Source organism: Taudactylus pleione, unplaced genomic scaffold, assembly GCF_031769625.1.
Source record: "Taudactylus pleione unplaced genomic scaffold, aTauple2 ptg000611l, whole genome shotgun sequence".
Lineage (NCBI taxonomy): Eukaryota > Metazoa > Chordata > Amphibia > Anura > Myobatrachidae > Taudactylus > Taudactylus pleione.
The window spans coordinates 4,340,137-4,484,315 of record NW_028285013.1 but is presented as its reverse complement, the minus strand read 5'-3'; the positions used below and the strand labels follow the sequence as shown (position 1 = coordinate 4,484,315).

At 46.8% G+C, this 144,179-nt stretch overlaps 2 pseudogenes; both read left to right on the top strand.

The window, feature by feature from the left end:
- Nucleotides 1-44,718: 44,718 nt before the first annotated feature.
- LOC148480537 (uncharacterized) lies at nucleotides 44,719-92,502 on the top strand (annotated as a pseudogene).
- An 8-nt stretch (nucleotides 92,503-92,510) lies between these two features.
- On the top strand, nucleotides 92,511-93,747 carry LOC148480536 (uncharacterized; annotated as a pseudogene).
- The last annotated feature ends 50,432 nt before the right edge of the window (nucleotides 93,748-144,179 follow it).

The window sequence follows — 144,179 nt, the reverse complement described above, 5'->3', positions numbered from 1 at the left end:
TTTGCATAATGAACAGAGGACCTGTTGCACGCTATGCAGATGTTTGCGCAAATACAGCGATTTTTTTGCAACTCCACATGCGTCAAGGTATGTTATGGTAGCCGCACGCTACAAGTCTTTAATCGCAGTGCGATACAGTAAGCTCGATGGGCACTATCCAAACAATGCCTATAATGAGTGTGATACTGTTCTTTCCCCTGAGAACTGTATTCTAATGTTGGCATTGATGCTACAACTCATTGAGGGATCCATTTATGAACGAACGTAAATACCAGCAGCATTTTTCTTTTAGTATCACTGTGATACAAACGAAAATGCTAGTATTTGTCAATACTTACCCCTCCGGCGAGGTCCAGCGAAGTCCTCCTCGCTGGCGAAGTCCTCCACTTGGCTGCTGGCAACCCAACGCTGCCAGCGACGGGCTCCTGTGCAATGTGCATACGCGATGGTCCATCTAAGCCATGTGCATGACATGGGGACCGGCATCTAAAGATGGTGAGAAAGACCCTGTGACAAACAGCGGTAATCTTAGATTACCGCTGTTTGTTGAATACAGAATGGATGACAACCCCTTTAGCGAGCGGTAAAAAGGGGTTATGCTTTGTTATTAAATTGCGCCCTTAATATGCAGTATTTACACAGAAGGAAACATTGCTGGCCAAGCACACTCTTCTATCTGACTTTATTGGTGTGAGCATAAGCCTGGTGATGGCACAAAAATGAAACCTAGGATATTGCAAAATATAATAAAGGCCGTTGAACTTGAAACAAGCAGAAGGCGCACATATATCTGCTGTAAGGAAATAACCGTTGACTTTATTATAGTGATATAATATAGTGTTATTATCCAGGACATGCCCCATATCACCTATTCATCTCAGCACATGCTTAGCGGATTATTATATAGATCATAGCAGCTGAATCCACTTTATCCTAGCAAATCTTATCAGATATTCCTGGGATAGGTTATACTCATTCTGTATGGACTGAGTAGAGACAAATAGCAATATAAAAAAATGTTTACTGGGAAATTCTGAGAGGGGGCGCAGTTGGGTACTAGTTGCCATGGCCTTTTTGAGGGCCCAGAAGTGCAGGGACCCTTACAAAGGCCCAAACAATTTGCAAGGTGCCCTTATAAAGGGCTAAGAGCTCCCCATGATGTTGCAACCATGCGCGAATGTACATAAGGGGATGAAATGCACCCTTCACTGGTCATGCCCCTAAGAACCCTGGACCACCCAATGTCCCAAGAAATACAAAAGACCTTAAGCAAAAGTTTCCAGCTTACGTGTTTGGTACAGTATGGAAGTACCGTTGGACATAAATCTCATAGAACCGCTAATGTATCATACTATCAACCTTTGCGTTGTTTTTCTGCTTTATAATGACTGTTTTTAACAACAGAATATATTTAGACAGTTCATCACTCACATACGAAATTAAAGGAGAGAGATTGAGGGTGTTTAAAGCAATTTTGTCTAGAGCAGCAATTTATTAGTGTTTATTTCCCAGACTGGTTGAACAATCATCATGTAATTTACTAAAACAAATGTTTCTTATATTGGCTTTTGTTTATTTTATCAATGTCTATGATGTGTACACTGGGGTTTATGTTGTCTTGGCTGAATGTGTCGGAGATTTGAGTTCTAAAAAGCTGTACGGAAAAATAGCATATTTACACCCATGTGCTGAGGTGCAGGCTTCACAAACTTTGGGGTCTATTTACTAAGCAGTGTTAGGAGACAGAGTGAAAAGTGATAAGGTGCCAGCCAATCAGCTCCCAACTGTCATTTTTCAAACACAGCCTGTGAGATGACAGTTAGGAGCTGATTGGCTGATTTCAAACACAGCCTGTGAGATGACAGTTAGGAGCTGATTCACTTTTCACTCTGGGACTGATTCAGAGCCGGACGCTCTGACAAGAGCGCTCGCTCTGAATCAGGGCCCTCCTACCTAAAATTGGAGCTGCCTCCTGGCCGCTCGCATAGCTGTGGATGACCACCCACAGCTTATGCGAGCGGCCAAAAAGATGGTAGCGATGGTCAAGACCATCGCGACCATCGGGCTTGCGACGAGACCCTGCGGTAGGGTCTCGCTGCCGCAAGCCCAGGAGTGCTTTTGGCTCTATCAGAGCCAAAAGCACTCCCACTGACATCACTAGTGATGTCAGTGGGGCCGGCCCCAGACAGTAGGCGTTCCCATGGGAACGCCTCCGTCTGGACAGCAACGCCCCCGGCACACCCACCAAAGGGGGTGTGCTGTCACTCACCGTCGACAGCACGCCCCCTTTGGTGTGAGACCCGTAGCGACGGCTTGACCGTCGCTATGCGGGTCTCGCGCATGCGCACGACGGAGCTCCCTCCGTCATGCGCACTAAGGCACCATCAACCCGCTTGTGAGCGCTCGCGAGCGGGTCTGAATCAGGCCCTCTGTCTCCTAACACTGCTTAGTAAATAGACCCCTTTGCATCTGTAGCATGTATGTCTTGTGTATATACATTATATATATACACAACGAACGTTACATCACCACATCCCTCTGCCATCCTGCCTCTCCAGTTGCGAGCAGACACAAGTGCCATATATGTGGTATGATAGGTCGACAACCAATTTGTCAACATTCAATTTTTTACTTATTTTAGCCTAAGACTAAACAGGTAAAAATAAGTAAAAAACTGTATGTCCAAATTCTGGTGTCGACATATCAACATTTTAACCAGGTTGACATTTAGATTGAAGATATTCAGAATCTGTTGACATTCTAGTGTTGACATTCTGAATGTCGGCATTCTGACATTTCCCCTATATGCACCCGCCTCTTTGTATCATTCATTCTGTATTTCATCATGGTTCCCATTCATGTAGTCAGCTTTAATTGTACTACGCCGGCAGGCCTGTGTCTGACCACATTGAAATTTCACTTTTTACTCAGGGTCCTAATTTATCATTCCTCTCTTGCCATTGCCAGGTATTGCTAGCAGTGGCTGACGCAGTTGCTCTCATAGATCTTATTTCTGCATATTTCACTGTGACGTGGTGATAACAGCTATCATTATATTCTACGGCCACCTCTGATGATGATGGCAGATACTGGACCATGAAAAAATGCTTTATTGTTATTTAAATAAAGAATATTTTCTTCTTAAAACTATATTAAAATCATTCACCCTGACGTGCCAAAAGACATGGGATAGATGCACAATGTTGTGTAGGACCCCCTCTAGCCTGGCGAAGTGCAGTAACTCGATGTGGCTTTGATTGCACAAGTGAACGGAAGACCTCTGGAGAGATGTTGACCCATGCCGTTTGGATAGCTTCCCACAGCTCCCTGATATTTGTGGGTGCAGGATCTTGGGTGCGAATGGACCTCTCCACCACGTCCCATAAATGCTCAATTGGGTTCATGTCAGGAGAACGTGGTGGCCAAACCATTAATTGGAACTCTCCAGAATGCTCCTCGATCCAATTCTGGACAACTTGGGACCGATGGCACGGTGCATTTTCCTGCTGCAATATGCTGCAAATGGTCATCAAGCAACGTAGCTGTTACCGGTCAATGACGTGTTCAGACGGACAAGCAGACCCAACCCATGTTATATGAACACACCCACACCATTATAAATCCACCAGCAGCCTGCACGGTGCCTTGTTGACATCTGTGGTCCATGGACACATGGGGTCTGCGCCACACTCTAACCCTACCATCAGCCTGGAACAATCACTCATCGGACCACGCCACATGTTGCCAGTTCTCCAGGGTCCAATTAGCGATGTGACAAGCACATTTGAGGTGCTTGTTCTGGTGTCGTAGTGTTAACGGGCACTCTGGTGGGTCTTCTGCTCCCATATCCCATGAAAGCTAAAGAACGCTGCACTGACCTGCTGGATGTGCATCTGGTACCTCCTGCCTTGTATGTGGATGAGATTTGAGCCAGTGTCGCTTGTCTGTTACCACAAACAATTCTGGCCGGACACCACTGCTTACGATCATTAAGCACCCGGGTCAGCCACTGCGCTTTCCACTTCCATGAGGTAATCCCGGTATACATGTGACACTGTAGATCGAAGAATGTTGAATGTCTGCACAACTTCGGAAATGGAATCTCCCATCTGTCTGGCACCCACTGTCATGCCCCATTCGAACCCCGATATTTCACGTTGGGTTGCCATGAGCAGAGTCGGTGTTCAAACTGACTCAGTAGATGTCAGATTACAACTGAGGCAGGTCTGGGCATTCCAAGACATCACAGTACAGAGATGCCACCTACCATTACCTTTACATACTGCTAACCCATGACTTTTGGCTCCAGGCACAGTGTGTAAGTGTGATCCCTGAATGTCGTGTCACACATGGGCAGAAGGTACCCAGACTGCCTGGCCTTGCATTACATTTGTGCTTATTACTGTCGGTCAGTATTGCTGGGGAGATAAGCCTCAGACTTTCTTTTGCCAGGAAGAGCAGCGATTAAAACTAAAAAAATCAGCATTTCCGGGGATATATGATCAATAGGCTCCAGTGGGCGTCTCTATGCTGGCTGAACGGTGGCAGGCATTAACATATTTTCGCATCTGCATTGAGTTGCGATTACGCAGCTACGATCGCAATTCTTACTGAATCAGGCCCAGGGGCTACATAGGGAAAGTACAGATGTTGTCCTCCAGAATTCACGTTTGCTATTTGTGTAACGCCTGCTGGTGATATTTATTCCCGGCAATGGTAAATTAGGTGCAGCGTGACACATTTTATTAGGGGTGTGTAAAGTTCGGCAGAGACACACTCACTTGCTTTCTGTTCCTAGAACCCTACTGACTGTTTCAGAACTTTGCCAATTCTGTGATGAAGTCATGAACTGCGAGTGCTCACAATGGTAACTTAATCCTGCAAATATTCCTGTTTGACTTAATGTAATAATATTTAAATATCAGGGCTTAATCAGGTCGCTATATCCAGAAGCCAAGAGGATTTTAATCAGTTCTATAACACACAGTTAAAATATTTCTCCTGCAGGGTGGAGAGGCCAGGGCTCAATAAAACTGAAGGTTGCATATTCACTGCATTCTAACATGTCTGAACTAGGCTGCAGTCGTTAAATCTTTCAACTCTTTAGTCAATAACACAATGGCTGGGAGACAAACATAGACAGGCTCAGCAGAGTGCTTATTGAGTGACTGAAGGACCCAGAACGAAGCCCCTTTCACCATCTCCTGCCTGAGCGGTATGCTACAGTATATACGTCTATCACAGCTAAAGGCACAGGTGTTTCAAATGCAACTAAAAAGGGTCATGTATAGGTGAAGTCTACAGTGTCATGTTGCTGATTTGTTCAATGGACACAAGCTCACACAGCTGTTTGGGTTCAGATATTCTACGAGCCTGTGTAGACAATGGGTATTAATTGGTTAACAGGGCTGGGTTTAGATGGGAAATTTTCTGAGGTCTGTGCTACCTCTCAAAATGATTGATGGTTACTAACCACCGATGGCTAGCTACCATCGATGGTTTTGCCATCGATGGTGGAGGTACAAGTTTAATTTTTTTTTTAAATTTTAATTATCATTCCCATTATTACTTATTATGGACCCCATTTAACAACGAAGCATAACCCTTTAGTTCCCGCTAAGGGGGTTATGTCATCTATTCTGTATTCAACAAACAGCAATAATCTTATACTGCTTTTACACCTAACTCCTGGGTCTGACCCGAGATTTGGAACACAGGGCCTGATTCAGACCCGCTCGCTAGGGTGCGTTCGCACGCAGCCAGACGATTGTTTGCATTCTGTGCATGCATACTTATCGCAGTGCGTGTGCGCAAACCAGTGCGAGCGATCGGGAAGCATTCGTTCACTGCGCATAGACAGCCCGGCTGAATGACAGGAGAAGCCGTTTGTGGGTGGTGACGGGCTGGCCCCTAGAAACGGGGGAGTGGAGGTGCGAACGCAGGCGTTTCAGAGGCGTGCATAATTAAGAGGCAGCGTCATAGTACACGTCACTTGGCTGAAACTTACACTGAATCACTTGCAGTGCTTGCGGCAGGGCAAGGTCAGCCACAAGCGCTGCGATCGCATCCGATGGTACGCGATGTACCGATGGTTGCATACACTTCCTGGAGATGATGTTCGCAAAGGGGCGTCTTATGAACAGGCTGGTGGGGGTCTGCATACACAATGCGATTCCACGCTAAGACATAGTGGGCATACTAATGCTTTGCCGTGCGATCGCCTGCCTTGCCGAAATTTGCATACGCATCTAGCAAGCGGATCTGAATCAAACCCACAGTTACAAAATGGGTCAGACCCAGGACAGACCTTTTCTACTGTGGCGCCGATTATTCCCGGATCGGCGCCGTTGACACTGCACACAGGAACACTTCTCCCGGCGCTTGAAGATGACATCATCTCCAAGCGCTGAGAAACCCGGAAGTCCCCATGCTGTAAACGGGACCCTGGTCGAATGACCCAAGGTTCCCGTTTACACTGCAGGATTTCACGGATTGTTCCCGTGTAAAACCCTACAAGTTACCTGGGTTGGATTGCTGGGTCACCCCACCCGGAATCAAACCCTGGCCCTTTTTACACCTAGGAGCTACCTGGGTTGACCCTGCAATAACCCGGGTTTTAGCTCTGGTGTAAACGGGGTATCAGATTATTGCAGTTTGTTACTGCATCACTCTCGTGATGTGATCCCCATTGTCGGCAATGGGGATCCAGCTCTGCCTCTCTGGCTTCAGCGAAGCACATGCGCAGGGTTAGGCACTAGGGGTAGAGTTAGGCTGCAGGACTGGAGGCTTAGGGTTATGGTGCATACACACGGTCAGATATGTCAGATGAACGATTGAACGATTTGCAAACGATTGATCGATTTTTGACTGTATTAAAATGAATGACAAACGGCAACGCGCATTGTTCATCGTTGCACACATGTCAGATTTTCCTTCAGATATGAATGATTGAACGATTTTCTGGAGAAAATTCAGATCGTGTGTATGCACCATAAGTTTCCCCCGTTTATGTTGCTATGGGGGCGTGCCCAGCACTCTCCGAGATGCTGGGCAGCCCCCCAGGGCTCCCTGTATACTGGTGAACAGATGCCGTACGCATGCACACAACATCTGTTCTCCTCCTGCACACCACAACTTCCCCCCCCCCCGCGGGACACTGCAGCCCGCGAGTGGGACAGTCCCAGAAAAAAGGGACTGTCCCACTGGATGGGGGACAGTTGGGAGGTATGGTACAGTGTAGCCGGGCGCACCACTTCAAACACATCGCAGTGGGCGCCGGTCAAATAGAGATTACGGTGGCCAGTTCCGCCTCTAGGGCATCCTGCACTCTGTGCAGTGGCATCGGCCGCACTGCCCTAGTTAAGGCTCTGCCAGGGATAAAGACGCGTTGCGATGCCGTGCATGTGCTGTAGTGCTTGTAAGAGGTTAGACCTCTCACTGAGCTCCCCCAGGTCCTACAGACTGCCTGCATAGCTTATTTGTCTGCACTGAGCGCCTGACTCAGAGATGGACGCTCTGAAAGAGCGCCCGCTCTGAATCAGGGCGTTTTGTTTTTTTTTTGGAACGTCCTCCTGGCCGCTCGCATAGCTGTGGGCATGCAGCTTTGCAATTGCGATCCTAGCTGAATCAGGCCCTCTGTCCACTATCGTTAAATGGGACATTTTATCTATAGTGGCAGTGGGGTATGCCCTGTTCACATGCAACCAGATGCCAGGGGGCTCAGCCTCTAGTTCAGTGAACAGGGGAACAGGGGTAAATTACCCAATTTGGGGTAAAAGTGAAATTCCTGGGGGTAATGGACGGACAGCCGGGCATGCATATGAATCATTGAATGCACGCCTGTCCGTCCATTACCCCCCAGAATGGGGGTCACTGGCGCCAGATGCAGCGGCGCACCTACTGCACCCGGCGTCAGTGACCTCCAGCCCGGCGCCGCAGGGAGGCTCTAAGCCGGACGTCCGCTGAGATGTTATTACCAGCTGGCGCCCGGCTCCTTCCCTGCAGCGCCGCGTTAGCCGGAAGCTGGAGTTCTCTTCTGAACTCCAGCTTCCGGCTCTCTCCATGCGCACTAGGGGAGAGACGTCATGACGTCTCTCCCATAGTTCCGAGGAGCAGCCGGGCGGACACGACGGCGGCGGATGCAGGAGCGGGGATTAAGGTAAGTGGTTTTTTTTTTGTTCAAGCGGCACTACAGGGGCATAACTATGGGGGCACTGCTACAGGGCCATAACTATGAGGGCACTGCTACAGGGGCATAACTATGGGGGCACTGCTACAGGGCCATAACTATGAGGGCACTGCTACAGGGGCATAACTATGGGAGCACTGCTACAGGGGCCTAACTATGGGGGCACTGTTACTACAGGGGCATAACTACGAGGGCACTGCTACAGGGGCATAACTATGGGGGCACTTGAATAGGGGCATAACTATGGGGGCACTGCTACAGGGGCATTATATGGGGACACTACTATAGGATTTCCTTCCTTTCAAATCAAGGGGGTAACGTCGGCGTATCTAAATATATTTTGGAGTAAAAGGTAAAAAACTTCCCTGACCCCTGCTCTAGTTAATGCAGGTGTATATGAGCTGGCCCAAGAGATCTACATTTAATAGGAGCCCACTGAAGCTTACACTCTCCTTACAGCTGCCATTTGACCTACCAGTATGTTTTTGGTAGGAAACATGAGTACCCAGAAGATATCAACACAAACACAGGAAGAACACACAAACTCCACACAGATTGCGCCATGGTCTACATTGGACTCATGACCCCAGTGGTGATGCAGCAATGTTAATTACTGTGCAGCTATGTAATCAGTAGAGGCAGCCATTTTGTAAGCTTATCTATATGCTAGTATTTATTGGTATGCAACCAGTGACAGCACAGAGCAGCAATTTTGTAGGGGGACCAATTAGTTAGGAAAATGTCAGGATTGTGACAATCAGGAAAATGCCTGTTATCAATTACTAGATACCAGTATCATCACTGAGGAACAGTTGAGGCAGCCATTTTGTTGGCTAACCCAATATTCATTAGTGTTCATCTCATACCGACATTCTGGCAGCCCCCTCCGGGGCAATATGAACCTGCATATGAACTAGCTGAAATGAAACCACGAGCCGAGCGTGTGTCACATTTGTCAAGGTTTAAATGGCAGCTAGAGTCAAAATAGGACTGCATAAACTCTCCCAGGCCTGGGGCAAGTGCAGGATACTGACAGATGGCAGTTCCTCTCTTCACTCAATTATTCTATATGCATATGGGTCCAAGGGGGACACACCCTGCACATAAAGTATACTTAGCTTTTCGAAGTCCGGCGCCACTGCCACCATTTTCCCGATTTGCAGTCTACTCTGCAATTGGGCCGGCGAGTTGGTGAGGGCTGCACACAGGACCCCTCCTCTCTGTCTGTGGTGTCTATTTACTAAGCCTTGTAGAGAGATAAATTGGCTGGAGATAAATCAGCTCCTAATGGTGGGTACACACTACGCAGGTATATCTGCAGATGATGGTTGTACGTACTGTCGAAGCCGGATAATTGGCTGAGACAGGATCGATTTAAAATGAAATCTGCACGACGCCATTCTGCGAATGGCAATGAGATGCCATTTTGCAACTGGCTGCCCAGCGCCATTTTAGCGAATCTTGCTCATTATAAGTACATACGGCGATGCTATTATTTAGCGTTGTGCGATTCCCACACAATAGAAAGAAGTTAAAAGTCCTCATCATATAAATGCAGACAGTCACTAAAACATATAAAATGATTAACCCTGCAAAACAAGTACCATGGTGCACTCCACAAACACATAGTCGCGCAGCGCTAACTAGCAACTTTTCTCAATTCCCCAATACTTACACACTGCACACTTACATAAAAAGGTTCCCTAGCATTAAAGTGTAATATTCAAGGTTTATTCAGTATTATTAATGTTGTGAAATAAATGTAATTTGATATCTAAGGTTTAGTACATGGTAAGCAGACTGTTTGGTGTTGTACTGATCCACTGTGTCTTTGCAGATTTCCGGTATCATCGGTGAGAAGATCGCAACAGGTGTCTACAAACTATGGACTATAGAGAGTTAAATATTAAAATGTACTCTGTAATGTAGCCAGCTTAGATTTATTATGCAGCGGGAAACAGGACACAAAGAGCTGTTGGAGGCTGGATTGTGTCAATACAAACTGACTTATGAACTGTACTGTAACAGAGGAACCAGGAAGAACCAATGGAATCATGCCAAACTGTTCTATTGTATTGTCTATCTCTGCTAGTGTATATATGTGGGCTCTCTAAACCTGGATGCCAGTCTGCTTGCTTTGCTGTCGACGGAGGTTTCTTTTTTGATGCCGGGATCTGGGTCCAGAGCGCGTGCATATGTAACGACTGTACCTTGGTTCTGTATGATTTATTTGCGCTAATTGTATTTAGATCACAGCATGTAACTATCTGTTTTATATTGAATAATAACTTATTGTGCTTTGGAACCACACTCAAAGTCTGAAAGCATTTATTTCTTATGCGACTCATAACGCTAAATAGCGACAATCTTAGAAGGTATAGGTAGTCAGGAATCGATAGGTAGGAATCGATAGTACACACTGAACAACCATCATCTGTGTATGCCCACAGGCCCCGGCATCCAGGGGGCGTGTCCTGGCGGGTGGGGGGCATGTCCCGCCCCCCTCCTCGCAGCTGCCACTCTGTGTGTGCGGGCGGTCTGCCGACCGCTCGTACACACCTGCCGATGGACAGATATGTCTGCAGACATATCTGTCCATCGGCTGTGCAGCACAGCCAATGCTATATGTCGGTGAGTGCCGACGTTCACCGACATATCGCGGGTACACACTGCTCGACGGGCAGCAGATGCATTGGCCGATCACTTGATCGCCTAATGTATCAGTCAGTGTGTACCCAACTTTGCTGTAATTTTTGATACAAAGCAGGTAAAGTGACAGGAGCTGATTGGTTGGTACTTTATCTCTCCTTTAGCTCTCCTTTATGTCAGTGCTGTCCAATTGTGTACACAAACAAAGCTGCATTATATTATAAGTATCTGCTCACGGGACAATGCTAGTGAAATGCATGTTTCCTAACATTCTAATATCATTTCCTGGGGCACTTTGCTGCTCAGCAGGGGATCTAAGCATGTGAAGCACTAAACAGTCTATATGGACCTAGATTGTAAGCTCTTAGGAGCAGAGTCCTCCTCCCCACTGTCTCACAGCCTTCTTCTCTAGCACTTCTATGACAGCCTTCACCTTCAGAGCTGTATTGTGTATGGAGAATTGTGTTGCTAATTGTTACTTGTGTTCTGTTTATATTTTGGTTACTGTAATGTAATGTAATGTTCTGTGTACCCCTTACTGTATGTACGGCGCTGCGGACCACTTGTGGCGCCCTATAAATAAAATGTAATAATAATAATAATAATATGGACCTTTGTATGGTATAGTCATAATATGTTTACTGAGCTTAGTTATAATGTATTGTTTCCCTGATTTTACATTTTGTACTTCATTAAATATTACTTAAAAAATTCAAAGATATAAGAAAAGATTGCGAAAATCACATTAGATATACAGAAGAAAAGGAGTCCTTTATGTACAGTATAAACATAAAAACACTGCCTGCAGTATATATAGCAAATATATGTATCCTTTATTGGACAGAGGAGTGAGCACAGGTTGTGTTGCAGAGATAAGAAAAAATTGCTGTTGTTGCAGCGGTAAAACGAGTGGCAGTGCCTTGATATTCAGCCCAGTGCCACCCACAGCATAGGGTATGGTCAGGCTTACCATATCGTCCCTTTAACTGGGACACTCAAGAATTACACAGGTTCTGCGTCTGATTAAAACCAGGTGAAATGCAGACTTGAAGTTAGTCATCCACAGAACCTGTGACCTGTGTAATTCATGAGTATCACAGTTTAAAGGGTTAATATGGTAGTAAGCCTAGGTATGCCCAACCCCCCCCTAACATTATTTTTTTTTACTTTTTTTCCTTACCTTTTTTATTAAAAAAAATATATGAAAATAAAAAAAAGATAGAAATAAAAAGATTAAGGCCGGCCATACACGGGGCGATTTCAAAACGAACAACACCTCGGTACGTCTTCACATTCAGCCCGATGCATCGCATGCTGCTGTGAATGGTAAACGATGCATCTTACAAGATGCTTCGGTTACCTATTCAAAAGCATGCAGATCTTATGGTTTTTCCATAAGATCTACGATGCGGATGTACGACGGCGGGGACGCGAATCGCTGTCGTACAGCATGCCAAACCACACAATGTGCACGATTGATCGTTGCGATCAATCGAAATCGTGCACATCATCTAAAAAAATGTGTATGGGCCGCATAAGAGCAGCAGACAGGTGGGAGGTCAGCAGAACCATAAATTAAATCCCTTATAAAAGGAAGGGGGGGGGGGGTCCTGTGTTCCAAACACGGTACAATTCAAGGTTGAATTGGGTTTTTTTGTGGGTTGTCAGCTTTGATCTAAACCTATACCTGTGTGTTGTGTTGCAAGAAAATAAGTTTGACCCACACTTGCTGGATGTGACCAGGAACCAGGGCGTCAGACACAACCTGCCATAGGTTAAGTATATGAAGTGGTTAACACCTCATGTCCTAATGACTTTCAGCTGTATAGCACTAGTAGCCCTGGAATAACACACAAGGGTAATAAACTCCTGTCTCCCTTATCTCGCTGCCTGATGGACTTTACTGTTTGATTTTCTTACACACTGTTTACTTCTCAGTCACCACCTGAAGGGACGACCTTCACTATACATCACATGACTGAGAAGACAAACAGTATTCCTTCAAAATCCCTATTGCACCACGTGGAGGCTTTATTGCACCACATGAATGAATGGTAGATGGCGGCAGGCGATAGATACTACCATATGTACAGAGGGCCTGATTCAGAGCCGGACGCTATTTGCGGACGCTCGTTCAGAAAAAGGGGCTGGGTATTTAAATTAAGCGCTCGCTCTTTGCGGTCTCTTGACGCCTCTATGTCTGAACGAGCGAACGAAATATGCGCTCGCTATTTTTAAAAAAACGCCCCCTGGCCGCTCGCATCCTACGTCATCTCCGCTATTTATTTGATTAATCGAGTACATCGAAAGGCGTATGAACTGCTCGCAGTGCTTGTGGTTGGATTTTGCTCCCGCAATCGATGCAAGCAGTTCAGGCTAAAAGACAACCAAGTGACGTGGCCGATGACGCTGCTTTGTTAATTATGCACACCCTTAAAACGCCCGTTTTGACCGTTTGGCACTCCTGCGTTCGGATCTCCACTCCCCGTTTTCAAGCACCTTCCCCTGTTACCACCCACAAACGCCTCATTCTGTCACTCAAATTAGCAGGCATTCGCTATTTTACGAGCACACGATTTCCGACCGCACTGACTGGTTGGCGCATGCGCATTACAACCCATACGCATGCGCAGATGTGCGAACATCGCTCGGAGCGAACGAGCGGCCGCTTACGAGCGGCTCTGAATCAGGCCCAGAGAACAAAATAAAATGAGCTCTATAGGCCCTGATAATGCTTTTTATGACAGTGTTATTTAACCTTTGCTACGTCTGTCTGTGCTATAGTTACATCTGTGTTTACAATGCAGGTAGCGAGTGTTGCAGTCTTCTATGTATTCTCTGCAGTGCGTTGTGCATATACATTTCACTTTAAGAAAAAAATTCCCACAATGCTCTATTCTGTTGATGAGGTCAGATAAACATCTGCATATGTCATTGTTTGATGAGAGACGCTTGATGTCTGGTAGAGAAAAGAAGGTGTGAGTCTCGCCACTACCTCTGTGTCACTCAACTGTGGGATCAGCTGAGCCAACACATTCTTCCTGGACAGAAGAATCCCGAATACAATACCTGTGGGTGTTAGGAGGGACACTGGGACATCCCTAGCTAATCATTATTCCTGTGGGGAATGTGCACATTCTTGCTGCCAGCGTTGTCTGATGGTTTAGGGCTCAACCATACGAGCGGAATAGGCATGTTGTCTTCTTGTTTGTATACTGCTGGGTATCTGCTGCCGGGCCAGGGATCTGTAGATTCCAGTATCCGGTCAGAATGTTGACAATCAGAGTGTCAATCCCAGAATGTCGACAGGTTGTGGATGTCGACAGTCAGTTGGTTGACATAGACATACGGTAGACAATAAAAATGGCGACATTCACAACCTGGCCACATGTTGACATTTAACATGTTGGCACCAGAATGTTGTGTTATATTTAGGGGTAGCATCAGGGTTAGGGTTAGGATAAAATATGCAAAATCTATATTGACATTCTGGTGTCGACATGTTATCCATATTGACATGATGCTTGTTGACCTAGAGGGGAATTCAATTAGAGGCGAAGAGCAATATTCGCCTGTTTTTTTGTGAAAAATTGGACTAAATAAAAATTTGCCTAATTCAATTCCAGGACAATTTCTCCTAAGCTGAAACAATTCTCCAAAAAATGATTCTCCAATCAATAGCTGGTGAAAAGAAATGCAAAATCTTTATTTTGGGGTGCAAACGTGGGGAAACAATTCAGACCCCTTGGGACAGCCCCCCAAAGGACAAATATGCAAAAAAAAAAAAGAAACTAAAACCTAAGAACACCCCAAAAAAGACGTCATTTTTGGGGTGAAAATTTAAAAAGTGGGGGGATAAACATTAAAAGTAGCGAAAAAGACTTCTTGGGGGTCCACAAGGATGGGTCAGGTGTTTTTGGGATTGCAGGTGCATGCAGCAGGTGGATTTTTCACGTTTTTTTAAAAGTTCACTTTAGAGACATATAAACATGCTAGCACCCATTTTCAAGCACCCCAAATGTGACAGGAATACTTATTTTTACCAAAAAATATTACTTTATGCCATTCTTCACCACTTTTACAAAGACGCTAATAGAAAGCAATTTACACAACTTAAGTACGCAAAATAGTCTTATTAGGGCTAATAGTACACATCTATAGTGATTCCCTATGTTAGAGCATCTTTTTCTGGAGTACAGACTGATTTCCCCAATTCTTTCAGTACTTTTCGCCTGTTCCGCATTCGCCTGTTTTGCAATTGAATTAGGCGAAAAGCGGGGACGAGCAAGGAATAAATTTGCCTCTGAAACAGGCAAATACAGTGAACAGACGGACAGGCGAAAACTTCGCCTCTAATTGAATATGGCTCCTAATGTCCATGTCGACATTCTGACCATAGGAGTATTTATAATGGGTGCAAGGGTGGTCCCGAACCACACACCCTGCACCCATAGTATACTTACCTTGTGCTGGCAAGTGGGCCCCTCCTCCACCGTGGTGCCATCTTTCCAGTGACATCAAGATGGCGGCTCGCAGTGAAAGCAAAGACTCTGGCCAGAGCTTTTGCTCTCTTGCGCACATGCTCCATCTTCCTGAATATCACGGGAAAGATGGCACAGTGGAGGAGGAGTGAACCACTTGCCAGCAGGAGGTAAGCTGCGGGGCTTGTGGGGTGACTTTGCTCAGAGGAGCATTAATAAGCCCCGATTCTGACTGTAGACATTCAGAACCTGACGATATTCTGAAAGTCGATGTTTCGTGATAAATCCTCTGTTGATTGCTATGCTGGCTGGTTGTGCTAGTTTAGATATCACCAGCCCGCCATGGTTTAACCTGCTACAAAGATCAGGTAAATGTACTTAGATCAAGCAAGCACACCGCCATCAAAAGGAAGAGGTCAAGACAGCCACAGACAATTCCATTGAAGGCAGTGTGCAATTTTTAGGCCGCCTGATCCCACCACCACTTCACATGCCCCAGAGGAGGCAGATTTAAAGGGAAACGATAACACAGGCTGAATTTAATTATAAGATGTGGTCGGCTTGGGGCCTCCTGGTGTGTATGATGGTGTCATGATTGGACGTGGACCAATCATGTTACTCTAACTCACGTGATGTTTTTTTCACCCGGTATACTTCAGTACCTGGCCAATTGCATTAAATACAGTGTTTCAGCTGACGGTATCTATCCAATGTAATGGGGACTGGTTAAGACAGTTTGCAGAGTGTCTGATTCCCAGAGCCATTCGGGCACTTTGCAAACTGCCTCTTTGCAAAGCCCATTGGACTAAACCTGCCCTGTGCTGTGTTTTGCTAGATGGAAAGGTCACATCTAATCCTCCTTGATCCCTCTGCTGCTTTGGACACTGATGACCATTCTGTTCCCACAAAAATGTTACACTCTCTGAGCATTTGGTATATAGCGCTGGATCTCTTCCTATCTCTCTGGCTGCTCGTTCTCTCTCCTTGGCACAATATTTGCTCTTTATTAAACCCCTTGTCAATGTGGGTGTTCCAAGGCTTCGTACTGGTCCCTTTACTCTCCTCCTTGTACATTCTTCACTCTCCGGGAAACCAAAGTCACTTGTTTGTATCTGATTATCATTTGAACAGAATGGCGGCCATACAAACTGTTCCCTTAAGCCCACTTGACCCTTACCTTACCTTGTATGGATACAAGTCCTACACTGACAAATCCATTGTCCTATATTTTGTATTGAGCCTCTAATTAGCTTGTAACAGCTGTATGTGAGTTGTATGCATGGAGGACATACCTGGTATGCTCGTGGGATGCAGTCAGGAAGCCGACAGTTGAAATGGCGACCGCCGGCTTCCCGACTGTCTAATCCCAGCAGGGGTCTAATGACAGGCGTCGTAATCCCGATGCGCTGTCCCAGCAATAGTTTAATGATGAATTTGCCTCTTATCGCTGTAAATAGCTGGCTCCCAGCTCTGACTGCGTGCAGACCTGAGCGGAAAACACCCCCCTTTGCACTGATATAAATTATTATTTTTTAACATAAATGAAATATTTATTAACATAAATTATATAGCATAAATTACAATTGAGAACAGAATAATAACAGTTGGGAACAAAATTGTAAGTGTTAAAGTGATGTTAAAAATTCGGGCTGACCCTCGTGTCCTGCGAAATGTTCAACCTGGCTTGGTTACATTAGAAGCACAGGGTATAAGTCTATTCCCCTGCAGTGTGTATCTAAATTGTATATAGGAGCCCATGTACAAGGCGTAAGATCACTATCATCAATGGGTGTGCAACAGTTCCTGTAAGTAAGAGCTATTCAGCAATAATCATTTGTACTACTAGGATCTTGCATCCTACATCAGAACCCTGCCCAATAGCCAGCAGTCCTGGTCTAAATTAAGCCCTTATTGGGAATTACCCAAAGTAACTAGCACAGAGGTGCAGTAGCAGCTGCACACATTACCCAGGAACATAAGTGGTCTCAGTTGTTGGTGAAGGGTATCTGGTAGATTGGTTGACAATAAAAATAAAGGTCGACACATTCTGAATGTTGACAGTCATCTGTAGACATATATTTAGGTTGACAGGGTTAAATGGTCGACATATTAAAAATGTCGACATTTAACATGTCGACCCTATATAGGTTTTTTTAGATAGTTTTTTTAGGGTTAGGCTAATATGACAAATAAAAATGTGTCTACGTGCTATGCGTCGACCATTTTAATCCTGTCAACCTAAATACATGTCTACAGAACGGTGGTCGACCTAATGACCACGTCGATATTCAGAACAAGTTGACATTTTTATGTCGACCTTCTGATTTTCGACCTTTTCACTGTCGATCTTTAATACCACACCCCGGTGAAGGAGCCTGATGGTGTTAGTGATACTTTTACCACAACCGGTGGAACAATGCGTTGGTGGGCAGGTGAAGCTCACAGTTGGTGAGTGGCTGGTCACCAGAGACAACAGGTTATTGGCTGATAGCTAATATGCATAACAGCTGGTAACTGAGTAGGCTCGACTTGTCACAGATGGCCAATAGGGACATACCCTATATATAACAATTTAGATTTCACTGCCCAAAACTCCCTAACTGGGGATTGAATCCAGGCTTATGAGACAATGTTTTTTTCAAAGCAGAGAAGTGTGGATAGCTTCTCTTTTAACAAGGTTGTTGTTGCATTTTATGTTCTGTGTATTCTCCAATAAAGTCATGCTCCAATGAAAAGAGGCGTGGCCACATCTCCTGGGTGCATTTCCTGTGCTTCTGCACTGATAGGCCACCCCCAAACCTCCCCCTAAGAACCCCAAAGACACCTCTGCTCTACTGCGTGCACTAGTGGCAGATCAGCAGAACACACCTCCAAAAGTCCCAGCACTCAGTCCTGATTTTGGAAAGATGGGACAGCCCCTTCAAATGAGGACTGCCTAGCCAAAATACAGTTGTGAGCCCGCACGCAGCGACTTTCTGAGGGCCCTAATGCTGGGGGAGCCTTGCCGCAAGAGGGGGGCTTGTTCAGTAGAGGACGGACTCCCCTGCACTACCAGGTCCCTACTAAGACCTAGGCCCGGGGTAGTCAGTACCTGTTCTGCCTCGCTTCAGCACACCTGGCTGCGAGTGTGCACACACTGGTGGAAATTAGCGTATACATACTAGCTGAAGTACCTGGCGTTGCCCGGGTTTAAATCTTCAAATTATTAAGTTTCATTATGTGATGTCATCTATATCCATCCAGGCTCCCTGGGTCAAAGTTCTGCTTGGCGCACTCCGCCTTGAGATTCGACAGGGACCCCAACCACCCCATTAGGCACCCCAGACCACTTGCCAGCCCCCTGTGAAGTTTTCATCCAAATCCATCCAGTGGAAGGCCCTGAACAGGCTCCCCGGGTCAAAGTATTGCCCAGAGTCCCCGAGTCAAAGTTATGTAGTGGTCCATAAGTGTGGAAACACCCTTATAAAAAGGAAATGAGTAAGGAAATATTAATCCAGTGTCTACACATATGATATGGGAGTGGGGGGAAACTTTTTAGGTTATGTCACCAGTATGGCAGCCATCTTGAAGCTGGCCATCTTGGATGCCACTCTATTTCTTTTATAATGGGAAAGTAGTCATGTGACATATCATGATGCAGAATTTCATAAGGAAAAAAAACAATGGTGTTCATCGTTTTAACATATCTTTATTCATTCTCGAGTTTTAACTGAGTTTTCTTTTGCAGGTAGTGACATTAATGACAATGGCACTAACACAGACAGAACGTGTTGAGATTGTCTTGATATCACAATACCACAGGGACTGGGAGCTGTCTGAGAAGCCCTCATACCACAGGGACTGGGAGCTGTCTGAGAAGCCCTCATACCACAGGGACTGGGAGCTGTCTGAGAAGCCTTCATACCACAGGGACTGGGAGCTGTATGAGAATCCCTCATAACAGGGACTGGGAGCTGTCTGAGAAGCCCTCATACCACAGGGACTGGGAGCTGTATGAGAAGCCCTCATACCACAGGGACTGGGAGCTGTATGGAGAAGACCTCATACCACAGGGACTGCGGTGCTGTCTGAGAAGCCCTCATAACAGGGACTGGGAGCTGTCTGAGAAGCCCTCATACCACAGGGACTGGGATGCTGTCTGAGAAGCCCTCATACCACAGGGACTGGGAGCTGTATGAGAAGCCCTCATAACAGGGACTGGGAGCTGTATGAGAAGCCCTCATACCACAGGGTGTGGGAGCTGTATGGAGAAGCCCTCATACCACAGGGACTGGGATGCTGTCTGAGAAGCCCTCATACCACAGGGACTGGGATGCTGTCTGAGAAGCCCTCATACCACAGGGACTGGGATGCTGTCTGAGTAGCCCTCATACCACAGGGACTGGGATGCTGTCTGAGTAGCCCTCATAACAGGGACTGGAAGCTGTATGGAGAAGCCCTCATACCACAGGGTGTGGGAGCTGTATGGAGAAGCCCTCATACCACAGGGTGTGGGAGCTGTATGGAGAAGCCCTCATACCACAGGGACTGGGATGCTGTCTGAGAAGCCCTCATACCACAGGGACTGGGATGCTGTCTGAGAAGCCCTCATACCACAGGGACTGGGATGCTGTCTGAGTAGCCCTCATAACAGGGACTGGAAGCTGTATGGAGAAGCCCTCATACCACAGGGTGTGGGAGCTGTATGGAGAAGCCCTCATACCACAGGGTGTGGGAGCTGTATGGAGAAGCCCTCATACCACAGGGACTGCGGTGCTGTCTGGGAAGCCCTCATACCACAGGGACTGGGATGCTCTCTCTCCTCATTTGCTACTTAATTATCAGTGTCTTGTCCTAAGTGATGTGAAACAAATTGAACTGAGGAGGCTTGAAAACCAACTCTGCACTGTACAGCTGCCACCGGCAGCTCTGCGCCCCCCGCAACACATTCCTGAGTGGAAGCTTTGAAGCCATGTCCCGGCAGCAGCTGGCAGAGGGCTCTACACCGAGATAGACTGTCACTTGTGTCCTGCTAATTATTTCCCTCTTTAAAAATGAACATGTTTGAAAAGGAATGATTTTCCTGTTTGTACTATAATGATATAATGTTACTAGCAGGATATAAAGCCGCAGTTATGCAGAATGACATGTAGGCCAAGGCAACTGTATCAGGGCTCAGTTCCTTTTGTCAGGACAGTTGTTTACCCAGTGTGACCCTTACACCAATGCATCTGTACAGTACGATGTGCCAGCAGTATCTATGGCCGCTGAGGCATGGGCGACACAGTCAGGGCTTCCTGAGGCTCGTATGCTAAATTTAACTAAATCGAAAATGTGCAAAATTTTGAGGAGCAAGGAATATTGCTAAATATCTGCCATATAAGGAAGGTTTACTGAAAAGCCCCAATATGCTCTTATTACAACAGTCCCAATACAAAGTGCACCCTGCTCTAGGTGACACTTCTAGCAAGGTCCTCTAAATGTGATATGTTTGGACCATACTTGCCTACCCTGCCAATTCAGCCGAGAGCCTCCCGAAAATCGGAAAGGCAGGCAAGCCTCCTGGCAGTCGCCGACCCCTCCAGACCAGTGGCGTCAGAAGGGGGGTGCGGGGGGTGCGGGCCGCACCCGGGTGTCACCCGCCGAGGGGTGACACCAAGGTGCAGGCTCCCCCTCGGTGACAGGAGGCGGGTGCTGCACTGTAACATCATGTGCAGCACTCGGCTCCTGTCACAGAGAGGGAGCCTGCACTGCCCGCACCTCCGGCACCCCCCATTGATAACTAAGTGCTGGCGGTCTCGGGACGCGAAGCCACGCCCCCGTTCCCAAGGCCACGCCTCCTCCATCAAGGCTACGCCCCTTTTCGGCGGAGTGCGCGGCTCCACCGCGTTCAAGGCATCCCTCCCCGCACCGGGTGTCACCGCGGGGAGGGACGCCACTGCTCCAGACTACAATTGAAACCCCCGCAGCGTCATCAGGACCCCGCCCCCTGCTTCACAATGCCGGTAATCTGGGCATTGTGTAGCGGGGAAGGGGACAAAATGGTGGAATCACGTGGCCATGCTCATGCTCCTCCCACAAATTATAAGTAATATGTCCAGCCGGCATACCTGCATTTCCCCGACCACACCCCCTGTCACCACCCACAAACGGCACTTCCAGTCAAACACTCTGCAGTGTGTCTGCGTAGCCACTGCGATCGCAGTGGAGCATTCGCGCACTGCAGCTTTGACGCATGCGCAGTGTGTTACAATCGACCGACTGGGTGCGCAATCACATCTCCCGATCCGTGCTGTATCAGGCCTTATGTACTTGGATGGAAATAAAGTGGATAAAGTATCAACCAACCAGCTCCTAACAGTCATTTTCAAACACAGCCTGTGACATGACAGGAGCTGATTGGCTGGTACTTTTTCTCCATTCACTTTATCTCCATCCAAGGCTTAGTAAATAGACCCCTTAATCCAAGCAGTGGCGTATCTATAATGGGTGCAGGGCATGCAGTCCACGAGGGGGGGTGGGGCGCACCACACACCCTGCACCCATATTTTCTAATACTCACCTTTCCAAAGTCCCGCATCAGCTGTCGCGGCATTTTGCGCATGTGCAGTGGAAAAATCGGCGTAAAAATGGCGACTGCTCCATTTTCACAGTGACCGGGCTAGTGCACAGAGTCAACTGCTGCGGTCAGTTCGCTGCTGGCCGCCGGAGAGAGAGGAGGGGGCCTTGGACAGGGAATGCACACAGGTCCCCTCCTCTCGCCCCTGTATCCAAGCTTGATACAGCTCCCCTATAACCCTCTAGGACAGTGGCGGGCAAAAGACTGCATGCAGGCCACCTGCAGAGCAGCAAGTCTCTAGATGTGGACCCCGGCTCTGTGCCGCCATGGCCTGGACAGTGCACTAATGCCTGGTTCCTTATACAGGCACTCAGCAGGCACAGATTTACAGTCCTGATCACTAATATTATTACCTAATAGCTTAGCATGTTCTCCTTCCCTCTGTGATAGTTTCTGCCATATGACGGATTGCCTCACAATGAAGGGGTCGTGGATATTTGTTATTAAGTTCTTCCCAATGGAACCAGTGCTACACAAATACCATACATTACCCCAGAACGTGTGGTAAACCAGCAATGTAATAAAACTGCTGCTTATCGGCAAAGGTATACCACACCCAATGGCAGATAAATTGGTTGCAGTGTGATAGGAATGGCAGCAGTGCCCATCTGAGTACACGACGTACATGAGCAGCCGCAGAAAGGTAATAAAGACCAATAAAATAGTCAGCGGTGGTACTTCTGTGCCGAGGATCTTTATGGTAATGCCACATACAGTATACAGATGTCTCCACATTCACCTACCCACAAATCTCGCCCCAATAGTCCCGTTTGGCGTGCTACGGATTTTGCGACACAGCTATATATAAGAAGCCCCCATTAGTAGATTTTCCATTGCTGTGATGAGCGCCAAAAGAATTTTTTTTTTTTGTCACTGCATATTCATAAATAGACTCCTTCGTTTAATAGGAAACCTTAAACCCAAGCCTAAACGTTATCACTATAGCATAGACCACCAATTAATGTTGGATGTTTTGCTGGTTTTGCAGCACTTTTGTTTCAGTGGCTTCCTAAAAGAGCTGGTAATATTGGGCTTGATTCCGATTGGATGATATTAAAGAAAAGCGGCTGTCTAAGACCGTCCAATTAAAATGCAAATGCAGCAGGTGTCTGTAGGATATAGACAACTCCAGAATGCTTCAACGATCCGAGTGCAGCGTCGGTGGACGCTGCTTCGAATCACCATTGGGTCAGATGCGCTGCCCTCGGCCAGGCTGCGTAAACCGAAGCCTGGTCATCAGAACTCCTCTGCCAGGTCCAGGACGTCTGCATCCGACGACTCAGACCCTGGGGTTCTCGCGCTTACAAAATAGGAGCAGCACGCCCCCGTTTTGTACAACGGTCCTGGTGGTCGCCCCCCGAACACTGGAGCATGTCAGTCATCGGGTTTACCTACATATCAGATCCATTTGTTCTGTCCTTTGGTGAATGACCCTAATTATTAACTTGCAATTATCTCCAGCAATTGCACTCCAATCCACTTGAGCTGTGCTTAGTAAATAACCCTAATTATGTCTGAGGTGTTTACATGCAATTCACTTAATCTATGTTTCTAATTAGCTTTGATGTCACTGATAACATTCATCTTCTTATATTATATTATTTTCGGGAGACAGACTTAAGCAGAATATAAAAGCATAGAACTAGGTCATTCTGCATAGAAGATTACAATACTTTGCATATTTGCATGTAATAATGCTAGGGTAGTCTGTTGCCTGATTTCCAGAGTAAAGTGAAAGACTAGGACCAGAGCGGATGTTAGCATTAAATACTAGATTCTATAGAATATGCATGAAGACCGTAAACATTTTACCGGCTGCCTCTTTAGGATCATAAACGCCCTATCGGCATTAGACACTATTACCTTAAACGATGCATCTAAATATATAATAATCAACACATAACTTCATACTAAGAATAACGACACGGAGACAGTGAGTGGCTTTTAAAACTGGTCGGCCTTTTAATTAAATAACAATAAATATTTTTATTTCAAGTATGGTGGCGACCGAGCCATCAGAGATCAGTGACTATCAACCGATGTAAATGAAACTGGCAGAACCAATTGCCCATTCAGCAAGCACATAGGCCAACTGTTACTCCCCTAGACCTTCGCAGCCTGGTTAGCCAACCAAAGCTGCTGCCCCAGTAGGGCCCATCCGCTCAAAGGTATATCGAAGGGGAGTTGCCTATTAATCACTCAATGACCCCCCCCCGGCTGCAGCTCTTTCCCGCCACGTGCAGCACCGACCAGGAGCCAAGCCCGCCACCAACCACCTAACTCAAAATGTCTAACACGCTGAAGACACTCTCCAGAAAAAGGTGCATGCCCATGTTGGAGAGATGGACCCCAATCCGACCTACACATGTGCACATCCACAAAACGTATGCTGGGGTGAAAAACTATTGGACACCCCATAGCTGCCATCCTCCTAGCCACAAAGGAATTTACCATGCGCCTAGCCCTATCCACCATTATACCAGTGCACCCACCTCGCCAATGCTGCCATGGAATGATGGAGGACCAAACCAAAACACACCAAGGCCACCATTGTGCCACCAACTCCAAATCCCAAACAATCGTCAAGAGACGACTGAGTCCTAAATCGTTCCCACCAAGGTGAATCACCAAAACTGCCGGTGGACCAAATTCTTCAGCCAACTGAAGGAGCCTTGGTAGTAAGGATTCTGAGAGCATACCACACTGACCTAAACACCGTAACGTAGGGTACCACTACTGACAAAGAGGACGAACAGACCAAGGTAGATCTGGCAGCCCAAAAAACGTAAGGATACCCTATAAACCAAACTGAGCACTCGTCCAACTGGCCACCTGCAAATAAACAAATGAAAGACATGAATAGAGGGCCTGATTCAGACCCGCTCGCGAGCGCTATGCGCTCGCAAGCGGGTCGATGGTGGCCCAGTGCGCATGCGCTTGCTGGAGCCGGCTTCATCGTGTGCATGCGCGAGACCCGGATAGCGACGGACAAACCGTCGCTCCGGGTCTCGTACCAAAGGGGGCGTGCTGTCGATGTTGAGTGACAGCACGCCCCTTTGGTGGGCGGGCCGGGGGAGTGGCTGCCCAAACGGAGGCGTTCCAATGTGAACGCCCCCGTTTGGGGGCGGCCCCACTGACGTCATGAGTGATGTCAGTGGGAGAGATTTCGGCTCTGTGAGAGCCGAAATCTCTCTGGGGCTTGTGGCCACGAGACCCTACCACAAGGGTCTCGTCGCAAGCCCGATGGTCGCCATGGTCTTGACCATCGCGACCATCTTCCTGGCTGCTCGCTATAGCTGTGGGTGGTTACTCACAGCTATGCGAGCGGCCAGGAGGCCGCTCTAAAAAACAAGAAGGCCGGCCCTGATTCAGAGCGAGCGCTCTGTCAGTGCGTCTGGCTCTGAATCAGGGCCAGAATACCAAAATACAGCACAGATGCTGACCGAGCAAGAAAAAAAGATGAAAAGAGGGAAAAGATGTAGGGAGGGGAGGACTTGGCCCAAGGTAAAAACCTGCTAGGAGTACCACAGCCAATCAGTCTCCTAATTTTTTGCAGGGAAAAGGGCAAAATCCTTCGGGCCGCCACTGAGAGATGGTGATGAACGTCAAAAAAGCACCCAAGTCAAAAATAATAATCTGCAATTACAAAGAAAGCAAGCAAGCCAAATATTTACCCCCATCAACGTATCTAACATTTGTAGGCATTCGACTTCCAACGTCCGAGAGCCTATTTCTCGGACAGTGAAAGTCCACGGGCAGCGGCATCAGTAGCACGCCCTATACAAAAAAAGTGCGTACTGAAATCCTGAGGAGATAGTCCGAGCGACCGAATGCAACAATGAAAGACCCACCTAAACTGAAAGACGGTAACCAGGGAACCATCAGCGTGCATCAACCATGCACCCTCAACATACGCCCGAGACAGGCATACCGGGCACAACTGGGAGTCAGTGTAGGGATGCAATGGGACCCAGCAGCCGCGCCCCAGCTGATCGGTCATTGAGCAGAGAATCCAGCACAACACCGAGTCTGCTATAGGGATATGGGATCGCAATAATGGGGAAAGGACCATCTTAGAATGAGCGACCAGCTCGCCAATGCGAAAGGCCCAGTGAAACGCCATTGCAAAAGCGCGCTGGAACAGGCACGATTGGTAGGAGGAGGAGCAAACCGAGGGGAGGGCTGGTACCAAACCTAGTAGCAGAGCAGGTGTGATGGGACATCTACTATCATCAGGAACAGGAGCTATGCAAGCCCACCCCTTCAGAGCCTCTCTTACCAAGAAAATTTTTGTAAAATCGTGCTGGCCTCGCAAGCGCAAAAAGAAAGAAATGCCTGCCAATTGCTGCGTAACCACCACACGCGAGCTACCAGAGTAAAGGTGCCAAACAAAAGAAAGCAAAACCTGATGCAGGGCCTTACCTTGCGCATGCTTGCCAGACAATAACACCTCCCACTGAGTCCACGCAGCCTGGTAAGATCTATGAGTTCCCGGGCAGTACAACGGACAGCTAAACCCTTCAATCCGAGGAGATAACCTGGCAACAGTGAGAGGGGCATGAATCACCAACCAGAGCAGCAGTGGGGGCGAGGGACCGGAACCGGGCCCATTGTAAACGGGACAGGTCATGTGCAGCGGAATTCTGAACTCGTGAAACATGGCGAGCAACAAAACAAATGTTAAATTGGAGGCACCTGAGCACCAATTATGCCAAGAGGCGCAGAACCAGCAGCAACGAGGATCGCTGATGGTTCACTTCCTGCACCACGCCCAAATTGCTGCACCAGAAAACAATGTGCCTGCTGCGCAAGCACTCACCCCACAGCTCGATAGCTACCATGATTGGGAACAGCTCTAGCAAAAGAAGGTTCTTGGTGAGCCCACAACTGACCCAATCTGCAGGACAAGCAGCAGCCAACCAAGAACCCGCCAAGTACGCCCCAAAGCCTGTGGAACCTGCTGCATCCATAAAAAGTTGCAACTGCAAATTAAACAAGGGAGGGGCAGGCCAAAAACACAAACCATTAAATTGGGCCAAAAATGTATCCCAGACCTCGAGATCACGCTGGATCGAATCAGACAACCGACAATAAAGTGATGTGGCCGGCGAGCACCCACTGTCGCGTGCTGAAGCTTTCTACAGAACACTCAGCCCATAGGAATAATACGGCATGCGAAACTGAATAAGCCCAGAAGAAACTGAGCCTGGCGCAAAGTAACTTTACCATTCGCTAACGCGCAGCTTAACCATCTTCTCCGCAGGTAAATGACAACTCAGCGCCAAAGTGTAAATTTCGATGCCCACATAAGAAAGACAGGTACAGGTATCTGAGATGATGGGACCACCAAATTCCGTAAATAGGGCACGCAACATAAACAACAGTTTCTCGCAGTGGGGGGAATGCGCAAGACCGACACACAGGGAGTCATCCGAGTAATGCACAGTACCCGATTCGCCCGTGCCCGCTTCCATGCACCAATGTAAGAACGAACTGAATCACTCAAAAAAGGTGCATGAAACCGAACACCCCATGGCCAAACAACGATCAATATAGAATCCGTCCTGAAGCCGGACTCAACATCTATCTTAGCCAGAAGGGCCCCAGGACCAAATGACCGCACCATCTCCAGGGTGTCATCAAATGACTGATAAACAAAGCCCCGAGATGTCAGTTGGTATGGCGTCATTCACTGATGACCCCTCTGGGTAAGACAGATGCATAATGAACAGATACTTCCCGGGCGCCTTTTTAGGCACAAGTCAGGAAAAGGTGAAGCCGGAAAAGGCCCTGCCATCCGACCAAGGGCAACCTCCTGCATCACCTTGTTCTTAACAATGTTCGGCATCTCTGGAGCTGAGCGCAAATTACTTGAACCACCTCCCACCACTGTACCTGAAATTGGGAGCAAAAACCCCTCAGAAAAAAACACGCAACAAAAATTTGCACGGGATACAATTTTAGCCATCGAGCAATGACAGAAACACACACTGGGGACGGTGCCTTATTTAGTGCCGCTTCCAGCAGCTGCGAGCTTATGGCCCTGTGTAGAAGGAGGGACTTTGAGACAATCACGGACTGGGTGTGACCCACCAAATCGGAGACAGAGGTGTCGAAAATGACACCAAGCCCCCATCGTGCAGGAGCTATTATTAAAGGCATAGCACCGGCCTCTAGTTGGGCCTGGTCCAGATGGCCTGGGAGCACTAACATGCGGGGCAGGAATACTGCGCGAGGCCATTTTGGTTGCGACAAAACTCTTCGTTGTACCGGCGCCAAATGGGACCCCTCGAAGAACGGAAAAGGCAATGAATGAAATGCAAATAGCACATCACATTCAGGGCCTCGGCCGGGCGGGACTTCAAATAACAAGCCGCAAACATGTAAAAACCTTGCAGCCAGCCCATATAAGAGCGGTGCACGTCCACCCCAACCCACGCCTTTCTTTCTGCCGCCACCAGGGATTTACGAGCATAGTGGTAAGGGCAAAAACATCTATGTACTTCCCTTTACGAATGTGTTCTCTTATCCGCAGTCTCAACCCTCTAAGCACCGCCATGTTACCACAGTGGACCACGTCACCTGGGCTGATAGATGATTCCTCGCTGGAAGAACGATGACTACGGCGATGCTTCCAACGGGAAAGCTGCGAAGATCTGTCCTTACAGTCTGGGAGAACGGGATCTACTACTGTTGGCAGGGGCAGCCTCACAGGGGTGGAAGTTAGATAGGGTAAACAGCTCACCTGATGACACAGAAGAGGAACCACTGTGCGGCACTGACGACGACTGCCTCCCCCCAACACCTCCTCCCCCGCATCGACCATATCAGTTGCTTCTGAAAAAGAAGAGACAGAAGTAACTGCCCCGACAGCAAGGGCGGAGCCCAGGAAATAGAAGCAGAACCAGAGACAGGCAGCGGAGAGTGAACAGCAGATTGAGAAGGAACAGCAGAAAAAGACAAACCAAACATGGCACCCAGCTGTGTGACCAATGAAGCTAACTGAGAGCGGACGTCTCTGGCAGGAGACGCTGTGGATGCCACAACCCCAGGCACGCCAGCACCTGATGATTGGGCAGCCAAAAATGGGGTCAAGGCTCTCACCATCGAGGCCAGGAGACCAGCAATAGACCCCATGTCCATTGCAAAAGGAGGCGCTGCAGCCACAGCACCACCCATTGAGCCGGACACGGAGGGCTCCGCAGCATCAGAAATACAGAAATATCACCCCCGGAAGCGCCCCGCCCCTCACCCCTGGGGCGTCCATGTCGTTGTGAACGATGCCACGGCGGAGCAGGAACGGAATGAGATGACCGTTCCTGCTCCAGGAGAGGACTGGCTCCGGGCTCCATTCTTTCTCTTGCGCAGCCGTGCTGGCAAATGGTCGACACATCACCAGCAGCCGTAGTCGTCCTGCCGTACACTCCGGGCCGCCGATCACCCGCGGGGCAGGAAGCTGTCCTGTGGCGCGAAGCCACATGACCACCGGCCGCCCTGGGCCCCAAGGCCTCCGCAAAGCAGGCTGGGACCGTGGCTGAGTGCTGTGGACGCTGAGCCCTGCAGGCAATAGGCAGAGAAATTAGATTAGGGAGAAGCAGGCGAGAGGACAGGAAGGAGAGGAAAGAGTAGACTATAGAAGCGAAAGAGAATAGGAAGAAAATTCAATGTATAAATGCAAATACACACACTGGACCTGATTCAGACACGCTCGCAAGTGTTACGCGCTCACAAGCGGGTCGATGGCCGAGCAGTGCACACGCGCCGCGTGCGCACTGCGCGAACCCCAGAGCAAGCGAGACATCACTTGCTCCGGGGCTCGCAACAAAACGGGGCGGCTGTCGATGTTGATCGACAGCTCGCCCCGTTTTGTAGGCAGGGAATGGGGGTGGCTGGCCAAACGGAGGCGTTCCTGAAGGAATGCCTGCCGTTTGAGGGCGTCCCTACTGACATCACTCGTGATTAGAGCAGGAAGCTCACCGGGGCTTGCAGGAATGAGACCCTACCACAAGGGTCTCGTTGCAAGCCCGATGGTCGAACCATCACCTGGCCTCTCGCAAAAGCTGTGGATGGGCACCCACAGCTTAGCGAGCGACCAGGAGGCCGGCTCCCATAAAAAAAAAAAAAAACGCCCTGATACAGACCTGCTCAGCCTATGCAAACTCTGAAAAGAGGCAGATACAGGAGAGAGCAAGACTGATAAGTTCTTAAACCCCACCCTTAACCCCCCAGCAACTCTCCTATTGGCCTGACATGAAAACTAGTTAACCCTCCATTAACCAATGCAGCTGAAAGTGATACTATCCTAATGGCCTAGGGCAGAGGTTCCCAAACTTTTTTGAATCACGGCGCCCAAGAGTATCAGTATTGTTTTTACGGCATGCCTAAGCCAAAAGTTTGTTATTGAGAAATTCTGAAATTTTTTTAGTAAAGTAGTAAAGTGAAGTAAATTGTGCTACCTGTCATCCTTAGGTTTAGTTATGTGATGGGGACAGGTTTGCGCTTCTGTTTGTCCACATATTTACATTACATTGACCAGAAAGATCGTACATAGATGCCTTCCGTCTTCAAGCTTTATGACAAATGAATCATGAAGGTGAATGTACATTGGGATTGTCTTTATTACTTGTGGAACGTTTGTGTTTTCCAAGCTTTCTATTAGGGTGGTCAATGAAATGTACAAAGCATGTACGATTAGAAATATAGGATCAGCAGAAGCTAACATGAAAGAAACATCCTTTCTGTAGGGAGAAAAGCACTATATGCCCTCCAACAATGCAGAGAACACCTCATAAATACAGACGTCCGCTCCTTTATTTCATATATAGAAGACAGAAGGCATTTTGTACACCTGTTGGAATTTAAACTACTAGGCTGTGTCTAGGAGTCTTGGAGGTATTGTGGTCTGTTACCCAGCAGCCCTTTTCAACACACTGTTTTGGTCACGCCCCCTGAGAGCATGAAATGTGGAGGGGGCGGAGCCAGCAGTGCTAGGAATTACAGCTGTAAAAGCTGCAGCGTGCACATCTGGAGTGTCCCAAGGACGCTACGGGTGACTCTGCAGCAGCGATTCTGGCTGCAGGGTGCTGTTCCAGGCACCCTGCTAGCCAGATCCAGGAGCTGTGGGTGAGTGGCGGTGCAGTCCACAGGGCTCTGTACAGCGGCACCACTCACACACTCCTAGTTCCGGCCATGCGGTTACCCTTTTATTTGATCTAAGGACTCCCATCTTTACCAGCCAGATGGGGGCATCTCACTGTGGAGGGTCTGTTTTTGTTTCCTTATGATATGGTTAAGGATGTTAGAGTAGTGGCTATAGTTTGGTATGGTGGCAATTGCCGTCCCTTCCTGGGAACCTTTTTTTAGTGGAAAAGAACAATAAGTGTCTTGCTGTAGGTCTTGAGGTGCTCTTCCCACCAATACACGAGTTTAAGTTGATTCTACCCTAGGTGAGCCTCTTTGTGTGTCATTGACAGGGGAGGTGGGATTACTTGAGTTGGGCTGGCAGTTGACCCCCATCTAAGCCTTGAGTTGTTGGTGTTGGGCTGGTAGTGGGCCCCCATCTAGGCTATGAGTTGTTGGAAATATGCTGGCAGTTGACCCCCATCTAAGCCTTGAGTTGTTGGTGTTGGGCTGGTAGTGGGCCCCCTTCTAGGCTATGAGTTGTTGGAAATATGCTGGCAGTTGACCCCCATCTCAGCCTTGAGATGTTGGTGATGGGCTGGCAGTTGGCTCATATCTAAGCCTTGAGTTGTTGGTGATGGACTGGAAGTTGGCTCCCAACTAAGCCTTGAGTTATTGGTGATGGACTGGAAGTTGGCTCCCAACTAAGCCTTGAGTTGTTGGTGAGGAAATGGCAGTTGGCTCCCATCTAAGCCTTGAGTTGTTGGTGATGGGCTGGCAGTTGATCCCCAACTAAGCCTTGAGTTGTTGGTGATGGACTGGTAGTGGGCCCCCCTCTAGGCTATGAGTTGTTGGTAATATGCTGGCAGTTGAACCCAATCTAAGCTTTGAGTTGTTGGTGATGGGCTGGCAGTTGGCCCCCATCTAAGCCTTGAGTTGTTGGTGATGGGCTGGCAGTTGACCCCATCTAAGGTTTGAGTTGTTGGCGGTGGGCTGGCAGTTGACTCCCATCTAAGCCTTGAGTTGTTGGTGATGGACTGGAAGTTGGCCCCCATCTCAGCCTTGAATTGTTGGTGATGAGCTGGCAGTTGGACCCCATCTAAAGGCGCATATCCACAACACGATAAATTGGACATCGTTCGCACTGTCGTGCAGTGGATATGCCGTCAACGACCAGCGATGCACGCTGCCGCCGGTCGTTGATGGTCATCTAAGCCTTGAGTTGTTGGCAATGGGCTGGCAGTTAACTCCCATCTAAGCTTTCAATTGTTGGTAATGGGCTGGCAGTTGGTCCCCATCTAAGCCTTGAGTTGTTGGTTATGGGCTGGCAGTTGGCTCCCATCTACACCTTTTATTTGATTAGTTGGACAAGATGGTGATAGGACTGGTCTTTTTTCACCACCAAACCTTTTTCTTCCGTTCATAATAAAATAAAGCTAAACTCTTATCCCTGCCAATATGTCTGTGTCTTTATTGTAGAGAAGTTGATTCCTTTACTCACCTGGTGTAATGCAGGCTGACATTAGCTGATAGGAAATTTAATCATTCCCTTCCACAAAATCCAGTTCCTGCATTTCACTTAGCATGGAACCTCCACCCATCAGTCAGCGCACACTATTACATACTCATAGACACCACTGCTTGGCCACAAATCCCTATAAAGATAAGCACACATTGGATGCTCACAAAAGAGGGCATCCAATATCACAGAAGAGCCTTGTATTGCTGCTGTACATTGTTCCTTTGGTGTATTTATTCTTATATTTTTCTTCTTTTTATGTTACACTTGACTAGGGTCAGAGCACCCATTTATTAGTCATTTTCATCTTGTGCTAATTTGTTTCTCAGTTTTGAAGTGGGCGGAGCCAGAGTATCCTGTAGCCAATCAGATTAAGGGACCAGTCAGAGTCAATTTAATGTGCGACACTTGTACTTCTGTGTGCGAATGATTCTGAATCTGTATACGATGTGCTGCGTTGCAGCAGCCGCGGCTTTTTCTCACGCCAAGTTCCGTTGTGTTTCATCTGCGAATTTGTATGTAAGACTAATTCCTGCGCGGTTAAATTCGCAGCAAAGCGTTTGTAGTATACTGTGAGTGGTGTTTTGCTGCGCCTGCCATGCGAATAAGACACAAAATAAAAATATGGCGCACTACACCTCTCGGAGCGGCTCGGGGGCCCCGGGCATCTTGCGCTGTCGGCGTATTAAGGCAAGGTGTATGAGGACACACCTGTAATAGAACTGGGAGTGACAGCCTCCTTGTCCCTCAGGTTCTTCAAGACAAGATGGCTGCTGGTCCGTGTCCTGTTGTTGTTCTCAAATTTTATCAAAGCAATACATTTTCCGTTTGAGCATCTAACATGTCTAACAGTATAAATAAATAAAATGACATCGATAGACATTCCTACAGAGCATTTTATCAGGTTTGATTTTGATACCTTTGTACAGCACATAAAACCATATTTGTAGCGCACTGCAGTGATTCTATTTGCCCCTTACATCTGTACACATGCAGATAAGTTAATTCTAATGAAACTGAAACATTTACAAAACATACCTGGGCAAAGCTGGGCACACATCAGGGAGCTCGCATGTTATGGGTACACACTAGACGATGTACCCGATCTGTCGCTCCGATCCTCGGGATGGGATGACATATCATCTAGTGTGCACCCAGCTTAACACTCTATTCTTCATGTTGTCTTGAAAACATTAGTCAACCACTTAGAATATAATACTGTAGATATATACAAATGTATTACTTTGACGTCGCTTGGAATTGGGATTGTTTACATTAATCATTCAGCCTTAATGGAAAAAGAATCCTTTTGCTGACCACAGAGCAAATGTCTTCAGGCCCAGCCAGCACAAATATTTGTCCACGGAACTTACCCTGCACCGTACTAAACGCAGCTTCTTAATCAATGTCAGTGACACAGGAACGTTCATTGATTTCCTATTTGTTTTAATCTTGTTCTGGGATCAGTCAGCTCCAGCACTGGATTCACAAAGGTTTGTCAGAAGCCCTAAGACTTAAAACAGCTGTTCTTCTACTGGAGAGACCCCAGAGGTCAGCACAAACATTTCAAGGATCCATTTAAACCTTCCTTTGAAAAATAGGCTGGAAACTTAACTGGAAGATTGACGTCTAATACTGCATACACACGTAAAGATTTTCTGTCCAACCATCCAACTAGTTGATTGGTTGGAATGAAAATCTGGTAAGGTATGAAAACAAATGACAATCAGCAATTTGCTCCCAAACGCCGGGTAATGGACAAAAACTATTGTTTGAACAAATTGTTTATATCAAACATTTAACAAACTTGTCTGACGACCATTTTCATCTGTTTTCTGGCATTTAGGAGTAAATTGCTGATCATCAGTTACTCCCATACGTTACCAGATTTTCATTCCAACCAATTAACTAGTTGGATGGTTGGACAGAAAATCTTTACATGTGTGGCCAGCTTTACACTCTGAAGCCATAGTATAGGTCCAAAAGCATTTCAAATATTCTGTTAAATAATGGAGCTAACTTTGTTTTGGGGGTGTGAAAAGGGATATTACCACAACTACATTTTTTTTTGTTTGCACAGTATTTACTGTTTTGATTTATTTCATTTATTTTATAGTTGAGCACCTAAAGACGTTCCTCCCAGGGGCGTATCCATAATGGGTGCAGAGTGTGTGGTGCTCGCGGGCCCCTGGGTCCAGGGGGGCCTACACGGCACACCCTGCCACCATTTAGTCTTTATACTTACCTGTCCGTTGTTTTCAGACTGCTGTTCTGCAGCGCGGGGCTTGCACTGCAGAGCAGCAAAAATCACTGGGAACATGGCGGCGGCCATTTTTCCATAGAGAGGTGAAACAGGATAGACAGCCCAACATCAGTTTACAACAGTGTTTTACTACTCCAGTCCTCAGGGACCCCTAACGGCGCATGTTTTACAGATCTCCCCAGTATCACAAGTGAAATAATAGGCTCCACCTGTGGATCTTTTACTATGTGTCAGCCAGTAATGAATACACCTATGATCCAGCTAGGAGAAGTGTAAAACATGCACTGTTAGGGGTCCCTGAGGACTAGAGTTAGCATTGGTTTACAGAAAGGCTAAAGTGATGATTTATAGTTATTTGGGGTCTATTCATGAAGCAGAGAAGAGCCTTGTTTAGCTGAAATCAGGGCTCTTCTCTGCTTCGTGCTATGCATGGAGCTAGTTTACCGTGGAGAAGTGTATTACTTCCCCAGCGGTACCCCTGCTCCATACTTGCATCGCAACACCATACCACTGTACTACTGGCAGCTATCATTATCATCAGCAGGCATTTATCATGCCTGTGATCCCATGCGCCAGGGACGTATTTATAATGGGTGCAGGGTGTGCAGTGCACACGGGCCCCTGGGTCCAAGGGGGGCCCGCACCGCATACCTTGCACTCATATTTACCTCTCCAGAGTACCACGTCGGCACCGGTGTCAAGGCTGTAAAAACGTCTGGAAAATGGCGGCCATTTTCCCCTGGTTTTGTGCATGCGTAGTACAGGGAAAATGGCCACCGCAGCCATTTTCCTGGAGACCTGTGCATGCACTATAGACTCTGAGCACACTCTAGTGCCCAGAGTCTGCTGGCCGCGCGGCGCTCAGTGCGCTGCCGGCCACCAGACTGAGAGGTGGGGGCGCATGATGGAGACTGCACGCGGGCCCCCTCCTCTCTAGAAATGTCCCTGCCGTGTGCAGTGAAAGTGGTTCCGGCATCTCAGTTTCCAGCGGCCATTCTGAGTAGCCATAGTTACTCAAAACTATGATAATCTAATGGTCTGTGACCGATACTGCGTCTTTGTACGCAGATGTTTGGTCTGGCAAAGATGCAGGTTGGGCATCTCAAGATATTCCTCAGCTTCTGTGACATTTGCATATTTTCACGCACAGGATTGCAGCAGCGATGGCATTAGTGTACATTTCTGTTTCAGGCCCTGTTAGCGGACAGATCTTGGTATAAGACCACCCAAAGCCATGACAATCTTATCTAGGGATGACCATCGATGTTTTAAAACCATCGCTGGTATGTGACCATTTGTCGATTGTGAGATCCGATTGTTTTCCGCCATCGTTGGCATCTTGTCAGTGATGTTTTTTTCCCAGGCACAGGAGAACAAAGATTAACCCTACCACCTGCATGATGCTGCTAAGCTCCAACCCCTGGCTTGATTGGGACATGGCAGCTGTCCTCACAGTAGGGATGACCATCAATGGCATAAAACCATTGATTGTTTACTGTCCGTGGTACCATGCCATCGGCGTTTACTACCAATGGCACAGTCAGTAGTGACCATCGATGGTATTCCCACTAAGGGGGTAATTCAGACCCGCTCGCGAGCGCAGGACGCTCGCAAGCGGGTCGATGTTGCCCCACTGCGCATGTGCACGATGGAGGGAGCTCCGTCGTGCGCATGCGCGAGACCCGGATAGCGACGGCTCTCCGTCGCTCCGGGTCTCGCACCAAAGGGGGCGTGCTGTCGATGTTGATTGACAGCACGCCCCCTTTGGTGGGCGTGGCTGCCAGACGGAGGCGTTCCCATGGGAACGCCTACCGTCTGGGTCCGGCCCCACTGACATCACTAGTGATGTCAGTGGGAGTGATTTTGGCTCTGATAGAGCCAAAATCACTCCAGGGCTTGCGGCAACAAGACCCTACCGCAGGGTCTCGTCGCAAGCCATCATCATGGACGCTCGCATAAGCTGTGGGTGGTCACCCACAGCTATGCGAGCGTCCAGGAGGACGCTCCATTTTCATGGAGGAGGGCCCTGATTCAGAGTGAGCGCTCTGGTCAGAGCGTTCGGCTCTGAATCAGGCCCTAAATGCCATCCCTAATCTTATCCAATGTACGAATGTCTCATTGCCACCCAGTCACACCCACTCAGTCACAAGTGGAGATGCACCTGAGATCTGTACAACTCTCGTCCTGAGTTGCGTGTGCAGACCCCGACGCATGCACAGATCCATACGCAAATAGAATTGTCATCAACTCTGAATCAGGCCTTCGGTTAAGGCTAATTGCATTTTACATATTTGCATTCTCTCCCCCAGACCCCCAGAACTTGCTTTCTCTGCCATTTATTGTGGGTCTGAAGAATCCTCTTCTGCAGAGCTATTGTGTACCGTCCAGGAGTAAAACTATTTATTAATATTATTTTGCATACCTGTCTAATTGTGTCGTAGTTATATCTGCATATTATTATCATTACACTCACATAAGAGACGTAAATGCTCCCACATGGGGTCCATGGAACTAAGGGGTCAGTTTACTAAAGTGAGAGTTTTTAGAAGTGGAGATGTTGCTCATAGCAACCATTGAAAGACAAAAACAAGAAAAAAGAATATTCCTCAACTGGGGCACTCACAGGGTTACCAATTATTTGTTTTCCCCTATTAACAATCCTTAATCTGGTGTTGATAAATAAAGGTTTTAGCTCTTATCCATAAAATGTAACTTTTAATAATACACTAAAATTCTAAGCACGCGAAATATGACAAACAATATTAAAATGTGAATATGATTATTCTGTTATTAAATATAAATTGTCTCCACCTGCTCATCTCCTGTCAGCGTTTATGTATGTCTCCAATCATTCATTAAATTATATGATGACTTACTGTATATTCTTATATTGTTACAGAACAAGTGTATCTTTATTTGAAGACTGTGATACACTTAGGGTTAATAACCAGGGTGGTTATATTAACCTTACATCATATATTGCAAAATAAGTCCTTGAGTTATTTAAGGACATTCGTGTTGCATAAATATATTATTGTATTGTCTTCACATAAAAGGTGTCATTATCGATACATGTTCACAATAAAGCCACAATAGTGGAATGTAATATGTTAATACCTATTATATCATGTGATCACTAATAGTATGGTAGTCCCCTCCTCATATTCCAATGTTCAATTTGGTGTTCCTTTTCAAACAAATCTTAGTAAATGTGGGATAATGTATCTTGGTCGATGTAAAAGTACTGATATTTTTCCGATCGATTTTGAGTGGGATTCGGTTTTATGGTCGATTTGACATTTGGTTTTGCCTTTAGTAAATCTCCAAATGTAAAATTCAATGCAAGTCGAGAGAAAATCGAATGTCAAACCACATTTGAATCAAAATCGAACATTGGTTTGTGATATGGTCCAATATCCTGCTGGAAGTAGCCAGGGTACACAGTGGCCATAAAGCAGGGGTGGGGAACCTTTTTTCTGCCGAGGGCCATTTTGATATATATAACATTATTTGCGGGCCCGTTGCAGGCCACACCCCCTCCGTGTGATGTCACATGGGGACTGGGGCCACAATCTCCAGTGATTACAGCAATGCCTGGAGCATCCTGAGGATGCTCCAGGGAGCTGTAAGGGCAGCGATTTGACCGTCTGAAGCATCCTAAGGACACTCCAGGTGGCACTGCTGCATAGATTCTGCCCGCTGGGTGCCATTACAGGCACCCTGCTATCCAGATGAGGCTAGCAGAAAAAAGCTCCAAGGGCCAGACCAAATGACTCCAGGGGCCTCATACGGCCCCCAGGCCTGAGGTCCCCATCCCTGCCATAAAGGGATGGACAGGGAGGGTCACCAACAAAACTCAGGTACCCTGGGGCATTTAAACAATGTTCAACTGGTAATAAGGGACCTAATGAGTGCCAATAAAGCATTCCGCATTCCCCATAGTAGTGCACCACCAGCAGGACGGAGCTATGGATTCATAATGTGTATCCCAGAAGACATCAATATACTTTAGATCAGCCAATATTTTCTAATCTCCAACTGTCCAGTGTTGGCGAGTCTGTGCCTGCCGTTACCTCAGTTTCTAGGTCTTAGCTGACAGGAGTGGAACCCAGTGTGTTCTTCTGCTGCTGTTGTCCATCCACTTCAAGATTCAATGTGCTGTGCCATGAGATGATGCTGTTCTGCATACCAATGCTGTAACGTATAGTTATTGGAGTTACTGTAGCCTTATCGTTGGCTTGAACCAGTCTGGCCATTCTCCTCTCACCTGCCTCGTTAGCAAGGTGTTTTCACCCACAGAATTACCCTCACTGGCTGTTTTTTGGTTTGCACACCATTATCTTTAAGCTCTAGGGACTGTTGTGCGTTAGAATCCCCTCTATCACATTTCTCCCCCATTCTGGGGTTTGGTCTGAACAACAGCTGAATCTCTTGACCATTCCTGCACACTTTTAGCAACTGAGTTGCTACCACATGATTGGCTGATAAGATATTCGCTTTAATGAGCATGTGTACAGGATTACCTAATAAAGAGGCCACTGAGCGTATGCAAAATATTGCATTTCATTTATGTTCCATTTTATACAACACTGTAATGGCAATCAAATTTTCATATTTCATTATCGGGTGGGCGGTAATGATAACACTATTAATGCTACTGGGTAGGGCACACAGACATGGAAGCATTGATGCTTTTTATGGATCAGGCATCAGTGTAATAGAGCTTATTTCCATGGACGGATTCCCCTACTGTGTTATATTAAGACATCAAATATGTATTCATAGATGGCGACTTTCATTTTAAATGTTACTTGTTATTAAAGGGAACTCTGAAGCATGATAGAATTACTATGAGTCACTTCGTATTCATTTTATTTTCCTGGGCTCATTGCTTTGGATATTTAGACGACCCATCTGTTCTGCTGTGACTCACTTGTCATAATTGGTCCCCCCCAGTATGAAGAGTTTTCATCATACGCAGGATGAGTAGAATGTGACACTACATCCATTACATCAAGTGGAAAAGCAGCGGGGCTGGGCTCCGCCATGGAATATGTCAGCCTTGTGCTGAGTCCTGGGATTGCACAGCGTGGATTTCATCCTTGGAATAGACCCTAAAGAATCATTTCACTACCTCGATCCTCCCGGCTGCAGAGAGGACACTTATCTCGCTTGCCCTTAGCAAACACGTTATCATATTATTATCTTTATATATAAACAATGCAACAACGTTTTGTCCCCACTTGTGAAATGCTACGGAGCATTAAATATTCATAAATAAGTAAAAAGGTTTTGTCTACACTGTTGATCGCGGATGGTGTTGTGGTTAGCATTACTGCCTCCCAGACCTGAGGTCTTGAGTTCTATTACTGGCAGTGGCGGTTCTAGGGGTGGACTAACAGAGCTATCGCCCGGAGCACCGGCCTCTAGAGGGCGCCACTCAGGAGTGAAAAAAACAAAATCCCAGAAAAATAAAACAGTGCTGGTTCCCCCTCCCCCGCTGGACGCCGCAGGGAGGCTCCATTGGACGGGCGCCCTCTGATATTTGTTATCAGCAGGCACCCGGCTCCTTCCCTGCAACGGCAGCCGAAAGCCAGAGCTCACTCCTGAGCTCTGGCAGAGACTGAGCACTATGGGAGGGACGTCATGATGTCTCTCCCATAGATCCGTGGTGGACCTGCGGTCGGACCGGACGGCAGCAGACGCAGGAGTGGGGCTAAAGGTGAGCATTGTGTTTGTATTTTAATTGCATTTTTTTTTCAGAAGCACCAGCACTGGGGGCATGGCTATAGGGGGCATTACTACTGGGGGTATGGCTATAGGGGGGCATTACTACTGGGGGCATGGCTATAGGGGGGCATTACTACTGGGGGCATGGCTATAGGGGGGCATTACTACTGGGGGCATGGCTATAGGGGGCATTACTACTGGGGGCATGGCTATAGGGGGGCATTACTACTGGGGGCACGACTATAGGGGCAATACAACAGGGGGCATTACTAATGGGGGCATTACTACTGGAGGAACTTCTATAGGGGGGCATTACTACTGGGGGCACGACTATAGGGGCAATACAACAGGGGGCATTACTAATGGGGGCATCACTACTGGAGGAACTTCTATAGGGGGGCATTACTACTGGGGGCATGACTATGAGCATTACTATAGTGGGCATTACTACTGGAGGTACTACTATAGGGGGCACTACTAGTGGGGGCATTACAACTGTGGGCACAACTATAGGGGGCATTACTACTCTGGGCACTACTATAGGGGGCATTACTACTGGGGCACTACTAATGTGGGCATTATAACTGTGGGCACTACTATAGGGCACATTACTACTGTGGGCACTACTATAGGGGACATTACCAAAGGGGGCATTAACACTGTGGGCATTACCACTGTGGGCACTACTAATGAGGGCACTGCATGGGGGCAACACTACCGGGGCCATTGTGTAAGGGGCACTACGACTTTGGGCATTGTCTTAGGGGCACTACTAATGTGGGCCTTGTGTATAAGGGGCACTAATTTGGGCATTGTGTAAAAGGGGCACCACTGTGTGTCATAACATGAATAAGGGACTACTGTGTGGCGTAATTTGAATTGGGAATAATGTATTATAAAGGGAATTACTGTGTGTGGCATAATGTATTATACAGGGCATTACTGCAGGTGGCATAATGTGTTATAAAGGGCATTGCTGCGTGTGGCATAATGTGTTATACAGGGCATTACTGCATGTGGCATAATGTGTTATAACGGCCATTACTGCAGGTGCATAATGTGTTATAAAGGCCATTACTGCATGTGGCATAATGTGTTATAAAGGGCATTACTGTGTGTGGCATAATGTGTTATACAGGCCATTACTGTGTGTGGCATAATGTGTTATACAGGGCATTACTGCGTGTGGCATAATGTGTTATAAAGGGCATTACTACATGTGGCATAATGTGTTATAAAGGCCATTACTGCATGTGGCATAATGTATTATACAGGGCATTACTGCAGGTGGCATAATGTGTTATAAAGGGCATTGTTGCGTGTGGTATAATGTGTTATAAAGGGCATTACTGCGTGTGGCATAATGTGTTATACAGGGCATTACTGTGTGTGGCATAATGTGTTATACAGGGCATTACTGTGTGTGGCATAATCTGTTATACAGGGCATTACTACGGGTGGCATAATGTGTTATAAAGGCCATTACTACATGTGGCATAATGTGTTATAAAGGGCATTACTGTGTAAGGAGCATTACTGCACATGGCAATTATTCGCCATGAGGGGAGAGCTTGGGGGAAGCCCAGCACCTTCATAAGGGCTGGGCATGCCCCACAGTGTGATGAATTGGGGGTGTTCCGCAAGGACACGCGCCCTTTCCGGAAGCACTCGCGCTTTCAGCAGGTGCAGAGAAATTCCATCTAAAAAAGTTATTTTACATTTTTTTTGGGGGGGGCGCAACTGGGAACTTTCGCCCTGAGCTCCACAATGTCTAGAACTGGCCCTGATTCCTGACCAAGGGGTCTATTCATGAAAGCTTGGAGAGAGATAAAATTGTGAAAGATAAAGTACCAACCAATCAGCTCCTAACCGTTATTTTTCAAACATAGCCTGTGAAGTGACAGGAGCTGATTGGTTGGTGCTTTATCTCTCGCAATTTTATCTCTCTCCAAGCTTTTACGAATAACCCCCCCATACTCCGTCTGACTGTCAGCGGATCTACGTCTCTATCTAACCAGCGGTCTCCAGCGACACGCTCAAGACGGTTTTGCCACTTCACCACTACCTCCCAAAAATGCCCAGTATAATAAGACCCTGCATCTCTGTGCGCAGACAATAGGAACGCATGTGCAGTCGAAAAACATTGGTCAACTGAGTGTGTACCGCCACTGTGTCCACCTCCCATGCTCTGGAAAGGTGCCCACATCAGAAATGAAAACATTCAGCTCAGGCAGGATGGCCCTACTGCCACATCTAATGGCTAATTACTGTGATCGCTGGTCCTGTATATGCTGGAATTATGACACACAAATCACAATAAACTTTGTATGACGCATGTTAAAGCTGGTTAAGTGCTAATACTGTCCTCTTAATGGACTGGCCACACTCACTCTGGGAACCCCCCTCTAGAAATTTTGCGATTGCCCTTGATAAGTAGTTATGGCCATCAATGTCTGCACCATCGCTTAGCCATCGATGGTTATGTTCTGCGAATGGTTGCAAATCATTGATGGCCATCCCTAATTATAATAGATCTGCTGCAGCTGAGCAGACCTGCATCTCTGGCGAGGACTGGAGACCTTCTGCGCAAGCGAGCTGCCAGTGAAGAGACGACACCGATGAGAAGATGGTTCTGAAGAATTTTTAAATTCTTAAAACAAACAAAAAAACAATTTTAAATAATGCTGCAAGTATCCGAGGCTCCTATCACTTTAAAAAAAAATAAAAAATTGGTCACTGAAATTGTTAGAGTGAGCAAGAACATTTCTCAGTATATCAAATAGAGAAGTATAGGTAATTATATCTGCATCTTGGTCAAAACATTTGATTAATATTTATCACAACAACCAATTGCAGAGGATATAAGTGCTCAGCTGCACCCTCTAGTGGCCGAGATGTAGCATAGTGGAAAGATCGCTCCAGAGAAATTCCAATGCTCCTTATGTCATCTAGGGGGAATTACTCTTTACTCGTGCCCTGAGATGTGTCATCATCCACAGCAATCTCTACGCTGACACCAAACGAAGGACCATAAAACACAAACTGCAAATTGTGCTTATTTCATCTTGTGACTTTCACAAATGTATAGTAATGTTTCCATCAGTTGGGAGAACCTGAGATGTTTCACACCGTGGGGAAGTAGAGTAATACAGCTGCGAATGTAGATCATGGGGCTGATTAGGAGATGGACGCTATTGTGCGACAATATGTAAATGCTGCTGGAGGTGTCTTGTGTAATCTTCTCGGATTGGCTGCTGCATCAAAAAACACGGCCGTCGGTTCAACTGCGTTACCATCGGACATCTGAGTAACCCTCAGCTAGGAACAATGAAGTTGCAAATAAGGAGGCAGCCACTGGCTTCAGCATGCCAGAAAAGGGGGCCGATATCTGCCCCGCCCCCATTTTCTGGAACACAGCCTTGTGCCACCCCCAAATGACAGCAGCACCTGATCTGCAAATGTGCAGCGCAGCTTCGGTGCATACACAGATCCTCAATCATCAGAGAATTACCTTAACATCGGAGTTCCGGAAAACCATGATAGGCTTATAACTATTCACCCACGTATCGTTGTTGCTGTAACCTTGGCGTAGCGCTCTACTTACTGTTTTATTTTTTCTATCACTGCAATTTTCTGGAGGCGGCTTATTTTACCATAAGACATGGTACCAGCCGTCAGTACATTTGCTGATGGTCATCTATTTATATATATAAAAACAAATGCCCTGACTGATTGACTGACTGACTCATCAACATCCGGCCAAAACCCCTGGACCTAGATACATTAAATTCTGGGATATATTCCTTCCATGATGTAAGCACCATCTAAGCAGGGATCTTTCATAATTCGACCCCTTTAGGGGGTGAAAAGTGGTAAAATGCTTCCTCTCGACCGAGGTGATTGGGCAACAGCAACATGTCCTGAGTGCTGCGGGACTGTATGCCCATTGTCTGGGTCGAGTGGTGGCTTCAGAGTTGAGGCTGCAGCACAGTCCAATATTCAAAATGGGGAGCCACACCAACTGCCAGTGACGTTCGGCAGCATTTAGGGTGGCAGCTGGTGTGGCTCCACCTCTAGAGTCGCCACTGCTAAGGATTTAACATTTTGACTAGGATTTTTCTATTTGGATATGTCACTTGGTATTTATTGGTATTTTTCATTTTCTCGAACATGGCAATTGAGTTTTTGAAAGTTAGTGAGGAGATGGTGCCCACCATAGGAGACCTGTCCCCCTCCTATCTCATGTATGACACTCAGCTAATGGCTAGTGAAGCAATTGTGAGGCACGTGGTGGACAACTGGGAGGAGTTCTCCATCATGTCCCATGACAGTGACGGGGACAACTACACCAGCTCCGCTGAGTACCTCCTTGACATGTCCCAACCCTTTACATAAGGTGGTTTATGCAAACTGGCGGCGGCTGGGAAACTGTTCCAGATCGTCTTCAAGATTTTCCGCAATGGTGAGCTCTAGGAGTGTTTTGGTGCTGAACATCATCCCGTGGGGAGGCAAAGCTTTATGCAGGACCTCTCTAGGGGCAATTGTGATGCGTACCTGCCACGTGAATCTTAAATAATGTGCATCACACCACCCCTCCTCCAGCCCGGCTCTGCCTAACACCTCTCACAGGCTTCACCTCTTCCTGTGCCCAAGAAGGCTCCTGCCAAACGTGCCAGATACATCCACCCTAAAAGGAGGAAGCAACTTCAGGATGCGGCAAGGAAGATTAATCCTAGGGCGCACCGTGCTGCAGTGGCTAATTACCAACAACATTGGTTAGGAAGGAGACAGAGTGAAAAGTGATAAGGTACCAGCCAATCCACTCCCAACTGTCATTTTTCAAACACAGCCTGTGAGATGACAGTTGGGAGCTGATTGGCTGCCACCTTATCACTTTTCACTCTGTCTCCTAACACTGCTTAGTACATAGACCCCTAAATTTTAATTCCCGACCTTATTTGTTCTCTGTGCCAAACCCATCTTAGGGGGAGATTTATCAAAGCTTGGAGAGAGATAAAGTACCAACCAATTCACTCCTGTCATTTAACCTGCTGTGTTTTAAAAATGACAATTAAAGTAGGAGCTGATTGATTGGTATTTTACCTCTCTCCACTTTATCTCTCTCCAAGCTTTGATAACTCTCCTCCTGAATTTTTTCCCTCCGATGGCTGAATGGGCATACTTGGGCGTGACTCGGTGGTAATAAGGCGTATGCATGTAACACCATGGGTGTGTATTAGGCGTGTAGTCAGACTTATCTATTATGCCAAGAGGACGCCACATTCTGTGCATATCCTGCGCTTAGCATGGAATAGATGTATGTGCCATTGATAGTGATGACTGCTGCTCTAACAAAAGGAGGACTGAAGGCAAAATATGGGCGTATTAGCTCTACGTTTTGCACTCCGCAACTCAGAAGCTGGCCCAAAGTGTCAGTAACCATATTACAACGCAGACCAGACAGCTCCGTCAGGTGAAATTACTATTATGCAGCAATAACACAGAGTTTATATTGCAAATCAATTACAAAAAATAAAAAAAAGTAACTCACTGCTTCACCGGTCAGTCTTGATCAGAATCAACTTTATTGGCTAAGTATAAAGCCGTATACAAGGAATTTAGGCCCTCATTCAGAGCTGTACGCTCTGAGCAGAGCGCACGCTCTGAATGAGGGCCGCCCTCCATAATTATGGAGCGTCCTCCTGGACGCTCGTATAGCTGTGGGTCACCACCCACAGCCTATACGAGCGTGCAGTTTGATGGCCGCGATGGTCTTGACCATCGCGACCATCGCCACTGCGAGCCGGAGCCTGCGGTTGAGTTCCCGGAGTGATTTTGGCTCTATCAGAGCCAAAATCACTCCCACTGACATCACTAGTGATGTCAGTGGGCCGGCTTCTGACGGTAGGCGTTCCCTTGGGAACGCCCCCGTCAGGGAGGCACGCCCCCGGCACGCCCACCAAAGGGGGCATGCTGTCAATCAACATCAACAGCACACCCCCTTTGATCAGACACAACGAGCGAAGGAAAGTCCTTCGCTCGTCGCGTCTGGCGCATGCGCACGACGGAGCTCCCGCCGTCGTGCGCAGTGCACAACATCGACCCACTTGCGAGCGGACAGACGCTTGCGAGTGGGTCTGAATCAGGGCCTTAGCTCACAATTTTGACAGGTATGAAGTCGACATTGTTGAAATATCGACATGCAACATCTCAACATCCTCAGAATGTCGACATGTTCACAATGTTGCATCTGAATTGTTGACATGTGAATCGCAACATTATCAGTATATCAACAGGGTTAGGCTGCAGGGCCTACGGGTTAGGCACTAGAGGGGGATTAGGGTTAGGCAGCGGGGGGAGGGGGTTTATGGGTGTGTGGAAGTCAGAAGTCTGCGCTGGAACTACTCAAACATGACTGCCGGGACCCGGAAGCCACCACTGGTGACACCGCTGCCTCCAGAACCAGGTAAGCTACCGCTGGGTCACCAGGGATGGTTTGTCAACATTCTATCACATTAGCATTTCGACCTTGCTGACATTCTCGTATCTAAATTAGTGTTATCGACATAGTGAATTTCGACCTTGTATACCGCACCCTGTAAAAGTGAACGGCTTTATGTGGTAACTAATTACACAATATCTAAAATAGGGAAATATCAATGAGACTAAGCTATAAAGCATTGGTACCCAAACTCATCCGCAAGGCACACTAACAGTCCAGGTTTTAAGCATATCCATGTTTAAGTGCAGGTTGCTTAATTAGTACCTCAGTCAGTTTGATTCACCCATCTGTGCTCAAGCATGGACCGCCCACTTGAGCTCTATAAGAGGGCGGCTGCGGGGGAGGGGGGGTTGCAAGCAGGTGGAGTGGGGGCAGTGGGGAGGTGCAAGCTGTGAGAGTACGGGAGACTTGCCCACTTTTCCGGAAGCACCACATGATTTTCGGGAGCCTTCCGGCCATTCCGGGAGTGCAGGCAAGTATGACCTGGGCTGTTACGGTGCCTTGAGGACCGGGCTTGGCAAGCCCTGCTATAAAGTATATACTCACAATAAATGTTTGCTTAGAATTCTGACCCTGCAGCTCACTGCTGTATGACCCCGATCATCGGATGCCACTGACTACTGGATATAGTCATAAGCATAAAAGTTTATAAAGTGTCAGTATTATACTTTTTTTGCATGTGAGATAAATTATAATAACAAAGCTAAAAAAAATAGATATTATTTTTAAATATTTCCGTTATGCAATAGTTGTCCTTGAAAGGAAAACACACATACAGACTAAGATACAGTAGCATGCCTAGTAATTCTTTATTAGATTAGCATTTGCTATGTGTTTTGTTTTTGTTTTATTTTTTTTAGCCAGCAATACAGACTTTGTTTATTTGTGTAACACCAGCACATTGCATTGCTCTTTATTATCAGAAGTCACTGGTTTCCCTAGTCATGTACTAAAGCCAATTCTCACTGCCTTGGAGCCAAGCCACCAGCAGCCCTTCTGTTTTTTAACAAAATAGGTCACAGGAACATAATAGTGTTTAATAGAACGGGAGCATCGCCTCTGTGACAGCGTCGTGTCCTGACCCCTTCAGAGATCCTCAGCTCCCCAACAGAGGGGACAAAACTAACTTTGTTACACCAGACAATAGACACCTAACAGAGGAGACCAGACACAGAGGGATAGGGATCATGTGATACCCTGCTCTGGTTTTAAGTTGACCGGCTTGAATTGGAGGATCTTTCAGTCAAAGTTAAATACATTATTTTTGCACAATTGAACCGTCCATTCTCCAGACAATGTATGAATGTTTGAATACTAATGCCGGCCATTACATCCTAATACAATAAGCTCCTTTTATTCTGGGAGACATCTTTTTTCAGGAACCCAGTTGGTACTTTTCCTGATGTGTCCTTCTTTCCCTGATGGCCGTCAGACATCCTGTCCCTTCATGCATCTGTGTCTCTGTCGCATTGCCGGTTTTAATGCGCCAAATTGCAACGTATCTTTTCCGCACGATTCACATTTACAGCTCTATCTAGTTGATGGTGTTTGGTGCTCGACTGCTCGTTAAACTGGAGGGGATTATGCACAATGACATTTTGAGCTAATATGGGACAAAAGCGCCTTGTAATAATATTATGCATAAATGAGTATGTAACATTACAGACAGTCTCAAACATCTGTTATTATGTGGGGATACGGTCGGGATTGCGGCCGCCGGCTTCCCGAATCCTCTATCCTGCCTAGGGTTACATGACAGGTGTCTAAAATCTAGACGCCTGTCATTTTCCCGACGCCGGGAGACAGGCACCCGGCATCCCGATCGAAGGGATGCCGGGCGGCGCGAGTGTACAGCCGTTGGGGAGGGTTAGGTTTAGGGCACCCGGGGGGGAATTAGGGTTAGGCACCCCCCAGGAGGGTTAGGGTTAGGCTAGGGGGAGTGTTAGGGTTAGGCACCCCCGAGGGGGACTTAGGGTTAGGCACCCCCCCAGGGGAACTTAGGTTTAGGCAGCGGGGAAGGGGGGGTTAGGGTTAGGCACTTAGAGGGGGGAGGTTAGGGTTAGGCACTTGGGGGGGAGGTTAGGGTTAGGCACCCCTAAGGGAGGGTTAGGGTTAGAGGGGGTTGGTTAGGTTAGTAAGTACTTACCTTAGGGACGATCGGGATTTCCAGCGCTGTCGGGCTTCAGCTGCCGGGCTCTGCTCTTTTGTCGGGCGGCCACAGCCGGGAATCGAACTGCCGGTCATGCGGCAGCCGGCTATTCATACCGAATGCGGATCCAATATGCAAACTATTGCCCTGGCCTGGTTATATTCTATCGATTTAAATGTTTACACCTGTAGTTGTCATTACTCATAGATTGCACTTGGATGCATGTTCTTGCACAGAGCTAGATACAGGAGAGAAACCATGTCTTTTTGTATCTCTATCACTATGGGCAGGGCCCGCTGAGAGCCGTATCCGAGCCGGTGAAAGGGGCGTGGCCTAATTGTAGGAGGCGTGGCCACAGCCCTTTAGGACTAAAAAAATGTAAAAAAAATAATTTTTGCAGTGCCGCGTAATTAGTACCTGCTTCCCCCCCACCTCTCGGTGCCCCTGACTATGGTCATGATTTATCAAGCCTGGGAAAGAGATATTTATCTCTGTCTAAGGGGTATATTTCATACTTGCCAAGCAGTTGGGTGGTAATGGGGGTGGTACATGATGGTTTGCATCGTTAATCGCGTCATTAAGCCCCGCCCCCTACACGGGGACCCGCGATCGCCGCTGAAATTCTCCCCATTCTGCCCACTTCACTAGGAAGTGGGCAGGAATGCGGAAGAAATGCCTACTCTACCGAGGCTGCGGGGTGTTACCTGAAAAATTGGTAGCCTCCCGCGACTTCCGGGAGAGTAGGCATGTATGGTATATTTACTAATGTGCGGGTTTTTAGAAGTGGAGATGTTTCCCATAGGAACCAATCAGATTCTACTTATTTATCTAACACCTGCTAGATAAGAGCTATAATCTGATTGGTTGCTATGGGCAACAACTCCACTTCTAAAAACTCGCACTTTAGTAAATATACCCCTATGGCTTGTTTCGTCTCCCCCAAAATCAGGTCTCCATCCGGATTCCAGGCATATATGCTTTGCCCCGTGTTTTGCTCTTAAAATCATTGCCCCTTTTACAGGCCCACAGCTTAATAAATAAACCCCCGTGGCAGATGTAGTTTCCCAGAATGGGGAGGTAATACTCTGTTTTATTTATTTTTCAGAGCTGTAGCAGGATGTCAGTGTAAGACTGAAACATTTAGTTTTCCTCTATGTATGGTATAAAAATTAAAATGTTGACATTTACTTTAACTAAGGGATGGCTGGCGAGTTAATCTGTTTTGGAAAAGCCATTAAAAACTCACCTGTTCTCTGTGTTGGTGGTAATTACAATTGCAAATCCAGTGATCACATAGAGGGGCATATTTACCAACATATGCCCCTCTTGTGGTTACAAAATTGCGTCAAGATCCCTCGCGAACAAGTTGCCCATAGGCTTCTATGAGCTAACGCCATCTTTAGATGGCATTAGCTGCTGTGACCAAGCTTCGGAATGCTTGGAATTCTGAAGCTTGGTATTTTCGACGTCCATAGCAGCCCCCATAAAAACCTATGTGGCTGCTTTTGCAGCCAGACATGGATGGGATTGCTGCAAATATCGATGATATCTGCCGTTACATCTAAGAGATACTTCGATTTTGCAGTGATCTCCCACAAAATAGCTTTAATAAAATATTCCCCAGAGGGTCAACATCGGAATCCAATAGACAAGACTATTTTTTTTTTCGACGTGGAAATAAATACATTTCCGTACAGACCGCACTTTCCAAAAACAAAGCCGAGAAATATCCCTGTTTATTGCAGTGACGTGTGGTGAGGTCAATGGCTGGGAAGGCACTGGCTGATTAACACTCCCCCCCCCCTTATAAAAAGAAAAACAACAGCGTAGGGTTCCACCTATATAACAGTAACCAGCACCAGGCTGAACCAGCCAGGAGGATAATGCCATAGCAGGGGGTCAGTGTGGGGTCCTCCTGATATCACATTAACCACCTCCTTAAACTAATCAGCCCAGGGCTGGAATTCCTATGCCCCGCACCCTTGGTGGTGGTGGATGCGGGGTGCATGGTATGATAACATTGTTCTTTACAGGCAGCCTACAGGTCCCAGCAAGCCTGCCCCAGCATGCTTGGAGAACCACAAGTGCCTACATGCTTTTGACATTAAGGGCCCGCTGGCACCTATAGTCCGCCTGTAAAGAATATTTAAAATAAATACCAGACACATATTTGTTTTAATAAAAGTTTGTTATACAGCATCTACACCCGGGGGGCAGCGGGCTTTAAGCTCTTTTGCATGGCTGCCGCCTCCCCAGGGCTTCCGAAGTCTTCTGTCTTCAGGAGCTCTTGCACGCTCCGTCCTCGCTGGTGGACTGCCAGCCGCTGCCTCACATTTGGCTTATATAATCCAGCCACAGGGGCGGGGCGATGATGTTGTGAGCCATGATTGGCTCGCGGTGGCCATCTTGAATTTAAAAAATTACGCTGAGGTGTCATTTTTGAAAGTGGCACCGCTGCCAAACTCTGCAAAATGACTGCCAGGGACTGGATCTTTTTAGGATCCAGGCCTGCCGCCATGCCAGCTATCTCTGCCGGGTCCCACCGCCGCTAACACCCACACCTCCGCCCTATCCCCACCGCGTACCCTCCCAGTGATGTCAGCGGATCCATCACTGGAGCCGTTGTCCAATCACATCTGCCTGACTGACAGGGGCGTGCTTTCATGTGGGCTGAGAGCACTTCCATGTCAATGAGGCATTTCTATAGGTGCCGCTTTCATATCTTCAATGGGCTTTTACAGTCCGTAGCATCGCCCAGCCCGCGGCTTCAGAAACTTTTCTATTGTCAGCGGGAGGCAGCGCTCCCACTACCTCCCGACTGATTTTTACTATAGTATAATGCAAAGCAGATATTTATGGCACAGAATTTGTGTTATAAATTTCTTCTTTGTATTATTTCAACTATTATTAACAAGGGAGGCTCTGCCTCCCCTGACTACACGTCCCTGGTGTATTGGGATCTAACAGAATTCCTTTTACAAAGTGATATAGACGTATAAACAACAGCGCTTATTCTATGGCTGCGTGTTTAGGAGACAGTGCCTGCATGGATGAAATGTTACAGATACAATATCTCATGGGTTATTATACAGGAAGTCTTTTATGCTTTGTATTCCAGGAGAGAAGCATGTATCAAAGGAAGTTGTACAAAAGAGCATAACGGCACTAACGTTATGGACCATCAACATGGAATGTGCCTGTACCCAGAGCGACGCTGATTGTCCCACACGCAACTCACACAGAACAGGATGTTCAGGGATGATTCACGACAAAAGGAAAAGTAATATAATATTTGCACACCATGGTGGTAATGCAGAGTTGAATGGAAGTCTATTTTGCGGAGCTTATCTTAGCGTGGTTTTGCCCCAGAACCAACCTACGCAACTACAGGTGATGAGAAGTCACATGCAAACCAAGTGCACCTTCACTTGCGTGACTGGGCTCTGACATTGCAATCTCACCTAGGCAAAGCTCGGTGAGGGTGTGTAATTGTGCTGCAAAGTCATTTTCATTCTTCTGTGGTGGGGTTGGCATGGCCCATCCACCAGGATTTAGCCACTCCTCCCTCATTACCCAGCCTGTTGCTCTCTACAGCCCTGCGTGCGGATAGAGGGCAGTCTGCTTGCAGAGATCTGCACAGCTCTGCATATGGTGAATATAAGTGCGGAAGCAATTATGACCGACTTGTTTTCCCCTCTTCAACAGCCCGTATATAATGTTAGAGATCATTTATCATAACAATATTGCCTTGTCCAACAGTAAAGGCAGCCATTTTGTATGCTGAGCCAATATTCAATTCTCTAGTAACAAGTGACATCAAAGCCGTGATAGGCAACCTGGCACACTAGATGGAGCCGTATGGGTGGCTCGCTACCTTTAATCACAGCAAAATGTTAAGACACCGCATTTAATCATATATTTAATACCATAAAGGCGGCCATTTTTAAAAAAAAGTGCCAGAAGCTGTAACACAAAAAAAAAAGGAAATAAAAAAACCACAAGGCAGGCCGAACTGCAAGGCAAGCCAAAGGGTCAGGAGCAGGCAGCAGTAATGCAGAGTCAAGGCACTGACCAGAGACCGGGGGGCGAATAACGAGTGAAACAGAGGAGAGAAAACCTGATATCAAAAAGGAAATATCCTAATTTAGTTTTCCAACAAACATTGTACAGTTTAAGGGAATTTACCATGTAAGCCAACTAAACATGTAGCTCATTCAACACATCTCAGGGGGAGGGGGGGGAATTTAATTTATTTAAATTAATTTATTTTATTTTTGCAATACTTCCTGGCTTTACCAGTGACTTACTTTTCCCAGAGTACTATTCATAGTGTCCATTCAATTTATACACAGACCTGCAGTGGCATCACAAGGGGGGTGCGGGGGGTGCAGGCCACACTGGGTGTCACCCTACAAGGGGGTGACACCAAAATCCACACACTCATGCCCGCACCCCCCGCTGCCACACTTCTGCCTGCAAGGGCCGCCATCGGGGGGGGGGACAGTCGGGATTACTGTCCCGGACACTTTGACACCTCCTTCCACCCGTCACGCGCGCCGGATAATAAACTTTATTATACAGATGTAGAGTGGAACTGACAGGCACCCGGCTCTTCCACGGTGGACAGCGGCATTGAAGAGAAGAGAGAGGAGCCGCAGTGACTATGGAGCAGCAGCCTGGAACAGAAGAAGGGTAAGAAGGCATGGCATAAGGGTCACTGCATAAGGGGCATTACTGGGGGCACTGCATAATGGGCACTACTGGGGGCACTGCATAATGGGCTCTAATACAGGGGGCATTGCATAAGGGGCACTACAAAAGGGGCATTACTGGGGGCACTGCATAATGGACACTACTGGGGGCACTGTGTAAGTGGCTCTAATATGGGGGCATTGCATAAGGGTCACTACATAAGGGGTATTACTGGGGGCACTGCATAATGGGCACTACTGGGGGCATTCCATAATGGGCTCTAATACAGGGGGCATTGCATAAGGGGCACTACATAAGGGGCATTACTGGGGGCACTGCATAATGGACACTACTGGGGCACTGTGTAAGTGGCTCTAATATGGGGGCATTGCATAAGGGGTATTACTGGGTCACTGCATAATGGGCATTACTGGGGGCACTGCATAATGGACTACTGGTAGCACTGCATAAGGGGCTCTAATACAAAGGGCATTGCATAAGGGGGTCTTATACAGGGAGCATTGCAAAATGGGCTCTTATACAGGGGGCATTGAATAATGAGTACAACTACAGTGGCATTGCATAAGGGGCTCTAATACAGGGGGCATTGCATAAGGGGCACTACTACAGGGGGCATTACATTGCTTGTCATTAATAATCACCCTTTCAAAATTCCATATAAGACTATTTTCTTTCTTGCGGCTCACACTCTCTTAGTCTTAGACCTTGAATATTCGGCCCACTTGGTATTTTGAGCTTGACATGCCTGGTATACACACACACACACACACACACACACACACACACACACACACACACACACACACACACACACACACACACACTAACATCTATAGATATACAGGGCCATAAGGAGGGGTGTGTGCGGCCGCACAGGGCGGGATTGTCTGGGGTCGGTTCTAGCAGTACCTGTAGTCGGCTGCACACCGCACCTCTGACTTACGGTTTCTGTACTGTGTGGGAAGAGGGAGGGGACATTATTGTTGTGGGCATTGTATAAGGGGCACTACTACTGTGGGCATTGTATAAGGGGCACTACTACTGAGGGCATTGTGTAAAAGGGGCACTACTGTGGGCATTGTGTAAAAGGGGCGCTACTGTGGGCATTGTGTAAAAGGGGCACTACTGTGGGCAATGCGTAAAAGGGGCACTACTGTGGGCAATGCGTAAAAGGGGCACTACTGTGGGCATTGTGTCAAAGGGACACTACTGTGTGTCGTAACATAAATAAGGGACACTATGGTGTATGTGCGGTGTAATGTGAATAAGATTGTGCTACTGTGTGACGTAATTTGAATTGGGGATAGTATTGTATGACCATGCCCCTTTCTTTCGAGATCACGCCCCTTTTTGCACCATGCGCCTTAGGCACACGCTGTCCTTTTATTGATAAATCACCAAGGAAGGGAGAAGGGGGGGGTCGTTCCACCACATCTCTAGGACCATTTTAAGCACTGCTACCCAGAATACCGAGCGTGGGGTCATCATGCCCGCTGGGTGCACCCGGCATTCTGTTGGACTGGTAAGGGGGAAGAGTTTGCTGAGCTGCGCACCTGGGTCCCGATTATTTTTTTTTTTTGGTGGGGGGTGTCACCGTGCATTATAGCACCGGGTGACACCAATCCTAGTGACGCCTCTGACAGACCTATAGAAGAGCTCAATACTATGGCAAGCATAAAAAAAAGTCACTAAAGAATACCATGTAAATTCTGCTTGATGGGTGTGATGTTTATTGCAGATCGGCACACAGCAACCATCAACAACGCTGATTTTGCCTGGCATCCCATAGAGGAATATTGGCACATCATGCAGAATTGAATCGCCCCCATAAAATGATGTAAAGGGACTGATAAGAGTTGGTGAACATAACCTAATGTATCATTGTAATAGCGTTTGGAGATTGCCAGACACAGAGAAGGACATTTATGAAGAGGTAAATGGCTGTTCCATGGGCAAAAGCAGTTTGGGACCCACAAGTGCTCCTATATTTCTACAGGTTTTGGCTAAAGTTCCACCGAGACATATGGGGTTATTTGCACTTGCAGATGGACAGAGAGGCAAAAGGGTGAGGTTGGGCGGAGTGAAGAGATGAGCGGTGTTGCAGCGAAAAATCACACAAATCAACTTTGATTGGCCCTTTCGCAGAGCTGTGAAGTACCGACCGGACAACCTCCGAGTTCTGCTTTTACTTTACGGAACTTATAGCCTATGAATAGAGCTGGAACGAGGGCAAACAATATATACCACTATGCAGTGTAGTTGGGGAAGTACTGAGAACACTTAAGCCTAAATTCCACTGGGCAGAAAAGCAAACGTTGAACAAAGTGAATATTTCTATGATAAAATGAAATGAGCAAATGAGGATGACTGTCATTCCTACATGGGATATGTTTGTACTGGCAGGCTCAGCCATCTGCTGAGCGAGTAGGAAGCAACCCACCACTGAGGCGGAGTATACAGCATTTACAGAGTCAGCCAAGGAAGCCAAGTATGTAATGCTTAAACTCCATATTGGCTTCTTTAGGAAGGCTTCAATCCAATCCTAACAAAGATGGCCACCGTCTGTAACTCTGCACATGCGCAGCGCCAACTTGTGTTTCTTACTGTGTTGGAGTGCCGCAGTGGGACGGGGATGTGTCCTACATAACTCCAGAGAGACCCTGTTAGTTACATCCAGATGCAACCGCTGGTACATCTTCCTGCACCACTACCCATATACAGTCACCGGCTGGCGACCTGTATACTCCATACAGAAAGTCTGTGTATGCATTACTGTGAGTCCTGCTGTTCCAATCACATTACTGCTGAATAAACAACCCCACTGATTAAGTACTGGGCTGCTCACTGACTCAGGGCATTCGCTGGTGTGTATAACTACTTTGCCATGCAACAGCCAATAGTAAACACATATTCCAACAGTTTTTACTTTCACTTAGAAAACACCCTGCAGTCGGCATTAAAGAGGCAGCATTACCACTCCAAGGGCCTGATTCAGATCCGGACGCTCTGACCAGAGCGCTCGCTCTGAATCAGGGCCCTCCTCCATGAAAATGGAGTGGCCTCCTGGTGACCACCCACAGCATATGCGAGCGGCCAAAAAGATGGTCGCGATGGTCTTGACCATCGCGACCATCGGACTTGCGACGGAGACCCTGCGGTAGGGTCTCCCTGCCACAAGCCCTGGAGTGATTTTGGCTCTATCACAGCCAAAATCACTCCCACTGACATCACTAGTGATGTCAGTGGGGCCGGCTTCAATCAACATCGACAGCACGCCCCGTTGGTGCGAAACCCGAAGCAATGGAAAGCCCGTCGCTCCCCGTGTCTCGCGCATGCGCACGACGGAGCACCCTCCGTCGTGCGCATGCGCAGTGGGAAACATCGACCCGCTTGCGAGCGTACTGCTGCTCGCGAGCAGGTCTGAATGACCACCCAAGTCAGAACGCAAGAAGTATCTGCTCGTCCACACTGGCAGACCCTGGACAAGAAGTAGGATAGTTCCCGTTAATAGTGTCGCTGTGATAGGAAGTCTAGATAATGTTCTGCTGTCTACCCCCTAATTCCTCTATCACAACTTGTATCCGCACCATTACAAAACAGCATTACAGTACATTGCAATAACATCATGTAGTAGAGTCACTATGACAGACCACTGCATGTGGCGGAAAGAGCTCTTGTACAGCTTTCAGCAAAAAAAAAAATATCTCATTAAGCCAAGCGATCTCTCCATACATCCTAAGGTGTCTCTGGTTCCAGATCAGCCACATCTGCAATCTGATAGACTGGCTGTCATTCCCAGATGTCAGCTAAGAGCTATCACCGGCTTCCTCTGCTTCTTTCATCTATCAGAGGATACTTATGGGGTATCGCAGGGACCGAAGACTTTGTTTTTCAAAATCAGCTGCTCTCGTTGATGCCAAAGAGTTCTCATCCTGTTTAAGATAAATGCACATAGGGAACAATGCAGAGTTAAATGGAAGCTGGCCGTAACGGCACCTGCATTGCATTCACGGAAATAAGTGCGGCTGCTTGCCCGCGTGCAGAGTTGTATACATTTCTGCTACTCCCTTATCTATACGCTTGTTTTTATAGCCGTCATCATCCTCATGTGCACCAGCCCCATACTTGCCGACATTCAGCTCCCTCCTTCCGGGAGGGAGCTGAATGCCTGCAGTCTGTGGGGGGCGTGGCCGGGCTATGATGCCGTTTTGGGGGCGGGGGTGTGACCGCACGATCGCATCATCGTGGCCCCACCCCCTCTTCACAATGCCGGAAAAAAGGCATTGTGAAGCAGGGGGCGGAGCCACGATGACGCGATTCAGCTGGGTAAGCATTTAGATGACGGATCGGTCAGTAGACCGATCCGCCGTCAGAGAGGCCGACTGGTCACTCTATAGGTCTGGGCTGACATCACAACTAGGCGGGCAGTTAAATCTCGGCATTGGCTGTGCTGCAGGGTCGACCTGATATGTCTGTGAACAGCGTCGTTATATACGATATATCGCTCGCCCATAGAACGAGCGATATATAGCCAAGTGTGTACCGAGCATTACACTTTATTGAATTGTTCTTCCAAGTATGTTACCATATTTACCATAACTACAGGCGGTAACAATCTATTTGAATACAAGCGGATATAACAATGACTTACAGTAAAACCGCGTAAGTTGTTTCATTTCCATTACTTTATTGATAATCAAATGATCTGACAATCTTAGTAGTAATTTATTTCCTGCTGCTCTCCTGCGGAAATAAAGCACAACATAAAGTGTTCTCTTCCTACCTCTGCAATATAGGGTGGATGTGGTATTAAACGTTGATAATAAAAGTTTGACGTTCAGAAGGTCCACTGGCTCTGAATGTTGACACTCTGCTCTGGTAAGGCCTGGCGGCGTCTCCATTCCGTTTGGCATGGGCGCTGCCATCTTGCCTTCTGGCCATGTGATGTGACTCACCAGGATTGGCCAGCCGCATGTTCCCTCCGGCCAGTAACAGCACGGCATGGGGTATTTAGGAAGGGTCAGTGCCTTCCTTCTTTGGCAGTGCAACGTGTATCTCAGCCTAGCTGAGAGGGAGTTCTCTGTGCTTTCCTGTTCCTGTGAATCCGCTGTCTGCCAGTCTGCCTGTCAGCTCCTAGTTCCCACTGGACTACCCCGCTTCCTCCATCACCCTTGCCCATACCTGAGTGCCTGAGCCTGCTGACATCCTGCACTTCAGTTCACTATCTGCAAACCTGGCTTGTTTATTTTCAGTTTCACTACCTGCACACCTGGACTGCTCTAATTGTTTCTACCTGGACATTAACCCTTTTGCTCCCACCACAGAACTCTTGTGCACATTTATATTTTCCTGGACTTTTATTTACTGCCACATTATATGTCCACTCGAGCACTTATTAAAAATCCTAGTTTTATTTACAAATCTGCTTCTGTGATCGCTCCTGCTACCACCCCGGGTCCACAAATAACCCAGAACGTAACACAGGGCATGGGCAACTTTATAGTAGGGAGAATTGTAAATGCCCCTCTCAGTAAAATACAAGGTCAGTAGGATAACTTCTGGCACCGTAGCTATAGCACTATGAATACCCCTCTAACTGAGCTGCAGTGACCGATAATAATTCCTATCGGTGGCATTCCGCAGTCTGATGGCCATACACTGCACGACTGTTGTGCAAATCACCAAATGATTGGTTGGCACAATTATTGTTCAATAATGAATGGTGATTGGTCACTGCCTGAAATTGTTGAAAAATGTTTTGAACCATTTGGTTTGGTTATATCAGACCTGTCTGATCCACCCACCCATCGTTCAGCCAGCTCCATGCCTAGAATCAAGATCGCCGCCTCCATGCATCGCGCAGTGTATGGAGGCGCTGTGATTATCAGTCCTCCCCTTGTCAGTGTCGGTTGCTTGGCTGAACCATTATGCAGTCTACTCTACGCCCAGTTTTTCTTTTCCTGAAACTTGCCCTTGATTAGGCTGGCAGGGCATGCTAACATTTGTTTCCAGTCATTTCCAATCAATTTTGACCACCTCACAATATTATTTTTTTCATCTAGTTAAGGCCAAAAGGTTGCACCCAGCTAGCTGGCTGGCTAAGCTAAGTGACACAGTGGGCGGCACTAACATGTGGCAGTTCAGCTTCCAATTTCCAACACGGATACGGTGTGTTATACAGTGTGGGTTGGATACACCAATAGTGCACTTACTGTGACAGCAGTGTCGGCAGAGCGGGGTTGCTGACGGTGTTCTCAGTACATGGAATGGCAGTGCTGCGGTGCTGGCATTGTCCGCAGTGCAGGGTACCGGCGGTGTCAGCAGTGCAGGGGTGCCAGCGGTTGTCTTCAGTGCAGGTTTGCTGACTGTGTCCTCAGTACATGGAATGGCAGTGCTGCGGTGCTGGCACTGTCCTCAGTGCATTGTACCGGCGATGTCAGCAGAGCAGGAGTGCCAGCGGTGTCCTCAGTGCAGGTTTGCTGACTGTGTCGGCAGTGCAGGGGTGTACTCAATGCAGAGTGCTGGCGGTGTCGGCAGCGTGGGGGAGACAGTGGTGTCAGCAGCGGGGCTGCCGGCGGTGTCAGCAGTGGGGGTGCCGACAGCTGGTGTGTCGGCAGCGGGTGGTGCCGGCCGTGGGAACCAGCGCCATCTACTTATTTCCCTGCATTCAATGGGCTTAATGCTGATTGGCTGAGAGCCGTGACAGACGGTTCTGTCAGCCAATCAGCGCTTTGCCCATTGAAGGCAAAGGGATTTTTAAAAATGGATCCGACAGAGGATCGCAAGGTTTTACCTCGAGTAGGGATCCGGGGCAGGAGGAGAGATCTGAGGGGCGCCACGGATTGCCTCGGATCCCCAAAGTTCGGGTGGGTACGGTTCTCAGGGAACCGGACCCGCTCTTCTCTAATTAAAACACACACTGTCAATCACTCTGTGTCCAAATTCTTACTGCGACTACCGCCAGTAACATTGCTCAACTACACAAACATCGGCTAAGCGTCCACCGCTGAATGAGGCCCTATATGTGGTAGTGAATATATCACATACAGGGCAATATAGGGCCTGATTTATAGTTGTACGCAAACCCGATGGTTTGTGTACAAAATGTTGGCGGGAGGCCCACGCATGCAAAGGACCCGTTCCTGTGCTGAATGGGTCCTGCATCGGCATGCGCAGTGCCCCCTAACCTGCAGCCTGATTGACAGTCTGCTGGTCATTTGGGGGTGGGGAGGAGGTGGCGTCGGGCAGCGCTCCTGGGAGTGCCGAGGTCAGGATCTGCGTCTTCCGAAGCAGATTTCCTTGCCCTGGCAGAGGCTTTTCGGTGGCCATTCTGACCAAGCTTAGGCTTACCAAGATGGCCAATGACTGCCCGATGGTGATCTGATTCTGTGTCCTCTGACACAGCAGTGGATCACAGAAGCCGGCAGGAGTTGTCTATTTTCACAAGACGCCTTCTGCGGCATTAGCATATGTTAGCATCGCTTAGCGTCGCGGACGTTTTTGGGGCATGTCTCAGCCTATTAATGCGATGCTGTACGCAGAAAAAACGTGGCTCCAGTGTCTCAGCTCCCCCGGCCACTCGCCGCCACCATAGGGTTACCGGTCGATTATCGAAAGATCAGCGACCGCCTCTGCCTGTCTGTACGCACCTACTTGGATCTGCGAACCCGCCGCTGTCCGTGCATATTTGCTCAGCAGCCGCGTACGGGACCGCACCTGCGATTGCATTCGTGTCCAAATCTGAATCAGGCCCACGCTTCTGTCATTTACGCGCTGAGTAAATTATAGCGCCACTTCTATGACCCTTTGTTGTCTTACATATACGTTTTTTTTTTCCATGAGGCCTGACGAAGGACAGTACATTACTTTAATGTAACTCTCCTTTAGTGTAGCAAAATGTTGTGAATTGGTCTCTTGTTACAAAAACATATGAGGGTCTGTTTCTGCTTTGTGCAGCTCCGGATGGCTCTTAGTGGTCTCTCGGCGGTGGTGTTACGGGTCAGTAGCGCTGTAGACTTGTGTATTGTACGTGAACTACTTCTAGGCGAGGTGGCTGCTGCTGTGATTTGTATCATTTCCTGTACTCCAGTACTTAGTAACAGACGTTTTATGGTTAAGGACTTGTTTAACAGTAAAACAAATGTACGCCTAGAATCATGACGGCAATATTAAACAGTGCGACTGCTGAAAAATACACACTGCACTGTGAAGTACATTCTCCTTGGGTTGCTGGGGCACTCTTGCAGTAATATAGATGTCAAGGAGGAATCTGTGTAAAATGATAGTGATAATTCACCAAACAACACATATAGGCTGCAAGAGGCGTAAATTAGAAATGGGATAAAATAGCACATAGTGTAAATTTTAAGGATAATAAATGTCGCCGAGGAATTTCCCGACCATATAAAGGCACAAGCCTGCAGAGGGGATCAAGTATAGAACTAAACCTCCAGTTTCACATAACCTTAAAATCTGCAGTACAAGAATAGTTATTATTATTATTATTATTACCAGTTATTTATATAGCGCACACATATTCCGCAGCGCTTTACAGAAAATATTCGGCCATTCACATCCATCCCTGCCCCAGTGGAGCTTACATTCTATATTCCCTATCACATGCTCACACACACATACACACTAGGGGTAATTTTGTTAGGAGCCAATTAACCTACCAGTATATTTTTGGAGTGTGGGAGGAAACCGGAATACCTGGGGGAAACCCACGCAAGCACAGGGAGAATATACAAACTCCACACAGTTAGGGCCGTAGTGGGTATCGAACCAACGACCTCAGTGCTGTGAGGCAGTAATGCTATCATTACACCGTCTGTGTACGGTCTGTGCTGCCCTATTGTTTAATACCTGCAAGTTCTATAACATTCAATCATTCAAAATAAGAATTTGCCTAGTAATACATGAGAGGTGGGCGTGAAATCGGCACAAGGAGATCTTTTTTTTTTTTTTACTGTAAACTGTAAATAATCCCAATCTTACTCAGGGGCAAACACAGTATGGGGGGGGGGGGGGGATTTACTTGCATGCTTGTATATGGATTATACATATATTTATGTATACATTTGTGCATCTGTGGGGAGTGGGTGGGATCAAAATGATGCAAATGTCATAGAATCACGTAAAAATTTCCCCCTCACCACAAACCCGTGACCCGCATAATGCCGCGAGACAGAGAGTTGCTATTGCTGGCAAAAAAAAAGGATTTGATTCATTTGTGGGGGTTTGGGTACTCAGAAACCCCCCCATGCGTGCACCACTGTTATTGTATACCTTATTTTGTACTCTCCAGGAATGTCCCTGCTCTAATCGATAATTGCTTTGTGAGATAGAGTTGAGTAGATTTAGTTAGTGATAATAGATAAGACCTATTGGGACTGAGTGGCACGTAAAGAGGCTGTAGTGGCAAGCAGCCGTGGGAGATTGTTTTACTACTTTATGGGTTTATGCTAATGCCAGTATTCCGGCCCAAAATGCCCTATTTCATGAAAAGACAGATCCAACCAAGTTGTGCCTGACTCCGAATAGGACAGGCACACACAAAAACGTGTAAATTCACTTCTGCGCATGCATTGTTTGCTATATCTCGGCGTTTGGTTCCTTGAAGAGAGATCATCGAAACTCAAAATCAGCCCCATTTAGTATAGGTAATAGATTAATAATAGATAATTCAAGTCCAGTGAGTAGCCTAAAACGGGGGAAAGATAAGTGGTAAACTGCTAGAGGTTAAATAAAAGTTCGGTTATTTAAAAAAAAAACTTGAAGAACGTACAACTGCTCTTTAGCAATGAAAAAGAAGCTTGTCTGAGCCACGAGGCACCGCTAGTGAGGACTGGAAGAAGATCTTATGGGTCGATCAATCAAAATGTGAAGTCTTTGGTTCAGCGCGCACGGTTTTTGTACTCGGGCGAGCAGGCAAAAGGATGCTTCCTCAGTGTGTGGGGTTTATTAACTAAGCCGTGGCTTGTAATAGCCCCATTTCCCGGCATGTTTAAGCCCAGATCTTCAAAAGGCAATGGTTATAATAGCAACGGACCCCATGTGTTGCTATTATAAGCATTGCCCTTTTAAATTTGCTCTGTTTTACGGTTGTGGAGATTTTCGGGATCTATTCCACAACAGGACTGTTTGATTTGGGTTTTACATGGGCACAGAGAGCCATTCATCAGTGGCCCAGGGCCCACAGGAGGGAGGTAAAGATTGGGCACTGAGGATAGGCATGTCCTGGGGGCATGTGCACTTGTATCTGGGGCATCCACGTCTGTAGTTGCTATTTTACACATGGTTTCGATTTTTTTCTGTTTATTTACTATTCATTTTGAGCAATGATATTACACACACAATTCTTAGTAAATGTCTGTGTTGGATTATTTTCTATTGAAAGTACTTGCGAGTTGATTCAGTTGGTTATTGTTAATGTATTACTGATTTGCAAAACATTTGTATACAGAAATAACTGCCGTGTGTTTGTGCCGCTGCTCTGTTCGTTGCTTACCGTATATACTCGAGTATAAGCCGACCCGAATATAAGCCGAGGTACCAACTTTTACCCCAAAAAACTGGGAAAACTTGTTGACTCGAGTATAAGCCTAGTGTGGGAAATGGCAGTAGCTGGTAGTGCCCCCTGTAGTAATTCCCTCTGGTTGTGCCCCCAGTAGTAATCCCTCCTGGTAGTGCCCCCTGTAGTAATCCTCCCCTGGTAGTTCCCCCAGTGGTAATCCCCCCCTGGTAGTGCCCCCAGTGGTAATCCCCCCTTTCAGTGCCCCCTGTAGTAATCCCCCACTGGTAGTGCCCCCTGTAGTAATCCTCCCCTGGTAGTTCCCCCAGTGGTAATCCCCCCCTGGTAGTGCCCCCAGTGGTAATCCCCCCTTTCAGTGCCCCCTGTAGTAATCCCCCACTGGTAGTGCCCCCTGTAGTAATCCTCCCCTGGTAGTTCCCCCAGTGGTAATCCCCCCCTGGTAGTGCCCCCAGTGGTAATCCCCCCTTTTAGTGCCCCCTGTAGTAATCCCCCCCTGTAGTAATTCCCCCCTGGTAGTGCCCCCTGTAGTAATCCCCCCCTGGTAGTTCCCCCAGTGGTAATACCCCTGTTAGTGCCCCCTGCAGTAATCACCCCCTGGTAGTGCCCCCTGTAGTTCCCCCCCCCCCCAGTAGAGAGAGAAGTGACAAGAATAAAAAAAAAAATCACTTACCTGTAACTCCCGCTCCTGGTCCCGCCGCCGTCCGCTCCTCCGGCCGCTTTGCATGGGAGAGACGTCGTCATGACAACATGTCTCCCATCACCCACTGCGGGAGCCGGAAGATGGCTCCCGCAGTGGGAGCAGCAGCAACCGCTGAGAGTCTGACAGACTCTCAGCGGCTGCTGATTACACCAAACACGCAGCTGCCGGCTCCGGCGGCTGTGTGTTTGGCAGTGTGTAGCACTGACCGAACTCCGTCCGGTCAGCGCTACACTTGACTCGAGTATAAGCCGAGGGGGTACTTTTTCAGCACATTTTTTGTGCTGAAAAACTCGGCTTATACTCGAGTATATACGGTAGTTTAGCCAGCCAGCCTTCGGCCTATGTTGGTGAACAATATTGTGAGCTGTGAGGTGGTCAAAATTTACTGGAAATAACTGGAAATGAATGTTATTGAGGTTAATACTTTTGGAGCAAAACTAGGCCTAAATTATGTGATTTTAGCTGTTTTTATTATGTTTGAGAAAAAATTACAGTCCCAAAACTCATGAGGTCGGTTTTGACAAAACCAAAACCCAACGACGAATTGGAACCAAAACCAAAATGCGGGGGGTCTGTGTACATCTCTAATATATATCTATATATATCTATATATATATATAGAAATAAAATGAATGTCCTTACTGACTCCCTGACTGACTCACTGACTCATCAACGCCCAGCCCAAACCCCTGGACCAAAAAACATGAAAATCATGGAGATATTCTTCCATGACGTAGGTGGCCACTAAGAAGGGATTTTGTGAAATTCGACTTCTAAGAGGGTGGAAATGGGTTAAAATGTTTCCTCCCCCTGTGCCATGTCCTGCCTGACTGACTCATCATAGCTGTAGCACAGTTGAATATTCAAACACCAGCTGTCACCCCAAGTGCTGCCAAACATCACTGGCAGTTGGTGTGGCTCCCCTATTTGAATAGTGAGGGAAGGGAATGTGTTACTACAGTGTTACCACTGCCAGCGATGTTTGGCAGCACTTGGGGTGACAGTTGGTGTTTGAATATTGAATTGTGCTGCTGCCAAGATGAGACAGTCAGTCAGGACATTGCACAGGGGGAGGAAACATTATAGCCCCTTTCACCTCCTTAGGAGTCGAATTTCAAAAAATTCCTGCTCAGTGTGCACCTACATCATGGAAGAAATATACTCCCCGATTCTCATGTTTCTATGTCATATTGTCTGTGATATTGAGAGCAAAGCATTAGTGTGAGGAACCAAACAGCTTCATCAGTAAGACTAAAGAAGCAGAATGGAGCATAGTGGGGCCCATCACAGTTGCAGCTGAAGGCACAGGCTAGAAGGGCCGTCGCCCGGAGCACCATAGCCTGAACAGAGGCGCTCACCACCGGCCAGCTCCGGAGAATCTCGCCTTCCACCCACCCGCTGGCGTTATTGGTAAACACACAGGGGAGGGAACGGGTGCGACAGTGCAGCACAGGACGGTACTGGGCACAGAGAAGCGCTGGGCCTTCAGAGTGGTATATAATTCTTGGGGGTGCATATATTGTAGTGTGGGGGCCCCTTCAATATTTTGCAATGGGGCTCTGTGATTGCCAGGTGCAGCAACTCTCTTCTGCTAGGATGAGGCATCTTTTGGGTGGAAGAGAAGCTAATGACAGGCTAATGTTCCTTATTATAAATATTGTTCTTCACATAGTTTTATTCGTGAGAACCTGAAGTGTGAAGCGCGGAATACTTAGAAGCATGGAAAGAGTGTGCTGACTTATTAATACTCGCAGCCAGGAACTCGCTTATTTGGGACATTTTAGTGCAATAAAAGGAATTTCTGGCACCGAGCCTGCTTACCGGATGTCATTTATGGCAAAGTAAAAAGATACTATTGTGTTACATGGGGGTACAGAATGAGCAATAATTTAAGAATAGTAATTGGCAATAATGGCTTCTGCCAAAGAACACAAAGATTTCCTCTAACGCTGTCCAGGCGGATGATGAATATAAAGGCTACATTGAAGGCGGATTATTACTGCTAGATTTCCCAGTACCAAGATTTATTTTTTCACAGACATGAAAATGTAAAATTGCTGGAATGAAAAAAAGTGATAGATGTGGGGAGATTAGCGACAGGACCACATCGGCGCATTAGGGAACAGCCCGGCAGACTCTCTGTACTACTGGAAAGACTTCAATCTCTATACATCCTTTTCAGCAAGGTTCTAACAAATTATTGGAATGAGAACTGATCAACTGAAGGGTATTTATCCTGCTTCCCAAACTAGCAAAACTCTAAAGCTGGTTGCACACTACACGATATTGTTAACGATTTGGCCAAATCGTTAATATCGTGCAGTGTGTATGCACTACATCGCGAAGTGCGTGCTTCCAAGGGGTCGTCAGCCGCATCGCCAGATCTTTTGTACATGCAGTAAAATCAGGTGATGTTGCTGATGATCCCATGCAGCGCTATGCGGCGGGGGGCCGGCATATCGTGCGGTCAGGCATCGGCTCGCCAGAGTGTGCCCGTCGGCAGCTGGATCATGTGTCACACGTCGTTAAGAGTACCCCATCCCCAAGGAATCCACAACAATCCCGAGACGTCATACCACAAACCCCCACCCCAGATTTTCAGTTCTCCAGGCAAAGTTGTTTGCAATTTTGTGTAGTTAGACATATCCACCAAAAATAAAAAAAAGAAAGAAATCTATATAAAAAAGGTTAAAAGGTAAAAACAAAACAAAGTAAAAAATTAAACGCATATACAGACACAAATACATTTTGAAAATGAGCGTTGGTCATTTTAGGAAGTTCTGAGAGATTGCTGAAAAGCGAAACCTTCCTCCTATTTTTACACAATTGCTTCTGCATTTACAGGATGGCATGGAGAGCAATCTTTCCTCCTTATGATGCAGGGCACTTGCTTTATAATGGCTGACCATCATTTCCATGGAGAATACAACTTACTTAGCCAATGCAAAAATGACATTTCAGTTTGAGGAACAAGGTATTGTAGTGAATTTCAAATGCAGTTCTGTTTAATTAGTGTTTGTGGACCTTTATAAAGTACTCAAAAATGGCATTACACGTGTCCACATACAAAATCAAATCGCATCAAATGGCCCCATTTGGCGCTCCACTGCTGGGGCTGGCATTACTTGTACTTCTGTGTGTGACTTATATTCATTTTCCACCACCGCACAAACCCAGGTTATTGCCATGTCAACCCGGGTCACGGCTCAGTGGAAATGGCTCCTAGGAAAAAGATCCCAGGTCGACTGACCCGGCATTTCTTCCAGTGTCTCAAACAGGGTTTTACGTGGGTAAAGCGCAGTGGAAACAGTTATCCCAAGTCAACCGACTTGGTCCCGTTCACAGCATAGTGGGAGCCGCATTACCTGGTGTTTGAAGATGAGGTCATCTCCAAGTGCCGGCAGAGGTGACCCCCGGCAATATCCAGGATCCAGCCTGCGGTGTAAATGGGGTTCAAGTCGCTGTGACATGCCTTGAAGCCCGTGTTCAGTGTCCTGGGCTGGACTCAGGATTTTGGTGGACAAGAGGTATAAGTCCCCAAATCTGGGCGAAAAGGCAAAAGTTTCTGTTGGATAGGCTGCGTCATACCTCGCTCCATGTATCGTTATGCTTAATCTGCGACTTTATACTACAGGATGAGTGGTTTGGTTTTGCTGAACACACCTGAACTTTGGGGTTCCGAGTCGAACAGAGGGCCTGATTCAGAGCCACTCGCAAACATCAAGCAAGCGCTCGCTCTGAATCAGGACGGCCACTTTTTTTTTTTTAGCCTGCCTCCTGGCCGCTTGCTAAGCTGTGGGTGACCACCCACAGCTTTTGTGGCCAGGTGATGGTCGCGACCATCGGGCTTGCGGTATGGTCTCGTCTGCCGCAAGCCCCAGTGACCTTCCGGCTCTAATAGAGCCGGAAGCTCACTACTGACATCACTCATGATGTCAGTAGGGCCGCCCACAATCTTCAGGAATGCCTCCGTTTGTCCAGCAACACCCCCCCCCCAACCCCACCTATAAAACGGGGCGAGCTGTCGATCAACATCGTCAGAATTTCTCTCTCGCTACGGGGCTTGCGCACGCGCATTGCGAACACCGCACGTGCGCAATGCACAACCATCGACCCACTTGCGAGCACATAGCGCTTGCGAGCGGGTCTGAATCAGGCCCAGAGTCCCGCCTCGGATCACTTTGAGATTACGGTTAGAACCAGGTCCTTACTCAGGTCTGCTTACCAAGGGGCCTATTTATTAAAACATAATATTCTTTGGAGATAATTAGGTTTAGAGCATGGAGTTTTACCTAATAATCGGAGGAATTCATCATTCCTCCTCTCCATAAGTATCTATTCCGAAAAGTAGATGCTTTTCCCTACCTGAATCCACTGCCATCCTCCGTCTCCCGTGCAGCAGAGATCTGTTCCCCCCGGCGGCGTGGCTCCGACCCGCTGCCTGCTCCATCCACTGTGTTTTGACAGGCAGCGGCGGCTCCGGACCCCTCTTCCGCGTCCCACAAATCTCCCCCACATGCTGCTGCTGCCATGAAGTGTCTACGCTGTTCCCCGATAGCACTTGTTAGTGCTTCTTCAATTAATTGTTTACAGTAGGGGTGTGCACCGGCCACTTTTCGTGTTTTGTGTTTTGGTTTTGGATCTGGATCTTTCTTCGTGTTTTGGATCTGGATTGGTTTTGCCAAAACCACCCTTCCGTGTTTTGGGTTCTGGGTTTTGTGTTTTGGATCTGTATTTTTTTTTAAAAAAGCATAAAAACAGCTAAAATCACAGAATTTGTAGGTTTTTCTGCTCCTATGCTATTATTAACCTCAATAACCTTAATTTCCACTCATTTCCAGTCTATTCTGAACACCTCACACCTCACAATAGTGTTTTTATGTCCAAAACGTTGCACCGAGGTAGCTGGATGACTATGCTAAGCGACACGAGTGGGCGGCACAAACACGTGACCCATCTAGGCGTGAAACTGCAGTGGCAGACAGGATGGCAGTTTGAAAAACTAGGCCCCAAACTGTACATAATGCAAAGAAAAAAAAGAGGTGCAAGATGGAATTGTCCTTGGGCCCTCCCACCCACCCTTATGTTGTATAAACAGGACATGCACACTTTAACAAACCAATCATTTCAGCGCCAGGGTCTGCCACACAACTGTGGCTGAAATGATTGGTTCGTTTGGGCCCCCACAAAACAAGCTGGCAATTAATGTGTCCCTGCACAAACTGGCTCTATGGAGGCAAGATGTCATCCTCATCCTCCTCATCCACCGATTCCTCACCCTCTTCAGTGTGTACATCCTCATCCTCACAAAGTATTAACTCGTCCCCACTTGAATCCACCACCACAGGTCCCTCTGTACCTTCTGGAGGCTGGTCTCCCTGGAAGAGCTGATAATTCATTTTGATGAACATCATCTTCTCCACATTCTGTGGAAGCAACCTCCTACGCCTTTCGCTGACAAGGTTCCCGGCTGCACTAAACACTCTTTCGGAGTACACACTGGAGGGGGGGCAACTCAGGTAAAATAGAGCCAGTTTGTACAGGGGCCTCCAAATTGCCTCTTTTTCCTGCCAGTACAGGTATGGACTGTCTGCCATGCCTACTTGGATGCTGTCACCGATGTAATCCTCCACCATTCTGTCAATGGTGACAGTATCATATGCAGTGACAGTAGACATGTCAGAAATTGTTGCCAGGTCCTTCAGTCCAGACCAGATGTCCAAACTTGGTCCTGCCTGCCCTGCATCACCGCCAGCGGGTTGCTTAGGATACCTAAGTTTTTTCCTGGCAGCCCCAGTTGCAGGAGAAAATGAAGAAGGAGCCGTTGACGTGTCACGTTCCGCTTCAGCTGACAGTGTGTTCACCAGCAGGTCTTTGCACCTCTGCAGGCTTGTGTCGGCCGGAAAGAGAGACACCACATAGGCTTTAAACCTAGGATCGAGCACGGTGGCCAAAACGTAGTGGTCTGATTTCAACAGATTGACCACCCTGGAATCCTGGCAAAGCGAATGAAGGGCTTCATCCACAAGTCCCACATGCCGAGCGGAATCGCTCCGTCTTAGCTCCTCCTTCACTTTCTCCAGCTGCTTCTGCAAAAGCCTGATGAGGGGAATGACCTGACTCAAGCTGGCAGTGTCTGAACTGACTTCACGTGTGGCAAGTTCGAAGGGCTGGAGAACCTTGCACAACACGGAAATCATTCTCCACTGCGCTTGAGTCAGGTGCATACCCCCTCCTTTGCCTATGTCATAGGTGGATGTATAGGCTTGTATGGCCTTTTGCTGCTCCTCCATCCTCTGAAGCATATAGAGGGTTGAGTTCCACCGCGTCACAACCTCTTGCTTCAGGTGATGGCGGGGCAGGTTCAAGAGTGTTTGCTGGCGCTCCAGTCTTCGGCACGCAGTCGCTGAATGGCGAAAGTGGCCAGAAATTTTTCGGGCCACCCAAAGCGTCTCCTGCACGCCCCTGTCGCTTTTCAGAAAATTCTGCACCACCAAGTTTATTGTGTGAGCAAAACATGGGACGTGCTGGAATTTGCCCAGATGTAATGCCCGCACAATATTGGTGGCGTTGTCAGATATCACAAATCCCCAGGAGAGTCTAAGTGGGGTAAGCCACTGGGCGATGATTTCCCTCAGTTTCTCTAAGAGGTTGTCGGCGGTGTGCCTCTTACTGAAACCGGTGATACACAGCGTAGCCTGCCTTGTAACGAGCTGGCATTTCTGAGATGCTGCTACTGGTGACGCTGCTGCTGTTGCTGCGTAAGGTGATACATCTACCCAGTGGGCTGTCACAGTCATATAGTCCTTAGTCTGCCCTGTTCCACTTGTCCACATGTCCGTGGTTAAGTGGACATTGTGTACAACGGCATTTTTCAGGACACTGAGGACACTTTTTCTGACGTTTCTGTACAGTCTCGGTATCGCCTGCCTAGTGAAGTGGAATCTAGACGGGATTTGGAACCGGGGACACACTACCTCCATCAATTGTCTAAATCCCACTGCACTAATGGCGGATACCGGACGCACGTCTAACACCAACATAGCAGTCAAGGCCTCAGTTATACGTTTTGCTTCAGGATGACTGCTGTCGTACTTCATCTTCTCGCTAAGGACTGTTGGAGGGTCAATTGTTTAGTAAAAGTAGTGGTGTTCCTACTTCCTCTCTGGGATGATGAACGACTCCCAGCAGCAGCAACAGCAGCAGCGGCAGCAGTAGGCGTAGCAATGCAGGATCCTCCGGAGGAATCCCGGATAGGAGAGTCAGTCATGCCAGTGACATGGCCTGCAGGACTACTTCCGATCCTAACTAAGGAGGAAATTGACGAGGAGGGAGTTGACGGTGTGGTTTGCAAGCGCTTGGATACAACAGGACAACGGGATTTAGGTGTCCCTGGACTGCTTACGGTCTTAGCCAAAGTTTCTGAACTTGACAGTAACTTTTTATGAACGCGCTGCAGGTGCCGTATAAGGGAGGATGTTCCTAGGTGGTTGACGTCCCTACCCCTACTTATTTCACCTTTACATATGGTACATATGGCAAGACAGTTGTTGTCCGGATTTGGATAGAAATATTGCCAGACCAAAGAGGTGGAATGTTTGGTCTTCTGCCCAGGCATGACCGTGATGGGCTTTTTCATCCCACGGACAACAACTGTCTCCCCCGGAGCCTGATTTAAACAAACCACATCACCATCAGAATCCTCCTCGCCAACTTCCTCCTCAGCGCCAGCTACACCAGTATCCTCATCCTGTTGTACTTCAACAGTGACATCTTCAATTTGCATATCAGCAAGTGGACTGTGGGTGCTCCTTTCAGCACTTGCAGGGGGCGTGCAAATGGTGGAAAGAGCCACCTCTTCCCGTCCAGTGCTGGGAAGGTCAGGCATCGCAACCACCACCACACTTGGACTCTCCTTGGGGATTTGTGATATCTTCTTAGAAAGCACAGTTCTTCGCTGTGCTTTTGCCAGCTTAACTCTTTTGATTTTATTAGTGGGAGGAGGGCTTCCATCGTCATGTGAAGCTGAACCACTAGTCATGAACATACTAGGGATCGACCTTAGCCGTTCCTTGCCACTCCGTGTCGTAAATGGCATAGTGGCAAGTTTACGTTTCTCTTCAGCTGATTTAAATGTCTTTTTCAAGGTCATTTTCCTGAACTTTGCCATTTGGGATTGTATGTGCCCTCTACTATGACATTGGGCATCGGCCTTGGCAGACGACGTTGATGGCATGTTATCGTCTATGTCATGACTAGTGGCAGCAGCTTCAGCACTAGGAGGAAGTGGTTCTTGATCTTTCTCTATTTTATTTTTATCGGAGAAAGTTTGGTCCTCCATTTATGTTATATCGATTTGATATATACGTGCGGCTAAACACAGAAAATAATTTTTTTTTGGGTTTGGACTGGAGTGTACTTTCGGGGGTTACAGCACCCTTAACGGTCAAGCCAGCCGGCCCTTTACTTATGACACAGGCGCACGCTTGGCACTACTTTGTTGATGCACGTGCGGCTACTGCGCACACAATTCACAAACACAGAAAATAATTTTTTTTTGGTTTGGACTGGAGTGTACTTTCGGGGGTTACAGCACCCTTTAACGGTCAAGCCAGCCGGCCCTTTACTTATGACACAGGCGCACGCTTGGCACTACTTTGTTGATGCACGTGCGGCTACTGCGCACACAATTCACAAACACAGAAAATAATTTTTTTTTTGGTTTGGACTGGAGTGTACTTTCGGGGGTTACAGCACCCTTAACGGTCAAGCCAGCCGGCCCTTTACTTATGACACAGGCGCACGCTTGGCACTACTTTGTTGATGCACGTGCGGCTACTGCGCACACAATTCACAAACACAGAAAATAATTTTTTTTTGGTTTGGACTGGAGTGTACTTTCGGGGGTTACAGCACCCTTTAACGGTCAAGCCAGCCGGCCCTTTACTTATGACACAGGCGCACGCTTGGCACTACTTTGTTGATGCACGTGCGGCTACTGCGCACACAATTCACAAACACAGAAAATAATTTTTTTTTTGGTTTGGACTGGAGTGTACTTTGGGGGTTACAGCACCCTTTAACGGTCAAGCCAGCCGGCCCTTTACTTATGACACAGGCGCACGCTTGGCACTACTTTGTTGATGCACGTGCGGCTACTGCGCACACAATTCACAAACACAGAAAATAATTTTTTTTTTGGTTTGGACTGGAGTGTACTTTCGGGGGTTACAGCACCCTTAACGGTCAAGCCAGCCGGCCCTTTACTTATGACACAGGTGCACGCTTGGCACTACTTTGTTGATGCACGTGCGGCTACTGCGCACACAATTCACAAACACAGAAAATAATTTTTTTTTTGGTTTGGACTGGAGTGTACTTTCGGGGGTTACAGCACCCTTAACGGTCAAGCCAGCCGGCCCTTTACTTATGACACAGGCGCACGCTTGGCACTACTTTGTTGATGCACGTGCGGCTACTGCGCACACAATTCACAAACACAGAAAATAATTTTTTTTTGGTTTGGACTGGAGTGTACTTTCGGGGGTTACAGCACCCTTAACGGTCAAGCCAGCCGGCCCTTTACTTATGACACAGGCGCACGCTTGGCACTACTTTGTTGATGCACGTGCGGCTACTGCGCACACAATTCACAAACACAGAAAATAATTTTTTTTTTGGTTTGGACTGGAGTGTACTTTCGGGGGTTACAGCACCCTTAACGGTCAAGCCAGCCGGCCCTTTACTTATGACACAGGTGCACGCTTGGCACTACTTTGTTGATGCACGTGCGGCTACTGCGCACACAATTCACAAACACAGAAAATAATTTTTTTTTTGGTTTGGACTGGAGTGTACTTTCGGGGGTTACAGCACCCTTTAACGGTCAAGCCAGCCGGCCCTTTACTTATGACACAGGCGCACGCTTGGCACTACTTTGTTGATGCACGTGCGGCTACTGCGCACACAATTCACAAACACAGAAAATAATTTTTTTTTTGGTTTGGACTGGAGTGTACTTTCGGGGGTTACAGCACCCTTAACGGTCAAGCCAGCCGGCCCTTTACTTATGACACAGGCGCACGCTTGGCACTACTTTGTTGATGCACGTGCGGCTACTGCGCACACAATTCACAAACACAGAAAATATTTTTTTTTTGGTTTGGACTGGAGTGTACTTTCGGGGGTTACAGCACCCTTTAACGGTCAAGCCAGCCGGCCCTTTACTTATGACACAGGCGCACGCTTGGCACTACTTTGTTGATGCACGTGCGGCTACTGCGCACACAATTCACAAACACAGAAAATAATTTTTTTTTTGGTTTGGACTGGAGTGTACTTTGGGGGTTACAGCACCCTTTAACGGTCAAGCCAGCCGGCCCTTTACTTATGACACAGGCGCACGCTTGGCACTACTTTGTTGATGCACGTGCGGCTACTGCGCACACAATTCACAAACACAGAAAATAATTTTTTTTTTGGTTTGGACTGGAGTGTACTTTCGGGGGTTACAGCACCCTTAACGGTCAAGCCAGCCGGCCCTTTACTTATGACACAGGTGCACGCTTGGCACTACTTTGTTGATGCACGTGCGGCTACTGCGCACACAATTCACAAACACAGAAAATATTTTTTTTTTTGGTTTGGACTGGAGTGTACTTTCGGGGATTACAGCACCCTTAACGGTCAAGCCAGCCGGCCCTTTACTTATGACACAGGCGCACGCTTGGCACTACTTTGTTGATGCACGTGCGGCTACTGCGCACACAATTCACAAACACAGAAAATAATTTTTTTTTGGTTTGGACTGGAGTGTACTTTCGGGGGTTACAGCACCCTTAACGGTCAAGCCAGCCGGCCCTTTACTTATGACACAGGCGCACGCTTGGCACTACTTTGTTGATGCACGTGCGGCTACTGCGCACACAATTCACAAACACAGAAAATAATTTTTTTTTTGGTTTGGACTGGAGTGTACTTTCGGGGGTTACAGCACCCTTAACGGTCAAGCCAGCCGGCCCTTTACTTATGACACAGGTGCACGCTTGGCACTACTTTGTTGATGCACGTGCGGCTACTGCGCACACAATTCACAAACACAGAAAATAATTTTTTTTTTGGTTTGGACTGGAGTGTACTTTCGGGGGTTACAGCACCCTTAACGGTCAAGCCAGTCGGCCCTTTACTTATGACACAGGCGCACGCTTGGCACTACTTTGTTGATGCACGTGCGGCTACTGCGCACACAATTCACAAACACAGAAAATAATTTTTTTTTTGGTTTGGACTGGAGTGTACTTTCGGGGGTTACAGCACCCTTAACGGTCAAGCCAGCCGGCCCTTTACTTATGACACAGGCGCACGCTTGGCACTACTTTGTTGATGCACGTGCGGCTACTGCGCACACAATTCACAAACACAGAAAATAATTTTTTTTTGGTTTGGACTGGAGTGTACTTTCGGGGGTTACAGCACCCTTTAACGGTCAAGCCAGCCGGCCCTTTACTTATGACACAGGCGCACGCTTGGCACTACTTTGTTGATGCACGTGCGGCTACTGCGCACACAATTCACAAACACAGAAAATATATTATTTTTTTAGCACTTGGGGGGAGCACCCCTGATGGACAGAGCACCCCCTGGACAACACTACAGCACTCCTTTAGGACTGGGACACTGCACAGGACTTTGGAGTGGACACAGCCCCTATGGAGAACTGACTGCACAACACAGTCCAGCCAGCCCCTATGGACTTTGAAGTAGTGGACACAGCCCCTATTAACAACAGCAGCACAGCACAACACAGCCAGCCCCTATGGACTTTGAAGTAGTGGACAACAGCAGCACTACACTACACTACACTACACAGCCCTAACTCCCACCCTCCCTCTTCACTGTCCACAGCCGAGTGAGAAAATGGCGCCGACGCGGGTACCTTATATAGGATCCAAAACCCGCGAGACTCGGAAGGCGGGATGATGACGTTTTGCCTCGATTTCAGATCCGAGTCAGGCGGGAAAAGTCGAGCCTGACTCGGATCGGACTCGGATCGGGGGGGCTCGGGGGGGTTCGGATTTCAGAAATCCGAACCCGCTCACCCCTAGTTTATAGTAGATAAACAGTTAATTGAAAAAGCACTTACAAGTGCTATCGGGGAACAGAGGGGAGATGCTTCACGGTATGCAGAGGCGGCATGAACACTGCATCCGCTCCCAGAAACCTGAGGAGGCAGCGATGGAAAACAGGTAAGTGTATACTGCTGCACAGAGCCGTTACTAGACTTTTTGGTGCCCTGTGCCAGAAAGAGCATTGTCGCCCCCTATTTTTCAAATGCCGACAAATCGCACCCGAAAAATGGGAATGGCCTCATGGGGAAGGGCCAGGGAAGAGATAGAGGAGGCCAGGAGATGCTTGGGATAAAATAAGAGGAAGCTACAAGTGAGAATGATTATAAGTAGAAAATTGAAAGGCTCGAACAGCGTCCCCTGCCCTGCGATCCCCTGAGCGGTAGTTACGGCCCTGCTGCTGCAACATAAGCTGCCGTCTGTAAACGGCAGCTTGAGAGTGCTTTCGTAGGCTAAATGCCATCTGGAGATGGCGAACATTTGTAACATGTTTGATGAATACAGTCATTTCGACATCCCCATATTACTATATGGGGAATGTGGAAATTAATGGTGACTGACTTAACCAGGAGATATTAGTCATATATCCTATGTCAAGACTTTTAATGAATACAATACATACATAAATATGTTAAAAATAGCATGAAAAATATGGTTTAATGCACAGGTTCTCAAACTCGGTCCTAAGGACCCCAAATGGTGCATGTTTCCCAGGTCCCCTCATAGAATCGCAAGTGAAATAATTATCTCCACCTGTGGATCTTTTAAAATGTATCAGTGAGTAATGAGTACACCTGTGCGCCTGCTGGGTGACCTGCAAAATGTGAACTGTGCGGGGTCCTGAGGACCAAGTTTGAGAACCACTGGTTTAATGAATAGACCCCCAAGTCCGGATATCAGAACCAGATCTTACATGTTTTGGATTGTATGTAATTACCTCCCTCATGATTTCAGGTGCCATGTCACACAGGAGCGTGTATGGGGAGGGTGTGGGCTGTAGTTCATGCGGCAATACTACATATTATGGGGCCCATCCATCAGTGATGGATTGCCGCGATCCCGCGATGCGGCAACCCAGCATCGCGGGATCGCAGAAATCCAACATGTTGAATTTTCACGATTTGACGATCGCGATCAAAAAATGATCGCGATCGTCAAATCGCCGACATTTAAAATGGAAAATGTCTGCAATCCGGCGACGGATCGCAGAACATCGATGGTGGGAGGTCAGCGTTTCCACCCATTGCATCGCCGGATTGCAAAATCCGGGGTCTGATGTATGGCCACCTTTAGTCACCATTAGAGAGCGTTGTAGGTAGATGGAGTGTGTGGGAAGCATATAAAACACTGCAGCCATCTTTGTCACTGAGTTTGGTCCATGAACTTGGGGTTGAGATCTGAGGTAGGACGCGTGGTCTGGACTGACGAGTGATACTTGGGAATATGGTGAACGTATCAGGTGTTTAATCATGAATCAGCCATAAACATAAGTAGTGAACTGGTGTCATCAAAGAGGTCAGCAATCACTGGTAAACCCCAAGGATTGCAAGGAACTCGGGGGTTTATGTACTAAGGGGGTCATTCAGACCCGCTCGCGAGCAGCAGTACACTCGCAAGCGGGTCGATGTTCCCCACTGATCATGCGCACGACGGAGGGAGCTCCGTTGTGCGCATGCGTGAGACCCGGGGAGCGACGGGCTCTCCATCGCTCTGGGTCTCGCACCAAAGGGGGCGTGCTGTCGATGTTGATTGGGCGTGCCGGGGGCGTGCCTGCCAGATGGAGGCATTCCCATGGGAACGCCTACCGTCTGAAGCCGGCCCCACTGACATCACTAGTGATGTCAGTGGGAGTGATTTTGGCTCTGATAGAGCCAAAATCACTCCAGGGCTTGTGGCAGGGAGACCCTAACGCAGGGTCTCCGTCGCAAGTCCGATGGTCGCGATGGTCAAGATCATCGCAACCATCTTTTTGGCCGCTCGCATATACTGTGGGTGGTCACCCACAGCTATACGAGCGGCCAGGAGGACGCTCCATTTTCATGGAGGAGGGCCCTGATTCAGAGCGAGCGCTCTGGTCAGAGCGTTCAGCTCTGAATCAGGCCCTAAGCCTTTGGAGAGAGACAAAGTGGATAAAGTACCAACCAGTCAGCGGCTGACTGTCCCTTTATAGGCTGTGTTTGCAAAATGACAGTTAGGAGCCGATTGGTTGGTACTTTATCTCTGTGTTTCAGAGTATGAAATGCTACCTGGGTGGTGCGTCTAAGTCGCGCCAAGCATCTCACTCCATATGGAGCAAAATCGCCAGGTGAATGAGGTCTCATCCGTAGCTGACATTTTTATGGATAGTGTCCTCTTCCGGTATGTTGTGTATAAGTGTTTTAGATATCAAAGTAAAGCTTGTAATTAATTAGATTGTAAGCTTGCGAGCAGCAAGGCCCACTTAACTCTTTCTCTTCCTTTTATAACTCAGTCTCGCTTTACTACTTGTTCCCAATTGTAACACACAGCCGAATATCCTGGCACTATATAAACAAATGTCAATAAAATAAAATGATTTTTTTCTGGTTCTTAAATGACCACAGCAACCATCTTGGGTTCATTTACTCAAGTTGTTCTCTCTTAGTGAATCAGTGGAATCTGGGGTCACGTGTCGCTGGTGGGGAGGGCGATGTGTTTGTGTGTTACTGTGAAATATCTTGTGTTACTCGTCACCCACATCTAAGATAATGCCAAACCCACTAAATGTCAGATCACAGTTGAAGTAAACCAGCACACCAGACGCACATGAAACATACTGTCAGGCTTTTAATGTAGTAATCGAGGTTTTTTTTTTCTAAAATAAATGATTCTTATGACCTAAGCAAACACATCTTACAAGATCACAGAATTAACAAATTCAGATTCCACAATAAACTCAGCCGAGTAACATAGATGGACCGGCGCAGTACAGGAATCAGGGATTTACCTCACTACTGCTAATGCTGCAACAGAACCATACAGTACAGCTGATGGTCTGCTTAATGTTTTACACAAAAGCATAACGCAGAGATCTAAGGGCCTGATTCAGCAAGGATCGCAACTGCGATTACACACGCTATAGTCCGATTGTTGGGTTCTGCGCATGCGTATGCATCGCATTGTGCGTGCGCGAACCGGCCACTGCGATCGCAGACACTATGAAGACACATCGCAGAGTGATTGAGAGGAAGTACCGTTTGTGGGAGGTGACTGGGGGGACGGCGACATGCAGGCGTGCCAGTGCGTTTGATCGCCGTTGCAGGGGCGTGCATAAATTATCCACTGCGATGCCGTACACTAGGGATGGGGAACCTCAGGCCCGGGGGCTGTATAAGGTCCCCCGGAATCATTTGGTCTGGCCCTCAGAGCATTTTTCTTCTAGCCTCATCTGGCTAGCAGGGTGCCTAGAATGGCACCCTGCAGCCAGAATCTATACAGCAGTGCCACCTGGAGTGGCCTTAGGACGCTTCATACGGTCACACCGCTGCCCTTACAGCTCCCCAGGATGCTCTGGGCATTGCTGTAATCACCGGTGATTGTGACCCTGCCCACGTGTGACATTTCACAGTGGGATTTAATCCCTGGTCTCTGTGACATCACTATACAATCAGTGCGTGGAAAGGTCTTTTTATGAGGGACGTATTTAACTATTTGGGGCAAACAATGTTTAGCGTCCTATTCTTCCCCCTATCCAATTGCCATGCCTCATTTATATTCAGTGGTTGTCATGCAGACCTCATAAATGATGTTAAGCCTATTCACCCAAGTCATGCCCAGAAGACTAACTCGATGGTAGGAATTGTCATCAACCGTTGATGGGTTGCTACCGATGGCCGATGGTTTTGCCGCTGTCTCGTGTCCCCGCTAGTGACACCCATGGATTGCTCAAGCCGTCAATGGTTTTCCATGAAGGGTTTCCTGCCATCGATGGAAAGTACCAATGGTGCCATCAATGGTGAACCATTCAATGGCCATCCCAACCTGTTGGATACAAGATTGTTCCGGTCAAAGTGACTGTATGCCTAAGTCAGAGGTGTACGCAATGTCTATGTTTGCGCAAATTGAGCAATTATTTGCTACTGCGCATGCGTGAAAAGTCCTGGAATACCCCTACGGCACATGAGTACCACTGAGTGTGCGCAGACACTGTGTCAGTAAACCGCGCTGCGCTCTCAAACGCAAAGCCGCAGCCACAGAGGTCATGCTTAGAAAATTCTCAGAAGGAGACACTGCGCCATCATAAGTGTCAATGGTGCAAACGATGGTGTGCCAATAGTGGAGTGTTTACAACTGCCGACGGAGAGAATGTGACTTGCTTTAGAATGATATACCTGACACTCCCACTGGAGTCATATGACCATGGCCACCAATGTGAAGTGGTCCTGCCCACTTTCGGAGGAGACGTGGCTCTGTCCTGATTTAATTGTTGGGAGGTATCTGGAAGCTGCCATTTTCTCGACATAAGCCCTTTTTTTTAGTTATTCTTTTGTACAGAAAAACACAGATAAGTGGAGAACAATCAGTTGACTTGGGATCACTTACAAAACAACACAACACACGATAATTTGAAAACTGTAAAAATCTCATTTTATCCAAGACTACTAACAAAAACATACATCAGTTTGGAGCGACTCCCCTGTTTTAATCCAATGCGGTACAGAGCCAGCACGCAGAAAACCGAGATTAAGAACAAGTGTATTATGCAGACATCAGTAATCTGTTACATGTGCAATAGAAATAATAACAGATGTTATGGCATTCTCCAATTAGAGATTATATGGCTGGCTATAAAAGCTCACCCCTTGTGCATGTTATGTGTTACTGTGTGTGACTGCAGCGGAGGAACCCCAGCCAAGGCTGGAAGGAAGGGAAGCGTCTGCGCTGGGCTTGTATTCTGATTAAACATGTTCTTAAAGTCTCATAGGAAAATCATTTTTCAAAAAGAAAGTTGGAAAAATAAGTCGTCGGATGTAAATTAAAGACTGTAGAATATGCTTAAAAACTATGGCCCTGATTCAGAGCCGGACGCTCTGACAGAGCGCTCGCTCTGAATCAGGGCCGTCCTTCTTCATTTTTAGAGCGGCCTCCTGGCCGCTCGTATAGCTGTGGGCGACCACCCACAGCTGTAGCGAGAGGCCAGGAAGATGGTCGCGATGGTCTTGACCATCGGGCTTGCGACGAGACCCTTGTGGTAGGGTCTCGTTGCTGCAAGCCCTGGAGTGCTTTCGGCTCTATCAGAGCCGAGAGCACTCCCACTGACATCACTTGTGATGTCAGTGGGGCTGGCCCCAGCCGGGAGGCGTTCCTGTGGCACGCCCGCCAAAGGGAGCGTGCTGTCACTCACCATCGACAGCACGCCCCCTTTGTAGCGAGACCCGGAGCGACGGCTTGCCCGTCGCTATCCGGGTCTCACGCATGCACACAACAGAGCCGCCTCCGTCGTGCGCATGCGCACTGGGTCAACATCGACCCGTTTGCAAGCACTCAGCGCTCGCGAGCGGGTCTGAATTAGGCCCTATGTCCAATTCTATGAGGAAAAGGTTTATTAATTTTTTTTTGCTTGATAGGAGTAAGTGAATCTGTGGGTTATGTAGGGTCTGAGATTAATGAGTAATATCATCCTGGGAGTTTTTGATCTATAACACCTTAGTTGCTGTGAGTTTTCTCATTCCTGTGCTGAGACCATTGGGGTATATTTACTAAAGTGTGGGTTTTAGTAGTGGAGTTGTTGCCCATAGCAACCAAGCAGAGCAAAAGCTTCAATGGCTTCACTCACACTGTCTCCAGTGCTGCAACTTGTGGATCTCCAAACACTTCTGCACCTTGCCCATAGGCGTATCTACCATAGGTGCAAGGGGTGCAGCTGCTATGGGGCCCAGAGCCGAGGGGGGGCCTATCTTCCTTGTCAGTTACATGTGTTATATAAATTTTTCACCATTGGGTGGTACATAGGGGCCCTTACAAACGTTTGCTATGGGGACTTCATATACCTAGTTACGCCCCTGACCTTGCACATCTGCATTTAACTTGGTAAACCCCAACATCACCAGGCATGAAATCAGTAAGGGCGAGATAAAAAGCCATAAGGACCAATTATTCCCCGAATCCAAAGACAATTGTCTGACCACTAGTGCTACATTTGAAAACACTCAGGTCCCAGGCGTCACACTGGATTTCTCAAACCTATAGGGGCATTACTATTAATTAGAGATGAGCAGTTCGGATTCTGTGGAATCCGAACCGCTCTGAACATAGGGGATCTGAGTCCACCCGAACGAGAGAATCCGACATCAGGGCTCCTCTAGTGTAGGGCAGACCGCTGTGATAGCGGTCTGCCCTACACAGAAACAAACACACAGCCGCCAGCGGCAGCTGTGTGTTTGTAATACCAGCCAATGAGAGTCAGGCAGACTCTCATTGGCTGCTGCGTCCCCGGAGGGAGCCGGCTGGAGCTCCCACCCCGCTGTGGGTGATGGGAGAGATGTCACGAGTGACGTCTCTCCCATAGTGCAGAGAGGAGCGGACGGCTGCGGTCACAAGCCGGAGCGGGGATTCAGGTACTTTTTTTTTTTTTTTCTATGTAAGGCGGCGCTACTGGGGGCACAAATACAAGGGGCATAATCCAAGGGGAACAACTACTGGGGGCATAATCCAAGGGGCACAACTACTGGGGGCATAATCCAAGGGGCACAACTACTGGGGGCATAATACAAGGGGCACAACTACTGGGGGCAAAATACAAGGAGCACAACTGCTGGGGGCATACTACTAGAGGCACTTGTAATGGGGGCATACTACTGGGGGCACTACTAATGGGGCATACTACTACTATGGGCATACTACTAGGGGCTGTACTAATGGGGGCATACTACTGAGGGCATTGCATAGGGGGCACTACTACTGAGGGCATTGTGTAAGGGACACCACTGCTGGGGGCATTGTGTAAGGGCCACTATTGCTGTGGGCATTGTATAAGGGGCACTACTACTGTGTGCTTTGTGTATAAGGGTCACTAATGTGGGCATTGTGTAAAAGGGTCACTAATGTGGGCATTGTGTAAAAGGGGCACTACTGTGTGTCGTAACATAAATAAGAGACACTACTTTATGGTGAAATGTAAATCAGGGGCACTATGTGCGGTGTAATGTGAATAAGATTGTGCACTGTGACTCCTTGGGCCGTAGCCCACTATGTATACAAGTACTGTGCTTCTGCTGGCCGTACCCCACTGGGTGTGTGGGAGGCCCAAGGACCATTCCATCTTGCACTACCTTTCATTTCTGCCACTGCTGTGTGGCAATGTGTCATAGATGTGCTTTATACTGTGGTGTCTGTGTCGCTGCTCTGACGCTTGGTAACCAGTCAGCTCACTGCAACCTTTGGTCAATAAGGTTGAAAACTATAATTTAAACTGTGAGGTGGTCTAAATTGACTGTAAATGACTGGAAATTAAGGTTATTGAGGTTAAAAATACTCTAGAAAGAAAAAAAAGCCCAATTTATGTGATTTTAGCTTTTTTATCAATTTTTGTAAAAAAATCCAAATCCAGACAGCAAATTAGAACCAAATACAAATCCGGCAAAAATGGCCCTACTATTAATATGCATTGTGTGAAAATTATATGTTGTCTACTCAGAGCTGTAACTAGACTTTTTGGTGCCCTGTGCCAGAGAGAGCATTGGCGCCCCTCCCTTCCATTTTTTAAATAGGGACATAAGATAGTTCACCTGAAATAGGGCCATGGCCTCATGGGGAAGGGCTAGGGAAGAGATAGTGGAAGCCAGGAGATGCTGGGGATGAAATAAGAGGAAGCTACAAGTGAGAATGATAATAAACAAAAAATCTGACAGGCACAAACAGCGGCCCATGCCCTGCGGTGCCCTGTGCCATGGCACTGGTCACACTACCCTAGTTACGGCCCTGGGTCTACTGCATATGTCCCAGTGATTACATTAAAAGTAAACATACAGAGACTAATGTACAACGTGCACTCACTGTGCATTAATTGCTCCAGTGCATCTAATTTTTCCACCTAGCACTATATGAGATGCAGCCCTGTCCTCTGCTCATGGGATAAGAGTTTTCAGTTATAGCCTAAAGTTGCCCATCCACTAGACGATTTACGTGAGCGATTGAACTATAACGATATCGTTAGCATTCAACCGTTCATAAATCGTTTGTAAATCTCTTGCAAATAGTTTGTAAAAATGTCTTAAACGACCAGCGATGTGCGCTCCCGCTGGTCGTTTAGACATCTATCATCGTGAAAACATGCTGGTCAATCTGACGATAACGTTAGGTTGATCATGTTTGCGGATGATTGATGAGCCTGCACTGAACGACTGCTCGATCAGTGCAGGCTCATCACGGACTGACAAACGACTGCACGATTACAATGTCGTAATCGTGCAGTCGTTTTGAGTTCTGCTAGTGGACGGGCACCTTAAGGACACAGGTAGGCTGCAGCCTGGAGACTCAGTAGCACCCACTCTGCCTGTTCCATGCCAGTGTCTGGTATTATCACCACGGGCCAGTCCATGCCAGCTTGATGTCTGCATTTGCTAGGAACACAGCACCTTGTTGGTAGCTCGGCTGGACATAAATATATATATATATATATATATATATATATGTGGATAATACAGAGAGACAGGCTGTACACTGAGCCAAATACTTAGAGATAAATGTATAATATACACAGAGCATACTTGCCTACCCTCCCGAAGTTGCTCTCGACCCCCTGGAAGAGTGGGCAAGTATCCCAGCCGGCGACACCCGCCCGCACCCCCCCGCACTCCTCTCCCTACGTCCACCCCCACCTTGCTTAAGTGGATGGTTTGGGGGAGCTGGCGTCATCGTGGCCCCGCCCCCAGCTACACAATGCCGGTAATCTTTGCATCGTGTAGCGGGGTCGCATTGATGCAATCGCGTGGTAACGCCCCATCCCGCCCTCGAAATCACATCACGCCCCCCTTCCACCCCCACCGCTGTGCCGAGCTGGCTACTTTCTCCCGGAAGAGGCAGCCAGATTGTCGACAAGCCTGTCACAGAGGCTGTGTACGGGACTCTATAAAGCTGTGTGACCAGCCAGCACATGTCACCACACAGAATCTTAGACAGGGGGGAGATGTATCAAGCCTTGGAGAGGGATAAAGTATAGAGAGATAAGGCACCAACCAATCAGTTTGTAAAATGACAGGTAGAAGCTAATTGGCTAGCCCCTTAATGAAATAAACGTCCAGCCCCGCCCCCTAAAGCAGCCAGCTGCATCTCCACTCCGGGCTTCTCTCAGAGAGGAGACTTCAAAAGAAGGCAAGTATGGATACATCCCACCACTGATCGCATGCATAGCCGTCTATAGAGGGGTACAAGTTTTGCTATCCAGACCTTGGTGCATATGGGGAATGCGGTCAAACTGCATATTGGGCTTCATGCATCTTGCCCAAAATGTATTCTAATATCTAAAACAGCAAATTAAGAAAAAACCTATACAGTAGCAGTGGCAAACGCAGGATTTCTATAGGGGGGTTTCCAAATGCTTGATTTTAGAGTGAGTGTGGCCTGTCCACGAAGAGGGTATAATTAGCACTTATCCAGCTTTAATATGTTACATACAAAGTATATTGTGTTGCATAATTCCAGCATATACAGGACCAGCGATCACTGTAAGCCATTAGATGCGGCAGTAGGTCCATCCTGTCTGAGCAGAATGTTTTTATTTCAGATGTGGGCATCATTCCAGAGCATGGGAGCAAGTCCAGGAGTCTGAGGGAGCGGCAGAAGAACTTAGCACTGTACTGGACATATATGTACATATCGGTCTCTTTATGTACTGGATAGTCTATTATTATTATTATACAGTATTATTTATTAACCCTCTTGATGGTCTATAGCAGTGCACCCCTAACAGTGCATGTTTTCCACATCTCCTAGTTGGTGCACAGGTGTATTTATTACTGGCTGTCACATTTTAATAGATCCACAGTTGGTGCTAATCATTTAATTTGTGATAATGAGAAGAACATGCAGCACTAGTAACATTCTATTATATTACTATTTCTATCGTGGTCATGGTGTGTGCTGGGGAGGGGGGTTTCCAGGCAGACGGAAACCCCCCCTGAGTTTGCCTATGAGTACCAAATTACAAACTGTATAATAAAATATTTGCTGAGGTCCACACAGCGTTCTCCTTATACTGGTATCACACACCGCCGGTTACACGGGTTAAGGGATGATGCACATGTGACTAATGGAGATCTGATGGATGTGTCTGCTTCTCCCCCAGATAATGGGAAGTGTCAGGACATTCAGTTTATCCGGGAATGTTGATAGCGTTTGCCCAGATTATCTGTGATGGGTGAATCTGGAATAATAACATATAGCTGGGCCTACGGCTGGTCTCACAGTGGGAGGTGTGCGTCAGTATGACAGTAGTACAGATAAAACATATACATCAATTACATCAAGACATTCCCCAGTGTCACTTAGGTTGGCTGTTTATTTTTCCCTAATCCTTTTTCCTGCTTTACATATTCCATTTGCTGCTCTGCTTAGGGAAATGCCAAGAGTTTCCACATTCATAATACCACTCATTAAAAGGGAAATGTATGAAACTTTTGAGAGAGTGGAGAAGTTGCCCATAGCAACCAAACAGCTTCTAACTAGCAATTTATCAAGCACATTCTTTAAAACGATAGGTGGTAGCTGATTCCTTGCTACTGGCAATTCCTTCACTAGTTCAAAGGTTTAATACATCTCCCCCTGGGCGGGATGTACTAAGCATCACATCCGCCTCTCATCGGGTACATACCGTGGTTGATTACCACGGTATGCACTTAGAATATTGGAAAAGGACAGCTCTCCACAGGGAGCTGTCATTTTCGATGCCCCCCAGGTAATGGGCCGCGAGTCGCTGGGGGAGATGGGAGGTATGCAATTGGATCCCTGATAATGGCGTTACTCACCGGGGTGAAGTACATATGCAAAACTGCATTGTTCCCTTTAGTACATCCTGCCCACTGAGTCTTTTACAAATCATATAAAATGTAATACTGCTGCCCAAGTGCTCTTAGATGACATACACATACTTCCCTACTCTCCCAGAACAGCTGGGAGGCTCCCAAATCTCAGATGCTGCTCCTGCCCCTACGGAAGAGCATTCAAGTCTCCCAGAGGCTGATTCACCTCTGCTAGACACCACCCGCTTTCAAGGTAAAGGTGGGCGATCCGCAATTTGCACTTACTCACATCAAAGTACCCATGACCCCCGCTTTACAATGCCGGTAATCTTGCCATTGTATAATGGGGGGGCCACGAACCGTCCCTATGCCGTCCCATGCAACGCCCCTTGCACGCTCCCCACAATGCCCCTGTGTGCCATGCCACGCTCCCCACTGTGCCAATCTGGCTGACTTCTCCGAGAGGGGGCAGCCAGAAAGTCAGCAAGATTGGACATACATACAAAGTATAACCAATAGGAAACAGAACTGAGCTTTCTAAGCACACATTCTCCCACCTCATGGTTAGATGCCTGTCTCTGCTTGTTGATACCTGCTCTCAGGTGTCTCTAGTCCAGTGTGCCAGCTCAGCATTTAGATCCACACACAGCAGACTTGGAGGAGAATTTAATTAGACGCATTAAAGCGAAAACTTAACGGTGACGTTTTTGCACAGTTTGTGTGTTTTGGTGCAATATTTTCACATCTTTTGTCTATGCTCGTTCCTGTTTTTCGCACTATCCTATTACACAAGACATGAAAATGCATTCGCACCAAAACTGTTCATGGAGTAACCTGCAAAAAGTACATCACATTTTGGAGAAATCTGTCTGGACCCCAGAAAAAGGCTATCTGACATAGGAAATCAATTTAGAAGTGTATAAAAAATAAATAAAAAATTGAGGGGGGGGCAAAATAAATGCAGCAGTTAAATTAGGGGTACATTAAAATGAATGCAAGTATATTTTTTTGAGCCCAAAAAGTGCACTTTAAAAAAAATAAATACACCAGATGCTGCCTCCTGCAATGTTTAAAACACCGATCCCATCCATAGAACCCCCCAAAATACCAGACCCACTACTTTACATTAGAATTTTCTGATATGAGGCAAGAACCGAGGTAGGCTTGGGTTTTCCCGCGTGACTCGGATCTCAAAATGAGGCAAATCGTCATCCTCCCGCTGTCGGATTCTCGCGGTGATCGGCGCCATTTTCACTGCGGGTGTGGATGGTGAACTGAACAGATGTGTTGCTGTCACTGTCTGTGTCAGTGTGTTGACCAACTTGTCCTGTCGGGCTTAAGGCTGCTGCTGTGTTGTCTATAAAGGGGCTGCAGTATATAAAGGGGGGGCTTTAGTGGGTGCTGCAGCTGCTGTGTCACTTGTCCCATCAATCAAGGGGCTGCTGCTGTGTTATTATATTATACATAAGGGCTGCTGCTATGTTATTATATTATACATAAGGGCTGTTGTTGTCCTGTCCATCAAGGGGCTAGGGCTGCAGTCCATAAAGGGGTGCTGTGTTGTCCAGGGGGGGTGCTCTGTCAATCAGGGGTGCTCTTCCCCAGTGTGCATTAGCAACTTAGCTGCGCTATTATTGTTCGGTGACACTGCTGGCCAGACTGCAGAAGCATCCTCGATTCTATGTCAGCATGTTCACTCGTGCTTACATCCTCATAAGGGGCAGAACCACCAGTCATAAATAAAGGCCAAGGCCTTAGTCTTTCCTTGCCACTTCATGTGGTGAAACTGGCATATTGCCAATATTATGTCTTTCTGCAGCTACCTTTCCCTTTGATGTTTTCTTCTTTACCACTGTAAAAGATTGGCTCTTGATTTTAGATGCCCTGACTTAAGCCCTGTATGCCCTTGGGCATCGGCTTTAGTAGATGATGTAGATCGACTAGTATTGTCATGACTGATGGCACTGGCAGCAGCTTCAGCACTAGTATATGGTTCCTGCTCTCCTCTCAAGTCTCAACTGATCATTCTCCATATCAACAAACACAAATAAAGTGGGGTACAGTACACACGGCAATTTGTGCCAATTTTAAATATTACACTGCGGTATCAATGACCTACAGTGTCACAAGATTTTTTATGAATAAGAAAAGAATAACATACTGCACAGCCACTTACAGTGCACAATATTATTTATGAATAAGAATAACACCCTGCACTACCACTTAGTGTCACAAGATTATGTTTTGTTGTGGTCTTGTTGTCGGCGTGTAGAGTAATCATTTGACAAACAGAGTGATTGAATAAGATCGGCGTGGGTTAAACTTCGAGTCTGGGGGCTGGCTTGGGTAACACCATGTGACTTAGTTGACCTATAGGATAGGTATGTGTGTTTTAACTGGGTGTGTGGGCTGAGAAAAAGCCTCTTTTGTTCCTGTCTTCTGGCAGAAATAAGTGATGTGCTCATTGCATTAGTGTGAGATAAATATTTGGTTATTGCTTTTTATCCCTGCACTTTATTTTCATATCTTTTTCTACATTTGGGAAATGAGGAGGTGGCCGTGGGTTCGAGACCAATCCTTTAGTAATTGGATCGCGGGTTTTTGCATGTTTGCATCATGCTATTTAATAACCCGTCCTGAGGAGCACTTAAATATTATCAGGTATCTGCACCTGATTAATGGCATGCAGCGCGGTTCCCGGGGGTTTGCCTGGCGGGCTTACGATGCAGAGTTTCGTCTGAAGCAGGATGGCAGGCCTGTCATTGATTTTGGTGGTAAGGACGTGGAGGTGTGGCTGGAAGTCACTCAGCCACCGCGTCTTCCAGTCGAAACTCCCCCTATTCGGCGTACACCGGGACCGGGTCGTTATTCCGCTCAGACTCAGAATAAAGGCAATTGTTTTGCTTTTAACAATGCCACCTGCACTCGGGCAGCGGTGTCGTTTTCGTCACCTCTGTTTGCGTTGCGGCGGAGCCCATCCCGTGTCCAATTGTTCCCGACCGGCTGGACAGCAGTCTTCCAAGTAAGGCATCATCCCCAGTGCATTTGGCTGCTATGACTAAATGGTTGGATTGGTATACAAACTTTGAGGATGCACAGTTTTTGTATTCCGGTTTCACTTTTGGTTTTCGGTTACCAAAAGTGAAACCGGAATACAAAAGCGGTAAGGTTAGGGTTGGCCCCCCTAAGAATCTGCGGTCAGCACGCGAGTTGCCTTATGTCTTAAAAGCCAAAATTCAGAAGGAGGTGAGCCTAGGGCGAATGGCAGACCCATTTGAACAACCCCCGCTGGAGGATTTGATTCTTTTTCCAGTGGGTGTTGTCCCCAAGAAGTCTCCAGGTAAATTTAGGCTCATTCAGCATCTGTCATACCCATCAGGGTCATCAGTGAATGATGCTATACCTCCGGATTTTTTGGTCGGTGGTGTATCAGTCAGTTGACGAGGCTTTGGAGATGGTTAGGTCGTATGGACCTGGTGCTCTCATGGCTAAGTTAGATGTGGAATCGGCTTTTCGTCTACTTCCCCTGCATCCTGACTCCTTCAGGTACATGGGGCTTTGCATTGGCGGCAGATATTTTATAGACAAGTGCTTGCCTATGGGATGCTCTGTTTCCTGTGCCTTTTTTGAAAGATTTAGCACCTTTCTTCATTGGTGCGTGGAGACTTCTTGTGGAGGTCACGGGATAGCTCACTATCTCGATGATTTTCTGTGCGTGGGTCCTGCAAATTCAGAACGTTGTGCTATTCTTTTGTTTTCTTTACAAGCTCTGTTTTTCCATTTTGGGGTACCGGTTGCCGATGAGAAGACTGAAGGTCCTCTCGCTTGCCTATCGTTTTTGGGCATCAAGATTGATACCTTGGTGGGGGTTTGCAGGCTTCCTCGGGACAAGGTGGCGAAATTGCGCAATGCGATTGCTACATGTTTGGCGGCAAACAAAATTTCTTTGCGGCAGGCGCAATCGATCTTAGGTCTGCTGAATATTGCCTGTATGGTTATCCCGATGGGCAGAGTTTTCTGTCGAAAGCTGGAGCAGTCCACGGCTGGGGCATCCAGACCGCACCATATGGTTCGCCTGTCCTCCGAAATCAAGAGGGATCTGTCCATTTGGGCATCTTTTCTTGACAAATTTAATGGTGTAGTGATTTGGATGGCTCCAGCTGTCGACAACTTTCAGCTGCAGCTTTTCACCGACGCGGCTGGTTCAGCGGGTTTTGGTTGCTACCTTGCCGGGTCCTGGTGTTCGGCACCTTGACCTGAGGAATGGGTGCGTTTGGGTGTCACACGGGACCAGTCGCTCCTCGAACTCTTTCCAATCGTGGTTGCATTGGAAGTGTGGGGTGAGCGTTTGCGTGATCGCAGCATAGTGCTCAGGTGTGATAACCTTGGCGTTGTGCATGCGATTAATCAGCAGCGCGCCAAATCATTGCTAGTGTTGCGAGTTTTGACGCAGTTAATCCTAACTTGCTTGTGCTGCAATATTTCATTTAGAGCGCGGTATATTCCCGGGGCAGAGAATGAAATCGTAGTTTCAGTGGGCTAGGTTTCGTTCTTTGGCCCCTGAGGCTGATGTTACTGGTGTGCTTTGCCCCTCTTATGTTTGGCAGGTCATCAAGCCGGCATGGAGGGCTTAGCACGCCGGTCTCTCACCCCGGGTACTTTGGGAGTTTACAGCCAGGCTTGGGAAGAGTGGGAAGAATATTCCCGTCGCCACAGACATGGAGGTAAGAGCAGGCATCAGTTGATGCTTTCTTTTATTTGGCATCTCTATGTCTCTGGCAGATCCAGAGCTGTGGTTTCCCATTATTTGTACGGTATTTCATTTTTCTTTAAGTTAAAAAGCCTTCCAGACCTGACAAAGAGCTTTCTGATTCAGAAGGCCTTGAAAGGTTGGGCTCGTTCGGTTCCGGTTGCGCCCAACAAGAGACGTCCTATTGATATTTCCCTCCTTCCATTACTCCTCGCGGCCATAGCAGACGTGGCGGATTCGGTTTTTGAAGTTGATTTGTTCAAACTAGTTTTTTCTATGGCCTTTCATGGGGCTTTCCGGATTTCGGAGTTGGTGGCGGCATCCAAGTGAACTGATTCTGCGCTTCTTCGGGCGGACATTCTGGTAGGGGAGAGGTCGTTGCTTTGTAGGCTTAGGCGCTCCAAAACTGATCAGCTGGGTAGGGGACGTTGGATTTCGCTTGTTCCTTCTGAGGACTTGCGTATTTGCCCCATTGTCCTGGCCAAGCGTTATCTTTAGGTCAGGCCTGCTACTGCAGGCTCTTGGCTTCTGCATGAAGATGGTTCGCCATTAACCAAATACCAGCTTGGTTGGGTTTTGAAGCGCTGTGTCTCTCGTGTCGGCCTCTCCCCCCAGGATTTTGGTACGCACTCGTTACGTATTGGGGCAGCAACTTCTGCTGCTTCAGCGGGATTTTCTGTATCCGAGATTAAAGCTTTAGGCCATTGGAAATCCTCCAGTTATAAGCGTTACATTCGGCCTCTGCATTGATTGCATTTCGCATTTAATAATTTTATGTTTATTCGTTTGTCTTGTTATTTGTTTGTTTACCTTCAACGTATGGTCTTGTGTGTCTTGTTTGTCCTGGCTACCCGACTCGGGGATGAGCTACTTGCCGCTATGGCAGCGGAAATCTGGAGGCATTTGGCGTTTTATTTTTGCCTGAACTGACGGACCTAATTCGGCTTATTGACATCACTAATTACAATTACAATGTCCCTCATCAGGTTTTTCGGTTTTTCCTCCAGCCGAGTTATTCATGTTTCCCTGCAGGTGAATGCAGCAGTCGCAAAGCAGGTGTTGGCCTCTGGTGGTGATGTTGTTGTGCATGACAGGATACGTTTCCGGGAAGCGTATCTGTATAGGAGAGATGGTGTTCATTTGTCTGAGGAGGGGGTTTTGATTTTTGTTGAGGATCTGTTCCAGGTATTTCTTCAGTGTTTTAGTTATGATATGGTGGCGGTGCTTTGGTTCTGTAACCAGACCTTCGTGTTGGCAGGAAAGAACGGCAGGTCATCGCTTAGGGTGCAAATAGTTTTCAGTTTGTAGTTTTATAGTATTTGGGTGCGCTCACCCTCTTTGACTCATTAAGTTCGCTGGATCACCCTGCCGGGTGTAGCGTCATCACCCTTCCGGGTGGGTAGTCATGTTAGAGTGCTGGTTTCTCTGCACCTTAGGCAGTGTCCGCTTGGTATGCATGTCTGTGTGCTGCATGTCTGTGTGCTGCATGTCTGTATGCTGCATGTCTGCTTGGTATGCATGTCTGTGTGCTGCATGTCTGTATGCTGCATGTATGTATGCTGCATGTCTGTGTGCTGCATGTCTATGTGCTGCATGTCTGTGTGCTGCATGTCTGTGTGCTGCATGTCTGCTTGGTATGCATGTCTGTGTGCTGCATGTCTGTATGCTGCATGTCTGTGTGCTGCATGGCTGTGTGCTGCATGGCTGTGTGCTGCATGTCTGCTTGGTATGCATGTCTGTATGCTGCATGTCTGTGTGCTGCATGTCTATGTGCTGCATGTCTGTGCTGCATGTCTGTGTGCTGCATGTCTGTGTGCTGCATGGCTGTGTGCTGCATGGCTGGAGTAAGCTGTATGTTGCCGTCCTTTCTTTGCCACCATATCTCCAATCAGTTTAGATTAATTTAATACTCATTAGATAATTTTAATAAATTACCAACTAATTATTCTGCCAAATTTCATGTCTCCGAGTCTTTATTTCATATAATTTATTAAGAAGGTATTTTATCGCATGGTGTTACACAAGGCACCCCTCTGACGATTGAAAGTTTAATTCACAATTGAGGAAAGAAGTGAAAAGTTGAATATTGAAAAGTTTAAAATTATTTATGAATAAGAATAACACACTGCGCTACAACTTATAGTGTCACAATACGTGGACAATAAACTGCGGTCTGGCCAGCAGTGTCACCAAACAATAATAGCGCAGCTAACTTGCTAATGCTCACACACAAAAAAAACATTTTTTTTGTGTGTGGATTGATATTGATATTATTAATTTAATTTCACTTTTATTTTTTTCACACTGGGGAAGAGCACCCCTGAATGAGGCAGCAGCCCCTTGATGAACAACACAGACAGCACCCTTTTTGATGGACAACAAAGCAACCCTGCCGTGTGCGGACAGATCGCCTGCCGTGCAGAGTCACAAATACTGTACGTGGACAAAAAACTGCGGTCCGGCTGGCAGTGTCACCAAACAATAATAGCGCAGCTAAGTTGCTAATGCACACACACACAAAAGAAGCACTTTTATTGTTTTACATTGAGGAAGAGCACCCCTGAATGAGGCAGCAGCCCCTTGATGAACAACACAGACAGCACCTTTATGGACAACAAAGCCCCCTGCCGAGTGCGGACAGACCACCTGCAGAGCCACAAATACGTGGACGATAAACTGTGGAAGTGCACCAGGATGAGCAGGATATTTGTGTAGCTGACGCTAATGAGCATGTTGATGATGAGGATGTTAATGATGAGGATGTTGTTGATGAGGATGTTGTTTGTGTAAATTAGGCACCAGTGGATGAAACAGTTGCTCATGATAAGGAGAAACCCATTGTCATGCCTGGGCACAAGACAAAACAACTTGGTTGTGTTGACTCATCTGCATCACCAGTGGGTTTTTTTTGAGAAAGTTTAGTTTTTTCTTGGCAGATGCACTTGCTGGAGAAACTGAAGGTGAAGCCACCACTGCATCATGTGCCACTTGAGCTGACAATTTGCTTACCAACAGCTCTTTGCATCTCTTCAGATTTGTGTCCGTTGGGAAGAAAGACACAACATCTTCATCCCTTCTGGGATGAAAATCCACTCCAAGCAGCAACAGCAGGCATAGCGCTCAAGGATTCTCAAGAAACACACAACGTAAAACTTAAACCTTAAATCTTTAATTTGCTCTGTCCATTTTTAGACAAAAATAGGGGTTTTGAACAACTTTTCACCTGCTCTGAGATGGTGAAAACTTTTTGCAGGTTTTTGTCTATGGACAATTCATGTGAACACTTTGACAATAGGATTTCAGGATAAGCAATTTGTGCACAAAGTTCGCACGCGCGAAAACAATTTGCGAATCCGCGGCTTTTCGCGACTAAATTACTCTGACCCTTAGTAGGAGAAGCTGCTGTCACTGGGCATTCACGGCAAGTTCCAAGCTCCTCCCCTGTATGGCAAAATGTGTCAGGCCATGCATGCGCAGTGAAATAGCTGGATGTGATTACCTGTATTTTTGAAGTGGCAATAATTTACAAGGCAAATCCAGGTTTCTCGCAGACTATTACATGGTGAGGAATCTATGTACACATCCATGGTTTGGCTATTGGGCAGCTGTAGTTGGCTATTGAATGACTGGGGGGCTGTTTTGGAGTTGGACATCCCTCTTGGGCAAATAGATTCTGAGCAGCTGTATGCAAACTTTGAAAACAGTGTTGAACATTTAATACATGTTTGGCTGTGAGAGCAGAACTTCATGAAACCCGCAGACATTATAGAGGGAGGGGCACCTGGAATAATGACATTTACAGTGTGACTAACACCGAATGGCCAGAGCTGGGATTATTACCACAGAGAACCCTGAGCCATTCTCTGTGAGGTCATGTCCCTAACCGGCCAATTACTGCACGCAGCTGCAGCCTAGAGCACTGGGAGCCAGTGTACATGGCTGACCTCTGGATAACGTCAGTGCTGGTGGTGGTGATAATGTGTGGCAGCGAGAACTTTAATATTAAGCCATCGTGAATGACGGGAATTAAAACAGAAAATACATTAAAAATTATATAATATTACGCTAAACATTTATTTTCCTGTTGTTTTCACTAAATAGACATACAGTACAACATATGGACTTTTTATATATGAACCATGCTTGTTTGTGACCTGCCATATTGCTTTAGTGGGTAGGGATAATAATAGTATACTGTACATTTCTACAGGAGTCACCTCTGTGTGCTGTACTTTGCGTTTGATCCTGTACCTGGAGAGCAGTGGCGTACGCAGGGTATTTGGAGCCCAGGGCGAGATGAAAAATGGAGCCCACCCACCGCGCTGAAAAAGTGGGTATGACCACATGCCACAAGGGGACGTGGTCACTGCAAAATGGGGGCGTCACTCTGAAAAAAAAAAATTCCTTGTCACTCCGGGAGCATTCCTTTCCATTCCATATGCACCTTAATGCCCCCAGTAGTAGTGCCTCTTATACAGTGCCCCCTGTTGTCATGACGTCTCTCCCTTCACTCAGTGCGGGAGCCAGAAGGTGGAGCTCATGAGTGAACTCCAACCCAGCTCTGGCCCTGGGTGCAGCATCCAATGAGAGTCTATCTGACTCTCATTGGCTGCTAAAACAAACACACCGGTGAGTGTACTACCCGGCGGCGGCATGTTTGTTATTGTGTAGTGCAGACTACAAACTAAACACTAACCTGGACGCTGGCCGGTGGCGCCCCCCCGCACCGCCGTTCTGACGGTGCCCAGGGCATGTACTCCGCCCGACCCCCCTTAGTTACACCACTGCTAGAGAGCAGCTCTGTGTCTATCAATAAAGACTTGGCTAAAAAACACAGAAGAAAGGTAAAGCAATGCATTAAGTAGAAGTTACAGGAGGGAACATACAGTACCAACCAATAAAGGTGGCACGCATGCACCATTAACCAGCACAAATGATGGAAGGTTGATAAACATTAGCCAAAGATAACACTGCAGAACAACACCACAAATATTACATATCTTCATTAAAACCTTCCAGCTCTCATCCTTAGGGCCTGATTCACAGATGAACAGAATAACAAGAAAAATACTGCGCTGGTGTGTCCTAGTCAAAACACATATAAACACATAATAGATATTCACATATATTTTCTTAAAATGGATGATATACTGCTAATATTCATAAAACAACAATAAGACTAAGGACCTCATCCTGACCCACTCGCAAGCGCCCTAGCGCTCGCAAACGGGTCGATGTTTGGCTGTGCGCACGCGCAGCGGCCGCTCTGCGCGCGCAAGCCCTGGAGCGAGAGAGAAATTCTCTCGCTCCGGGACTCACTACAAAAGGGGCGGCTGTCGATGTTGATCGACAGCTCGCCCCGTGTTTTAGGCTTGGGGGGTGGGGTGGTTTCACAAATGGAGGCATTCCCAAACGAACGCTTGCCATTTGAGGGCGGCCCCACTGACATCATCAGTGATGTCAGTGGGAGAGCTTCCGGCTATATTAGAGCCGAAAGCTCTCTGGGGCTTGCGCAAGCCGAGACCCTACCTCAAGGGTCTCGTCGCCAGCCCCATCATCCTGGCCGCTCGTTAAGGCTGTGGGTGGTAAGCCACAGCCTAGCGAGCGGCCAGGAGGCCGGATCATTTTTTACATGCGGCCACCCTCTTTCAGAGCGAGCGCTCGCATTTTACGAGCGGCTCTGAATGAGATCCTAAATCTCATCAATAAACCTGTTAAGTGCAGGGATTCCTAATACACATCACAGTAATTCCATTTCTATGTGGCAAATGGTATGTGCATAGATATGTATCAAATGAGGTTAATGCAACAATGTCCCATACAAAATTAAATGAAAAAGAAAAAATACTGTCATTCACGGAAAGATGAAATAGCATGAACCGTGATGAAATAAAAGTACAGCACTTGATATAAATCCAAGCAAGGAAACATTAGTTGTAGATCATACCTTGCAAATATGGCTTAGGAGAAGTGTGTAGCTGGGCAATGTCCGATCGCACCCACTCCAAGGTAAGTGTGCTCACAAGGAGAGAGCTGGATGGGCCCCTGTATAGATGGTTTGTCACGGAGCGTCTCCAGCCCAAACTCCACAGGCAAGCAGCCCAGCAGACTACGTAGAGTCCAATAGATATCTGCAAGAGTCCTGCTCTCTCACTCCGCCAGCGGAGAAGGATTATGCAGCGTCCACCCAGCTAGCAGGACAGATCACCCGGATGGCTCCGTGCGGTCAGCTGTAGAATCAGCTGTGATGGTAATCAAGTGTCCGAGTACACAGCAGTGTCCGGTCTCTGCATTGGCTGGCTGGATTAAGTTGAGAAATTGTCCAAGTGGCTCAGTATCAAGATGCTGGTTAGTAAGGGGTGTGCAGCAACGCGTTTCGGCAATGGCCTTTATCAAGCTGGATTCACAGATGACTCCAATGCAGATTTTATGCAGAAGAGCGATTCGGTGATCGGTGCGTGCGTCTGAGTCGCAATGCGCATGTGTCAAAAAGTATATATTTGCACCCCCTGCATTGCTACATGGTTTGTCCAGGTACACAGTTACTTGCTCTTTTTTTTTTTTTTGCTTTATTCTGAACATAGGGGTATATTTATTTACTAAAGTGCAGGTTTTTGAAGTGGAGATGTTGCCCATAGCAACCAATCAGTTTTGAGCTATTTTCTTCTAGAATGTGCTAGATAAATGAGAAGTAGAATCTAATTGGTTGCGAGGGGCAACAACTTCACTTCTAAAAACCCTCACTTTAGTAATATATACCCCCTAGAATCAGGACCTTACTTAAGTGACCCAAAGGCAGGGGCGTATCTATAATGGGTGCAGAGTCCCACGTCGGCGCGTGGGTCCGGCGCTGCAAAATGACTGTAGAATGGCCGCGGCGGCCATATTCCTGTCGTTTGTGCATGCGCAGTACAGGGAAAATACCAGCTGCGGCCTTTTTCCTGGTGACCTGTGCATTCATTATAGACTCTGGGCACACTCTAGTGCAAAGAGTCTATATCTCCGGCCCGTGTCGGAGACTGCACATGGGCCCCCTCCTCTCTAGAAACGCCCCTGCCCAAAGGGTGTGTTTTTTCTACAAAGAAGTCCCTGCTTTTGGTTTGTATAATGGTACATAGAGAAACCATTTGTCTTCAAATAGGTCCTATGCATACAACCATGCTATCTACCTGTCAGTGACTTCAAGTTTTTAGCGTTATTAGATTTTCCCTTTGAAGATTTCAAAACCGCTAAGATCTGTCAGTCAGCGCAGCAGTGAGGGCGATCATACTAGAGGCCGCATAAGATCCTTCCTCTGAAGTTGATTTCTCAGATACTATGGGCCGTATTCATTTAGGAGCGAAAAGCCGTTTTCGCCGCTTAGTTCGCCGATGATGTCATTTTCGCTAATTTGATTTATCCCCGTATTCAATTTTAGCGTTTTTTCGCCAGTGTGAAAATGTAATGCAATGTAATAGGCAAAAAAGTTTAGTCTATGAATAACCGGCGAAAAAAAAGTGCAAAATTGGGCTTTTCGAGTTCAGAGGTGCGGAAACCCCTCTGTACATCCCCCACCCCTTAACGCAAACTGCGTAAAAAAAATCAGAAGAAAGCACAAAGGACACCCCAAAAAAGCACTTTGAAAAAGTGGGTGAAAAAATTTAAAGTGGAGGTACAAATTCAAAAATTAGCTAAATAGCCTTTGGGGGGGTCTGCAAGTATGGGGGAGGTGTATTTTTGATTGCAGATGCTTGTTGAAGGTGCGTTTTTGCCACTTTTTAATGCTTGACATTAGCCATTTTTAAATATGCTTGCTCCCATTTTCATGTACCCCAAATTTGATGGGACTACTTATTTTCCAAAAAAAGTTGCAAAATGCTATTCTTCACCACTTGCTCAAAGACGCTAACAGGGGCGTAACTAGAACTTTTTGGGCCCCATAGCAACATTTTTAAGGGCCCCCCCTAACTTAGGTCTTACACAATAACCACAGTAGTTCCCCTAAAACATTAAATGCCCACTGTAATGGTGCCCCTTATGCAATGCCCACTGTAATGGTGCCCCTTACGCAGTGCCCCCAGTAGTGAGCCCCCTGTAGTTGCCCCCAGTAATGAGCCCCCTGTAATGCCCCCAGTAGTGAGCCCCCAGTAATGCCCCTAGTAGAGAGCCCCTTGTAATTGCCCCCAGTAGTGAGCCCCCTGTAATGCCCCCAATAGTGAGCCCTTTGTAGCTGCCCCCAGTAGTGAGCCCCGTGTAGCTGCCCCCAGTAGTGAGCCCCCTGTAGCTGCCCCCAGTAGTGACCTCCTGTAGCTGCCCCCAGTAGTGACCCCCTGTAGCTGCCCCCAGTAGTGAGCCCCCAGTAGTGACCCCCCAGTAACTGCCCCAGTAGTGAGCCCCCTGTAGTGACCCCCTGTAGCTGCCCCCAGTAATGAGCCCCCAGTAGTGACCCCCTGTAGCTTCCCCCAGTAGTGAGCCCCCTGTAGTGAGCCCCCAGTAGCTGCCCCCAGTAGTGAGCCCACTGTAATGCCCCCAGTAGTGATCCCCCTGTAGTGAGCCCCCAGTAGCGACCCCCTGTAGCTGCCCCCAGTAGTGACCCCCTGTAGCTGCCCCCAGTAGTGAGACCCCAGTAGCTGCCCCAGTAGTGAGCCCCCTGTAGTGAAGCCCTGTAGCTGCCCCCAGTAGTGACCCCCTGTAGCTTCCCCCAATAGTGAGCCCCCAGTAGCTGCCCCCTGTAGTGAGCCCTCTGTAATGCCCCCAGTAGTGAGATCCCAGTAACTTCCCCCCGCGGGCGCGTGCGCACACACAAAACAAACAAAAAAAAACTTACCTTATCCCCGCTCCTGTGAAGCCGCCGACCGCCCCGTCGCCCGCTCCTCGGCACTATGAGAGTGACGTCATGACGTCACTCCCATAGTGCACTGCGGGACCCGGAAGACGGAGCTCATTCCTGAGCTCCGTCCCCAGTCTCCGCTCCTCGGCACTATGAGAGTGACATCATGACGTCACTCCCATAGTGCATTGCGGGACCCGGAAGACGGAGTGAGCTCCGTCCTCCGGCTGCCGCCGGGGGTTTGAGTAGGAGTCGGGTGTCCGCTGGTAACACAATCTCAGAGGGCGCCCGGCATATGGAAAGTGCAGGGGGTGCGATCGCTGGGCCGGCGGGGCCCTTAAGCCGCCGGGCCCCTTAGCAACCGCACCCCCTGCACCCTCCATAGTTACGCCACTGGACGCTAAATAGCTCCTATTGAGACCATTTAAAAATCCCAAATACCTTTAGCAGGGCTATTCGGGGGTACCCATAGTGAAACCCCATCTCAGAGCATCTTTAGGGGGGTGTCAGGCTGATTTCCCCAAAAACGACAGGACTTTTAGGCAATTTAGATTTCGCCGGATCCCGTTTTCGCACATTTGCAATTGAATACGGGGATACGCGGGGACGCGCGTTATAAGTTTTCGACGGCAAAACTTTCGATAACGGATATAAAATCCGTCAGCGGACTTTTCGGTCCTAATTGAATACGACCCTATGTATCTAACCAAGTAAACGATATAGGAAAATACATCCTTGTACACATTACCACTTTTCTTTTCTACAATTTGTGCTGCTCAGTAATCTGTGCGGCACTTTGCATTTATTTCATACAAGCATTTTTGCATTTCGATATCTACACCACTTTGGCCAGGATGTCGTTTTGGTTTGTTGTTTTTATTTGTGTAAGGCATTCATGGTTCACCAATTTTTTGCCAAAATTTCCCCCCAAAAAACCTGTACAAAGCCTGTATTTGTAGAGTAACCGTTCGTTCACGTCATGGTACCATTCAAACCACTTTTGGTAGGGTCTCGTCTACCACAAACCCCAGTGAGCTTTCAGCTCTATTAGAGCCGGAAGCTCACCAATGACATCACGAGTGATGTCAGTGGGGCCGCCCCCATACGGCAGGCATTACGTTGGGAACGCCTCCGTTTGTGTAACCACCCCCCTGCCCCGCCTTCAAAACGGGGCGAGCTGTCGATCACTCTCGACAGCCGCCCCTTTTGTAGAGTCCCGGAGCGAGAGAATTTCTCTCTCGCTCCGGGGCTTGCGCACGTGCAGTGCGGCCGCTGCACGTGTGCAGGGCCTCTACATCGACCCGCTTGCGAGCGGGTCTGAATCAGACACAATGTGCACGATATTTATGAAGAAAGCACCAGAAATATGGCGCCAGCAGCCGACCGCTGAGACCCTGCTCTGGGTGCCGGTTAGGGAGAGTGTGGCCCCCTTTGAGTCAAGGATTCTTGTGCACCTCGCAACCTGGAAAAAGTTAAAATAAACTTTGCTTATAAACTTTCACATTCTCTACCTTATTACGATTCACATTCTTCCCATCTGTCCCGGTTTTGGTTGGGACAGTCCCGATTTGTGTAGAAGATCACAGTGTATCCCAAATCTTATTCCACAGGACAGGCTGAGCAAACAGTAGGTGCAATCTACCTTCTTACTGGAAACAATTACCCTGGGTAACACTTTAATGCTTCCAGTAGGTTAATGGAGTGGATTATCTCTTTATCACAATACTCAGTGTTGATAACTGGCTGGAAGATAGTGCCGCTGAATTGAATTCCTCCCCATGTGTTTGGTGGCAAAGGTGATGAGACTTCTAACACAGAGACAATCTGTTATCACTCTGTTAGTTTTACACACAATGCACTTTTGACCTGTGTCCCCTGTAAAGTGTTTTAGAAATCCCACAGTTGTAAAAGGGGCCACATTTCCACATACATACAGTGGGAAAAATAAATGTTAGAGCCCATTAATGGTAATAAGATGGGCAGAGTGGGGCTACCTGATCTGTGTGTTTTTTTTGACAGATGTGACGGTTAAGTTTGCAGTTTGTAAACAACCTCTGTCATTCCTTTGTGTTATATGTTAAGGTGCACTTTGATTGATCATGTGTGAGACAGAATTAGTAAAAGGTTAGTAAAGAGAGATTAAGATGATTTAAACCATTTGCCAGCAGTAACGCTGATTGATAGACACCGCGCTAAGGTCACTGGCAGATTATAATGCTTCCATTGGCTCTGGGTGGGGATTCCGAACAAATATATTGTTCCTGTGTAATGGTCAAAACCGCACATCAGAAATGGTTGTGACTGGTGAGATCGCTCAAACTGCGCCCGGCCTGTCAGAAGAGCAGAAACAAAATAAGGCGAGTAGTTATTAGGTAAAAAACATTGACTTATTTGTTATTGGGGCAATAATTATTTATTAGGGAGAAAATATAAATGCATTTTTTTATCACGAGGCAATGCTATTCGATTTATAACAGGGACAGGCTTGAAAGGAGATTTAATAGGTCTCGAAATATTACTGTTATGTAATAAATTTCATGTATTCCTATATCATCCCTGGATTCTATAAACACAGTAGAAAACTGTCTGTATTAAATATAAGCAACATATACAAGCTATTAAACTGTACTGAGAAAAAGAGATAGGAGAGGGCTTGTGGGGGGTGGGCTAGAAAGAATAGGAAAAATAAATAAAAAAGGTGAGTGAGGCAGGATTCCGACTTTTAGCTCCCTCCTTCCAGGAGGGAGCTGTCAGCTTCCATCAGCGGGGCGGACATGGCTAGGTAAGTGACGTGAAAACGGGGGCGGGGCATGGGCATGACAGCACGATCGCGTCATCGAGGCACCCTCTTCACAATGGCGAGAATAACAGCATTGTGAAGCAGGGGACGGGGCCATGATGACGCGATTCATCGCAATTTGCGTCACCGGCCCCTCCGCCGCCCGGGTTTTATATGGTGATCGCTGGGGGGGGTGGGGGGGGGGCAGACGGGTTGCGGTACCCGATTTTCGGGAGGCTCTCGGCCGAATCGGGAGGGTAGGCAAGTATGGAGTGAGGTGGGCTCGAGATCATTTAGTGATAAGGAAGACCAGGTGTAGGGGCTAAGCTGTTATGTCAGACCAGGGAGAGATGCATTATGGAGGGCATACCAAGGCCTCCAGCCAGCGTGGAACCCTTCCACCATGTTGTTTTGGAGGCAAGTCAAATATTCCAGATATTTTAATTTTTAATGAAAATATTCCCACTATGTACAAAGGGGAACTCGCCCCCAAACATTTGAGAGGCGCCAGTAAATGTGCTGGGTCGTGGGGCGCAGTGTGACCTTTGTCTAGGGTTACCATGGACACAGAGATAATCCCCTTTCCAGCTGCTCCACCTCCTCCTCCTCCCTCCCCACAGCACTATTTATTTTTGCGAATGGTGCTGTATTGCTGCATTTAAAAAATCTCAAGAAATTGCTCGATATGCTTCTCTGGAATCTTTTTGAGCACTATAGGCCGCATTCAGACTTGCGCACTTTTAGCATCGCTGCTGCGCCGGGTATGCGTACAACACAGAATCAGGCCTTTGCTAATAGTTGATGCTGTCACATATTCAGAGATTTTAGGGCAGTTTTCCAGGAAATGTTTGGATACGGAGCGGCGATTAGTCATTATTTTCAGGCAGGAAGAAAAAATATTTTATATTTGTAACCATGATTGCTTCCAAAAGTTACACAACTAAGAGGATTGTATAAAGTTTATATTATGTTTTTGCGATTGTTTTAAACATTGTAAATTGTATTTATTCATCGTTTACAGCGGAGGCAGCCATTGATGATAACTCACCCAATCACTAATCCTAGAAACTAGTAGTGACATATTAGAGGCACCAACTACACAGCATCAGAGATATACTGTTGATTTCAAAGATTTGCAAACAGCTAGGGTGCCAAGAAACATGCCAAGAGGCGTGAGAACAAAGTGCCTCATGCCTCCCTGCCTTCTAGTTTCTAGCAGATTAATAGTCTGCAATCTTCCGAATTTGGCTTGGTCCACAGATTTGCTGCATCCAGTTTGTAAAGCGTCAAGCACAGTTGTACACTGAGGTATAACTTACTTGTGCCAAAACATTTATTAAAAAGGATTTTAATCGCACTAAAGACTGACGGCCCAGGGTGGTGACCTTGTAACCAGTATCTTATAAACCCACTATAATGATGCAAATGTATTCTTTAATTTAAACCTCTAATTAAATGAAGAGACAGACACAGAAATTGTCAATATTTTTTTGGCAAATATCGGGAAGGGTAAGGGGGGTGAAGGTATGGTGGCAAAATGTGAGAACAGCAGATGACCATTAAAAACAAACAAAACATTAATTGGTGAACTACCTTCCCTCAGAATCCCCTTATGGTGGGTGTATCTGGGCCTGTCGCAATGTCCATCCTGGGCCATTAGCTAGGGTGCAGCTACAGTAGGTGCAGGGGGTGCGGCAGCTACGAGGCCCTGGCCGCCTCCAGGGGTCTGGCCCCCTCCTTGCCAGTGGCGGGCGCTCATCCCCTTTCTCAGCAAAGCCTTTCGCTGGTTTACAGCCATGCATCAGAATCTGCAATGACTAATACTTTGAGCGTCTCTGAGTGCTCAAATACCGCTTTGTGCGTCTTCAGACACAAACATCGGTCGCATCATCATAACTTGCCATAACCCTGTGCCTGGTGCAGATTCTCTATCAAAGTATGGCCTCCAATGTGAGCCATGAAGTACCTGTGTAGCGACACACCCACAACTCACCCATAAGACATCTCCGTGCGTCACCGTCCAACAACGCCCTATACATTTCTAATATATTTCGGACACCATGGGCCTGATTCAGAGTTGCACGTAATGCCGATGTTTGCGCAGTGAGCAATTATTTGTGTGTATGCACAAATGCGCTGTTGCATATGGGACCGCTGGCATTATAAATGGCGAGGCAAAACCATGGCCATTCCTGGGCAGTGACTGGGATGTGGCCTCGAAGAGAACGCAGAAAAAAAAAAGTCTCATTTGGTGTGTTATGGGAGTGTCACGTGGCTGAGTCCTCAGACGCAGAGCTGCAGCCACAGTGACCATGGTAAGACTGAGGGCCTGATTCAGAGCCGGACGCTATTTGCGGACGCTCGTTCAGAAAAAGGGGCTGGCTATTTAAATTAAGCGCTCGCTCTTTGCGGTCTGTTGACGCCTCTATATCTGAACGAGCGAACGAAACATGCGCTCACTATTTTGGAAAAAACGCCCCCTGGCCGCTCGCATCATACGTCATTTCCGCTATTTATTAGATTAATCGAGTACATCGAAAGGCGTATGAACTGCTCGCAGTGCTTGTGGTTGGATTTTCCTACCGCAATCATGCGAGCAGTTCAGGCTAAAAGACAACCAAGTGACATGGTAGATGACGCTGCTTTGTTAATTATGCACACCCTTAAAACGCCCGTTTTGACCGTTTGGCACGCCTGCGTTCGGATCTCCACTCCCCGTTGTCAAGCACCTTCCCCTGTTACCACCCACAAACGCTTCATCCTGTCACTTAAATTAGCAGGCATTCGCTATTTTGCGAGCACACGATTTTCGACCGCACTGACTGGTTCGCGCATGTGTACTGAAACCCATACACATGCGCATATGTGCGAACATCGCTCGGAGCGAACGAGCGGCCGCTTACGAGCGGCCGCTTACGAGCGGCTCTGAATCAGGCCCTGAGTGCAGAAGGATGCGCTACGCCAGCCTGTTGAATTGTCCAGAATTACTGGCGGTGTTGCAGCGTTCAAGGGCATTGAAAGTGGGAGCCTCAGGGCTTGCACAATCCAGCGCACGCTAGTACATATTGACAGGCGATTTGCTATCCGATATTATCTTCCCATCAGGAGTCTCCTGCATAGGTGCTATGTAATAATAATAATAATTATTATTATTATTATTATTATTATCCTTTATTTATATGGCACCACAAGTGTTCCGCAGCACCTTACAAAGTACATAGACAAATAAGTGAACAAACAACACGTGACTTACAGTACAATACAAAGCAGGACAAGGTTTATATACATCGCTGCATTAGTCATCATAACACTCAAATAAGCAACAGGGCATAAGCAACAAAGTGTTAGGTGCCCGAGTAAGGAGTAGATGACAGTATAAGTAAGGAGAAGCAGCGTAGAGGGCCCTGCTCATGAGAGCTTACATTCTAAAGCGGCGGGGCAGACAAAGAAGTGTTACACCGATGGGGTAGACAGGGAGGAAGGAACAAGTAGCAGCACGTTAGGATAAGAGCTGGAAGGCTTTGATGAAGTAGTGGGTATTGAGAGCTCGTTCGACGATTTGTAGAGAGGTGGAGAGTCTGATGGGAAGAGGGAGAGAGTTCCAGAGGTAAGGGGCTGCACAGGCAAAATCTTGTAAGCGGGAGTGGGAGGAAGTAATTAATTGGCAAGAGAGGCGATGTGTATTGTTGAGCGAAGAAGGCGGATGGGAGTGTGAAGGGAGATGAGGTCAGAGATGTAAATGGGAGAGGAATGGGTGAGGGCTTTGTAAGTGAGTGTAAGAACCTTGAATTGAGCTCTGAAGGGGAAGGGGAGCCAGTGTAGGGCTTGTAGAAGAGGAGAGGCATATATAGAACATTTGGAGAGAAAGATGAGCCGAGCAGCAGCATTGAGGACAGATTGGATTGGAGAGAGGTGAAAGTCAGGGAGGCCAGATAGGAGGAGGTTACAGTAGTCCAATCTGGATATGACCAGTTATTGGATAAGGGTTTTAGAAGCATCCTGGGTGAGAAAGGGTCTGATCATGGAAATATTTTTGAGATGTAAATGGCAGGACTGCGAGAGGTGCTGAATGTGTGGTTTGAAGGAGAGGGAAGAGTCCAGGATAACTCCAAGACAGCGCACTTTGGGCTAAAGAAGATAGTTGTGCTGTCAATTGATTATGAAATTTTGGGAAGCCAGGTTATGGGGGAGAGTGGGAAGATGATCTGCTCAGTATTAGACATATTAAGTTTAAGAAAGCACTGGGACATCCCGGAAGAGATAGCAGAGAGATAGTTGGAGATACGAGTGAGGAGAGGAGGGGTAGATCTGAGTATCTTCAGTATAGAGATGATATTGGAGGTAAAAGGAGCTGATGAGTTCACCTAGAGAGGACGTATAGAAGGAGAATAGGAGAGGTCCAAGAACAGTACCTTGGGAACACTTACAGTTAGTGGAAGTGGGGGGGGGGGGGTCAGAAGAGGAGACAGAGAAGGATTGATTCATGAGGGCAGTTTAGTGGAGTCGAGAGAATGAAAACCTGACACAAAAGGGGCAAGGAGGGAGTAGGAGGACAGAAAGGTGGTTGTAAACAAAACACTCAAGGAGTTTGGAGGCAAAGGGAGGAGAGAGATGGATCGGTTGTTGGATAGAGTGTTAGGATCAAGGTTAGGATTTTTAAGAATGAGGGAGACAAGGGCATGTTTGAATGCAGAAGGGGGGGGTCAGAAGAGGAGACAGAGAAGGAATGATCAGAGAGGTAAGAGGACAGCCAGGAGAGGGCAGTTCCAAGTAGACCAAGAGAGTGAAGGATTTGCAGTAGGAGAGGGTGGTCCACAGTGTCAAAAACAACAGAGAGGTCAAGGAGAATGAGTAGAGAGTAGTGGTCCTTGGATTTGGCAGCAAGGAGGTAATTGCTGACCTTCGTGAGGGCAGTTTAGTGGAGTCGAGAGAATGGAAACCTGACACAAAAGGGGCAAGGAGGGAGTAGGAGGACAGAAAGGTGGTTGTAAACAAAACACTCAAGGAGTTTGGAGGCAAAAGGGAGGAGAGAGATGGATCGGTTGTTGGATAGAGTGTTAGGATCAAGGTTAGGATTTTTAAGAATGAGGGAGACAAGGGCATGTTTGAATGCAGAAGGGACAGTGCCAGATGAGAGGGAGAGATTGAGGAGCGGGGCAAGATGGGAACAGGCAGAGGGTGAAAGGTAGCAGAAGAGGTGAGAAAGAAATATGGTCAAGGGGGGAGGTGGAAGGGGGGTTCGATGAGGGCCATGACTTCCTCTCCAGATACAGGGGAGCAGGATGTTGGTAAGATGGATGGGGTGGTGTGGTCAGGGAAAGGTGAGGGAGGAGTGAAGAGGGTCTGGCGGGATATTATGTCGAGATGTATGGAGTCAATTTTAGACGTAAGGTAGGTGGCCAGGGGACACCACAGATATCTCCTCCTTACCTTTCTCTCCGGAATGGTCCGCTGTCCCCATATACTAGTATGGGGACAGAATAAATCAAGCAACAAAAATACAATATATTCAGAGGTTGACTGCGTGAGCATTCACCATCTTCAGATGCCGTTGGCTCCTGCTCACAGCTTGCAACCCGCTCCTTCCCTATGGGCTCCTTCCGCCGGACGCCAGAGCTTTTGTGTGCATGGTTGACCTGTAGGAGCAGTGCGTGACCCCAAAGGAGCAGTGAAGCTCTTCGGGGAGACAGCTGATTTTCAGATCAGCTGTCTCCGCGCCGGAGAGACAGCTCGCGTCTAGTTAGTATATTAATTACCAGGGGTCTGTTCGGACCCTGATAATTAACATAATGAATAGACCTTTATACATTATGTATAAGGTAAATACTGAGAGCTGTAGTCATTTATCTAAACAAGCTTTTAAAGCTGGGCAATAGAAATGCAGGACAGCAAGATACTGAGAACTGTAGTCATTTACCTAATTACCACAAAGCTGCCACATAAAGCACTATAGTCACTGCGTCCTTCTATTTATAAATTGGGCTCCTGCAGATAACTCACAGATGCTATGGGGACTGCAGAGTAACTCAATCTAACAAGCTGGGAAAAGCGCTGTGTTCCATCACTAGGTCACGTCATCTTGAGATGGGATTTACCCACCAGCCGGCAATGTAGGGGCTGCATAGGAGGGAAGGCTTTGCTTGATCCAGGCTGCATCAAACTACTGTGCACATGTATAGCTGGGAATGGGTATGTAATAGGGGTGAGCGGGTTCGGATTTCTGAAATCCGAACCCCCCCGAGCCCCCCCGATCCGAGTCCGATCCGAATCAGGCTCGACTTTTCCCGCCTGACTCGGATCTGAAATCGAGGCAAAACGTCATCATCCCGCCTTCCGAGTCTCGCGGGTTTTGGATCCTATATAAGGTACCCGCGTCGGCGCCATTTTCTCACTCGGCTGTGGACAGTGAAGAGGGAGGGTGGGAGTTAGGGCTGTGTAGTGTAGTGTAGTGCTGCTGTTGTCCACTACTTCAAAGTCCATAGGGGCTGGTTGTGTTGTGCTGTGCTGCTGTTGTTAATAGGGGCTGTGTCCACTACTTCAAAGTCCATAGGGGCTGGCTGGACTGTGTTGTGCAGTCAGTTCTCCATAGGGGCTGTGTCCACTCCAAAGTCCTGTGCAGTGTCCCAGTCCTAAAGGGGTGCTGTAGTGTTGTCCAGGGGGTGCTCTGTCCATCAGGGGTGCTCCCCCCAAGTGCTAAAAAAATAATATATTTTCTGTGTTTGTGAATTGTGTGCGCAGTAGCCGCACGTGCATCAACAAAGTAGTGCCAAGCGTGCGCCTGTGTCATAAGTAAAGGGCCGGCTGGCTTGACCGTTAAAGGGTGCTGTAACCCCCGAAAGTACACTCCAGTCCAAACCAAAAAAAAAATTATTTTCTGTGTTTGTGAATTGTGTGCGCAGTAGCCGCACGTGCATCAACAAAGTAGTGCCAAGCGTGCGCCTGTGTCATAAGTAAAGGGCCGGCTGGCTTGACCGTTAAGGGTGCTGTAACCCCCGAAAGTACACTCCAGTCCAAACCAAAAAAAAAAATATTTTCTGTGTTTGTGAATTGTGTGCGCAGTAGCCGCACGTGCATCAACAAAGTAGTGGCAAGCGTGCGCCTGTGTCATAAGTAAAGGGCCGGCTGGCTTGACCGTTAAGGGTGCTGTAACCCCCGAAAGTACACTCCAGTCCAAACCAAAAAAAAAATTATTTTCTGTGTTTGTGAATTGTGTGCGCAGTAGCCGCACGTGCATCAACAAAGTAGTGACAAGCGTGCGCCTGTGTCATAAGTAAAGGGCCGGCTGGCTTGACCGTTAAGGGTGCTGTAACCCCCGAAAGTACACTCCAGTCCAAACCAAAAAAAAAATAATTTTCTGTGTTTGTGAATTGTGTGCGCAGTAGCCGCACGTGCATCAACAAAGTAGTGCCAAGCGTGCGCCTGTGTCATAAGTAAAGGGCCGGCTGGCTTGACCGTTAAAGGGTGCTGTAACCCCCAAAGTACACTCCAGTCCAAACCAAAAAAAAAATTATTTTCTGTGTTTGTGACTTGTGTGCACTGTGGCTGCACGTGCATCAACAAAGGAGCAGCGCCAAGCGTGCGCCTGTGTCCCATAAGTAAAGAGCCGGCTGGCTCATTTCTTAAAGGGTGGTGTAACCCACAAAGTGCACTACTCTCCAGCAAAAATAAAAAAATATTTTCTGTGTTTGTGTGCGCTTTAGCCGCACGTATATATATATATCAATATAACATAAATGGAGGACCAAACTTTCTCCGATAAAAATAAAATAGGGAAAGATCAAGAACCACTTCCTCCTAGTGCTGTTGCTGCTGCTGGGAGTTGTTCATCATCCCAGAGAGGAAGTAGGAACATAACTACTTTTACTAAACAATTGACCCTCCAACAGTCCCTAGCGATGAGGATGAAGTACGACAGCAGTCATCCTGAAGCAAAACGTATAACTGAGGCCTTGACTGCTATGTTGGTGTTAGACGTGCGTCCGGTATCCGACATTAGTGCAGTGGGATTTAGACAATTGATGGAGGTAGTGTGTCCTCGGTTCCAAATCCCTTCTAGATTCCACCTGCATCCTCAAAGCAGCAGCGACAAGCGTGCGTCTGTCTGTTAAAGGGTGGTGACACCCTCAAAGTGTGCTACACAAACAATTAAAATATTGTTCTTTTTTTTTCTGTCTTTGTGAAATGTGTGGGCTGTAGCCGCACCTGCATCCTTAAAGCAGCAGCGACAAGCGTGCGTCTGTCTGTTAAAGGGTGGTGACACCCTCAAAGTGTGCTACACAAACAATTAAAATATTGTTCTTTTTTTTTCTGTCTTTGTGAATTGTGTGGGCTGTAGCCGCACTTGCATCCTCAAAGCAGCAGCGACAAGCGTGCATCTGTCTGTTAAAGGGTGGTGTAACTCTCGAAGTGCTCCAAAAAATAAAAAACTATTTTTTAATGTGTTTGTGACTTGTGTGCGATGTAGCCGCACTTGCATCCTCAAAGCAGCAGCGACAAGCGTGCGTCTGTCTGTTAAAGGGTGGTGACACCCTCAAAGTGTGCTACACAAACAATAAAAATATTCTTCTTTTTTCTGTCTTTGTGAATTGTGTGGGCTGTAGCCGCACCTGCATCCTTAAAGCAGCAGCGACAAGCGTGCGTCTGTCTGTTAAAGGGTGGTGACACCCTCAAAGTGTGCTACACAAACAATTAAAATATTGTTCTTTTTTCTGTCTTTGTGAATTGTGTGGGCTGTAGCCGCACCTGCATCCTTAAAGCAGCAGCGACAAGCGTGCGTCTGTCTGTTAAAGGGTGGTGACACCCTCAAAGTGTGCTACACAAACAATTAAAATATTGTTCTTTTTTTTTCGGTCTTTGTGAAATGTGTGGGCTGTAGCCGCACCTGCATCCTTAAAGCAGCAGCGACAAGCGTGGGTCTGTCTGTTAAAGGGTGGTGACACCCTCAAAGTGTGCTACACAAACAATAAAAATATTCTTCTTCTTTTTTCTGTCTATGTGAATTGTGTGGGCTGTAGCCGCACCTGCATCCTTAAAGCAGCAGCGACAAGCATGCGTCTGTCTGTTAAAGGGTGGTGACACCCTCAAAGTGTGCTACACAAACAATAAAAATATTCTTCTTTTTTCTGTCTTTGTGAATTGTGTGGGCTGTAGCCGCACCTGCATCCTTAAAGCAGCAGCGACAAGCATGCGTCTGTCTGTTAAAGGGTGGTGACACCCTCAAAGTGTGCTACACAAACAATTAAAATATTGTTCTTTTTTTTTCGGTCTTTGTGAAATGTGTGGGCTGTAGCCGCACCTGCATCCTTAAAGCAGCAGCGACAAGCGTGCATCTGTCTGTTAAAGGGTGGTGACACCCTCAAAGTGTGCTACACAAACAATAAAAATATTCTTCTTCTTTTTTCTGTCTTTGTGAATTGTGTGGGCTGTAGCCGCACTTGCATCCTCAAAGCAGCAGCGACAAGCGTGCGTCTGTCTGTTAAAGGGTGGTGTAACCCTCAAAGTGTGCTCCACAAACAATAAAAATATTCTTTTTTTTTTTCTGTCTTTGTGAATTGTGTGGGCTGTAGCCGCACTTGAATCCTCAAAGCAGCAGCGACAAGCGTGCGTCTGTCTGTTAAAGGATTACATCGGTGACAGCATCCAAGTAGGCATGTCAGACAGTCCGTACCTGTACTGGCAGGAAAAAGAAGCAATTTGGAGGTCCCTGTACAAACTGGCTCTATTTTACCTGAGTTGCCCCCCCTCCAGTGTGTACTCCGAAAGAGTGTTTAGTGCAGCCGGGAACCTTGTCAGCGAAAGGCGTAGGAGGTTGCTTCCACAAAATGTGGAGAAGATGATGTTCATAAAATGAATTATCAACTCTTCCAGGGAGACCAGCCTCCAGAACGTACAGAGGGACCTGTGGTTCCAGCAGGGACGAATTAATACTCTGTGAGGATGAGGATGTACACACTGAAGAGGGTGAGGAATCGGTGGATGAGGAGGATGAGGATGACATCTTGCCTCTGTAGAGCCAGTTTGTGCAGGGACAGATTAATTGCCAGCTTGTTTTGTGGGGGCCCAAACGAACCAATCATTTCAGCCACAGTTGTGTGGCAGACCCTGGCGCTGAAATGATTGGTTTGTTAAAGTGTGCATGTCCTGTTTATACAACATAAGGGTGGGTGGGAGGGCCCAAGGACAATTCCATCTTGCACCTCTTTTTTTTCTTTGCATTATGTACAGTTTGGGGCCTAGTTTTTCAATGCCATCCTGTCTGCCACTGCAGTTTCACGCCTAGATGGGTCACGTGTTTGTGCCGCCCACTCGTGTCGCTTAGCATCCAGCTACCTCGGTGCAACCTTTTGGACATAAAAACACTATTGTGAGGTGTGAGGTATTCAGAATAGACTGGAAATGAGTGGAAATTAAGGTTATTGAGGTTAATAATAGCATAGGAGCAGAAAAACCTACAAATTCTGTGATTTTAGCTGTTTTTATGCTTTTTTTCAAAAAAATAGAGATCCAAAACACAAAACCCAGAACCCAAAACACGGAAGGGTGGTTTTGGCAAAACCAATCCAGATCCAAAACACAAAGAAAGATCCAGATCCAAAACCAAAACACAAAACACGAAAAGTGGCCGGTGCACACCCCTAGTATGTAATGCCGGCTGTCGGGATGCCTCCTGTCAGAATACCGACAGCAGCATCCCGATGGTTGGTATCTCGACAGGGGTTGGGTAAGTATACTTACCCTCCCCCTTCTCCCCCTAACCCTCCCTTATTGTAGCCTAACCCTCCCAGTTAGTGCCTAAACCTAAGTCTCCACCCTTCGTGCCTAAACCCAACCCTCCCCCCTTAGTGCGCCTAACCCTCGCCCCTTAGGGGTGCCTAACTCTAACCTCCCCCCCCAAAACCTAACCCTAAACCCGCTACGCTCCCTAAATCTAATCCTCGCCCCTACGGCTAACGCTAAGGGTGCCCCGGACTTTCCTCACCCGGCTTGGCGTCCTTGGGCGTTCCGGCATCAGGATTAAGATAGGTGTCGGTATTTCAACGCCTATCTTAAGTCCCTTGATTCCCCTGTCGGTATTGAGACCGGCAGCATGGCGGCTGCGGTCTCATAACTACATCCTGTATAGCTGCTTGTAGCAGATTTTAGCTGTGCCACAAACTACCAATCAAAGGCTCCATCGAGAACCCAGCACCTCTGTCCTTCTTACATGCTATAGTTATTTAATGCATTATTTGTGCACTCAGTCTGTGTAGCTATTTTCAGCAGGACAAAGCCTTAATACCCCTGAAAACAAACTCTATTGTGCATCTTTAACATGTATAAACGAGAGGCATGTTTAGGCATTCTAAAGTGTATTTGAGGTTTCCCATGTGGTTAAAGTGATGGTAGTTCACCCATTTTCTGAAATTACGTTTTCTTTAACCTAATCTAAAGTTACTGTAGGTCCCTCCGGATGTATCTATTCTGGAGCTGTCATCTTACAATGAGCCGTCAACAAGAGGAAATGAGGGTCCTATTGTCTTGTGATAGCAGCGCTCGCTTAAACTAAATTTACCTGAACAGAAGCTGTTTGTGTAAGAAGGAAATAAGCTGGTAAGGGTCGTGACCTCATTACCGCAGAGCTGGCGCAATTCTTCTCAGGTGTAATTATCATCCAGCTTTAACAACTCTGACACAAGTGGTCTAACTAGTTCTCTACGCCTTTATGTTCTATTCCCTTCATATATTGAAGACAAGGATTCTCATTTTCCAGCTATATAACTATTTAATGTTACATGACAGTGGGTGCGTGGCTAGAGATTTCGGGGCTCCAGTGCCAAATGGAAATAGGGCCCATCCCACTCCCGTATGATTTTATAAAGCAGTATATTGTATTATTAGTAAAGGGACACGGGTCACTATAGTCTGCCCCGCCCCCTGCTCTGTCCAGCCCTGCCTCCTCCATATCTGCTCCCCCATCCTCCTCACTCTTTCCCGTCCCTCCTACTCTCATACTTACTCCGTTCAGGCGGCCCAACAGGACCTTCACTCTGGCTAGCTCTGTCCCATCTCCCTAGCCATGCGAGCCCTTGGAGGTGTGGCGGGCACCCCCAGCTCCCACTGCGCTAGGGGTGTGCACCGGCCACTTTTTGTGTTTTGGTTTTGGATCTGGATCTTTCTTCGTGTTTTGGATCTGGATTGGTTTTGCCAAAACCACCCTTCCGTGTTTTGGGTTCTGGGTTTTGTGTTTTGGATCTGTATTTTTTTTTAAAAAAAGCATAAAAACAGCTAAAATCACAGAATTTGTGTGTTTTTCTGCTCCTATGCTATTATTAACCTCAATAACCTTAATTTCCACTCATTTCCAGTCTATTCTGAACACCTCACACCTCACAATAGTGTTTTTATATCCAAAAGGTTGCACCGAGGTAGCTGGATGACTATGCTAAGAGATACGAGTGGGCGGCACAAACACGTGGTCCATCTAGGAGTGACACTGCAGTGGCAGACAGGATGGCAGTTTGAAAAACTAGGCCCCAAACAGTACATAATTCAAAGAAAAAAAAGAGGTGCAAGATGGAATTGTCCTTGGGCCCTCCCACCCACCCTTATGTTGTATAAACAGGACATGTTCACTTTAACAAACCAATCATTTCAGCGCCAGGGTCTGCCACACGACTGTGGCTGAAATGATTGGTTCGTTTGGGCCCCCACAAAACAAGCTGGCAATTAATCTGTCCCTGCACAAACTGGCTCTACGGAGGCAAGATGTCGTCCTCATCCTCCTCATCCACCGATTCCTCACCCTCTTCAGTGTTGTGTACATCCTCATCCTCACAGAGTATTAATTCGTCCCTGCTGGAATCCACAACCACAGGTCCCTCTGTACGTTCTGGAGGCTGGTCTCCCTGGAAGAGTTGATAATTAATTTTATGAACATCATCTTCTCCACATTTTGTGGAAGCAACCTCCTACGCCTTTCGCTGACAAGGTTCCCAGCTGCACTAAACACTCTTTCGGAGTACACACTGGAGGGGGGGCAACTCAGATAAAATAGAGCCAGTTTGTACAGGGACCTCCAAATTGCTTCTTTTTCCTGCCAGTACAGGTACGGACTGTCTGACATGCCTACTTGGATGCTGTCACCGATGTAATCCTTTAACAGACAGACGCACGCTTGTCGCTGCTGCTTTAAGGATGCAGGTGCGGCTACAGCCCACACATTTCACAAAGACAGAAAAAAAAAGAAGAATTTTTTTATTGTTTGTGGAGCGCACATTGAGGGTTACACCACCCTTTAACAGACAGACGCACGCTTGTCGCTGCTGCTTTGAGGACAGTATCATATGCAGTGACAGTAGACTTGTCAGAAATTGTTGGCACGTCCTTCAGTCCGGACCAGATGTCCAAACTGGCCCTTGACTTATGACACACGCGCACGCTTGGCACTACTTTGTTGATGCATGTGCGGCTACTGCGCACACAATTCACAAACACAGAAAATATTTTTTTATTTGGTTTGGACTGGAGTGTACTTTGGGGGTTACAGCACCCTTTAATGGTCAAGCCAGCCGGCCCTTTACTTATGACACAGGCGCACGCTTGGCACTACTTTGTTGATTCACGTGCGGTTACTGCGCACACAATTCACAAACACAGAAAATATTTTGTTATTTAGTTTGGAGTGTACTTTGGGGGTTACAGCACCCTTTAACGGTCAAGCCAACCGGCCCTTTACTTATGACACAGGCGCACGCTTGGCACTACTTTGTTGATGCACGTGCGGCTACTGCGCACACAATTCACAAACACAGAAAATATTTTGTTATTTGGTTTGGAGTGTACTTTGGGGGTTACAGCACCCTTTAACGGTCAAGCCAGCCGAACCTTTACTTATGACACAGGCACACGCTTGGCACTACTTTGTTGATGCACGTGCGGCTACTGCGCACACAATTCACAAACACAGAAAAAATATTTTTTTTTTTAGCACTGGGGGGGAGCACCCCTGACGGACAGAGCACCCCCTGGACAACACTACAGCACCCCTTTAGGACTGGGACACTGCACAGGACTTTGGAGTGGACACAGCCCCTATGGACAACTGACTGCACAACACAGTCCAGCCAGCCCCTATGGACTTTGAAGTAGTGGACACAGCCCCTATTAACAACAGCAGCACAGCACAACACAGCCAGCCCCTATGGACTTTGAAGTAGTGGACACAGCCCCTATGGACAACAGCAGCACAGCGCAGCACAGCACAGCATAACACTACTCTGCACTACACTACACTACACTACACAGCCCAGCCAGCCCTAACTCCCACCCTCCCTCTTCACTGTCCACAGCCGAGTGAGAAAATGGCGCCGACGTGGATACCTTATATAGGATCCAAAACCCGCGAGACTCGGAAGGCGGGGTGATGACGTTTTGCCTCGATTTCGAGTCAGGCGGGAAAAGTTGAGCCTGACTCGGATCTGCCTCGGATCGGGGGGGTTCGGATTTCAGAAATCCGAACCCGCTCACCCCTACACTGCGCGTGCATGTTAAAGACAGGACAGACCTTAGAGAATAATTATATAGATTAGTATATCTCATTGTAGCATACAGTAGCACAGCACAGTGGTGGTGCAAAGATTTTCATATAATATTTTGTTAGCTATATTAGTTATATATAAGATCTACATTGGTTTACTGCTTCAACATATCTTACCACCTTGATAGCTTACTTAACTTAGGCTATAAAATCAATAAAGACACGGACACCAGAGCTTGGCTAAAAGGTCACAGCTTTTATTTATAGATTAATCAATCAACCTAACCAGGGTGGCCAAGAGACGCTGCAAACTCAGTTCTAGCTTTCAACCTTGATCAAATACTCGGAGGACGACTTAAACGTCCTCCCTCTAGACGTACTAACGATGTGAGAGTCTCACTTCCCTCTTGGGCCAATCCGAGGTGCTTCCATACAGCCAGCACCTGGGTCCCCCCGTACAGAGAAGGACAAATTCGCCAGGGGCAACGAGGGTCAGTGCCCCCACAAAGTTGTCTTACGCCACCTAAAGCCACTGAGTTGCAGCGTACTCCCGCCAAAGCCAGGCCCTAAGAGAGACTGGCCCGCCACCCAAAACGAAAAACTAGCCTTTCACAAACAAAGCTGTACCTAAAGCATTCAGATGCACACCATCATTCCGAAATAAAACTTCCCAAGCTCACCCACCAGAAAAACCATGACTAAATCCCACTCCATCGATGGACTAAACATGCCTTGTAAACGCGCCATTCACTTTCTTACAAGCCCTCTCCAATGCACCATGCTTATGCACCTCACTCCACTTCAAATGAGTCATCATTTCAGACCACACCATCGGAACAGTCAGCCATCGCAAACGCATCTCATCCAAAACTTCACGAAGCCTCTCAATTAACTCGACACTTTTCAACTGACCCACATCGTTGCCTCCAACATGCAACACTAAAAATTTTGGGATTCCCCACTCCGACACTGATGACACAATCAAAGCCAACACCGACTCAACGCGCAATCCTATCAAACCAATCCATCGAATACTAAAACCACTAGGCCATCAGGCCTGACTCTGGGCCAACACATGTTTTTCCGCCCAAAAGATATAAGAGTGGCCCACAAGCCACACCTGTCCATCCTCCTTTCCAAAATCTGTGGAAAAGAGAAAACCTTAACCATGAGAACCACACCAAACCCAAGACCAACAACACAACTTAATCAAACACATAGCAACTGACTAGCAGGGATGCATGTAAGTGGGGAAAACAGGAACCCGAGTGAAGAAGAAAAACTAAAAAACCTACCCGTGAACCAAATTGGGCCAGATCATGGCTAACGGGAGGAAAAATTAAAAAATCACTTCACACCCCCAATTGTTGAACGCTAGCCGTTCAACGATTGGCGGGTAAGCAACGTTTTCGGGTTAAAGCAAGGTGCGCATCTATAACTTCCCGCAACACACTTATTCCCAAAAGCAGCCGATTTCCAGCGCCCTACCTGCTGAATAAACTCTGCAGACGCCCCGTATAGAGCAGCGCAAGTAGCAGCACCAATACGAAATGAATGGGTACCATAATCTGAAGGATTTACCCTTGACTCCATAAACCCGTCCTAAAGCCCCCTGTGAAGTGGTACTCAGTGAGGGGTGTGTGGTATGCATGCAGTAACCATTGAGGCGGGCGTAACATGTACTGTGAAGCTAAATGAACCGGACAAATAATCACGTCCCGATGCTGATTTAAGTAACCCACTTACCCCTTCCGGTTTGATCGTTTCAGAGAATCGAAGCTTGCAAGGCACAGCCGAATCTCTAAAAGCGATATACTAACAAAAACCCAAAGGAACTAAATGTGTTATTGAAAGCTACACAACTCACTAACCCTGAAAAAGCTCCAAAAAATGTAGCTGCAAAAGCAAGGCGAAACGGAGAAGCCTAAACCTATCAGAATAAATCTTCCCCATAACTGTAACAAATCGGACAAAAGCTGCAATTCAAACCGGTACACGGGAGTAGCGCGAGGGTGCCCCCTTCACCCAACCCCTCCCAGCCTTCACTAGTACAAAAGACCTGGTGGGATAGTGAAAAACCTTTAGCCTGCAACAGAAGGAGACCCCCGCAAGAGCAGACCCAGTAGAAGCCCTGGATCTACCTTGTTGATATCTAACCCAAACAAAGGAAGAAATCAAATCTTCCGGCTACTAACCCTCCATCTCCAGAAGTGCACAATGTGTGTGCACCAAGTACGCCAAGCGTCCGAGTAAGCCCTGAAAGTAAATGGGGTTAGCGATTGCAACGCCAAACCCTCTAAGCTGGCCTGATGATCTGCCACACAAACGAGGGGCACACCAAACCAACGTCAGAAGCCGACGGGACAAGCCTCGGAAGCATGCAAATTGAAAATGAGACAAAGCATCAGCAATCTCATTAAATATACCTGGTACGTGCCTAGCTCTAAATCTGATATTAGCCTTGAGGCAGCGCAAAACTAAATGTCAAAGCAAACGAAAACACAAAAGGTGAGGATGAACGCTGGTTGCTGCTGGCGTGAACCACATCCAGATTGTCGCACCAAAATATTACATGACAGTTGCTAAGTCGCGCGGACCAGAGTTCAACTGAAATGACAATTGAGAACAGTTCCAACAGCAGCAAGTTACTTGTCCAGCCCTCCTCGCGACAATCAAACGGCCACGGGGCAGCACACCCTACACCATTGAAAAAGATCCCAAAAACCGGACGACCCAGCCGCATCAGTAAAAAGTTGCAATATGCTGTTCGCCACAGGAGGTGATGACCAAATACGTTTGCCATTAAATTGTAACAAAAACCTGTTTCGATGTAGAAGATCCTCCTTTATCTCAGCCGACAGGCAACATGCTGATGCGGCCATGCCGACCCGGCTATGGCCCTCTCCAATTTTCTGAAAAATACTCTACCCATGGGAATGATCTGGCAAGCAAAATTAAGGAACCTAGAAGTGATTGAACTCTACGTAACCTAACTGAGTTTGCTGCTGAGCAAACTGCCATAAGTTCCAGCAATTTTTCTACTTTGTCACGCGGTAGCCTACAACAACCCGCCGCTGTATCTATCTAGATTCCTAAAAATGATAAGCAAAACACCAGACCCTCCATCTTCTCCTGAGCCCTAGGAACCCCTAAAACTTGGAACATTGCCTGCGCAGAAAAAAGGAGATCAGAACAAACGTCACTATCTCCTGGACTTATGAAGAGAAAATCATCCAGATAGTGTGCTATGCCCGACTGACCTGTACCGGCATGAAGACCCCATTGAAGAAAGGAGCTGAATTTCTCGAAATAAGCCCAGGAAACCCGCTAATCCATAGGCAAACATTTATCTACAAAATAACCAGAATACAACCGAAAACCCCTGAATTGCATGGCTTCGGGATGCATAGGCAACAAACGAAATGCAGCTTCTATGTCTAACTTCGCCATCAAAGCGCCATGAGCAAAAATGCGCTCTAAGCCTAAAGTATCATCGAAAGATTGATACACAACCCTGAACAACTCTCAGGTATGGCATCGTTTACGGAACAGCCCTGAGGATATAAGATGTTGTATAAAACGGAAATTACCTGGCACTTACAGGGACCACACCCACAGGGGATATACAGAGGTTATGCAAAGGAGGACAGGGAAAGAAACCCTCCATCCTCCCCTTCAAAACCTCCGCACCCACTTTATCCCTCAACTCCCCCGGAAAATCCCTGGCGGAGCGAAAGTTCTGTGATACCTAAATACCAACGGCCCTATTATAGGTAAACGAAAACCATATGAAAAAACCTTCTAACAAAACAAAGCATCTTCCCTACATGGATATAACCTTACCCATCTAGTAAGAGAAGCCAAACATATTAGATATCTAGCTTTGACCAATTCCCTTGTGGCCTATGCCCGCCATACCTCTACGTCCTTAAACCCAAACGGAATGACGAGAGCACCGTCATGTTTCTTCCTAAATTGAGAGTCATATTCGCGCCACGCCAAATCGCGAGACCGGACGAACATGCACAGCATCATAAATAAAAATCTGATAGTGTCTACATGCTCTTCCGCCCTGGTCTCTAAGTAACACGCCGCGAAATGAGCATGCCCTTAAACATGTGTTAAAGAAGCAAAAGGCATCCTACCAAAGCCCCCCGTCCTATTAGCCTTAGTGAAAACCTTTTTCATTACAACCGTGAGCGACCAAAGGTCCGCGAATGTTCCTCTACGAATACTGCCTTTGACACTTTTTTGCAAACCCCGGAGTACCGCAGTATTTGCACATTGGACTGTGACCGCACCTGCTTCCTGCGCCTTAGCCCCTGTCTCATCATCCTCCCTAGCACGCAACCTGACTTTTTAGCCAAAACGCCGCGCTACCATTCTAGCAATCTTACGGGGGCATGCAGGGGAACCAGAAGAGTGTAATAAGGATGAAGAAGAATCAGAAAAAGACATAGCAGTTTCATAATCACCAGAACCGGATGGCCCAGGAACCGCCTCGCCAGCTTTACCTCTTGACGCCTCCCCTGTCTCGGTCACCGGGGTCGACTCGTCTTGACCCGGAACGGGCAACAAAGGACCAAACATACACCACTCCGGATAGACCGCTCACAACATCGGAACCTAAAACTGATGAAGACGGGTGAGGCACCGGCAACTTGGACAAAGTAGCAGTTACAGGTGGATGCGACAGGACCAAAACAGGAGGGGGAATGTGTTGGGCCATGATTAGGAGATAACTGACTGGGCCTGTACATATACGGGGGGCAATGGCACTGTGTGTGGGATGGGAGGTGGAAGTGGTGGCTGAAGAGGTGGTGCGGCAGGGGGGGGGTAAAATTGCAGAGGAGGCAAGCAGAGGCAAAGAAATTGGGGTTGCTGCAAAGCTTAAGGATAGTATATGGAAGATGCCGCAAATTGGGATGCATAACGGGAGGTGGGAGGGGCTACCGCAGAGGAAGCTAAAATGAGAGGAGCTACGCCTGAGCTCCAGGATGCCTGACTCCAAGAAGGGCTGGCCATGGTAATGGGCGTAGATGTAGTGAACACAGTTGCCTGACTACTCGCTGCAGTGTACCAAGGGGGCTGAAAAGGGGGCCTGTGACACAAAACTAAAAGGCACCCCAACACTATGCGTGGGGAGCCAATAGGCGGTGGTAAGTGCATGGGCACACCGCCGGGCACCTGACTGGCAGTGCCAGCAAAGTAGGGGGAGCTTCTACCTAAAATGGCCGCCGGCTGAAAGATGGCCGCCGGGCCTGCCGCATGAGCCAGACCGGAGGGACCACCTGTGAACAGCAATGCAAGGGATAAAATGCGGAGATTAAAACCCGGCACCCGCACCAGCATAGGGCCAAGTGAAGTTGCCGGCATGTGACTGATGGGAACTGAGGTAGAAGCAGGCGCCGGGTGGCGCACAAGAGCGGCCCCCGCGATGGAAGGGGAAATATGGTGGTGAACCGGAGGTGGCGCCTTGGCTGCGAACAGCGAAGCTGACGGAGGAGCGGCAGTGATAGCGGCGGGGGATGAGAAGGTAAGAGGCGCGGGGTTGGTACTGCGGGCAGGGGGGGACTGTTCTGGTGCCAAAATAATGGCATGGATTGGAGAAGGAAGGAGGGGTGAGGGGGAAGCCGGGCTTGCAGCAGGCCCGCTTGAAGAGGGAGAGCCCGCACCTGAGGAGGCAGAGGCAGCGGCTGCTGGGGGATTGCCTGTGGAAATAGTGAATCCGTCCGGGGACGCCATGAGGAGGGCTGCCGATGAAATGGGAGGTGACACACGGGAGGGAGCCGCGCGCAGCGGGCATGAAAAATATGCAAACTGGATGGGAGGGGGAGCAGAGCGACGGGGCTGGGACCTGATGAAACTAACAGAGGGACAGCTGGCTAGCAGATGGGCTCACTGATGTAAAATAGGACAGATGAACATAGTACTATCAAATGCACCAAAATATACTCAGCTTTTAAGAAGATCCACTACAAAGAGCTAAAATAGGACAGATGAACATAGTACTATCAAATGCACCAAAATATACTCAGCTTTTAAGAAGATCCACTACAAAGTAGGGGTGAGCGGGTTCGGATTTCTGAAATCCGAACCCCCCCGAGCTCCCCCGATCCGAGTCCGATCCGAGTCAGGCTCGACTTTTCCCGCCTGACTCGGATTCTGAAATCGAGGCAAAACGTCATCTTCCCGCCTTCCGAGTCTCGCGGGTTTTGGATCCTATATAAGGTACCCACGTCGGCGCCATTTTCTCACTCGGCTGTGGACAGTGAAGAGGGAGGGTGGGAGTTAGGGCTGTGTAGTGTAGTGTAGTGTAGTGCTGCTGTTGTCCACTACTTCAAAGTCCATAGGGGCTGGCTGTGTTGTGCTGTGCTGCTGTTGTTAATAGGGGCTGTGTCCACTACTTCAAAGTCCATAGGGGCTGGCTGGACTGTGTTGTGCAGTCAGTTCTCCATAGGGGCTGTGTCCACTCCAAAGTCCTGTGCAGTGTCCCAGTCCTAAAGAGGTGCTGTAGTGTTGTCCAGGGGGTGCTCTGTCCGTCAGGGGTGCTCCCCCCAAGTGCTAAAAATATAATATATTTTCTGTGTTTGTGAATTGTGTGCGCAGTAGCCGCACGTGCATCAACAAAGTAGTGCCAAGCGTGCGCCTGTGTCATAAGTAAAGGGCCGGCTGGCTTGACCGTTAAGGGTGCTGTAACCCCCGAAAGTACACTCCAGTCCAAACCAAAAAAAAAATTATTTTCTGTGTTTGTGAATTGTGTGCGCAGTAGCCGCACGTGCATCAACAAAGTAGTGCCAAGCGTGCGCCTGTGTCATAAGTAAAGGGCCGGCTGGCTTGACCGTTAAGGGTGCTGTAACCCCCGAAAGTACACTCCAGTCCAAACCAAAAAAAAAATTATTTTCTGTGTTTGTGAATTGTGTGCGCAGTAGCCGCACGTGCATCAACAAAGTAGTGCCAAGCGTGCGCCTGTGTCATAAGTAAAGGGCCGGCTGGCTTGACCGTTAAGGGTGCTGTAACCCCCGAAAGTACACTCCAGTCCAAACCAAAAAAAAAATTATTTTCTGTGTTTGTGAATTGTGTGCGCAGTAGCCGCACGTGCATCAACAAAGTAGTGCCAAGCGTGCGCCTGTGTCATAAGTAAAGGGCCGGCTGGCTTGACCGTTAAAGGGTTCTGTAACCCCCAAAGTACACTCCAAACCAAAAAAATATATATTTTCTGTGTTTGTGAATTGTGTGCACTGTGGCTGCACGTGCATCAACAAAGGAGCAGCGCCAAGCGTGCGCCTGTGTCCCATAAGTAAAGAGCCGGCTGGCTCATTTCTTAAAGGGTGGTGTAACCCACAAAGTGTACTACTCTCCAGCAAAAATAAAAAAATATTTTCTGTGTTTGTGTGCGCTTTAGCCGCACGTATATATATCAATATAACATAAATGGAGGACCAAACTTTCTCTGATAAAAATAAAATAGGGAAAGATCAAGAACCACTTCCTACTAGTGCTGTTGCTGCTGCTGGGAGTTGTTCATCATCCCAGAGAGGAAGTAGGAACATCACTACTTTTACTAAACAATTGACCCTCCAACAGTCCCTAGCGATGAGGATGAAGTACGACAGCAGTCATCCTGAAGCAAAACGTATAACTGAGGCCTTGACTGCTATGTTGGTGTTAGACGTGCGTCCGGTATCCGACATTAGTGCAGTGGGATTTAGACAATTGATGGAGGTAGTGTGTCCTCGGTTCCAAATCCCGTCTAGATTCCACCTGCATCCTCAAAGCAGCAGCGACAAGCGTGCGTCTGTCTGTTAAAGGGTGGTGACACCCTCAAAGTGTGCTACACAAACAATTAAAATATTGTTCTTTTTTTTTCTGTCTTTGTGAATTGTGTGGGCTGTAGCCGCACCTGCATCCTTAAAGCAGCAGCGACAAGCGTGCGTCTGTCTGTTAAAGGGTGTTGTAACTCTCAAAGTGCTCCAAAAAATCAAAATTTTTTTTTTAATGTGTTTGTGACTTGTGTGCGATGTAGCCACACTTGCATCCTCAAAGCAGCAGCGACAAGCGTGCGTCTGTCTGTTAAAGGGTGGTGACACCCTCAAAGTGTGCTACACAAACAATAAAAATATTCTTCTTCTTTTTTCTGTCTTTGTGAATTGTGTGGGCTGTAGCCGCACCTGCATCCTTAAAGCAGCAGCGACAAGCGTGCGTCTGTCTGTTAAAGGGTGGTGTAACTCACGAAGTGCTCCAAAAAATAAAAAACTATTTTTTTAATGTGTTTGTGACTTGTGTGCGATGTAGCCGCACTTGCATCCTCAAAGCAGCAGCGACAAGCGTGCGTCTGTCTGTTAAAGGGTGGTGACACCCTCAAAGTGTGCTACACAAACAATAAAAATATTCTTCTTTTTTCTGTCTTTGTGAATTGTGTGGGCTGTAGCCGCACCTGCATCCTTAAAGCAGCAGCGACAAGCGTGCGTCTGTCTGTTAAAGGGTGGTGACACCCTCAAAGTGTGCTATACAAACAATTAAAATATTGTTCTTTTTTTTTCGGTCTTTGTGAAATGTGTGGGCTGTAGCCGCACCTGCATCCTTAAAGCAGCAGCGACAAGCGTGCGTCTGTCTGTTAAAGGGTGGTGACACCCTCAAAGTGTGCTACACAAAGAATAAAAATATTCTTCTTCTTTTTTCTGTCTTTGTGAATTGTGTGGGCTGTAGCCGCACTTGCATCCTCAAAGCAGCAGCGACAAGCGTGCGTCTGTCTGTTAGAGGGTGGTGTAACCCTCAAAGTGTGCTCCACAAACAATAAAAATATTCTTTTTTTTTTTCTGTCTTTGTGAATTGTGTGGGCTGTAGCCGCACTTGAATCCTCAAAGCAGCAGCGACAAGCGTGCGTCTGTCTGTTAAAGGATTACATCGGTGACAGCATCCAAGTAGGCATGTCAGACAGTCCGTACCTGTACTGGCAGGAAAAAGAAGCAATTTGGAGGTCCCTGTACAAACTGGCTCTATTTTACCTGAGTTGCCCCCCCTCCAGTGTGTACTCCGAAAGAGTGTTTAGTGCAGCCGGGAACCTTGTTAGCGAAAGGCGTAGGAGGTTGCTTCCACAAAATGTGGAGAAGATGATGTTCATAAAATGAATGATCAACTCTTCCAGGGAGACCAGCCTCCAGAACGTACAGAGGGACCTGTGGTTCCAGCAGGGACGAATTAATACTCTGTGAGGATGAGGATGTACATAACACTGAAGAGGGTGAGGAATCTGTGGATGAGGAGGATGAGGACGACTTCTTGCCTCCGTAGAGCCAGTTTGTGCAGGGACAGATTAATTGCCAGCTTGTTTTGTGGGGGCCCAAACGAACCAATCATTTCAGCCACAGTTGTGTGGCAGACCCTGGCGCTGAAATGATTGGTTTGTTAAAGTGTGCATGTCCTGTTTATACAACATAAGGGTGGGTGGGAGGGCCCAAGGACAATTCCATCTTGCACCTCTTTTTTTTCTTTGCATTATGTACAGTTTGGGGCCTAGTTTTTCAATGCCATCCTGTCTGCCACTGCAGTTTCACGCCTAGATGGGTCACGTGTTTGTGCCGCCCACTCGTGTCGCTTAGCATAGTCATCCAGCTACCTCGGTGCAACCTTTTGGACATAAAAACACTATTGTGAGGTGTGAGGTATTCAGAATAGACTGGAAATGAGTGGAAATTAAGGTTATTGAGGTTAATAATAGCATAGGAGCAGAAAAACCTACAAATTCTGTGATTTTAGCTGTTTTTATGCTTTTTTTTAAAAAAATACAGATCCAAAACACAAAACCCAGAACCCAAAACACGGAAGGGTGGTTTTGGCAAAACCAATCCAGATCCAAAACACGAAGAAAGATCCAGATCCAAAACCAAAACACAAAACACGAAAAGTGGCCGGTGCACACCCCTACTACAAAGAGACTGGGCTGAGCTCTAGCAGCCCTTTAAATAGTCCCAACCTAACTCCTCCTTTCAACAAATCCCATAGGATAATCCAACCATCTGACATACTCACTTTTACCCAGCAACAAGGCTGTCATAAACACCAACACCCAGCAGAAAACCAGCAATCTTATCTATCCTCAATTCTATACAAATTTCGTCTTCCTTTCTATACAGTTAGTACATATATATTAGTATATATCAGTACCTCTCCATAATGGTAGCATAGTACAATACAGTATACCATTAACAAATAGCATTACAACTCTGAACTCAGCTATTGATACAGGTGGGGCAGGGAGACTGTTCATCGCAGGTCTATTCATCATTGCTAAATATTCTTCGGAGATAATTCGGTTTAGGACTTGCATGGCGTTCTAACTAATTACCGTAGGAATTCATCATTCCTCCTCCCCATAAGTATCTATTCCGAAAAGCCGCCATTTTTTTGCAATGACAGCTTTTCGGAAAATAGATACTCTTCCCTACAGTCATCCACTACCGTTATAGTCTGCCCGCTCCATCGCCTCTGCGCTGCCAGTGCTGTGCAGGGATCTGTCCCCCCAGCGGCGTGTCTGGCTCAGACCTACTGCTTGCTGCATCCACTGCGTCATCGGCAGCGGCGGCGGCTCCAGTCCCCTCTCCTGCATGCCCCCCACAAACCGCCCCCTCCCGGCCGGGGCTGCCCAGCTGTCATATGTGCGGCAGCTGCTGGCTGATCAGGTCTGCACTGCAATTACAAGCGGCTTCAAAGGGAAGAGCGGAGGGTGCTGCAGACTTATTTTTATTTTTGTATACATTCATGGCTCAGCTGCTGCTGCCGGGAAGTGTCTCCCCGCTGTCTGTTTCCCGGTAACACTTGTAAGTGCTTCTTCAGTCCACTGTTTTTGGTAACTAAACTGTTAATTGATGAAGCACTTACAAGTGCTACCGGTGAACAGAGGGAAGACGCCTCCCGGCTATAGCAGCATGCAGTGAGCACAGTGCAGCCGGAGCCGGAATCCTGAGGAGGAGTGATGGAGAGCCAGAGAAGGACCACGCTGAAAGCAGGTAAGTATAACACAAGTAGCCGTCTACACGGTAGCTTGTGAGTGCTTTTGGGGGCTGGAGATGGCGTACAACTACATTATCAATAAGATAATACATTGGTTTATTGCTTCTAACTAGGGGTGAGCGGGTTCGGTTTTACTCGATTTTACTCGGATCTTTTTATTGGCTATCGCCGAACACGTGTTTTGGATAGCGAATAAAATCGAGCCGAATTTGCGGTAAAGTGGCGATAAGAACCGAGTAAAACCGAGTAAAACCGAACCCGCTCACCCCTACTTCTAACCCTTAACAACCTTGTATAGCTTACTTACTTAAACTACTAAATAACGACACAGACAACAAGAGCTTGGCTAAAAGGTCACAGCTTTTATTTAGAATTAATTAACCTAACCAGGGTGGCAAAGAGACGCTGCTGACTCAGTTCCAGCTTTCACCTCACGCGAATACTCGGGGAACGACTGACACGTCCCCCCTCAAGACGAACTAACGATGCAAGAGTCTCACTTCCCCCCTCGGCCAATCCGAGGCGCTTACGCACAGAAAAGCGCCCGGTTCCCCCCACATGGAGAAGGACAAATTCGCCAGGTTCATCGAGGGCAAGTGCCCCCACAAAGTTATCTTGCGCCACATAAAACCACTGAGCTGCAGCATACTCCCGCCATGCTGCGCCTCCCCTCATTGGGAAAAGAAAAGGTTAGTGTGACACAATATTCATTAACGGGTGGGATGGTGGGTTTCAAAGATCCATAACCAAAGAGGCAGTCTACATGCAAACGAACCAATATATACTGATAAACCGACCTCTCCCTCAAGCAATATCATTGGCTCTACCAAACATGTGACCAGCCAGCACTATAAACTGCCCAGCAACAAGGCTGTCATAAACAACCAACAGCAAAAAAACAGTAATCTTACATATTCTCATGCTTATCCAGCCTTCACCTACTATTACCGAAAATCTAAGATTTTCGGGCTTGGTGAATACAAGAATTTCAACATCCCCATATTAACCAGGAGATATTAGTCATACCTCCTGCGTTAAGCCTTTTAATGAATACAAGTGATAGATAATTATGGTAAAAAGTAGCTTAAAAACAATAGTTTAGGTTTGATGAATAGGCCCCTATACCCTTTGGCTAGCGTGCAACTAACCGGTTGCGAGCCACTGAAAGAGGAGCAAAGCGAAGGGATTGAACCCCCGAAGCAGGGGAGGAGCTGGCGAGAGTAGCTAGGGAGAGAGTAGTGGATGTTGAAGCAGGAGGCAGGATACAATATGTAGGTCTTGTGTGAAATATAACAATTATTATAACAACAAGAGCCGCATGGAGAACGATGAGTGCTTAGCTCACTATGGGGCCTATTCATCAACACTAAAATAACGTTTTTAAGGAAATTTTCCTTAAATAACGTTATTTTAGTATTCATGAAGATACTTAGCACAGGAGATATCACAGATATCTCCTTGCTAAGTCCCCCTGCGTTAATTTCCACACTCCCCATACATTAGTACATTAGTATGGGGATATGGAAATTATGGTATTCATCAAATTCCGAAAATTATGTATTTTCGGAATTTGATGTAGTTACTATTCGCCACTGTGAGGTGACGAATAGCAGGTAACACTTACCTTTGTCATCGTGTGCAGGTCCCCGGGTGTCTCTCTCCAGCGCTCTGGTGCGTCCTCTGGCTCCGTCTGCTATGCGGTCATGTGTTCTACCAGCAGAACACAATAAAGTTTAGAAAAAAAAATTTTTTTTTTCATACAGTACTGTGTGCTGCTGGGAGACCACATGACCGCATAGCAGACGGAGCCAGAGGCTGCTGCGCGGGCAGGTAAGTGATGAACGGGGGGGAGGTGAGCGGGTGGGGGGAGGGGGGGCAGGTGAGCGGAGGGGGGGACACAAACTTACCGCATCTGTAGGCAGTGCTGCGCATGCGCTGGTTTTAAGATGTAACAGCACATGCGCAGCACTGCTTCCAGCTGCGGTAAGTTAGTGTAGAGAGGGATAACTATCTATTTCCCGAAAGCTGTCATCGCAAGAATGACAGCTTTTCGGAATAGTTATAGGGAGGAGGAATGATGAATTCCTCTGGTAATTAGGTAGAACTCCATGTGAGTTCTAAACCTAATTACCTCCAGGGAAAGTTTAGTTATGATGAATAGACCGCTATAATACTGCAGACAAATTAAAAAAATAATTCATCCATTCATTAAAATGAATGTCAAATGTCTTTGAAACTAAGATTTGGAAAGGTTTCATGTGGGAATGTCGCTTTCATTATGATACAATATGTAGGCCTGATATGAAATATTACAACCATTATGGAAAACGCTTTACTAACTAATCCATCCCTATATAATTATTTTATCCTATATTTCATTCTATAATAACATCGTTTCTCTAGGGGTCGCTTAGCATGACGGTCCAGAAATACTAGTCTAAAAACAACAGTTGTGAGATTTCTTGCAGTAATTGCACATCAGGTACTAAGACGACGTCGCTGGCGTTGGGAAGGTATGTGCTGAATTGCAGTTTCTAGAGAGCTTCGCTTCCCCTTTAGACCTGCTTTCCTGCCATTGCTAGACGCCAGGACTAACAAGTCACAAAGTGTAGCCATAGCTGGAATTCCAGGCTTTGGGCTTTACCCCAGAAAAAAGACATTGTAAATTGTAAAAGACAGGAAAAGAGAAGTAAAATAAATGTAAAGTAAAAATGTGTATGTTCCAAAACTGTTTAACTTCTACACATTCTATACACACAGGGGGAGATGTATCAAACCTTGGAGAGGGATAAAGTACCAGCCAACCAGCTTCTAACTTTCATTTTACAGGCTGCTCTCTCAGCATGCAAAATGCAATTCTTGATACATCCCGCCCCCCAGTGAGAGACAGCCATTTTGTCAGCTAAGCCAATATTAAGCCTATGAACTCATTAGGATTTAGTGACTCATTGAGGCGTGAGGCACATTTTGTACCTCGTGCCTCAGTGATATGGCTAGTCCCTAACTAATTTAATAGATTGCATTCTCCAGAATCTACATGGTCCACAAAATGGCTGACTCAGGCAACAAGTAAATGTCAACTTTTAGGGCTCACTAAGGGGCCTATTTATCCATTTATATTTGCGGGATAATGACTAACGCCATCTTCAGATGGCGTTAGCTGACGTGGCCAAGCCATTCCGGAGCTTGGCCCCGTTGGCTAACACCATCTGAAGATGGCATTAGTTATTGTAGCCTATAGGCTGTAGATCACAAAAAGTACTGGGAGGGGGATCCACAGGATCCCTCCCCGTCACTCCCGCATGCATGGTCAGAAGACAGCACATACTCAGTAAGGCGGCCGTCCCGACAAATTAAAGTAAAATGACTGTCAATTTATCAACATGTGTGTAGCCAGCATAATACAGACATTTTATACCATACCAGAAATAATGCAAACATAAAACATAAACATAACATAAAATAAAACATACGTATGTCTTATATGCTGAATGTAACAAACATGCGCCTTTAAAATATCCTATGAAGTGATGATAGTTATGGCTCGAGTAACGTTTCTCGTCTTCTTTTGGATCAACAGCTAATATTTGATATAATGCAATGCAGATCAGCAGGAAGGGTTGGGTGTGAAATGTCGACAGACTAATGTCGACATTCATCCTTTAGACCAGGCCTGGCCAACCTGTGGCTCTCTTACTGTTCTGAAACTGCAAGTCCCAGCATGCCCTGCTATAGTTTTGCTATTAGGGAATGCTAACACTGTTGCAGGGCATGCTGGGACTTGTAGTTTCACAACAGCATTAGAGCCACAGGTTGGCCAGGCCTGCTTTAGACAGTGATTAAATGTCGACATGTTAGAATGTAGACATTTCATTCTGGTGGCCCAGCAGTGGCTTACCTTGTGTCGGTGGCTGCAGCGGCGTCTGTCCCTGAATCTAACCCTCCCTCTAGTACCTAATCCTAACCTCTGAATATTGATATTGTTACTGTCAACCTTTTCACTACATCCCAGCAGGAACAATTTAAATTCATGGATATTTTATTCTTTCTAGCGGCCTCTGTAACACGTGGAATAAGTCTTTACCGCAGACGCAACTTTCACCGTTTTGTCACAGTTTCTGTTAAACAGCTAGATAAAAATAATAAGAAAAAATAAAAAAAAAACAATATAAAATAATAAAATTTTACAATACTCAGCCTAGCAATAATATCATGGTAATTACATTGCGTCTCCTAAATAGAGGAAATACTGTGTCCTTTTCTATGTCATATGTTTGTCCAGACACTTTTTTTTTTTTTTTTTTTACAACATATTTCATTACGGACCCAGAGATATAACATTTACTAGAGCTTTGTTTCATATATACCTGTCCCAGTCTATGAGAAGGGCTTTTTTTTTTTTTAAATCTGTTTAAATGGACAGACTCCCATTAAGTCTGAGTTACTTCTTAAATGTCGGTTTATTTGGGCAAAAAAAATAAGTAAACTTGGGGCCAAACGTCTCTTTCAGGGTATTTTTATAAGGTTTTCTTTTACAGACCACACGTTAATCATTGCTCCAGATGCAAAAGGTATAACAGTGACAGAAAAACATGCCTTGTGAATTAAACTTTAGTGTTTGGTTAGACATTGCTCCAGAAAGACTTTTCATTCAAAGAAAACAAAACGCGTTAGTGAATTACACATCAATAGACTCTCTGGAGCGGAGTCCTCTCTACCCTTTGTTTCATGTCTAGTCTGTCTCTGTTACCCTCATATGACAGTTATGCTATATGATTTGGTTTTGTTTTATATGATTTGTTGTACTAACTGCCCTTCATAGCCAGAACTTCTATTGGGCAACCTAGGCTGCTGTCTAGGGCCCACTGGAAACTGAGGGCCACCGATTGCCATTCAATATAAGAATAGGTAGGATATGGGCCCAGATCAGCATGTTGCCTACAGCCCCATGGTTTCTTTGTACTGCTCTACTACAGAGTTTTAGGGTGCTTTATAAATAAACGATGATGATTACAGCTACAGTGCCTGTCCCCTTAAAAATAAAAGAGTATACATTTAAATCATTTTTAAACAAATAAGTGCTCCTTCCACGGTTAAGACGTTGAAGTTGCAGGTGAGGGGAATGTCTTTCAATTGCCCGATCATTTCAGGCAGTCTCCATGACATGCAAACAAAAAGTATGGTGGTCGCTCACATCAACTTAATGACATTGCACAGGTGCTCGTAAAGGGTGGGGTTTACACTGAGCTACAGAAAAAAAAGGGGATTTTCCCTCCAGCACACTGCAGCAAAAACAAAAATACTTGAATCCTACATGATAATAGAAATTCAGAGGTATTGGTTTACATACATTTGCAAATATATGAATAAGCGCTGGGCCAAACATCAAGGCTCCTCTATACCAGCGTCCCTAACATTATGGGGTTCACGTCCGAGATGCAGGGAACCCCAAAAGAATCCAGCCAAGGACCATCCCCAGGGCATCACACGAATAATGGAAAAAAGGGTGAAAGTGAAATGTAAAGTATAGTTGTGTAAAGATAAATCAATAAGTGTTAATGGTAAGGGGTTAAAATGACAAATAATAGACAAACAAATAGAAAAGTGATAAAAAAAATCTATGTGAATTAAGTGGTGATGCCCTGAAAAAAGGCCCAGCCAGAGCAACCCTGGGGGCCCCACGCCCAAACGCTCACCACAAAATAATTGTTGCTACCTAACAGTAGCACCCACTCTGGGTCATACAATTACAAATTTATGTACTGCATAATAACAGTTCATGTATAAGCTGAGAGCAGACTCACCTAGAAGGTACCCCAGAAACCTCCTAATAGCACTATTCAGACCAACACATCCTCCCAATGCTGGCTCCTTTCATGCCTCACAGAACTGCAACAAAAAGTATGGTGGTCGCTCACATCAACTTAATGACATTGCACAGGTGCTCGTAAAGGGTGGGGTTTACACTGAGCTACAGAAAAAAAAGGGGATTTTCCCTCCAGCACACTGCAGCAAAAACAAAAATACTTGAATCCTACATGATAATAGAAATTCAGAGGTATTGGTTTACATACATTTGCAAATATATGAATAAGCGCTGGGCCAAACATCAAGGCTCCTCTATACCAGCGTCCCTAACATTATGGGGTTCACGTCCGAGACGCAGGGAACCCCAAAAGAATCCAGCCAAGGACCATCCCCAGGGCATCACACAAATAATGGAAAAAAGGGTGAAAGTGAAATGTAAAGTATAGTTGTGTAAAGATAAATCAATAAGTGTTAATGGTAAGGGGTTAAAATGACAAATAATAGACAAACAAATAGAAAAGTGATAAAAAAAATCTATGTGAATTAAGTGGTGATGCCCTGAAAAAAGGCCCAGCCAGAGCAACCCTGGGGGCCCCACGCCCAAACGCTCACCACAAAATAATTGTTGCTACCTAACAGTAGCACCCACTCTGGGTCATACAATTACAAATTTATGTACTGCATAATAACAGTTCATGTATAAGCTGAGAGCAGACTCACCTAGAAGGTACCCCAGAAACCTCCTAATGGCACTATTCAGACCAACACATCCTCCCAATGCTGGCTCCTTTCATGCCTCACAGAACTGCAACAAAAAGTATGGTGGTCGCTCACATCAACTTAATGACATTGCACAGGTGCTCGTAAAGGGTGGGGTTTACACTGAGCTACAGAAAAAAAAAGGGGATTTTCCCTCCAGCACACTGCAGCAAAAGCAAAAATACTTGAATCCTACATGATAATAGAAATTCAGAGGTATTGGTTTACATACATTTGCAAATATATGAATAAGCGCTGGGCCAAACGTCAAGGCTCCTCTATACCAGCGTCCCTAACATTATGGGGTTCACGTCCGAGACGCAGGGAACCCCAAAAGAATCCAGCCAAGGACCATCCCCAGGGCATCACACGAATAATGGAAAAAAGGGTGAAAGTGAAATGTAAAGTATAGTTGTGTAAAGATAAATCAATAAGTGTTAATGGTAAGGGGTTAAAATGACAAATAATAGACAAACAAATAGAAAAGTGATAAAAAAAATCTATGTGAATTAAGTGGTGATGCCCTGAAAAAAGGCCCAGCCAGAGCAACCCTGGGGGCCCCACGCCCAAACGCTCACCCCAAAATAATTGTTGCTACCTAATAGTAGCACCCACTCTGGGTCATATAATTACAAATTAATGTACTGCATAATAACAGTTCATGTATAAGCTGAGAGCAGACTCACCTAGAAGGTACCCCAGAAACCTCCTAATGGCACTATTCAGACCAACACACCCTCCCAATGCTGGCTCCTTTCATGCCTCACAGAACTGCAAACAAAAAGTATGGTGGTCGCTCACATCAACTTAATGACATTGCACAGGTGCTCGTAAAGGGTGGGGTTTACACTGAGCTACAGAAAAAAAAAAGGGGATTTTCCCTCCAGCACACTGCAGCAAAAACAAAAATACTTGAATCCTACATGATAATAGAAATTCAGAGGTATTGGTTTACATACATTTGCAAATATATGAATAAGCGCTGGGCCAAACGTCAAGGCTCCTCTATACCAGCGTCCCTAACATTATGGGGTTCACGTCCGAGACGCAGGGAACCCCAAAAGAATCCAGCCAAGGACCATCCCCAGGGCATCACACGAATAATGGAAAAAAGGGTGAAAGTGAAATGTAAAGTATAGTTGTGTAAAGATAAATCAATAAGTGTTAATGGTAAGGGGTTAAAATGACAAATAATAGACAAACAAATAGAAAAGTGATAAAAAAAAATCTATGTGAATTAAGTGGTGATGCCCTGAAAAAAGGCCCAGCCAGAGCAACCCTGGGGGCCCCACGCCCAAACGCTCACCCCAAAATAATTGTTGCTACCTAATAGTAGCACCCACTCTGGGTCATATAATTACAAATTAATGTACTGCATAATAACAGTACATGTATAAGCTGAGAGCAGACTCACCTATTGATTTATCTTTACACAACTATACTTTACATTTCACTTTCACCCTTTTTTCCATTATTCGTGTGATGCCCTGGGGATGGTCCTTGGCTGGATTCTTTTGGGGTTCCCAGCGTCTCGGACGTGAACCCCATAATGTTAGGGACGCTGGTATAGAGGAGCCTTGACGTTTGGCCCAGCGCTTATTCATATATTTGCAAATGTATGTAAACCAATACCTCTGAATTTCTATTATCATGTAGGATTCAAGTATTTTTGTTTTTGCTGCAGTGTGCTGGAGGGAAAATCCCCTTTTTTTTTCTTCTGTTGCTCAGTGTAAACCCCACCCTTTACGAGCACCTGTGCAATGTCATTAAGTTGATGTGAGCGACCACCATACTTTTTGTTTGCAGTTCTGTGAGGCATGAAAGGAGCCAGCATTGGGAGGATGTATTGGTCTGAATAGTGCCATTAGGAGGTTTCTGGGGTACCTTATAGGTGAGTCTGCTCTCAGCTTATACATGTACTGTTATTATGCAGTACATTAATTTGTAATTATATGACCCAGAGTGGGTGCTACTATTAGGTAGCAACAATTATTTTGGGGTGAGCGTTTGGGCGTGGGGCCCCCAGGGTTGCTCTGGCTGGGCCTTTTTTCAGGGCATCACCACTTAATTCACATAGATTTTTTTTATCACTTTTCTATTTGTTTGTCTATTATTTGTCATTTTAACCCCTTACCATTAACACTTATTGATTTATCTTTACACAACTATACTTTACATGTCACTTTCACCCTTTTTTCCATTATTCGTGTGATGCCCTGGGGATGGTCCTTGGCTGGATTCTTTTGGGGTTCCCTGCATCTCGGACGTGAACCCCATAATGTTAGGGACGCTGATATAGAGGAGCTTTGACGTTTGGCCCAGCGCTTATTCATATATTTGCAAATGTATGTAAACCAATACCTCTGAATTTCTATTATCATGTAGGATTCAAGTATTTTTGTTTTTGCTGCAGTGTGCTGGAGGGAAAATCCCCTTTTTTTTCTGTAGCTCAGTGTAAACCCCACCCTTTACGAGCACCTGTGCAATGTCATTAAGTTGATGTGAGCGACCACCATACTTTTTGTTTGCAGTTCTGTGAGGCATGAAAGGAGCCAGCATTGGGAGGATGTGTTGGTCTGAATAGTGCCATTAGGAGGTTTCTGGGGTACCTTCTAGGTGAGTCTGCTCTCAGCTTATACATGTACTGTTATTATGCAGTACATTAATTTGTAATTATATGACCCAGAGTGGGTGCTACTATTAGGTAGCAACAATTATTTTGTGGTGAGCGTTTGGGCGTGGGGCCCCCAGGGTTGCTCTGGCTGGGCCTTTTTTCAGGGCATCACTACTTAATTCACATAAATTTTTTTTATCACTTTTCTATTTGTTTGTCTATTATTTGTCATTTTAACCCCTTACCATTAACACTTATTGATTTATCTTTACACAACTATACTTTACATTTCACTTTCACCCTTTTTTCCATTATTCGTGTGATGCCCTGGGGATGGTCCTTGGCTGGATTCTTTTGGGGTTCCCTGCGTCTCGGACGTGAACCCCATAATGTTAGGGACGCTGGTATAGAGGAGCCTTGACGTTTGGCCCTGCGCTTATTCATATATTTGCAAATGTATGTAAACCAATACCTCTGAATTTCTATTATCATGTAGGATTCAAGTATTTTTGTTTTTGCTGCAGTGTGCTGGAGGGAAAATCCCCTTTTTTTTTCTGAGTCTCCATGACATTCAGGGAAAGCAGGCATGTACAGTATGGACCAGGAACTAGTGCCTCATGCCTCAGTTATGATGGTAGATTGAAGTATATCAGTAACCTATATACTCCAATACAATAAATATACTAATAGGTTATTTGGCTCCCTATAAAAAAAACAAAGTGTGCATGCAGTGGGGAATATCGATTGTAAGCTCCACTGTGGCAGGGACTGAAGTGAACGGCCAACTATTCTCTGTAAACGGTGTAGAATATATCTGCGCTGTATGAGTAACTGGTAGTAAAAATGAATACTGACGGATAATCGGAATAGATGGGCACAACATGACAAATTACAAAAAGTTTTATTTTTGTTAAAAGGCCAGGGAAACCGAGACAAACTGCGGGCCCGATAAAGACAAGGGCAAGATTCAGCACGGATCGCAATTAAAAAGCTGCACGTAGGCTATAGATATATGATGTATGCACCCAGGCTGTAGATATATGATGTATGCACGCAGGCTATAGATATATGAGGCATGCACGCAGGCTATAGATATATGATGTATGCATGCAGGCTATAGATATATGATGTATGCATGCAGGCTGTAGATATATGATGTATGCACGCAGGCTGTAGATATATGATGTATGCACGCAGGCTATAGATATATGATGTATGCACGCAGGCTATAGATATAGGATGTATGCACGCAGGCTATAGATATAGGATGTATGCACGCAGGCTATAGATATAGGATGTATGCACGCAGGCTATAGATAAATGATGTATGCACGCAGGCTATAGATATGATGTATGTACGCAGGCTATAGATATGATGTATGCACGCAGGCTATAGATATGATGTATACACGCAGGCTATAGATATGATGTCATATACACGCAGGCTATAGATATGATGTATGCTTGCAGGCTATAGACATGATGTATGCACGCAGGCTATAGATATATGGTGCATGCATGCAGGCTATAGATATATGATGTATGCACGCAGGCAGCTTTGCAATTGCGAACCTTGCGATTATGCAAATGCAGCAAGAGGTGTATGACACCCCCTGCTGCATTTGCAATCCCAGCACTGCGACGGAGCACTGGCCGGCTTGCGAGCCCAGGACACTGCATTGATCAACGCAGATCCTGGGCTGGCCACTCCCGGAAAACGGGCGGACACGCCCCCGTTTCTGGGAACGCTGGTCGACCCAGCCCCTTAAATGCCTCTGCCTGCCACTCAGTCAGAGGCATTCAAGGGTCTGCGTGTGACTACGCAGGACCCATTCTGCACACTGGCAGAATGGGTCCTGCGTACACCTAGATTCCCGATAATCGGGAATCTGCAATCAGCAGTGCATTTGCGTGCACTGCTGAATCAGGCCCAAGGTGTATTGCCATATTCCGAGTGGTGTGACCACACCCCTTCAGGCATAAAACAATGATAGATACTCAGAGGCAGCTCCTAAGGGCTACACAGCTTGTTGGGTCCCTCAGACAATGATAACACTGGGGAACAGTCAATCTGTTGCCAGAGACTTAAGAGTCGATTTCGATTAATTTTGTGCTCCTGATCATGAATATGCCATGCTTATTTTTCAATTGGCTCTAGTTTTTGAGATATGCATATGTCTTTAGTATTTCTTAAAAATTAAATTAAACAATGTTAAAAATAGTTAAAAAGATATTTATTTTATTCTGATTAAATTTGATTAGTAAAATGTTATAAAAAGACACAGGATAATTACATACATAAGTGCTAGGAAGCTATGAGAACCGTTTTTTGTAGGATTTTCTTTTGTATTCTTGTTGCGGGCATTCCCTCTGCAGACTCCAACAGTAATCGGCCATCATGTGACGATCCCACCTTCCTTGATCTCTTTCTTCCATTACCTGAATAGCCTGGTGGAACCGTTCACCCTGTTCTTCGCTTAAATCTCCTAAATTGGACGGGAAGTGATCTAAATGGCTGTACACAAAATGTACTTTAATACTCATGTTGGCACCTACTTTCTCGAAACATTTTGGCATGTTGTGGACTAACTCATGATAGTTGGTTGCCTTGTGATTGCATCCCAAAAAGGTAGAAATCTACCAAAATCCCGGCACTGATATGTTAAAATATAAAATCGTCAATGGTGATAAGCAGCAGGTGTTTAGGAGTTTGGTGTGAACTCCAATGGGAAAATGTGCTCAAGAAAAGAAAACAAACTCTGCGCTGTGTTCACGGCTGACTATAAAATCAGTTAATCATAAAATGTCAAAGACTGAAAAATAGTATTTGTAAATGTATTTTACTTATAAATGAAATATAGCAAAAAGAATAATGCTGATAATAAACACAAACAATATACAATAAAAACAGCACATTTAAATAGGTTTGGACATATATTGCGATGGTACACGGTTAGATCATCTGAGCAGTATAGATGCAGCGTAAATGTTACTAAAAAATGAACATATATGTAGCAATTCAGTTCCAAATGATTTGTGGCTATAATGTTGATAATAATAGCAATTTTTGGCTGAATGTATCCTTGTGGATGTATTCTTGTGGAGAAAAGTCAATTTGTGATTGAAAATATAACGTTGTAAACATCCATGTTTTGTGAAAAGGTGATTGTAGCTTTTTTCTTTATTTGTACCTGTATGAAGGGTTGAGACCCAATGTACTGTGCTGGCGTCCAAGCGCAAGTTCAGAGCTCCGGTCAGCCGTACTGATGGTATGCGGGACCTCTGGATAAGTGGTGTGATGTCCCCGTGTGAGTGTGCAACCGCCGGCACGGATGCTGGTGTGAGCGGCAAACTGGTAGTCTCACTCTCTCTGGGTATAGTATAGTTGGAGAGAGTTTATGACCGCTGTGCAGAGCTGGAGTATGTCGCTCCGTGATTGGAAAAACTCAGCTATCCGTATATCCACGGTCGGTTGACTCTTGGGCTTCTCCGGCTCAGCAGGCTTTTGGGCTGTAGCAGGAGGATAAGGCAGCAGTGTTGTCAACGCGTTTCGTCTCTATATCCTAGAGACTTTTTCAAGAGTCTTATAGTAAGCCGTGAACACAGCGCAGTGTTTTTTTTTATTTTGTTGCCTTTTGATTGCCTAAAAAATGTTGAATGACAGACACATAACTCAGCCATGCTTCAGATTCGGTTTCAGTCATAGATGTGGTCAAATTTGGATCCTTCACCAGTTTCCGTATCTTTCGGCCATCAAAAATTCCTACCTTTAATTTTTCAATACTAAGAGATGGAAATGTTCGAAAAATATACGTGAAACAATCGCCTGACTTGTCCAATACTTTTACATCACCTTTAGTCGAATTACGGAGTGATTCCATGCAGGTTTTACAAAACTTTGTGAGGCACCCAAATCTTGCCTTGCTGGCTTATGTGACGTGCAAAATAAGCCTGATACGCTTGTTTTATGAATACTGTTATATTGTTTTCTTTCTTTGGCAACACTGTATTTGCCACAAATAAAACAAAAAAACATCAGGGTTGTTAGTACTCCATCTCCGAGGAGATCTCATTTTTATGGCGAAAATATTTTGTTTCACACATTCAGTGCTAACTCCCAACAAAAGCCAAGGACGTACTGAACAAAACAAGCCCAAACGGCAGGAAATTGGTTGTGGTGGGACAGAGAGTGGGCCGAACAAAGGGACAGGAGGTGCGCTAACTGCGTCACTCGGTCCTCTCTGTTGCTCCTCCCTGTATGCTGGGAGGTGGCGTGGCTGTGGTCTGAGGATGTCCCAGCAGGCTCAGCCGTGCACTGCCACGCCTCCTCCCAGCATTAGTGAGGAGATTTGAAAGTCGATTCTGTTAAGTAAAGCGGCCTAGACTAGTCAGGTACTTCAAATGGAGAAAATAATTGAATTTTATAATTTCTCATTCATTTGAAAACTGGAGCCAATTCAGCTATAGCGAAAATCTAATGCAAAAATAGGACCTGCGAGTACTCTCAAACTGATCTTAAATCCTTGGCAAGAAAAAAAATATATTTTTTTGTTCCCCAGTGTAATCAGTAACCGCTCCTCCCTCCTTCCCTCTCAGCACCCTTGTTCAAGGATAATATAATTGATAACCTGTCCAACTACAAAAATATACTGGTTCCACCCCTTACCTGTAAAGCGCTGCATAATACGTGTGCGCTATATAAATAACTGTTAATAAATACCTGCACATGGCAATTTGAGGACACAAACCTAAAAAAAAAAAAAGTGGGTAAAAGTAATAATATTTTTTTTTACTGTCCCCCCAAAAAATATATTGTTTTTTAAAAATGCATTAAATGACTGTTTTGTGCATTTTTCTAAAGTAAAACAATTAGAAATAGCAAACT